At 37.9% G+C, this 114,805-nt stretch overlaps 6 protein-coding genes across 10 annotated transcripts; 3 read left to right on the top strand and 3 right to left on the bottom strand.

Annotated features, from left to right (window-relative positions):
• Nucleotides 1–1,536: 1,536 nt before the first annotated feature.
• LOC133838996 (J domain-containing protein DDB_G0295729) lies at nt 1,537–18,997 on the bottom strand. 4 transcript variants are annotated; one of them, XM_062270298.1, is made up of 10 exons: nt 18,187–18,997; nt 6,886–6,948; nt 6,690–6,828; nt 6,496–6,610; nt 4,821–5,228; nt 4,239–4,445; nt 2,813–2,932; nt 2,223–2,749; nt 2,051–2,162; nt 1,538–1,986 (listed from the first exon to the last, which is right to left on the bottom strand). In XM_062270298.1, the coding sequence occupies exons 1-10, from the start codon at nt 18,260–18,262 to the stop codon at nt 1,819–1,821; spliced, it is 1,935 nt and encodes a 644-aa protein (XP_062126282.1). In that variant the 5' UTR covers nt 18,263–18,997; the 3' UTR covers nt 1,538–1,818. The 4 variants fall into 4 exon arrangements, with proteins under 4 accessions (XP_062126267.1, XP_062126282.1, XP_062126292.1 ...); XM_062270308.1 differs by having other exon boundaries at nt 1,539–1,986; nt 4,965–5,228; nt 18,187–18,996; XM_062270283.1 differs by having other exon boundaries at nt 1,537–1,986; nt 4,239–5,228.
• Nucleotides 18,998–20,334: 1,337 nt separating this feature from the next.
• Nucleotides 20,335–22,671, top strand: LOC133850925 (protein grindelwald). Its single transcript, XM_062287181.1, has 3 exons — nt 20,335–21,122; nt 21,941–22,234; nt 22,309–22,671. Exons 1-3 carry the CDS (start codon nt 20,867–20,869, stop codon nt 22,488–22,490), a joined length of 732 nt encoding a protein of 243 aa, XP_062143165.1. The 5' UTR covers nt 20,335–20,866; the 3' UTR covers nt 22,491–22,671.
• Nucleotides 22,672–23,014: 343 nt separating this feature from the next.
• On the bottom strand, nt 23,015–43,311 carry LOC133850921 (chondroitin sulfate proteoglycan 4). Of its 2 annotated transcripts, XM_062287177.1 has the most exons (12): nt 43,076–43,311; nt 39,698–40,416; nt 33,687–33,883; nt 33,367–33,597; nt 33,085–33,266; nt 31,653–32,241; nt 30,565–31,593; nt 27,997–29,405; nt 27,784–27,937; nt 26,723–27,386; nt 25,758–26,661; nt 23,015–25,108 (listed from the first exon to the last, which is right to left on the bottom strand). In XM_062287177.1, the coding sequence occupies exons 2-12, from the start codon at nt 39,777–39,779 to the stop codon at nt 23,368–23,370; spliced, it is 7,182 nt and encodes a 2,393-aa protein (XP_062143161.1). In that variant the 5' UTR covers nt 39,780–40,416; nt 43,076–43,311; the 3' UTR covers nt 23,015–23,367. The 2 variants fall into 2 exon arrangements, with proteins under 2 accessions (XP_062143161.1, XP_062143162.1); XM_062287178.1 differs by lacking the exon at nt 39,698–40,416 and having other exon boundaries at nt 43,076–43,166.
• A 7,558-nt stretch (nt 43,312–50,869) lies between these two features.
• Nucleotides 50,870–54,575, top strand: LOC133850924 (UDP-glucosyltransferase 2). Its single transcript, XM_062287180.1, has 3 exons — nt 50,870–51,044; nt 52,828–53,080; nt 53,149–54,575. The coding sequence occupies exons 2-3, from the start codon at nt 52,828–52,830 to the stop codon at nt 54,483–54,485; spliced, it is 1,590 nt and encodes a 529-aa protein (XP_062143164.1). The 5' UTR covers nt 50,870–51,044; the 3' UTR covers nt 54,486–54,575.
• Nucleotides 54,576–60,596: 6,021 nt separating this feature from the next.
• Nucleotides 60,597–77,949, top strand: LOC133850922 (peroxidasin homolog pxn-2). The gene is made up of 9 exons (XM_062287179.1): nt 60,597–61,460; nt 72,636–73,207; nt 73,780–74,515; nt 74,576–74,851; nt 74,910–75,127; nt 75,191–76,732; nt 76,795–77,203; nt 77,271–77,424; nt 77,489–77,949. The coding sequence occupies exons 1-9, from the start codon at nt 61,423–61,425 to the stop codon at nt 77,726–77,728; spliced, it is 4,185 nt and encodes a 1,394-aa protein (XP_062143163.1). The 5' UTR covers nt 60,597–61,422; the 3' UTR covers nt 77,729–77,949.
• Nucleotides 77,950–78,483: 534 nt separating this feature from the next.
• Nucleotides 78,484–96,724, bottom strand: LOC133850537 (dual 3',5'-cyclic-AMP and -GMP phosphodiesterase 11). The gene is given in 17 exon segments (XM_062286660.1): nt 78,484–81,360; nt 81,420–81,503; nt 81,565–81,781; nt 81,847–82,035; nt 82,101–82,210; nt 82,276–82,443; nt 82,513–82,599; nt 84,060–84,236; nt 84,944–85,465; nt 85,798–85,953; nt 87,645–87,795; nt 88,779–88,918; nt 89,377–89,800; nt 89,881–90,027; nt 92,188–92,604; nt 92,606–92,735; nt 96,325–96,724. Coding segments are annotated over 17 exon segments (4,386 nt in total). The 5' UTR covers nt 96,488–96,724; the 3' UTR covers nt 78,484–80,256.
• Nucleotides 96,725–114,805: the final 18,081 nt, after the last annotated feature.

Consider the following 114,805-nt stretch of genomic DNA (forward strand, 5'->3'; position numbering starts at 1 on the left):
TATAAATATTGCACAAAAAATGTTAAAAAATAAATCAAATAAATATAAACACAAAATAATATCATCTTCATATCAAATACAAATTAAGTTCCCTGAAATTTGTGTTCTATTTTATTTGATAACCAGACTTGAAATATTTTTTGTTGATAAACAAATAACAGAATAATATATCTATTGAATTTTTGTATCCAATCGAAAAAATTCTTCATAAAAATATAAACGTATTTATTTTTTTGCTGCTTTCATTGTTTTCTCGTCCTTTTAATTGCCCATCCCGAAAATCAAAACCAAAACCCACACAAGCATAAACCAAAACCAAAACAGAAACCAAACGAATGACAACCAGTTAAGCAAAAAGGACTACACCAAGGACCTTTTTCTCTCTGGCAAATTGAGGTAGTAGGTTGTATAGTAGTAACTATAGATCATACTATACAGCATGCTAGCTTTCTTTGCTTGACTATAAGCCACAAAGACAACCAAATTTCCCCCTCCAACAAATTAAAACACACACACATACACACAATAGTTTCCATACAAGTTTCCCAGCCATACAATGTGTGTGTGTGTGTGTGAGAAAGTGCTTAAAACAAAATATATAACTTATGTTTATGAAATATTAGATCTGTCTTTGATCTATGGATATTTGCTCCACATATATTGGTATTAGTGACATGTGCAAATGTTTGTATGGCTGATTCCCTGAGACCCTAACTTGTGACTTTTAATACCAGTTTCACAAGTTTTGATCTCCGGTATTGGACGCAGACTTGCTGATGTTAGCAAAAAAACAAAAAGAAAACAAAATAAAAAAACGAAGAACACGGGATTAAAGACTGGATAAAGAAGAATACCAACAACAACTTGGAAATTGGTAAAGTTTTAATGTTTTTAATTAGTACTTTCCCAGAAAGAAAGAATTGATTCAATTCCTGAGCGAAATTCTGAATAATGTCTGTATTGTAAGTATGTAATTAGTATCGAGAACTTAACAACTTTCTCTAAATATATTTAAAAATGTTTTTTTACTTATTTGCAGAGTGAAATGATGGATGCGTCATTTACTATATTCGGAAATTTCGCATTCTTTTTGAGAGATCCCATTTCTTTTCATGAATAAGCTTCTAAATGCAATACACATTTTCCTTATTAAACGATTATAAATAATATAATCACAAAAATTCACAAATACAAACGGAATTAACAACTTTTTCTGAAGTGTAACAGTTATAAATATAATATAATGAAACATTGTCTTCCGATGCTATAAATATTAAACTTTATTGTAATTTACAAAAAAAGTTGTGAACATTTATTAAAAATATTTCCATTTGCAATTTATGTAATAACTCAAAATAAATGTAATTTAATTATGTAAACAATTTATAAACTGTTTTATTTAATTGATATCTATGTCAAGGAGAAGAAAACTCTATAAATTTCAAATGCTAACATTTTATAGGTCTATCTGATTGTATGTTTATTCAATTGATAGATTTTTCATTGAATTGAATTGAATGTTCCAGTTAATAAATAAAAGCAGGCACATTTGACTTATTGACAAAATATTTATTGTAAACCCAAAGCTGAGCTGTCTGTGGATCCGAGCATACACAACATTAATATTATTACAATACAAATATAGCTAAAAAGTCTAAGCTATCATAACTAAGTACTACAAATTGGAGATGGTAAAGAGATGAGCAACAATTTCATTGTCATTTTGATGCAAGTTTCGATTAAATGTTGAGAGCGCATATCAACAAAACGTATTGTATATAAAATGTGGTTAGTTGAGTAGTTGATATCTAGTATAATCTATGATAGATAATGATGTGCTGCTGCTTCTGTTGCTGCTGCTGATGTTGATGATTCATTGATGCGTGCACTTGTTGTCCTTGGATTTCTTTTTACGATCTTCACTTGAATTCGATCGGCGTGTACCCTGAATTGGCATGTAAGGCGGCGTGGGGCTGGCGCTTTGATCTATAAACACATGATAGAATTAATAACTAGAGTTACACTCTGCAGTTTTGCATCGTTTAAATACATATATACCAAAGTTGCCGCCAGACTTTGAGTACTTCATATGGGGCGAGACATCGTGACCGCTGGACAAAGTGCTGTCATGTGAGCCCGCCTCCGAGCCAAAGTGTTCCGAACTGCAATAGAACAAAAGAGAATTTTAGAAACGAAAATAGATGAGTTAATAATAAATTTACCGCGTCATCGAATTGTGCTGCTGTTGTTGTTGTTGCTGTTGTTGAACTGTTTCCGCAGCCATGTGCAGTGAGATGGGTCGCTGGCCTTGGATGCCTAGACGACAGCTGTCCACAGGCAACGTGTAGATGTCATCATCGCCACGATTGAGACTATGTGCTGCAGCAGCTGCCTGTCGCTGTTGACGCTGCATCGAGCCTTGACTCGAGCTGCTGTCACGTGTCAGACTGCCATTGGTGAGCAGTCCGTTTGGTTGGCGCTGTTGCTCCTGCGCTTGGCGACTGCTGTTGAGCACATCAATGGGATTCGAATAGGCCTCCACATCAATGTCGAGCTGCGCTTGTGACGTCGACGATGACGCCGACATACAGTCCTGGGGCAGCGACAACAGCGGACCACAATGCGAGGCAAGTCCATTGGTGCCACACAGCAAGCTGCTGCTGCTGCTGTTGCCGCCGTTGGCTGCTTCCTTCTGTTGTGATTTGCGCAGACGCGCCTTCTCCTTGGCCCGCTTCACTTTGGCTTTCTCCTAGATAAACAAATTCTCTTTATTAGTATTCGAGTTTTGTATGTTATTTAATTTTGAACCTACGCGCTCTTGCAGCATCTTGGCCAGCTCTTTGTCCTGCGCCTCGATGGCCAGCATTCGATCGCGCTGCTCCTGTCGCATATTGTCCTTGCTCTCTATAGCTTGTAGACGACGAGCCAGTATCTGTGAAGTTAGATAATGAAATTAAAAATGATTATGATAATGGTTAAAGAAATGAGTTTGTCTTAGCTGTATTTTTTAGTATTTAAAGATTAGTTTTTATGCTTGTACTTAAATTTCTATAAATATAATCATTATTGTTATTCTCATTATATTCATTAACTAAAATTGTAAGAAATATTGATAAGAATTAAATAAATTGGCTTACTTTTGCAAATTAATTTAGTATTTAAGTACATAAACCTATCTCAAATCTCATTTTATAGGAGAAGTATACATGAAACTTCTCCCTTATTATTATATTTCTTTAAATGAATTTCTTTGACATAGAATTCGAATATTATTATTTGATATTATTCTTATAAATTCAATTTTTCTATTTAATAAACAGTTTTTAAGTCGGACTTTATGCATATTTTATATAAAGTTGTACAATAATAACAACAGATTTTATGATTCTGGAAAACTTTGAAGCGAACCGATAAAAATTGTATAAGTTATTGTTATGCTTAGCACTCTATGTGTATATTTTGAATGTAGTACTTATCAATATACCAAGTATAGGCATCGGTATATTTTTATATTTTTTACGGTATATAAATTCGGTATATTTCAAGAATAATTCCTCATTGTACTTTCATACGTTTTTTTGTCTTCTCAATATTATGTTAATTTAAATTAGTTTCTTAGCATAAAACTTTAAGATTGTTATTGTTATGTAAATTTGTTTGAATAGATCATTCTTAGTAAATTAATTTAGTATTTAAGAATTGTATAAGATATTGTTAAGTTTAGTACTCTATGGTATATTTTGAATGTAGTTCTTATCAATATACCAAATATTGCCATCGGTATATTTAAGTATTTTACAATATAAAAATTCGGTATATTTTAAGAATAATTCCGCACTGTTCTTTTATACTCTAACCTTTCATAAGTGTCTTTGTCTTCTCAATATTATTTTAATTTAAATTAGTTTCTTATCATAAAAGTTTAATATTGTAATTGTTATGTAAATTTAGTTGTTTCTAAGTAAATTAGTTTAGTATTTAAGAATTAATTTCAATCCCTTCATTTGTTTGTTTTTTTTTTAGGTGTTTTTTCTTTTCAATATTATGATTGTTATTGTTAGAAATAAGTGAGCAATAAGTTTAGTAGAGTTAGTTTTTATATATGTACATTTACATTATAAAAATACATTATCTTACAAATTAACCAGACTTATAAATTATCTTATAATGAAATATAAATTATCTTACATGAATTATACAAAAGTATTATAAATAAATAAGAGACTTTGCAAACCAACCTCATCCTTTTGCTCCTGCTTGAGCTTCTTGCTCATCTCCAGCGCCTCCTCGGCGGGCACTCCGATGTCCCGCAGGCTGCCGTACTCGCAGAGATCCACGTAGAGCTCAATGTCGTCGGCATGTTGTTGCATGTGCCGCTCGACAGCTTTGGCATTTGGGAGGGCAAAGTTGCCCACCATTTGATCGTACTTTTCCGGGGAGAGTTTCTGAAATTTGTGTTCGGTTCGAAGTAAGTTCTCATTGGAAGCGGAACGTTCGATGATTGCTGCATCTGCTGCTGCCGCCGATGTTGCTGACATGTTGCGTATGCTGTCAGCAACATCGGCATAATCCACCAGCTCATCGATGGAGTCGATGTCGGGCGAATGCGAAAGCGAATGCGATTGCGACTGATTGATAGCATTAGGTGTGTTGTTGTTGTGCTGGGATGTAGTTGTGTTGTTATTGCTGCTGTTGCTGTTGATGCGACGTGCGGATTGATGTGACTGTGGTGCATGAGCGTGATGGAAGCGTGACTGTTGTTGTAGCTGTTGTTGTTGCTGCTGCTGATGTGGCGCGTGCTCGACAGCAGCATCACTCACCAACAGCTGATTATTGTGTTGTTGTTGTTGTGTTTGTAACTGTGCGTGTGCTTGTTGTTGTGCTTGTCTACTTGGTGTTGCTGCTGCTGCTGCTGCGGCTGCTGTTGGCATTTCTAGTATATTTGGTATGAGCGATAGTCCTACATAGTTGTCTGTTTGTGAAAAGTGTTGCTGCTGCAGCTGCAATGGTTGCTGCTGCTGCTGTTGTTGCTGACTGAGATATCTAGCCTGCTGTGAGGTGCTGGGCTCAAGGCTGCCATTGGTCAATAGCTGATGTTGTTGTTGCTGCTGCTGCTGCAACTGTTGCTGTTGCTGTTGATGTATACTTGCTTTGGCTGGCCGTGGCGGTGGACGACTTTTATCGCGTGTTGCTGGCGGCGGCACGGGCGGCAGATTCACATAGATCTCCTGCAGATAACAAACAGTTGTTGATTGCAATTAATTGAACGAATGATTACTTTAATGAATACTACACAGCGCAACCAATTAAACTGATTTTGTGCCGCTTTAATTCGCATAGATAATGAGAAGACTTTCAGATCGCATTTGCCATTTGATTTACATATTATTTTTGTTTTTATCATCAATATTCACTTGATTTCTAAATAATTACATGCCTAATAATTTTAAAGTATAGTAAGTAGTTTGAAAATTTAATAGAAATTATTGTATTTAAATAAATTAATCATTAACTTAGGAAAAATGTAAATTACTTCAAAACTTTCTATGCAAACCTTTAAAGTGAAAATCCATCATAATATTTTATTTTTCTAGCTTTACTTAGGCTACGAGATCTCACTATTTTTTGTTAGGCTTCTGTTTTTATTCATAAATAACATTTTTTGGTTGTTTCGTAAAGTTTGAAATATTGTTCTGATAACATAATGTTAAGGGTATGTTCAAATTATGAATTTGTTAAAAAATTTGTTTTAAAAAACAACACAAAAGTTAACACAATGACAACTTATTTTAGGGAATCTGAAAATATTCTGTTAACTGTCATCATGGTAATGTTAGGTTAACTTTTGTTAAGTCAATTTTAAATTTATGTTAACAAAATGTTAGAGTTATAAAAAATAAAACTAAAGTTAATAGAATGGCAACTAATTTTAGGGAAACTGAATATATTTTGTTAACAGCACATTTACATTTGGTTAATGATATGTTAACTTTTATTAAACCAATGTTAAACTTTTGTTACCGAACTTTTTTTTAAAGAATCTGAATATATTCTGTTAATAGTCTGTTTACATTATGATAATGTTATGTTAACTTTTGTACAACTAATGTTAAAATTATGAAAAAAAAAAAATGACACAGTCACAACTTATTTTAAGCAATCTGAATATATTCTGTTAACAGTCAGATTACATTTCGTTAGTGTTAAGTTAAATCTTGTTAAATGAATGTTACATTTATGTGACTGTTAACTTAACAGAATATGAAGTTACTATCATGCTTCAGTTATGTAATTGGTTAGATATTTCCTATAGTCTTGTGATCAGGATCAACTACTAAGGGAATAAGAAAATTAGAGATTAAATTATCTGCCTTTAGTTTCTCATTACTACAAGAATTATTGCCAAATCGTTTTGACTTCTAAGATATGAAAATTTGATTCAAAAGCAATCACATCGATTGCAATCGCAATATGCGATAATAGTTTGTTATTCACCTGCATTTTCTGTGCTATAAGTTCGCTCTGCTGCAGCTCCTTCTGCTGCTGTTCCTGGAGATCACGCTCCAGCTTGTCAGCGATTTCTTTGGCAACGCGTTTATCGTGCTCCTCCCTGATGTGAAGAGATAGAGATATGACAAGAGAGTTATGAGTTGAGCAAATTGAAGTAAAGTCATAAAAGGTAGATTTACTGTTCAGTGAGGCGTCTTCGATAGGCTTCCACCTGGCGCTGGGCCTGCTCCGTTTCCTTAATTTGCTCATGCAGAGCCGTGGGGAAATCTTCGCGGACCACGGCATTCCGATAGCGATTGCCCTTATAAAAGTCGTTAACTGCAATCGAGAGTAATCAGTATAACGAAAAAATGCAATCGCTTGTTGGAAACTTACTCTCCTGGGACTGCAACTTGTAGGCCAGAGCGCCGTCCTCACGCACGAGCCATTCCTTGCAAACTGCAATGAGAAAAGCGTAGAGAAATGAGATGAAGAATTGACTCAGCAAGAGAGAGAGTGAGGGGAGAGATGTGCTTAAGTTATTAAGGTTGCCTCTAATCACCTTTTGATGGGCAATAAACTGTCAGCTCTGGCCGAACTTGATTACATTTCATAAAGATACTTAACAGCCACAACACGCAGCCTATCAAATTACAAGCCGAATCTAATGAAGCCCCACACACACTTATGTTAAGGATTGGAAACTCGATGAGTCACGTTCCAGTCTCCATCTCCATCTCCGTCTCCGTCTCAGTTCCAGTCTCCCTGTTTGCTCTCAAATATTGGGGGCACTTCGAACAAAGAAATTCCACAGAAGATGCACATGTTTCGTTGTGTTTCACGGAAATGCATTTGATGTGGCAATAAAACAAGAGCGAAGAAGTGGAGCAGGGGAAGAGAACTGAGGGCGGACAGCGGATGTCAGCTTTTTGATCGATTTGCCGGGCAGCGAGATCTTTGTTTGTTGATAAGGCGAAAGCGTGGTATAAAAATGTACTTTTAATTGTGTGACCGCAAGTTGTGTCTGTGTAAAGAAGAATTTTCGTTTTGCTGTTGATTGTCAGCTTATAAAGAGGGGCGCAACTTGAAAACTTGGAGCTCTGTTTATGCCTCGCTGTCATTTATCATTAGTCGGAGAGCAGTTGGTAATTGGTTGCCTGCCTTAGGGGGCAGCAACTAAAGACTTGCTCACAAAAATGGAAGGTGCCAGACGAAAGTGGCCGCAAAACATCTCAAGTGCGACTTCCACATCTGTTGGAAGACAATCAAAGTGATTCTCACTTATTGAGCTGTTTATTGAGCCACAAACTTGCCAACCTCTTCTCAAGAAGCCAGCAGCGAAATTTACTTTTCATTCTTTTGTTTGTATTTATTACAATCATTTCCAGTGCTTCCTCTAATTGCTTTTTTACGATTTGATATGCGATATGTGTGCAGAAAAAGTTAAGTGAAGTATTCCCTCTTCTATAATAATATTGAACATTAAGTGTTATCAACTTTCGCATTAAATTACAACTGGAAATATTTGCGAATACGATAAGCAGCAAAATCATTTCCGCATTTCTCTTTTTCAATAGTTTTTATATTTTTATTTATTTGAGAAAGTGCTGAAGTTTTTTCTTCTATAGTAATTCAATATTATTTTTGCTGCAAAATATGGTATATAGCACATATTTTCTCTCAAGCAAAACCTGTTAAGTTAATCTTAAATCTTTTTAAGTTTCAGGTTTGTCCAAGCATTCTTAGTCATCAGGTAGACATTGGCTCTTTCAACTTTTCCAATTATCACATTTGTTCTCATTTCATTTCTTTATTTTATCTTATCGTACTTTTCCAACAATTTCTTCATTTAACTGACCGTACATGTATCTCTAAGATAGCGAATTTCTACTTAAAAACGAATTCATAAAACACATAAAGTTTTCATCAATAAAAAGATTTTAAACGCAAACTGATTTTTATAGATCTTTCTTGTCGTTTATGGCGCAATCAACTATTTTCTTTATTTCTACACTTAACTTTGAGTTCACTTTAAATAAACATTTCTAAGATCGAAATCATTGACCTTTATTTCTTTCATATTGTCGTTAAAAAGCATTCAATGCTTTCCCACTTAAGAATCGCCTTCGATTTTACAGTTTTTGTGGTGATCAATTTTTTTAAGACAATTGAAGTGAATAAAGTCTAAGATTATTATTATGACAAGTCACTTTTTCTATATTTAATAGTTATTTTTGTAACTAATAATAACCTTAATTTAATGTTGATCTATAAATCATTTTGCTACTTTAAAAGTAATTTTTATACTTTTAAAGTTATTCATTTGAGAATTTTTTTCATTATAAAACCACACATCCTTTGTTAGTTCATAATATAATTTCTTTTTAACATAAATGATGAATTTTAAGAACCTTAATTTACTTACTTTAAAAGTAATATTCTTTCTTTAAAGGTTCTCCATTTGAGGATATTTTTTATTACTAAACCACACGTCCCTCGTAAGTCGATAATATAATTGAGTGTTAGAGTATTCATTGAGTGTATTCACACTCGTAAGTTACTGCACTCATTAGTTGAACAGTTTTCAAAGAGAGGGAGAAAGAGGGAGTCGTAGTCAATCATAAGTGCGTTATCTATGCGACACTTGAAGACAATCGCTTTAATTTAAAGGTTCTTTGACTTGGCAGCAATTAGCTGAACTCTGACCGTAGATGTGGGAAAACTGGTTTCCCTATTTGCTGCATGTTGCAATTAGAGCAACTTTTGCCTCTAGTTGAATTATGTGGCATGAACTCTCTTGCTCTTCTCTTCCCCGTTCTAATCTTCGACTGTTGCTTAATTAACTGCAATTTGCGGAACTGAAAGTGCAACTCGTTGTTTGCTGCTCGAGGGGGACACGAGTGAGAGAGCGAGGAAAGAAAGCAAGACTTGCAAACATAATCAATTTAGCTGTTTGCTTTTCCATTTGATTTCTGACTGACCAAAGCAACAACCTAAGTAGATTAAGTACACAAAGTATCTGAATGTCTGTCTCTCTGTCTCTCTGTCCGTCTGTGTGTATTTTGTGCCCCTGCATATGATTCCAACCAATTTTGTAGCTGCTGCTCTGCATAAACAACAGCCAATGTATCGTTTTTTTATTCTCTCGTTTCTGTTTTTTTTTTCGTGCTTTATTTGTGCCCGTTCGACGTGATTGCTCCGGTTGAACCTCTCGTCTTACACATCACTGCATTTTTTTTGCGCTGACTTCGACAACTCGTATGTACTCTTCGTATGTACATATTCCCAGCTATATATGCTGCCTTCCCCCCACCCTCCGATCACGCTTCTACCGTTGTGGCATATGTTTATTGTGCTTTCAGCATACATATTACTTACTAAGTCTCTTCTGTCTTCTCTGTTGTTCTTTCGTCTGCGCGCTTGGCTTTTGCTTTTTTGCTTAATAGTGCTACGCATACCCTGTAAGCCGTTGATTACAAAGGGTATGCTCATTTCGAGGGGCGGAAATCCGCTGAGCTTAAGCGCAACAAAAGGCAACATTTATTTTGATAATGTGATTGATTCTAAAGGCAGTGTTCATGGATAACGATAATAGCAAATCTAAAGGAAGTATGTGTGTTTATTGATGCTAGATTTTTGATTTAATAAACAGGGTAAGTTAAGCAAAAAATCTCCAGTATCAAATTTTAAGGTTATTCTAATAAAAATATTTAATGGTAATGCAACAGACAATGATAATAATAATATATCGAGCATAATAATAGTATTTTATTGAATTCCATTTGCTCCAGCTTTTTTTTTAATAATGTTATACACATTCTAATAATAATGCTAATGTATATTTTAGGTGTAAACCTAATGACAACAATAAGGATAATTATACGCAGAATGACATTCTTTTTTATTGGCTTTAAAGAGAAGTTTCTGAGTTCAGGTGAGTAAAAGGATCCCTATTATTAATCTAAAATGTAGAACTTAAGCTAATAACAATTTTAATAATAATGAAAATGGTAATGCGTAGCCTAACGGTAAGCCTTTTATTGAAATGATTGATAATGAAGAATGATAATAATACTACTCATGATTATAATTAGCAAATTTTGTTTATTTCTTTTCCTATTTTATTATATTAAATTCAGTTAAATCTTGTATTAAATACTAAATCTAATAAATAATAGTAAAATTAGTAAAATTGAACAAAAAAATTGTATTAAAAATTCTTTAGTTCTAATGATAAATAAACAGAGAATTATTATTAAATGGCACAAATAAGTCTAGAGCATTTTTCTAGTCTATCACACCCAAGAGAAACCCTTCGAACTCGTTATTATGCACAACGTATGGCGAATAAAAATGGTAAAAATGAGTTAAACTTTGTCTCGCGAGCGGTCAGCAAATGTTGACGTTAACTTACTGTACATTTTACACCCAGCCGTTAAATAATTTCTCATTATTTATTGTTACTTTATTTGCTTTTCGTTATATGCATTACTATCATATTGTATTTAAGAGTCGCAGGAAATGGGCAAGGCCGTAAAAGTGTTGCAAATAAGTCGATGCAGCTGCAAAATGACGAAAATAACGAAAATGCACTTGTCACACACGAAATTTGAAATTCTTTTGATTTCCTGTTGAACACACATACTTTGAGATACTAAGATACGCGAACTCATTGATAAGCCAAGCGAGTAGCTCACGTAAAACGAATGACAGCTGATTTATGAGTCGAAGTCGCAGTGGAGTTCTGTTTTTTATTTCAGGGAAATTGTTTTTTGTTGCTTTTTTTGTTAAATATGCGTATTTATCTTGCCCTGAAACGGGTTTCTTTTTGCGCCAAATAACAGTTGACCTCCTCTCTTTGGAAAGACAACAAAACAATTGACACACACACACTGTGTGTGGTGCAATGTGGGTCGCCAGCAGTTTATTGACTTGACCAAAAAGAGAACCTCAAGCCCAACGGGTTGGGTTAGTAAGTCAGCAACGCAATGGAGTCCGAATGCGTCATGCAGCGAGTTCAAAGGAATTCCAAAAGCTCGCTCAGCTGATCGCCAAAAAGTTGTTGGTTTACATTTTGATGGTGTTAATTGTTCGAATTCCGCAGCACAAACGAAGATTTTTGTACTTTTCAAACGGGTTTTGAATTTACTAGATTCTTTATGATATGTAATTATTATGGATTACATATTATGAACGTGTTTTGGATTTATGAATTTAATTATTTCTAATTATTTTAGTATAAATGTGACGTTTCATTCAACAAAAAAAAGTGCTGATGAAATGCATTGAACTGATTACTAACCGGTTCAAAAGCCAATTCATTGTTTGCATAATGATATAACTAAGACTGTGGCCAACAGGTTTAGCTCTTGTTCTGTTCTTTATTAAACCAGTTTATTGAAAAGAACAATGTTAATTTCATTCAGTAGCTTGTGGGAAGTGTGAGAAACATTTTAGATACGTTTCGAAATGTTGCTAAATTAATTTTAAGGCACATTTTAAATAATTTCTTATTTAACACACAGCAATTTAATAAAGATGCTTTTATAAAATATGAAAAATCATTTATTTTTAATATTTACTATAATTAATTCTTATTTCATTAAAGAGAATGAAGATGCTTACGATAGATGTGAAAGATCATTAAATTATTATAAAATAAATATTCTTTGAATATACAATTTTGTATTTAATCTGAATTTCTTTTACAATTTACAGAAATTTTTCATTCTCTTCATTATTTATTTGAGGCTGTTTAAAACATATTCTTTGAATATAAAGTTTTGAATTGAATTTCTTTGCAAATTACAGAAATTTCTCTCTCTTTATTGAATTATAAATTATTTGAAGTTTCTTACGAGAAATGTGAAAGATCATTTAATTGTTATATAAAATATATTCTTTGAATATAAATTTTTGAATTTCCAGAAGTTCCTACTCATTTGACAAAAATTTTTCTTAAACATTTTACCCTTTAATCCAAATAACATTACTTTTTAAAATCCGTTTTTTCAGTGCAAATTTATCTGAAATTCTTTAAATGCAACTCAGCGTGGAAAACGCTTTTATTTAACCCACATACAAGAGCTGTCTTTTCTCCTGCTGTGTGTAAATTGAAGGCCACTAACTGAAGTGATTTTCCACAGCAATTTTCTCCCTTTTGTTGGTCACATTCGAGAGAGAGAGAGAGAGAGCTGTGAGCAGAGACCTCAATTAACCTTCAGAGTGCATTCAATTTCAATTACAGTTCACAGCATTTTGCAACCGCCAACACTTTGGTGGCACTTGCAAAACCTTTCTAGGGCTTCCATCAATGATTTTTCCTTCCTCCTCCGGTTTTCCCACCTGTGCTTTTTTTCCATCTCTTCCATTCTCTCGACACCCACAACAAGTTCAAATTGTGGTTTAAGCATGAATGGTTCGAAGGGGAAGTTGAAGAAGACAAAAAAACAAAAAAGGCGATCGCGTGAAGAGTTACACAAGCCGCAAAAGAAATTGGAATATGTAAAAAAAAAAGCATTTGATGCATATGATAAAGAGGAAAAGCAAAGCAATTATAAAGCAGAGCGGAAAACCAAATTGGAAAGTCGTTTTTGTTGACGACTGCTCAACGTGAAAATTTATGAGAGCCTACCAAAAAAAAAAACCGAAGGGAAAAAAATAAAACAACACAAGCAGGAAAAATGGTTGTCGACTGCATTTCATTGCGATGCATTGCAATGCATTGATTAGCTGGCTGAAAGTGGAAAAACCTGACTCAAGGTTGTTGAACATGCCACCAAAGAGAGCCAAGAGACGACGACGATGAGGAGACCCAAACAAATATGTGGCTGCAACAGCGACGCCGACGCGACGGCGACGGCAACGGCGACTGCTGCAACGTGTGGCAGGCAAGGCGAGAGTTGACTATTTGAATGTGGCAGCTGATGGATACACACACAACACAACACAACACAACAAATGCAGCCCTCGCAACACACACACACACAGAAGCAAGCATTGACCTTAGCCATGGCCATGATGATAATATAAATAATCATGTTGAAGAAGCTGCTGGGAAAATATCCAAGTTTTATGGGTTTCAAATGCTGATTAGCCAACTGATCGATCGATCGATTGACTGACTGACTAACTGATTGATTTGTTGTGTATGTGTGTGTGTTATGGCCCAGAGCAATAAGAGAATGGGCCATAATTATGCATTCGGCAGTTTTCAGTTTTCAATGCTTGACTTTTGCCCATTTCAAATTAGCGTAATTTCAGTTTTGTTCAGCTCCGAAGCGTTTACAAAACTCATTACGCGCCAGCTTTCTCCCTCTCAACTATGAATATGAATATGAATATGAGTGTGAGTGTGAGTATCAGTATGAGTACTTGGTGTACTCTTTTGCAAAACAGCAATTGTGTGTTGCAGGTTAATCAACGCTACTAACAACTGCAGCCAACTAGTTTAATTTCGAGAAAATATCTCGAAAAACACATTTTTCGTTCTCATTTGTTGTGCAAGGCAGCTTGACAAAGACCTGCTTTATTTATTTTCCCATCATTTCTCATAAAAATCTAGTTTAAGTAGTTCATAAAACTTGAAAAGAAATTGCACATATCAAAGTGATTCTTAAACCGTTTTACAATCTTGCCAACCAGTTTGTTAATTTCTAACGTTAACTACAGTTTAGTCAGCAATATTTTTGAGCTATAATTACTGCAATAATTTGAAGGCTAAAGATGCAAATCATACTCTAATTAAGCAAACAGGTTGCAAAGAGTACAGTAAGATCGAGTTTAGTTGATAAAACATAGTGCGTCTTTTTGCAGTAAGTCAATCAATTGAATGTCATTCAGATAGAGTAGAAGGACACAAATTTAGTTGAATACAATTGGGAAAACTAGTTCGGAAACACTATTATTCTATAAATATACCAGATTAATATACAGAAAAATACTAAAATGTACGAAATGCTTTTTTGGGTAGATCGATATACTATAGTATATACTACTGTATGTAGTATATCGATATACCATAAATAGCATTTAGTAATAATAGAAAGTAACACTCCAAATATACTATAAAGCACAAAATATACCAGATTGTAGGCATATTTTGTCATATAAAATGATCCCTTATACAGTTTTGATCATCTCGCAACCAAATTTTCAGATCAAGATCAAAAATTTATAAACTTCACAGAGTTATAAGTTCTAATTTATGGATAACGGCTATAAAAATAGTTTCAAAAGTATGTGAAATCATTTGGCATTAAATATTTTCATTATCATTAAATAAAATGCATTTTATCTTGCATTAAGTCATGGTCATTCTTAAATCAAGCTGTCTTCTTATCCTTGCTGGAACCTGTTTAAAATGTACTATATAATCAGCTTAGTTAAACTGCGTATTGTATTGTGAATATTCACTGAATTAAATAGATTGCAGTTCCGCCATCTTACTATCACAGCTAAACTGCTCTATAATAAATTTAAAATAAAATATACTATTTAGTTAATTTAACAAATTTAAAACATTTGAATAAAGTTTGAAATTCATTGAAAAAATCTTAAAATTTTATTTTTATTTTCTTGAATAGGTTTAAATTTAAAAAATTTAAACGTAAACGTTAGCTTTGTGAAATATTAAGATTTTATCAATTTAATTCAAACTTTATTGAAATAATTCAAAAATTAATAAAATAACATTCAATAGATATTTAATGATTAATGTGAAATTATTCATTTATTATTCAATTATTTTTGGAATTAGTTGTGAGAAGTGCTTAATATATATTTAAAAAATAACGTTCAATAGGAATTTAATAATATTTCGTTGTTTAGTTTGTTGGAAATTCCATTAAAAATGAAATTGTTTATTCATTTTTATGTTAACGAAAACTAGGCTCAAATATCTAAGGAATTCATTTACAAGTTTATGAAAGTACCTAATATATATTAAAAAATAATAATATTCTATAGACATTTAATACTTATTGCACATCGGTTTTAGTCTGCTTAAAATGTGAAATTGATAATAAAACATACATTAAGATTTATGCTAAACCTAAGCTAACATTTTTTTCCATTTACTCATAAAAGAATTTTTATATGTTGTTTATAATTTTGCCCAACTTCAAACAGTTTTGCAGACGGCATTTTTCATAACTAGTGCGCTAAATTCAAGACAATTGCGACTTTAAGTTCATTTTTGAAAAGAAACTTTTAAAATCTTTTGTATGCGAAAACAATTATGTAGGTAGTTGGTTTGCTGGCTTGGCTTTTAGGTGGCATCTCTAAGCTGCAACCAAGTGGAGACCTCTTTGTGGCACTTGCACATCCTGTCGCCGACAAGTGAATCATGCGAGGCATGCAACGAGGCAGGCAAAGGGACGGAGGAGAATGGAGGATGGAGGGCAGAGGAATGCCACAGAAACTGCATTCAGAGTGAGGCAGTTCAGTTGAGGCATCTCGTCATGCAACTGTCGACTGTTTCATTCCATTTCCTTGGCCTGGCTCCTCTCTGGCAACATTCCCCCCCACTCTCTCACTCACTCAGTCAGTCAGTCAGGCAGTTTGTCAGTCACCAGCAAGCAAGCCAGAAAAAAAAAGAGGCCAGCGGTTGAGTGCCGCAGCCTGGATGGATAGCTTCGACTGGGGACTATGTGGAGAAGTCTTTTGTCTTTAGTTCTGCGTGCTTGGGCGCAAATGAAGCGGCTGCCCGAAGGAGTCAGCTGTTGGCTATGCACGCGCATGTGTGTATCTTTAAGATACAAGATACTCGCACAATGAGTGGCAAGCTCTTTGCGCTTCTTACTTGATTTTTTCTGTTTTTTTTTTTGTTGCTTTTTCTTTTGCATGTCTACTCACATCAAATGGAAAGTGCTCGCAGCACATTTTTGCACCTCATTTTCCCTTTCAAAAGGCAACAACAACAACTCTCGAACTAAAAACTGTTTGCATTTAGTTTTTGTTTATTATATTTTTTGGTTTTTGATGTTGTGTGTTTAATTTTGTCCGTCACTGACCCGCTGCTGACTGGCAGGTCATTGTTTTTGTTTATCGTTTCATGAAAAAAACTTTCAAAAAAATAAAGTCCCAACTACAAATTGCCAGCAACCCTTTTTGCGACAGGTCGAGAAAGTTTCTCTCCGCATCTTTCGTTTGATTAGCATAACAAATATGATGACTAAAATTTGTTTTTATTTTTTTTTCGCTTTGGTCTCTCGAAAAAACAGTTTTTTGTTTGTCTTGTCGCAGACTCTCGTAACGTGAACTTTTTTAATTGATCCCCAAGACTTGAGCTTCGATGCAGTCACAGTTTCAATTTCCCCCACGGCCACATTTCATTATTGAGCTTCCCCCTCTTAATTATACTATAAATATGCTTGTGTGAAATGAAGTAACAAATTTCATGCCATTGTTTGTTGTTATGACTTCTATGGCTTGCCTAATCAAATATTTATGTAAATATTTATTATTTGTTATATAAGTTTTTCGTATGCGGCGTCTAATCAACGAGAAACGTGTCGAAGTCTAAGACCTCCAAAATGATTCATTTCTAGATATTTTTCGCTACAATTGGTAGCTTTTATATTTTATATATACGATATTCTAGATATATTTTTTATTTTATTATAGATATATTTTATTATTAAGGGATTTGTTTATGGGAATTCAGCAATAACTCAAGTGGTAATAAAATTATTAGAGATGTTTATTTATTTGAACTGATTTAAGAGTGCTTTAACTATTTCATTAATTACAATAAATATGTTTTGAACAGTTGGCAGCATAGAAAACTAAAGTTTAGTGAACAATGAACGTTCTTTCACAAAGTTATTGCGCTATGAAAATAATCTCCAGGGGTAATTTCATTATCACATTTTTTTTTTATATTTATAAGAATCAAATAAGCGACAAAATACTGTTTTTATGATCTTCAATTGTTTTGAACTGAGCGCTCTTTAAATTGTTGTTAATTATATTAAAGTATTTCTTTTCAGAATAATATATATTTTTATTAAATCAATTTTTATATTAAATTTAGCTTTGTTAACTGCATTCCAATAAATACTGTATTTCGTATAACATCAAAACAAATACCATACACAAAAATCACAAAATATTTGGTACTTTTCAAAAATTTCTCAAACATTCTGAAATATTTTAAGTTTTTTTTTTTTGAATTCTGATAAACAGAAAAGTCATCAGGGAAGAATGCGAAAGGTATTCAGACCTATAAAAGTATTGAAAATTGCTGCTGAAATATTTTATTACAATCAATGACTAAATTTGATTTATCTTCAGGTTTAACAGTGTTTAATTAAAATTCTAATAATTTACTTAAAATTCTATTTCTTTATTTATCCACTTAATAAGCTCTCTTCTAACTTCAACACATAAATTCTATCTACTAAGAAGTGGCAGCAATTAGAGCTCGAATGTGCCACTTCCTGCACACTGTAATTAATGATTCTACTAAAAAAACAAAATTTGAAACAAAAACAACTACAAAGAGCGTAACATTTTGAAATTCACCCCAACAACTATTGACAAGTCTCTTCCCCTCTCCACTCTCCCATTCTTCCATCACTTTCCATGCTCATCATACGCAACCAATTTGAAGTGATACGAAAATAATTTGTTCGCTGAGGCAAAAGAATCCAACGAGTCTTTGTTGCTGTTATTGTTGTTGTTGTTGTTGCTTACCCTCATTAACATGTCCTGATCGTGGCAGTGATTCCTTTTTGGGCACAGCGGCCGTTGTTGTTGTGAAATTATTCATTATGGTGCGAGTGAGATGGACAGATGTACGAAATGCTCTCTTCTGTCTCTTCTCTTTCTCCTGTCGTTGTTGTTTCGCTTGAACAGGTGTTTAAATTACGAGCTCAAGGACGCTATATTGTTGTTGTTGTTGTGCTTGCTGTTTTATGCTAAGCAGCGTTTCAGTTTCAGTTTTGAGTTTGATGCTGCCGCGCCTTTCTTCCAGTTGAACGAATCGCGGCTGTCCAACTTGTTGTTGTTGTTGCTGCTGCTGTTGAATGAGCGACACGGCGTCGCTTTCAATAGATAAACAATAGCAGAACTCGTAGCGAGAGTGTGAGAGAGAGAGATAGGTAGATAAAGCAAAAACCTGACTTGATTTTTTAGAAATTTTTTCACTTAATTGCGTCGCTTTAGTTGCGCTGCTCTTGAGACTGCTGCTGCTATGCAATGCGGCATCCACACGCACTTAGTTATGTTGCTTGCAACGCATTTCACTTTCACGCCACGCGATTTATTTATAAATATTCACACCAACAACACGAACTCAAAAACATAACACAAGCACAAACACAAACAACGCGCGCGTCGATGGCAGCTGCAATTTTGTATCTGCCCCAAAGCCCAAGCAAAAGTCAGAACTCGCTTCGTCCGTAACTAGCAATTGCTGCTTCTCAATTCGCAGTACCGTTGCCGTCGATGTTGCGTTGACGCGCTCGCAGCCCTGCAACAAGCGAAAGCCGCTCAAACGAATGCGGGCAAGAGGTTGCTTGGCTTGCAAAGTGACCGCAAGTAGTATTTTAAAATGCCCCAAACCAGAGCACAAAATATACCAAATATACCGATATCAATTGCAGCTAGCGATACATCGCAAGATTTCAAATGCAAAGATATTGGTTAATTCAAAACAATTAAATTATATAAATAGTTTCATATTATCATTGTTTTAACAACTTAAATTAAAATATAAATCAAATTACTTGTATTATAAATTGTTTAGATGGTATTTAGTTATGCGCGGTGAGAGATTTGAATTAACAAGTGCTGCCAATTTCATTCACAAAACGGTCACTTTGTTTCGTCCGTAGCAGTTTTGTAGATCAATATCAATGAATTAAAAAAATTTATAATTTAAAAAGCTTTGTCTTGAATAAATTGTTGCACATTCTAGTTTTGTTTTTCTACTCTTTATATGAAATGCAATGCAACTTCTTTGCAATTTGTTTTGGTTTGTTTTTCAATAAATCCAGTCAGACCTTAGCCGGGTTTCCCACCATGCTTCAAACTGTGCACAGTTGTCATCAAACAGTTTTAGCTGCACTTAACAACAAGATACAAATAGCAAATAAAACGCGTTATGATAGATAGTCTATAAGGTTATTGTTTTTATTGTTGACACATAATAACAAGTGTTTACACTTTTTAAGTATATAACTAGGAATAACAAATGCGGAACATGAAGCCAGAAATAAGCTAACAAACAGATTGATAATTTTACACTAATTAAAAGAAATGGCAAATAATAAAATTCAGATTTATATAATTTCGAATAAATTGACAGCTAGGTGACGTCAAAATCGCATATTGTTTATAATTAAATCTACGCCAGCCGCAGTTTCATTCATAAAAATGAGTCTGCGTGAGTCAACCAACATTTCAAGTGCCTCTTGGCTTTATCAGGTGCTTTTTTTAGCAAAGTAAAAAAAGTTGTAATCTTTTTGGTTTTATCACTTGATGTTGAATTCGACGAATTTGAATTAAAATACCGGGTACAAAGTCAGCACTCAAAATATCGAAACAAAATAGAAATGAAATCTCAGTTACGAACACACACACACACATGCAGAGAGACAGCATTGCCTGACTACCTGTCTCATCTATAGCTGCAGATACACGTACTCACAGATACCAGATACTTTCGAGTAAACAAAAATAAACAAAAGTCAAGTCAACTCGTTGAGCACATTTTGCTAATGTTTCTCTCTGTATTGGTGAGTAACTTCGCTAGTGTAAGTGTGTGTGTGAGTGTATCTATGTGTGTGTGTGAGTATCTGTGTGTGTGTGTATCGAGCTGTTGTTGGTAACACTTCGATGCGAGATCGTTGCTGTTGCCAGTTGTGACTTGAGTGTGGCTCAAAGCGAGTCGCCAGCGGCTGGCGTAGAAAATAAATTGCGTGTAAATTTCTAAAACAAATATAAGCAATAAAAAAAAAGTGCACAAATTATTGCCAAGCATTAATAAAATAATAGAAAGCAAAGTGCAGTTGCTGAATAAACAAACAAACGATCGCCAAAAGCGTTCGAAAGTGCACGGAATTTGGCCAAGTTAAAAACAAGTTTTAAAGGCGGCACACACACTCACACACACACACGCAGAGAGAAGAAGCGAAGCCGAAGCGAAGCCAGCAATTAAAGAAAGAAGTTCGTCGAGGGGCACAAAGTGAGGGGCGGGGCTGAGTTATGAATCATAGCCAAGTGGCTACAAAGAAACAACAAAAAGTGCCAAAGAGCCACAAAAATATTTTGTTGGGGCTTGTTAACTGTGTGTAAACAAGCGACATAAACAACGCTTTAATCTACACCAGCTTATAAATCGTGGCAACTTCTTCTTCGTCTTCATCGCCTGATGCCTGCCAGGGAAATGCGTCCACTCAATCTCTCCATTGGAGCCTCGCTCCTGCCCAGCTTCTCGCTGGTCACTGCGGCAGCGGGCCAAGGAAACATTCGAGCCGCCGAAGCTAGCCGAGATTGCTTTGGCAAAGTCTGTCATGTGGTGGACGAATATTGCTCGCATTTTGCGGAGAGCTGCATGCCGTGTGCTGGGATTTGCAATGTGACTTCACACAATTATCAAGCGGATATGTGTGTCCAGGAATGCTCAGGTGAGTGCTGTAATTACATTGCATTCCCCATCGATTACATCACAATTGGTTTTCCAAGCAATTAATTGTGCTGTATTTAAACAATCGATTAGCTCATTGTTTGGGCTGAGTATGCAAATATCGCAAAGTCTGCTGAGGGAGTCGAGAGGTTCTTAACTAGTTATTTTTGCGGTTTATAAGATTCCATTGAAAAATAAATACAAGCGCTAAGTTTGTAGATTTTGTTGTTTATTTTAATAAAAAGCTGCCGAGTCAAAGATAAGTCGTGCAAGCACTTGCCGATAACACTGCAATTTCAGAGGTGCTGCATCATAGAGTAATAATTGCATTTATAATTAGTCTATTAGGCATCAGCGAACAGCTAATATTACAAACTGCTTTAAAGTATGAATTTCAAAAGTGCAGTTGATTGGCAGCACTGCAGCTTAGTCAGGCTAGTTACAAGTTATAGGCAGCACTTAATACGCAAGATTATTCAGATAGACTCCTTATGCGCTATCTCGCTCTCACATTCGTCGGACGCCATCTACTAATTATGGGCTACACTTAATATGCAAGCTAGCTTCTAGCTATGCATTCCTTCCGATAGACTCCTTAATTATGGGCAGCACTTAATACGCAAGCTTGATCTTTGCTATGCTTTCTTTTAGCTAGACTCCTCAAGTTCAATCTTGCTCTGACTGCCGTTAAATTCAAAATTCACTTATTATTAAACGACACCACTTTAAAAATGTTTAAAGTTAAATAAATATTATAATTGTATGAAATATGAACCAACAACTTAATATTAATCGACTGCTCTTTGCAATCATTCACAGCCTTTAACAAGTATGAGCTGCTCAATTCCGAGTTACACAGCATCAAGAGCACACAGAATTTGATTTTGCTGCTGCTGAGCATACTCCTCATAATGATTGCCATACGCTATCTCCTTAAGTGCCTGAGCTGGCTGCGCCACAAGCGTTGCATTCAAAAGTTGCTCTCCCGTCTGCTCTCGAAGCCATATCAGAGCAATGCCAATGGCAAGGATCTCAATGCCACAACCATACAGAATTTCAATGCCATAAACCGTGACATTGAACGGGCGCCGTCTCAGATCTACAGTGTGGCAGGTAAGTGGCTAATTTATGACCATCTTCTACCTGAACATTCATTCTAATACAATTTCCCATTTTACAATCGACAGACGCTGAAGGATCTGTGGTGACCATGGCGACGCCTGTGAGCACTCGCTATCCGGCCGAGAATAGCACAACACCAACAACGGTAGTCACTGAAGTCGGCTATAACTATGGGTACGACAATCAGGCAATGGTTGTAACGCCAGTCGCTGAGAAACCTGGCACAAATGCACCACCAGCTTTCTAAATTTACTTGTATCATCATCATTTCACAGCAGCTGCTAAAGCAAATGAAACAGTGTGCATCACATTGAAACTAGTGATATTTTATATTTGTATGACCATAAGCAATTGAAATCAGTTTGTAAAAATACACAATCTAAGTTACTTTAAGATTACCAGCGAAATAAACTTTTGAATTCAACGTTTCCGATAAGTTGTTTCGATAATCCATGACGATCGAGGCGCAGTTTCGATAAATGGTGGCGGCAAGTCGATGCTTATTCTATCATAGTGAGACCGTAGCGTGGCTTGGTATATTTCTGGCAGTCAAAATATATCATTGGAAATGTTGTTTGTGGTCACACCAGTACAACAAAAAAGCTTAACGAAAAAAATGGCGCGCGCGTTAACGTTTACAAAAATATTGTTATTTAAATAATTTAAATGGTGTTACATTTAAATCATTGCATCGCCACCTATAAGCAGTGCCTATCTGCTCAGCTTACTGCTATAGGCAGTTGCATCAAATAACACAAACGGCATCCTGGGTATGCTTAAAAAATATTGTCATTTATTTAAATATTTCGCAATCGTTGACTTAACTTGGCTAATATTGAAAGTTGGCAAATGTTATGGGCTAAAACGAGTGAAACTCCTACATATAAATATGTTTATAAAGATATGGCTGCTGAATTAAATGGCGCAATTATTTTTTTACGAAAATGCTCAATAAAAACTAACAAAGTCCATTTTGCTTACTAACTAAAGTGTGCGTGTGTATGTTTGTGTGTGTGCGAATCTCATAAATCAGCCTTAAATGTAAAAATACAACTAAGCCTAAATAAATATGTATTTGTATGTAAGCTAAAGACTAAAAACTGCCGTAATCTCGAATTTCTCCTTCAGACCCAATACTGATTTCGACGCAACAACGGATTCGTGGGCGGCGCCGAAGGCGGCGAACTCACGGAACCGGAAATGGAGATGCTCTGGGGCACCGAAGCATAGCCAGCAAAGTCGTTGGCCATGTCACAGGATGAGCTCCAGGCATCGTGATCCACGTGATAGGGATTATAGCGTTGCGGCAACATCATTTGCTGCGGATCACACTGATCGTCCGTCTCATCCTCATCAGGATCGTAGTCGGGATATTCGTGTTTATATGATTCCACGGGGATAATCTTGCAGTGCGGTATATTACTGAAACCCGGCAGCGGTGTCGAGTTGCCCGTCGCAGGCACTGAATCCGCCTCGGAGCTGGCATAGTTATGGTGATGATGATGATGCATATGCTGTGGACTGACCGACGTCAAGTCGGGCGGACAGGGCAAGGCAGGTGGCTGATCCTTGGAGATGTCTGCTTTGCGCTTGCGTAGGCCTCGCATTTTGAGCAGCAGCAGCACAATCAGCAGACAAATAAGCAGAATGAAGAGTGCACAACCAACGGCCAGATAATTGATGGATATCTGAGCATTGCCCAGATGCACCGTCTCCGTTTCCTGCACCTGCGAACGATACTCAATGTGCACAGTGCCCTGTGCTGGCTGCACCGTCTTGATGATGAGTTGATAATCAAAACTGTCGCTTTCCGCTGGCGTCTCATCCACGGACTCATGCGGCACAAAGTAGACGACGCCACTGCGCAGCTCCTTGTACGAGAAGATGTTGGTGGAGCGGTCATTCTGAGCATCACCGCCAGCAGCACCTGCCAATGTGTTGCTGCTGCTGCGTATTATCTTGCGCAGCTGTCCCGTCGCTGGCATGCGAGTGATAACAAATTTAGGATTGAATTTGTTCAGCTTCAGCGAGAGCGGATTGTCATTGACCAGCGAGCTGCTTAGCTTCATCTTGCTACCCGCTGCAGTCGAAGTGGACTCCACCTCACGCATGGCAATGTCATTGATCTTTATCACCGGCTCCACCACAACAAGCACATCCACTTGGGCCACATAATTGGTGCCTGGCACATAGGCGCTAATCTGAAACGTATCATTGGATCGTAGCGGTTCCGTCAACATATACGTAATCTGTGCGGTCTCCAACATCTGTTGATTGAATCGCAATGTGGGCTGATTCTTGTACAAGAGTATGCCATAAAGAGGTGAATTGGAAATATTGTAAGCCAATCGATCCAGCTTCACGTTTGTGTCGACTCCAATGTGCTCCAACCTCATAGCAGATCTGTCTGTGCCCTGTTGCAGCATCACTGGCGTCTGTGTGCTGGCTGGTAGCAGACTGATGGGCGCCACTTTGATGGTGAAGATCTCATAGGCCGGATTGAATTGTCCATCGGTTACGGTGAAACAAAACGTTGTCGATTGTGGCTGGCCAAAGTGGACATAAATTATGCGATCATTGTTAATGTCCGCTTGCGTAAATTGATTGGAGAAGACCAACAAATCCTCCGGCTGGCCATTGCTGTTGAGTTTCTTGAGCACACCGAGTGTGGGACCACTCATCACATCGTAGATGATCTCCTCGGGCGGCGTGTCCTTGTCCTCTGTGAGCAGTGCGTCCCGAGTGATGGTGCGATTCTCGCCTTCAACGACAGTCATTTGGGGTAAGTGCGTTTTCAATTGAAAGGGTTGATCATTGATGGGATTTATAGAGACGGGGATTGTCAGGTTGCAGAGGAATATGTTGCTGCAAGTGCGAAGAAAAAGCAAGATTAATGTATGACTAAAATTGGCTCAAAATAATGATGCTAATTTAGTAATTTTCATGTTAAATTTATGGCTCAACATTCGACTATACATTTTTATAGGCTTTATGAACTTTACTTGATAAACAATGGAATTTTCAGGGTATCTTGGTACAAATCTGTAAACTTTATCTTACATATTATGTATGTTGCAACTTTGATAAATTTTCTGTTATGATTTTAGAATATATTCCAGCTTATTCTGTCCGTTAAAAAATTGAAAAATATTTTAAATATTTTTCTTCTTTTGCTAAATTTTCTTTTATGTGTTTACAAGCTTTTTAAGTTCTCTCGCCCTTAAAAATTTCGCAGACTTTAAAAATTTTTCATTGTAAAAAATGTATAGCATTATATGTTCCCTTCTTTTGTGTATATTTTTAGATTTTTCTTCCTTAGAAAATATTTTGACATTCTTAAGAAGAAATCGTAAAAAAGTATATTCTTTCTTTTCTGTATTTTCTATCTTTTGAATTTTTTTACTATTTTTTTATTGGTTGTACAATATATTTGGCTATTTTTTCCATCACTTCTCACTAAATGCAGCTATATCCTATTGCTTAAGTATGTCATTTAAATTTTAAATTAACTCACCCCTGTGTTAGATAGACGCCCATGAGAATGGTGTCCTCTAGTGTGTCCGTGTGATCGTGAATGTAGTAAACTTTCTTAGTAAAGAAATCGCTAGGATGATATCGCTGCATTGTCTTGAACTCGTGTCCCAATCCAATGCTTCCATGCGTGGGCTTCTGCACCGCCTCAATGAACAGCTCGGGGTTGTTGATGCCCGCTCGGGTTTTCAAGTACTCCAAGATCTTGGAAAAGTCTAGCTTAATTGGCACTGAGCCGCCCTCATCCACATTTAATTTAGAAACTGGCAAAAATCGCAGTAATCCTCCCGATGATACAGAGATTTCAATATTGAACTTTTGATCCAACAAGCGATCGCTGCGCTCAGCGACCACATCGAAGAAAAAGGAATCGTTAATACGAAATTCCATGATGACAGCGGTGTGCTCATAGAAGATGTGTCCATTGTCCACATCGTTCTGCGTGAATTCGCTGATCTCTTTGGCATAACCATTGCCCAGATACTCGTTGACAATGCGTCCCAAGTTCGGTGGAACTGTGATGTTGTAGCGTATCTCACGCTCCTCATCCGAGCACTTGAAGTGCAGATGATCGCGGAGTATCTGTTTTTTGGTCAATGGGAAGACGTGTAAGTTCTCATTGTGCTCAGCTAGAATCTCGATGGGTTTAATCTCGATGTTAAGCAGCTGACTGCTGGTATTGAAGAGTCCATCAGTGACCAAAAAAGAAAGTTCGTTTCTTTTCGAATTCGCATTGTGTATGAAGAGTATTTTCTCCGTGTTGATCTCGGCTTGAGTGAAGTGATCGATTTTGTGCAGAACCGAGGACTTTTCAGCCAAGTATCCGCCATAGATATAGTGCACAATGTAGGTGAGATTTTCCGGTGGCGTATCGTAATCTTGGGCGACTAAAGAGGGAGAAAATTGTCAGTGATTTAATAGAAAACATAGTGAGTGAATTAATCTTACGTAGATCTGTGTTCTTGATGATATAACGACCGCCGTTCCACACTTGCAGACCCGTGTTGGTCACCATCATGGGCTCCTCATCGTTGACCGGCACAACGGCAATCTCCAGCTCAAAGGGCACACTCTCCTTGTTCCTGGCCATGGCCACCATGGTTAGAGTATCTGTTGAATTCTCGCTGTCATTGTGCACATATTGAATGCTGCCTTGCTCGAGTTGTTTTTGTGTAAATCGCTTGACCTTCGAACTGCCGGCGAGTATGTGACCCGAACTGGGTGTGACGGTTACAATGTACTCCAAGATCTTGCCACGATAGTACTCCGAATAGGGTTGTATATCGCTGGCAGTTAGTTGCACCATCTTGCCCTCCACCACCGAAATGGTGTTTGTGTGCATGTAAAGCTTCTCGGGAATTATGACGATCTTGAGCATCAGTTGTCGCAGCCATGTGATGCCATTGGTCACATCGAAGACAAAGTAGTCAGAGGATTGATTAACACCCGCTTGTATGTAGAACATCTTCTCGGTGTTGACGGAAGACTGATCGAAGACCTTGCAGTTATACTCGTCGTCAAACGACATGGACTGCATCTCCAGATAGCCGTGCATGGGCGAGGAGGTGACCAAGAAGGTGATGTCGCCCGGCGAGATGTTGGGGTGCACAACCTGAGGCAGAATTAAAATCGAATTAGGACAACAATGCAAAAAGTTACAATTGTTATGTCTTAGGAATAATTATCCAATCGTAATGAAATTTGTAGGAATCATTCAAAATATGTTTATTAGCCAAGTTTTAGATTAAAATTATATTACAGTTTTTGATCGTAACAAAATTATGAATTAGATGTGAAGTGTATTGAAAGAATATGTAGTATAAGTTTGGTAGTTCTATCACCCATCGCTTTGGTGATATAGCGATTAATGTGTGCGGACAGACAGACAGATGGATAAAGTGAAACAAGGAAAGCCCAATTATGTTTTGGTCTCTGTTCAGCTTCAACTATTTTCTTTTTTGTCCATATTTCTGACGCATTTTGAGAAGTTAATAAAACCTTTGGCTTACCTCTAATATGTCCCTGGCGATGAGCACACTCGTGGACTCCTCCACGTATAGTGTGTGATTCTGCTTGACCTGCAAGGGTTCCCAATAAGCTGAGGGATAAATGCGAAAGATTACCTCGCCCTCAGCTGTAATGTTCTTGATGTGCACGCGATATCTGCGGGAGAAAAATTACTATTAGTATCTGCAATGAGAAGTATTTCGTTGCACACTTACCTCACTTTATCCATCGAGGCAATCTCCGTGTTCCAATAGACCAAACGTTCGCGCTCAATGTCCAAGTGCGTAAAGTTGCCCAACGACGTAAAATTGGTGGCCTTGTGCATGATGCTGTTGTTATCCCGCTCCTGAGCTCCTGGTTGTCCGCTGAGATACATGAGAATGCCATACGAAGGCGGTTTAATGACCTCGTAGTAGATCTCATCGAGCTTCATGTCCAAATTGGTTTCCAGCACAAAATCCTTGTTCTTGAGTATGACAAACTTGCCCTCCTGAACAATCGAGGCATTCGCGGGTAGCATGGAAACAAACGGATCCGACGCACGAATCTCAAGCTGACCATTCACCTCGTGCTCGCGATCCGTAACAATGAAGGAAGCGGTGCCCACATCGGGTCCACTGTGCTGGAACAGAATGCGACGATTGGCAATGTCATCCTGACTGAAGGTGTCGATAAAGTGACCCGACTTGTAGAAGGCGCCAATGGTGCTCGAGACATGGGTATAATGGATATCCGTGTGATTGGTGTTCACATCCGCATCCAGATACTGCAACACGGTGGGATTAAGTGTGCGTATGCCATTGCGCACCACATGGAAGACACGCTCTACCGCACTGCGATAAGGTTCATTGTCGTTGACCAGCTTGATGTGCACTTCGATGTTCGACACAAACTGCAGATTAGTCTCATCGCCCGAGAGTATCAGCAGCTCGAAGCCATCGAGAGTGGACTCCGTATCATCGTGACAGTAATAGATGTCATTGCGAAACAGTTGCTCTAGCGTAAACAGCTCCACTGGCGTGGTCAGACCCGTTTGTTCATCGTATTTGCAGACCAGACCATGAGCTGGCGGCACTGCAACATGGAACTGCAGACTCTCGTAGATGTTGAAGCGTATCTCAAAGTGATTCTTGGTAATCAAAGCGCGTTCTCCTTCTTGCACTTTGAGCACTTCGTACTTCTGAAAGTGCAGCTTGTGGATGAGCTCTTCTTGTGGATTGAAAATGATCTGCAGCTTGCCCTGCACATCATCACATTCGGCCACCGAGACCACAAACTCCAGATGATCCGTGAAACTCGAGTAACAGTTGTGATGTGTCTTGTAGTAAATGCGTCGCTTATCGATGTCCTGTTGGGTAAAGGAATCCATTTGTTTGGCCGCCTTGCGTGATCCCTCCACATAGATGCCGCCATATTTGGTTGGCTTCGTGATCTTGTAGATCACATTGCGTGGAAAGCTGCCAATGGGCACCGTCTCGTAGTTGAGGAGTTTGTTGGTCAGCAGAAATTCACGAGTTCCATTGATGGCTATCACACTGGGTGAAGTGCTCGCAATGCGCAGCCGGGTGAATGTGATGCGAAAATCAAATGTTTGGGTCGTCACAAAGCCAAAAGAGGCAATAAACTGCGAGAGATGTGAGCGAAATGCCATTAGTCTAATGTTGGATGTGAGGAGGGAATATTCAAAGTGTCTGAAGTACGAGTATGACTGAAGGAAAAGCTGTCTAATAAATTATTTGGAATTACCTTTAATGTTCTATTTACTTTACGATTTCACTAGATATTTACGTAGCTTTTTATCGGGGTAATATTTTTATACTTTTCTGACAAGTTACTCTTTTTATTTAAAGCTGCATTTTCAAGTGTCAAATATTTTCAATACTATGCACATTGTTGTTGCCTAGTTATTGTAATTCTCAATTATCTGCAACCTATTTAAACTGTTGTAATCATCGGAAAACACAGAACTATTTCAGTAATTCATGGCAATTTCGTAAAGATATTGCTGAGAGATATTTGGTCCAATAATTATTATTAATTAAGTCATTAAGACTATTTCCATTTTAATTATCTCTTTATATGGGAAGCACAATTTGTAGTTTGTGATTAACTGTTATGGTGCCTTTAGGCGGTATAAAGCTCATTGTTTAATAAGTTAAATATTTGCATTTTCCTGGGATTTTTTTTGACTAATTTTCACTATTTAATAAAAACAAACAAGTTGCTTCCGCTTTATGAGAATTTTGTAAAATCTTACATATTTCCATATTTGCTGAGTAATTACTTTCTTTTGTTTGATCTTATCGAAATTATATTGTATATTGGTCGCTTCTGCTTAGTTTATCACTACATTGTAAATATTTACATATTTTCTCCATTTGATGCATAATTTTTTTTGATAAAGGAACTAATGATTAATCATAGGGAAATTTATTTTATAGAATGATTGCCTGTTGTTAAACCCTGAAAATATTATAAGTCACAAAGTTGCTTCTGCTTAGGCTTTGTAAATATTTACATATTTTCCGCATTTGATGAATAATTTTCTTTGGATTTGTTTAAGCAACTTTAGCTTAAGCTCAATGAAGTGTTGCTAATTCTTGACTATGTTAGAATATGTGATTTCCGTCGTTCAGCTTTTTTACGGAATTGTTTTGCCCAATAATATAAACCATTATTCAGTGTCACTTTTGTGGACCTAAGGAGAGTGTTACACATGCTTAGGTAATTCCCAAGTGTTTTGGCTGCATGCCCGAATGTATTTAGTCATTGGAAATACGCACCTTGAATTCGTCTTGCCAAGGGAAATCGCTGTTGTGCAGATACCGAATGTGGCCCAGCAGCAGTTGGCTATCGGTGAACCATTCCACGTTCACCCAGGTGCCATCGATTTGTCGCAGACGCTGCACAATGCCGTGTTGCGGTGGCTTCACAATGTCGTAGCGTATGTCGATGTGCTCGTCCACAGCATTTGTGCCAATGGAGAGATTGGCAGGCGTCAAGAGCAGCGAATTCTTGTGGATCATGATGAGACCCGTGTTGTTCACCACTCGCAGCTCTAGCGGATGCACCGATACAGGCAAGTAGACGGTGTCGCTGGTCTCAATGCCATCGGAGACGTGTAGCAGCAGCTGATAGCTAAAGGATTCGGTTGTCGTTGAGTTATACAAATACGAGACTTTGCCATCATTGACATCGCCCTGCGAGAAGGTTTGCGTATGAATACCGCCCACTAGAAAGCGACCAAAGGCCTCTTGGGACACCGTTGATGGCATTATGGTGTAGATCAAGTCACTGGGATCGCTGTCGGGATCCGCAATGTTAAACAGATCCACATCAAGTATACGCTCGATGCCCTCAATGACACGTAGTATCTTGTGGGAATGCAGCTGCAGTTGCGGCGGATCGTTAACAGCTGTGATATTCGCATGGAGCAGGAAACGATGCTTGCCGAGAATGTTTTCGGGTATCTTGTGGGCATCGCCAAAGATCTGTAGGTCCAGCGTGGCATGATCATTAAAGTTCTCCTGCCCATTGTGCACATACTTTAACTTATCTGTGGCCAGATCAATCAGGTTGAAGGAGCGACAGGGCACAAAGTTGGACTTCTCAGCGGAGTACTGCAGCAGCTGTCCATATTTGGGCTGTTGCACCACATTAAACGCTATGGAGTGCTCATTGAGACTGGGATAGCGACGCGAGTCGAGGAGCACGTCAATGATGTGCGGCGAGAGAAAAGCGGTGCCGCCTTCTAGCAGCTGCAGAGGCGAAACATAGAGCAGCTCCAGCTCGGGACTCGTTTCCGTAAAGATCTGTAAAGTAAGAGATTTATGGAGAACACTTTCTCTTCGAGATTTCGTTAGCTATTTACCTTGAAAGGCCCCTGAAAGTCAGCTTTGATGCAGTAGCTCTGATCGCAGTAGCAAATGAACTCATCCACGCCATGTTGACTGCATATTCCGCTCTTCAAGCACGGACTATACTCCACACACGGATACTTCCACACACAGCCCAGCGCCAAGTGGCGCGAGATGGTCATCTCACCAAAGCCCAGCGGCAGATTATTTACCAGAATGTTGCGAATGCAGCCTTTGAAGCTGAGCTCATTGATGCGCAGTCCCTTGTTGATGAGACGGCGACGCATTTCCTCCTGCACGCCACCAAAGAAGACGCTCTTCTCCAAACTGATGCTCGTCTTGGTGTCATTGGCATGCTGACCATGATATGGCAAGTGAACATCGTCCAGTAACAGTTGAGCCATCAGCGCATTGTAACGCAACTGCACACGATGCCATTTGCCATCGGAGATGGACTCGTTTGTCCAGAACTGCACCAGGCTGCCCTCCTTGTTGAAGGTCAGCTTTAGCTTCTGATCCTCAATTTCCAGCAGCATAAAATCGTAGCCACCATTGAAGAAGAGCGTACCCGTCTCAGTCATGGTGCGAAATTGAAACGAGAGGCTGCAAGGGCAAAGAGTTTATTTTAAATGTGTTGAAGCATAATTAATCTTTAAGATTGTATAGCTCAAAACATCGAAAATATAGTAAGCAAAGGTGAATTAAGGTGGCACCATATCTTCTTATAATATCAGAGATTCTATTAGTATTCGACTCCTTTATTTAATACTAAAAGATTCTTAGACATTTCTACATTTTTATTGGACAGATCGTATTCTACTCATTGGCACATTTATAAGTATAAGAATAGTGATACTATACTTCTTACTATAAAGTATAAATAGTATAATTCATCTATTTAGATGTAGAGTTTCTATAAAATAAATAAGTTTAAATCAATTTTAATACTGAAACTATTTTACTTTTCGTCTATTTAGATTCAACATAATTATACACTTTTCAGTATTAAAATTTATTTATTTTTATTTTTAAATTCTAAACCATAGCTAACTGTAATCCGATAGTATTCTTTTCTTTTCAATGTTGCTCAAATATTCTTATATTTTTCTTATTCTTATAGGCCAGATAGTTTTCTACTCTTTAGTACATACTTTTATAATATTTAGATGTGGAGCATAGATTCGTATCCTTCTATTTTCTACAACATAATCTTATATAATGTAAATTCAATAAATGATAAATAATAAACGCTTTTGTATTCCTTCAGTTTTATTTATTTTAAAATTAATGCTATTACTAAATGTCACTCCACATTTCGATTTATTTTGGCTAAGTATTCAAAAGGGTCATTTCTCATTTTGAAGCATCAAAAGTGATGTTGAAATGATTTAAACCATAAGCGATAAAACTTAACTAAGGAACTTTCACTTTCCGATTTAAACTTACATTTCGCCCTCGGCGTGCGACTCCTTGAGCATGAGAGCAAAGGAATCGTTGCTCAGGAAACTGATGCTGTCCTGAGCTCCGCCATCGAACTCATTGCTGCAAGTCCAGGTGACGCCAGTGCTGATCGTGTGCCCTGTGCGATCTTTGGCACGCTTAATGATGTTGATGTTGTTGTAAAAGACCTGCGAAATGGTAAATTACAATAAATTACTTTACGCTCATCAATTTGCGGGCTTGTTAAGCCTTCAGCTGCCGCTGCTGATGATGATGATGGCGACTCACATCGGAGATGCAGCCTCGAAAGCCAATGACATCGTCAAGGAATGCGGCCGTAAAATCACCAACGCCGCCAAGGAAGGTGCCGAAATGTACATTGAGGGCGGCCAGATCGTCGGGCAGCTGTTTGCGCATTATGTGACCATCCACCTGCAGGGTAACATTATTCTCGAAACGTTGCACGGCCACATCGTGCCACTCCAAGTCGTTAAGCTTTTGCTTCTTGGGCGAACGCAGCTGCAACAACAACCGGAATGGTTGGAATGGTTCAAGTTGAAAAATATGCAACAGGTTGAATGGAAATGGGAATGGGAATGAATGCTCACCTGGACCACATCCCGTTCAATTTTATAGCTGAAACTGATGAGGCCATTCTCGAGACGCAGCAGGCAGTAATCGGTGCGACCGGCGGCCAGAAAGAGGAATGCATCCTCCTGCTTTGTGCGAAACTTGACGCGTATGTTCGTTGACATTTTGGCCTCCTGCAGCGGCATCGACACGTAGCCATCGCCAAACAGCGAAACTGTAACAATGTAACATACGATATGATATTGAAATTGAAATGGACATCGCATCAGATAGACAGAATAACATATGAACAAGTATATTTTGAGTAATCGCACTACACCCATCTGGCATGTGGCATGGGGCATGCGGCATACGGCATGTTGCAACCGAGTTGATTGTTGATTGGCAATCGAGCTGCCCATTAGACGCACTCCGCACTACATACGTGAGCAACTCAGACACACACACAAAATTTGTCCAGCTCTTTTGGCCAGCTGCCTGTCAGCTTGTCAGTCAATGTCTGTGCACTCTGTCAGTCAGTTTGTCTGTCTGTCTGTCTGTCCGACAGTCAATCTACGCGTATCTCTTATTTATCTATCTGCAGATCCATCTTGTACTTGATTTGCTTAATTACGAGTTTGCTGGGCGTCTTGTTTGCTTTGCTCTGCGCTGTTTTGCTCTGAAATATTTCATCTTGCCCTCATTCTGTGTGTGATCTACGCTTGTTAGAGTGTTCTCTTTGGAGTATAGCTATTTTATTGAGTGGTTTGTCAATAAGACAATGCAAAGCCATGCAGAGCGTGAATTTCAGTTTTTAAATTATACATTTCATTATTTATTCATTATACCCGCTACCCATAGGGCAGAAAGATATTGTATTGTATATTCTTGAAGTATATATATGTATTTCTTGTTGAAAATTTTTAAGAAAAACTTTTATATGACAAATTATGCATACTGCAATTGGGTCCTAACTGCTTTGACCGATAATCTGGTATATTTTGATCTCTATGGTATATTTCTTATGGTATACCTTCGGTATATTTTATGTATCCGGTATATTATTTGGTATATTTTAAGAATAATCGGCACTGTGTTGTATTTATTCAAAATGTGTATCGGGTATTTCACTGTCGAGCACACTCGACTATAGCTTTCTTATTTGTTTTTCTTTATTCTTGGGTTAAACACCTTTGCTAAAGAGCCTTTCTTTCTCAGTTGTATATATTTTGCCATATGGAATAATATCTTTGTATATATATTTGTTAACATTCATTCTTAATTTTGCGAATTATCCATTCTTTATGTTTCGTTGAACTTTCTTATAAAGCAAAGTGTATAAACTCTTCGTCTAATTTTTTGATTGCATTTACTTGGCTAATGATACTCTCGTTTCACGTCTGTTTTTCAAGGCAACGATATGATTTATGTGCTGTATTGTCTATAATATGCGACGCTTGTGCAATAAATTATATAGAAAATAAATTTGTCACATTTTGGGAGGGCTGCATTGAAAATCTGAGCTATTTTTGTAATTTGTTTTGAACAACAGATTTCATATATGAATGGCAGTTCATGAGCTGCCGTCTGGTCTCAACTTTGACAGCAATTTGTTGGACAAACATTGGATGGCCAATCTCTTTTGCTTGTAGTACTATTATTGACCTAACCCACATAAAAGTATTTTAGTTGTATTTTCGTGTGCCTGCTTAAACAAACAGAAGAAGAAGAAACAGTTGCACACAAATGTTGCAGCTAGCCAACAACTTGCAGACTGACAACCGTCAACAAGATAAACAAAGCAAAATGAGAAACAAATAATTTCTTTTATTGTTGTTGTTGTCTTTGTTGTTGCTGCTGTGATCGGCGTCATCGAAGGCGTCGGCGTTGTCTGCGTTGGCAGAGTCATTTTGACGCCAATTAGCAGCAATCAGGCGTCAACCAAACAAAAAAATAACAAAAAAAAGGAATGAATGAAAGAAGAGACTGGCGCAAAACCTAAAAAACACTTTCCCAAACGCATTGTGTTGACCCAGATTAGGCTATCGTTACGGTTTGTTATTGAATCAAAAATCAAATTGAATAAAAAAAAAAAGATGCGCAGGCGTTGAATAAACAAAACTGCAACAAAGGCAATTTGCATTCAACAGTCAGCAATCAGCAGTCAACGGTCGAGAGTCGAGAGTCGACAGTCGGCGGCAGCAACAAATGAGACATCATCAGGCAACACCAACGCACTGCCAGCTCATAACTTGTGTGTTGCAAAGAATTATGGCAACAGATGCGCTGCAGCTTGACATGGACCACACTCTCCACACTCGTTTGCTCCCTCGGTATCTACCTAATGTCAAATTTATGTTCTTGCAACGTGCAACATGCAGCCGCATGCAACTTGGCTGCATGGATAAGGTAGCCACAGCAGCAGCAGCAGCAGCAAGCGCATATTTATGTTATGGCCAATGTTTATTTTATTTGAGTTATATGTCGCGTTTAGTGTTTCCAGTTTTTGAGTTTTAGGTTCGCCTTTGATGGCCACACAGCAGCATTTCCACTTCCACCTCCATTTCCACATTTCCCATTTTTCTTTATTTTCGGGGAGCTTTTAATTAATGTTTCTTTTGGTGGCCTGCTTGCAGGTATTCGTATTTCGCTTGTATTTCATGTTTCATGGCATTCACTACACCATTTCTGCTGGCATTGACAATTTATAATTTGCCTCGCATTTCCCTTTAGCTAATTTCCCTAATAATGTCGCTGTTTATGTGATTTGTGAGCCAACTTCGTGCTTTTCAGCGAATGGCACAACAAATTTATGAAGTTTCCTTCCACTTTTATGAACTCGAATTAATTGATAGTTTAGTTTCGACTAAAATGCATTTTTGAAAACATTTTATGAGCAGTTTGAGTAGAAATATTTCTTAAAATAAAAGTTTGTTCCAATTTAGCATATTTTTATATCCAAGATTATTCTTTATCTTCTGGATTATTTTCCAGTTTCAACTTGGAATGCGGCTGTTGCCAAAGTCAGCTTAATAACTTGGTTAATTATCATAGTTAGCACATGTTATTGCCACTATAAATTTTATTGCTCACTCTTACTTTCAATCATCCAACTTGATCTTTACGGCAAGAGAGTTAAAGCACTTTCTCAGACAATATCGTTGCTTTCCCCCCGGGGGAGAGCATTATGCCATAGATTTTATGGCTTCATTGTACGGCTTTAGAGATCAATTTAAATCAAATAAAACCGCCATGACCATACAGCAAGCACATTTGAGAACCCATTTGTGCCTTAGCATTGCATTTTATGAGCATACCAAGGCGCAGCAGATAAACATGTTGCATGTGTGGAATGCTGTGCTGCATGGAGAGTCGCATCGCACCCTAATTAGACCCCGGGGCCATATAAAATTCAATTATAAGTATGCCTTTGACTTTTCTTTGCTCATCTCCCTCCCCCATTTGCTATATTAGTTTGCCTATATCAATGACAATCGACAACTCATAAAGACACAATTCTCACATGACTCAATTCCGGTTGGCGTTGACAGTGCATGCAATGAGGTTGACAATGGACAACGGATGTCGCCAAAATAAATTTTGAGTGCTGTCAATGTAAAGTCTGCATGAGTTTTGCGACCAGTTAGCTGACATGTGGTGTTATTTATTATCGGATGCAAATGAAAGTGAAAGCTGAAAGTGACAAATACCCTTTAATCTTTAAGAGGAAATTTTCTTCTAATTATTATAGAAACACTCATCATTCTTGGTTATTGTCTTCGTAAATAAAGAAGATATATCTTCGTGTTTTGAATACTAATACAATGTATATCTTTTTTCTAATCGAAATTAAATGTAAACTACGCCAACGATTTTAGAAGATTTATTTAGAAATGCATACAATTATTTCCTTTAATCTTGCAAAATACTTTTTATGTGTTTTCGATCATCATAAAGATAAAGCAAAGTTACTTCGTTACTTATATCTGAATACCCTGTACATATATAGATAAAAAGGACAAGAATTAAATTCTATAGAGAAAAGCTGTTTTATCTCTAAATTTATTCATTTAAATACAACAAGTTATTAAAAATAGATGATATTTTCATATTTAACATATTTGGATTGAGTTGTTCACAATACAAAGAAAAATGACAAGCAGATTAGCAAACAAGTAAGAAAACTGCCTAAAAAAAACTAAAGAAAACCAAAGGTAACATCTACATATATATTATTAAGTTGAAAATATACCATAGAACACAAAAATTACTATCAAGCACAATTTGTCAATAAGTCATCAACGTTTTTATATTTAAATTAACTTTGAATCAGTGTGAAAGTAAATACTCCTTACTTGGGATTTTCCACCCAAAGGGTATTAAAATAATGAATAATCAAGAGAACAGCAGCATATGGCGCACCAGATACTCACACTCGATCAGCTACAGATACAGATACATTTGCATCTGCGCTTGTGTGTGTGTTTTAACAGTGTTAAAATTGGCACAATGCGTTGCGCGTGTAAATGATTTACATTTTATGCTGTATAAATAAAAGTTCTGTGAAAATTCAAATGAACCACAAAAAGCAAATAAAAAAACAACAAAAACGAGGAGAACGTGAAAATTCGCAGCGAATGCGGCGAGAATTGGGATCGCGAATGAATCATGCGACGTTGTGTGTCTTCCAAAGTGACGTCACGTGCCAACTAAAAATATCATTAAAAATACATTTGCGCCCCAAGACCAAACAACCAAAAATACTCTTCATATATACTACAATTTGAATATATATAACATGTAGATATATAGTGTTGAGAATTAAGAGCATGGCAGGCAGCTTTCTTGGTGTGCGTTTGTGTATTTGTGGCTTGCAACGTTTTTGTGGTGTGCCACAGCGGCGGCAAGATGGCAACAAAGTGGAGACATCGACAACAACAACAATAACAACAACAAAAGTGCGCCTCAAGTCAAATGTCAAGCGTGAAAAATGCGTTAAGTGCAGTGCGACGCCGCATTGTAGTTAAGTAGTTGGATTTTATGGCCAGACTATGGATGCGACTGTGGTTACACTATGGATTTGGATTGCTTGTGTTTGAGCTTGAGAAAGTTGCGCCCTAACTAACAAAATGCTACAAACTGGCACAAGACCAACCACAGCTGCAACAGTTGCACAATTTGGACACGGGCTTGGCCAGGAATTTGCCTAAAACTGAGCGGAAAATTGACCGAAAAATCCGCTCTATAACGAATTTTCAAATTGTATTTTGAGGCAAGCAAATGATGAATAATATTAGCTATTATTTAAAAACAGCAAACAATTTTAATTGAGTAGATAACCAGAGAGCTTATATAGGGAAATTAATCATTTCCATTGGCAAAATGTTTGTATTTAAATTTTGCCCAAAAATTAATTGAGAGTGCTGAAAGATTTGTTTTAATAACATTTGTTTAGTTTACTTAATTCCTCACATAAATTTATATATTAAAACTGTCGAATTGGTAAACTTTTCTAGTAAAAGTTAATACAAGTCGATTCTAAATATTCCTAGTTGTTTTAGTATTAGAGAGCTTTCAAAAGCTGTCCATTGAAAGGTTCATTCAGCGCTACGACTTCTCAACTGTGCATCGTGCCCGTGTGAAAGCTCTACTGATAATTTTCTTTTGCTACACTTGTTGCACACTGTTCCAAGTATTTGGCATATTGCTACCCACTGTGACTACACCATTTGCAACTCTTTATTTTGACTTTTATTTATTTGTTGGCAGCTAAGTAAATGCGATTTGGACATTGCCCACGTTGCTGGCAAACTCAAACTCGGCAGCTTCTGCAGCTTCTGCTCGATTTGCTTTTGGGGGATATTGTGGCCAATTCGTGGCTGGCCATATTTGTAATGAGCATAAATCGTGCGTTGATCGTTTGCCATGATAAATCGCATGTTATATGCTGGGGCACTCTCAGGTACTCGTATTAAGTTCTGTGTGTGTTGCACAGCTACTGTGACTGTGATTTCAAGAGCGTAACATTTAATTAACTGTCGCGACTTACCTTTCATAGACGTTGCCGTTTGGAGCAACTGCAGCATGGCCAGCAGCAGAAATCCATATCCAAATCCGCAGAGGCGCGACATTGCGCTGCAGCTGCTTTGAAGTTTTTGTTTTTTTTTTTTGTTGTTTCTAGCGAAGATCACTGGCTACCCCAAAGGAAAGAGTTGCACTAGCAGTCGATTCGTTTTTCGTCGTTGTTTCTTTTTTGGTTTTCGTCGTTTTTAATAATTCTGCGTGTTAATTGATTTTTCATGGGGCCACGCATCCGTCGTCGTCGTATACACAGTGTGTGTGTCTTTAAGTGTGCGTGAGTGTGTGTGTGTGCTCATAAAAATAGCAACAACTGAGACGCAGCAGCACGTCCTGGTCTACGGCAACATAGACAGATGCTGCATGTCATTTCGTTGACAGAACTCATGCGTTTGCACTAGGGGGCCACAGTAGCCATAGACAGAGCGAAAGACAAGACAGACAGACCGAAAGACATCCAGACGGACAGACATCCAGTCAGTCGCACTTATTGAGGGACTCTACTCTGCCTTTGAAGCTCCTGGTGTCTATTGAGGCACTGCTTTCAATATCGCAATTTTTTGCTTGATTACGTTTCAATTTGCCTTTGCCGCATCTTTCACACTTTGAACACTTTATTTTTCTTTTCTGTATTTTTCGTAGTTTTCGTTTTCGTTTTCCAATTTTGTGTTGTTTATCTTTCTCTGCGCACTGTTGAAGAAAATCAACATATTTCTTTATTATTTAAAATGTTTATTTTATTTTGATTTATTCGGAATTTTATGACACTCGTGAGGCTCATTTAGTTTTCTTTTGGAAGCCACTTAATTCGTTTTTTATTATCATTTTTAAATGCACAATTAAATTATTTAATAACCACAACATTTAGCTCAGCTCAATTGTATGTTGTTTTATTGGTTTTTAGATTTTATAAACTTTAAAATGTTTAAAGTATTTTAGAAGATTCCAATTGAGCTGCGCTTGAATTTTTGTTGATTTATTATGCATTTTATGTTATATTTCTGACTGCAATCTGATTTATATTTTATGCCAAAGCATTTTGCTTGGCACATCCCAAAGCACAAACATTTTGTTAAAAGACATACTCGAAGAGACACATACAATATATATCATTGATTAGCGTATCTGGATATTTTATGGACACTTAATTGAGTTGCTGCCACCGCCTGCCGCCTGCCGCTTGCCTCTTCTCCCTCATTTCTTTGCCGAACTGAGCTGCAACCACTTCAGTTGAAACTGCGCAGCGGCAGCGACGATGGCGCTGAGTAAAATTTATTATATTTTGGGCCAAGTGAGAGAGACGCCCATAAAAAGTGGCCGCTTAAGTGGCATGCCACGCAGCTTAGCATTGTACAAAGTGTGGTAGATACATTTTTGATCAGCCAAATTGCCAGAGTGGAATTTCTAGTTCATGATTTATTTTTCGCAATGCAGTCAAAGTTCAATGCAACCGCTGCCAGGCAATTTATAAATAAAAATACAGAGAGACTGCAAAACAAAACATGATGAAAATATCAAAAGGCCAAATAGGGCGCAAAAACACTTTCAAGTTTAGATGCAAATCAACAGCAGCAGCCGAAGCGAACGCGCAAATCCCTTGGGTGAATATCCGAAAAGAAATCCCCTTGGGAATGGAGATGGGATCCACGAAACGAAGAGGAAACATTTCCCCATTTCCCTATTGCTGCGACTTGGCGTCATTTTGCTGCCTCTTTCGGCGATGGCGATGGCGACGGCGACGAACTTCAACAACTGTGACTGGAAAATGAATTATTTACGCTCTCGGGCAGCTAAAAATACAAACGGGACGACGGCATTATTATGAGTACTATTCCCTATATGGCGGAGACGCGATAGGGCGATAAAATGAAAGAGAGAGAGAGAGAGAGAATGCGAATGCAACGCCAGGTTCGACATCCTGATGAGGGGGGGTCAATTGCAGTCTAGGTTTTCCATTTCCATTTTTATTTCGAGTCTTGGGCTTGTTAATTTTTACATGTGCCGCACACGGCACAAGTTGTTTGTCATTAGTTTTATAGTCCCGTTTGGGGGCAGTCAAAATACAATTTGAAAGATGCTTGGCCAACGAAATGTGACAATCGCTGGCGGAATTTTATGACGGGCGCGTGTTCTCAACATGCTGCGAGCATTTCCATAAAAATTCATAAACATAAATGTATCTGTCAGATGCAGCGCCGCCGTTGCCAGAGATCACCTAAGCTAAAACATGTGCAGCTGCATTTTTGAGAAAGTTCTACAAATTCTCAGATATTTTAGCCAGATACGCATACAATATTTTATGGTAATTAAAATTAGTGGCAGGCCAGACAAAACGCCATCTCATTTGGTAGTCCAATATCTCCATATTCCAATTTGATAAGTCAAAACTGTTTTAAACCTTTTTGTTTGGTAGGCGTTAGATAGTCCCCTGCCCACAACGATTTTCGACACTTTCCTAAATGCTTCTCTTTTCAATTCAATTCGAGAGCTTTGTGCTGTATCGTTTTTTGATTTATGATTGAAAAATGCACGATGAATATATTTTGATTTTATGAGTGTTGCTCATTTATGTGGGGGATGTATATCCGGAAATTGAAACTTTGTTGAAAATGAAGACGCTTTACAATGTTTATATTGAAAATGTAGATCATTTATTTAGCATAATATGCTTAATTTGATCATAATACTGCGGAAAGCTTGGAGATTTCAAATATTTGATATAATTGTATTATATTCATTATTTTTTCACTTTTCTCATTCATAATTTCTTGACATTTTAAATTTTACTTAATATTTTCCATTTTTTTAAACACATTATAAATACATTTTCTTTGTTTATTTTTATTTCACATTTCCACACAATTTTCTTTAGTCGCTTTATACTGAAACACTTTCTTCACAATTTATTTCCGTTCTCTGGCGTTTTACAAAATATTTTGTTTCGCATCTCACATGTGGGGCCGACAGCTAGATCTATATCTAACATATATCTACCACAAGCCCCCTTAGAACAACAAACAGCATCAAAATTCATGGTCAATTTGCACTGAGCAGAGGGACTTTGTGTGTGTGTTGAGTATCTTATGCACATTGTTACACATACACATGCATGTGTATATCTCTTGAGACAACAACAAACGCTGTCATTCAGCATTTCCTTTATATCCAGAATTCCCGATAAAAAAAGAGGCTAAAAAAAGGCCGCCACACTGAAGCAAAATAAATAACTTAAAAATAAATTAAATTTTTTAACTGTGCGGTGGATGGCTCAGCGCGCTTTTCCACTTACTGCACACACACACACTTCACATAAACTCTCGTAAATATGTATTTTTGTGGATACACTCACATTGAGGGTGCGCAGAGTTTTCCGCGACGGTCGCCGCCACCCGCACCCGCAATAAACCGAATGTGTTCGATAAGCCAAAAGGCCGCAAAGGCACAACTCTCTAGCTAAGTGAAGTGAACAACCAACCGAACCGAAGAACCGCAGCAAACTGAACGCGGAACGCCGAAAAAATACAAAATGAAGACAACCAAACAGCCCGACGTTTTCTCACAGACTGACGGCACCGAAAAACCGAAACGAACTCGAAAAAGAAAATTCCGCACGCAGTGCTCCGCGCAATGCGCAGTGAGACTGAGACTGTGACTGAGACTGAGACACACAGAGGCAGGCAGAGACCCCGGCTGGTCGGATGGTTGGTTGCTTGCTTGCCTCTATGGATGGATGGATGGTTGGTTGGTTGGTTGGTCGGTCGCCGGGCCAAAGGCGCACCCGCGAGTCACTTTTACGCGGTTCACTCCGCTCCACTCGCACTCGCAAGTCGCACACTCGGTGCGCTCAATCCAATAAGTATGAATGTATCTAGATAGATGCTTGCGCACTGCCAGTGATGAGCTCTGTTCCCTTAGCTGGCATTTCCTTGAACTATATTATGTTTTTGCAATTGCAATTATCGATGATTCACGATGCATATACTTTTTGCTTAATATTGAGCTGAGTGGTATGTCATTAGTATGGCATGTTTAACTTCTTCTATATATTTTAATAAACCCTTAAAATCTACAATTTGTGCCGATGAAAAGATGCAATGAACTCAAGGTTGTACATAAATATCTTTTGGAGAAACTCGGAAATTATACGAATAATAAATATTCTACAGGATAACCTCTAAAATTGTATAAAGTTTCTAAAAAGTAAGCACTTATTGGGAAAATTATCAGCAAATCCTTCGAATTTTGTGAACAAACATTAATCTCTTAATTTACTACTGTGCTGATTAACTAAGATATTTTATGTATTAAAATGCTTTTTAGACTTTCTGTAAATTTACAAAATTTCCCGTAATATAAAAGTGCAATGCCTTTCAGGTTGTGAACAAATTTTTTTTGTAGAAAAATCTCAAATTGTTTCCTATTCAAAAACGAAATATTGTCCAGGATAAACTTTCAGATTTTATACTCTTACAGTTCATATGATCATTTGTATAATGTTCTTAATAATGCTTTAAACACTTATTGGAAAGATCAATATTAGCTTATTGATATTTTCAGAACTACAAGATTAAGATTCTGTTTCCCTTTATACGATTTATTAATTATGATCTTTTATATACGAGTATACAAATTCCTTTTAGACTTTTTTTCAATTTACACAATGTTCTATAACATTCTATCCTATTAAACGAACACTACAAAATCATTCTCTAATTATTTCAATTCCTACAGAATGATTAATATTTCTAATTAAACAAACGAGTATCTATTGGAATATTCACCCCGTTCTATTGAGCTTCTTGCGCATCTCTAGCAGCAATGAGAGCTGATTTTCGTTGAGCCTCTGTACTTTAGCTGTGTGTGCAACATTGTCGTCATCGGCAACTTCATTATGATCGTCAACTCTTGTTGTTGTTGTTTTCGTTACTGTTGCTGTTGGTGCCCATCCCTTCCTTCCTTCCCTTTAAAGCGAGAGCGCACGCGAAAATGCGGCGATTGAGCAATTGCGAGCGCCAAGCGGTGCCTGCCTCAGTTGTTGCCCCTGCTGCTGACACCGCCGACGGTCGACTGTCGTCGTTGTAGTCATTGCTGTTGTTGTTGCTGCCCCGTTTGCTGCATCTGTTGATGATAATGATGATGCTCAGCATTGTGGGGCGAGTGCGACGCGTCGCACACACATGTGGATACAATTTGGCTGGGCCATTGCCACATGTTGTTTGCCTTTGCAACGTCGCAGTCGTCAACTCCTTTGCCAGAGAGAGATGCGATATGTGTGTGTGTGTGTTTTGGTGGTGTGGGCATGTTTAGTGATAAAAATCTAGTGGCTATTTCTTTTTTTTTTTCTGCTGTTGTGGCAGCCTATTAAGTTACATAAGTCACACGGAGACGCGCATCGTGTGAATATCCTTTTGGCGTGCTAATGAACCCTTTGACACTAAGAAAGACAGCCTTACCCACTGCTGTCTGTCGCTGTCTCTGCCTCTGCCGCTGCTCACGACATGCATCACAGACACAAATGCCACTGACAGCACATGCCCCATAAATCAGTGGCCAAAAAGGCATTCGCGCTCAGCTCATTAATAAATTAAATGCAGCAAAATCTGAAATACACCTAGAAAGGGCAGTCGAAGAAGCTTCAACTCTCTCCCCTTAACTGTTTGTCTGTTTGTTGTCATTGGTGTCGGTTACACGCCCCCACACACTCATTTCGAAGGCTCAGCTGTGCAACCCTTAGAGGTTACGGGTGTGATAACGTGGCAGCAACGACTTTCCGACACGCACAATTTGAGCTGCAGTTCGTCACAAGGAGAGGCCCGAGCTGCCCCCAGAGGGCGACCACTTGAATAATATGCATATAGCATATCCAAATACCATATTCATATGTATATAGGTTAGGCCACACAGCTGTGTGCCTCTTGCCTCTTGCCGTTTGCCTGTGGCACACATAACATACTCAAACTCAAATTCAAAACTCGTATGCAGCATATAAAATAAACACATAAAACTGCACTTTTCCTAATTGCTTGCTCGAGGGAGACAACGTTGCCTCCTTTTACTTCGCCTGCTGCTGCTGCTGCTGTTGCTGCATGCAACACGCAGTATTCGATAACAAATCGGCGATAAAGCCACAAACATACCATATAGTATAATTTAAAGTCAGGGGAAAACTAAACAAGCGAATGCACACGTGCGATACGAATTGAAGTTGCCTGCAGAGTTGTCGAGCTCTGCCTAGCCGTGTGCTGTTATCTATGCCATGACATTGAAATATGTCCATAAATTTGTCTGTTTATAATGCAACAAATGCATATTCGATGAGAGCTGACAACCCTAGCAAGACTCTCTCATATCTCGAAAGGAAATGATAAGTACTTGCACTTACCTTCAAACTATTCCATTCGATATTGGGGTGCATCCTTTTACGCATCAACAGTTTTCCGTTGTTGTCTTGGGATGGGGGCGTTTTCTCCTGCGTGTTCGACAAGAATCACAATTTTAGGGCGTGTATTGCGTGTAATTTACGAGGAATTCGAATTAGAAATTTATGCGCAAATACCATGTAATTTGCTCATTAACAAATTGTTATAGGCTCAAGCAACTGCATAGAAGTCGAGGTCATTGTCATGCTTAATATGTAGCTTAATGTGTAGCAGCAGTATCTTATCTGCCACAATTTGTGGCAATCTATTCACATCCTTGCAGCACCACTTGAGTTTTTTTTTCTCATCCTGTTTTACAACTTTATTTGTGCGGTACGCGTCTCATGTGCCCCATTAGTACTCGTATTTTAAATTGCCTGCCGAGCATCATTTTATTTTTGACATATTAAATTAATATTGACACATTGACAGCCTGCCTGGCTGCTCGTCATATTTGCTGACACGGCTGCCAAAACAAACCCCCCGCTTCCCGCCCCGTTTGCAACTCTAATAACCCATTACAGAACTATCAACAGTCATGTTGCAAGTCTCGTTCAGCCTCTCTCTCTTATTCTGTCTAGCAGCGTCGACCACCCGCTGACTCAATGCTCAGTGCTCCGATCCGCCAATGCGGGCGTCGATCGACATTCCTGCTGCAGTAGTTAATGTTGGTCGACGACCAAATACCCTCTGATATAGGAATAGGAATACTGAAATTTTATGATTCCATTTTATTAGATGAATATAATAAATACAATAGCATAGCTAAATTTTTTCTATCTGTCATATTCACTCTTATTATATTACAAAGACATTGGCTTCTCTCGATCTGCAAACAAGAGTATTTTAATAGAGTACTGAAGATTTATTAAGTGTTCATATAAATTTATGCATTAAGTATATAATGTATTTAACTATAGATTATCCTAGAACTTTTTAATAGAGCTTTTATTTTATTTCTTTTTGTCTACTTTTACTATTAAATTCTTACGAATACGAATTACAAAGACATTGGCGTTTGTTAATCTGCAATAAAACAAGAGTATTTGAATAGATTACTGAAAATTTATTAAGTTTTCGTATACTGAACTTATCTATTAAGTTAAACACATTACTAGAGATTATCCTAGAACTTTTTGATAGAGATCTTATTTTTTCTTCTTTTTTCTGCTTTTACTATTAACTTCTTAGGAATACGAATTACAAAGACAATTTATTTTTCTTTTTTTCTGCGTTTACTAGTATATTCCTACGAATACCCTAAACTACATTTAGCGTACAAGACCTTTGTCAATTTCTACAGGGTATTTTTTGAAAAAATTCGCTTCTCAAATTCGTGCACTAATCATGCGCAACCGTTCGATTTTGGTGAAATTTTTAATTGCCGCTTGAAACGCCATGGAACAAATAGATTCCGTTGAATTCAGCAGTGTCATCATTTGGACTTGGGCTTGTGTTCTCTTAGGGTGGGTGCATGTGTGTGTATGCTTCTACGTGTATGTGTGTGTGTGTGTGTGCTAGTGCGTGGTGTTCTCCCCGCTTTATCTAAAACGCGTCTGGGAAAACGCGAGCTGCTTTAATTGATAGATAGAAGCGAACAAATACATATGTGTGGCTATACAAATGGCATACGGTTGACACACAGTATCTGAGACAAAGGTTTTCCCAGTTCTAATAGATCGCCCAACGCACAAACGTTTCGTTTTAGGTATCTGTATTTGATTTGCCCAAATTGGTCGATGGGCTTGAAGTGCAAAGTAAACATTAAATTGGCGCAAACTAACAAATTGTTTGCTTTTGTTTGGGTGGCCATCATTTGGCCATTAGATTTGGGTTGGGCTCAACGGGATGTCAAGCCAAATGATGATCACAGTGCGTGGGCACAAATCGAGCATCAATTGATGTCATCTGCATTTGGGCAATTTATAGTTTGCACCTCGTAAAAGATTGAACATTCTGTTCATGGATTGCTTTAAAATGTTTTCAATGATATTATTAATATTTGATGAGTGTGTCGACAATTTTGAGAGGAAGTTATTGACAAATTTACTGCGTAAAAATTGAACTAAATAGATGACATTAGAGTTATTGCATTGAATTTTATAATACTTCTTTGTAATTCACACAGCTAATTTGTTCTTAAAAGGAAGAAATTGTTAAAGGAAATTACTGACAATTTCAACTCTGAGACGATTGAAATTATGGTTTCGAAATGTTGCCAATAAATTTGTGACTTTTTTGAGCTTTGAAACGGAACTAAGTTTTGAAAAACAAGTGAAAAAGATTGAAATGTGGGTCAATAAAAGCATTGAAATTTCTTTTTAATCTAAACTAACTTGTGTTTTTCAAAGGAATAAATGGTCCAAGGAAGTTACTGACAAATTCCTTGAGCTGATAATAATTTGAAACACGAAATGGCATCACATTTCTCGAAGAGATTTTCTCAATCCAGTTTCACTTACTGATCAACTGCTGGCATAGATAACGTCTCCTTTTTTTCTTTGGAAACTTAATTTATTTGCTGATTAAATCTTTTAGAATTTGTTGCGAGCTGGACTTGATGCTCGCTCGCATCTGTAGGCTAATTTATCTTGGCTACAAAGTATCTTTATGCCACCGTTTGACGCGCTGCCTCTGCGTGCGGCAGTCATACTCGAACTCTCTTTCCCTCTCTGTCTTTGCGACTCGTTCGACACATTTCGCTACACGCAATTCAATTTCATTGCACCGTAGCCACATTTTGTGCCTTTGCTGCTTGTGAATGAACTCGCCGCATGCATCAAAAGTGCCGTTTCTTGGCCAGCCAAAGACGGAGCAACTCCGGTCGGGAGTGAGTGACTGACTTGCTTGGGCTGGGTTGGGCAGTTCATCATCGCCCACGCCCTGCCGCCACTCCGACTTCCCCCTGAGTTGCTGCTGATGTTTCCTTGTGGCTCGCTTCAGTGAAGCGTGCCAATTGTCATTGAAATGTTTCGGTTTCTTCAGTTTTGTGCTTTTTTCGGGTTTTGTCTGACATTTCCTTTACATTTTTATTAATTTGTGGCACATTTAATCATATTTTTCGGGCAGTCGTCGTCTGTGTTTGCTCGCAATTAAATTCACAAAATTTTGATTATGTCTAAGTCTTTTGTCTTGGTGTCATTAGCCTTATTTGATAAGCTCATAAGCTTTGAAGACTTTCTTTCTTATCAGCAAACTGCAGACGTAGTTAAAATTGCGCATTAAAACTGATAAAAAAAAGTATATGAAATTATTCGGATTCTATTAAAAGAATATATATATATATATAATTTAATTGACGTTCATTGCTAGCTCACGATTTTCTCAACGAACGTTAGATTTATTCAATTGTTTGAATCAAACGGATTTATTATCGATTTCTCGTGAAAAGGAAATGCTTGAGGGTTTTCTATTAGGAAATCCCAAGTTCGATAAATTTAAATGCGTCTCTATTATTCGGAGACTTTGACACTAATTGCCGTCTTACATAAAAGTATTGTTTTTAAATTTATTTATACACAAAGCCTTATTTGTTATTGATTTAATCCCTATTTCGTCATTTTGGTTACTTTTTTTTTAAATTTAGATTTGATTTATATACAGACCGGTTTTCTTATTTTAAATTCACAAAGATTTGGTAACTATAGAACATTTTATAAATGCTTAGCAAAATATAATATATAATAATGAATTTGGGCTATTTATTTCTTTAATATTATGTTGACAAAATTACAAATATAAACTAATATTATATTGAACAAAGAGTATATTCTAAGCCGATGCACGCGACTTAAACAAAGTATTCCAGAAATTCGCCAATTTGGCAAATAAATTGAGGAGCGGATCAAGTTGATTCGGGTTTGTTGATAGGTTCAATGACACGAGAACGACAACAAACTGGTTGGCAAAACAAAATGTTATTAATTATTTATGCATTTTTGTCAAAATGTTTGCTTTTACTTTTTAATGCAATTAACGGAACTGTGAATTGGTTGTTGAACTTGTTTATCGACAATAGAATCTAGATCTAATTGCCATCTATCACGTGCATCAGTCACATGTGAGACACGTATGAATCGAATCGAATTAATTCAAATCGTATTGATCAATTGAGATTTGTTCTACTGCAATTATTTTGGCAACATCTCTCCAATGATTTCTCGAGTGTGTGGCAATCAAGTGAACACACAAAACAAAAACACACACTTCTGAATCGCACATATAATTACGAATCCGACGAGCAGTCGATAGCCACAGCAATAATACAAAAAGATTGAAAGTGCTGAACTGCAAGATACCCTACAATAAAGATTAAAAGAAATTTAGACTACATATACAAAGGATATTATTAGAAGTGATGCAATAGCTGACCTTTTTTAAATGGTTGAGCTTATCTGGTTTTATAGGGTATCTTGGATAACAATCTATTATATTCGCGACAATTTTGCATTGTTTTTGCACGTCTCAATGCCAGGGCTGAATTGAAATTCTTGCCGGTTGACGAAAACACAAACAAAAGCAAATATATATGCTCACGTCTGTATGTAGTTAATCATTCTATTTGTATTTGCTTTTGACTTTGCGCCTAAATTGTCTTTGATTGCAGCTCGCTCAAATCGTTGCAGTCGCCGTCGCAGTCGCTGTTGACTTCGTTGCCGATGCAGCTGCCGGCGTCTCAGTCTCAATCTCAGTCGGTCTGTGATTAAGCAAGAAAGTTAAGGTGCTCGCGTTGTGTTTGGATCAGTCAGTGATAACTGAAACTCGTTGCACAGCGGACGTGTTTCGCAAAGTGAATAACTTGTGCATTTGTGCACAAAAGAAAAAAAATAACTCAATTAAATCTACATAATCAACACGCAACACAGTTCAAATCACCCGCAAAATCTGAAAGGAAGCAAAGTAAATACAACAAAATAAGGAAGTGTTGAAAATGGAATATTAATCGTGGCTGCAAATATATAGAAAATATATTGGATCAAATAAGTCAAGCAGACGTTAATAGAATTTTAAATCAACCAAGTAGAAGTACTCTTAAAACCCAATTTAATTGTTGAGAAACTTTAACCAAAATTGAATAGATTCTTAAAAATAATTGCTACAATAAATATAAAAAAAAATATAAATATAAAATGAACTGCACTTTACAATATATCAAAACTTATATTTATGTACTTGGCAAGAATAAATTCGCACATAAAAGTAAACAAATTCCCATAAATTTAAATGTGCCTTTGTTCACCTCAACCACTAAACATTTGTTAAAGTCCATCCACAAACAAATCATCACTAATTTGCCAATTAGACACAAAAATATTATATTACAGACAATTATGTTTATAGTTGCAGTCTGGTTAGAATCGTTAGACGAGAACCTTGGCACTTAGAACTCACTTTAGAGCAGGTGCATTGAAGCAACTCCATAAACAACTCAAACTAAAATGCAGCTATTTAATATAACAGTAAAACGAGAACACGAAATTTAATAGGAAAAGTGTACTGCAATCGAAATAAATATATATAATCGCACACATTTTACTTATGTACTATATGTGACATTCAATGCCGAAAAGCGTTCATTTAATTTGCACTTTTTTTTGTTAAATAGAACGACAGCTAAGTAAACAGTGAATTGTAAATTAAATAATTATACGTGTGTGACAATACGATGAAAAAAGTCAAAGTTGCAGCTTTAAAGAATTTGAAAATCGTGTAGACGACCCAAATGACATATATTACTTGCTGCGAGTTGTTGCAGAATCAAATTAGTTAAACAATTCTCCATATGTATTAATTAGGTGAAACACACGCCCAATTAAAGGCAAACCATATAAGTGGTTAAAAGAATGCAGTCCAATCTACTTTTTATGCGCAATTCATAAATGAAGTGAATAATTTATTAATTTATTAATGATGAAATTTTATTTACCTGTTGCATTTCAATCAAACATTCAGATCAAGAAATGCAGATCAAAGTATTAAAATCTATAATTTGTATGTTAGTCTTTAAATACCCTTTCAATTGTTATTTTCATCGATTGTTTATTATCAAATATTTATTAGCTATTTATTGTTGACATTCAATCGATTATTTCGGTGACAGATTAATGATATTTACATGCGAATTTATGTTGAGTGTGACCCAGACTGATTGATAACACATTTATAATATAAATATCGTCTTTGTTGGCAAAATAAATAATTGTGCTGATAACAATTGTAGAAACGAGACCAACGAATCTGCTTTTGTCACCTTGTTTGCATTGAGTTTTCTATAGACTCATCAATCGACTTGACTATAGACAACCTGACCTTTAAATGCTAGACAGATAAACAGATAACTATTTAACTAGTCGTCCTCATCGAGATCTATCCATCAATGCGTTAAGTGCTTCCTGATATTGTTTTACTGCCCACTGCAAAGCTGTAAACAAAATCAGTGTAACTCGTAAAGTTAATCCCAAGACATGCAATCCGTAAAAAGACGACGAATAATAAGGAAGTATATTCTATCGTGTTGATAATTCTACGTCTGCTTAAAGATCAAACAGCTTTAATTCCATTTGGCAATTTAACTCGTTTATGCAAATAAAGATAACGATATTAAAGCTATTGCGAATCTGACTAAACTGTATGATAATCTGACAAAGTAATGTTGACTGACATATTAAAATGCTAATTGTAGATGCAGCTGCAGTTAAGATCTTTAATAGGGATCAGTTTGCTGGCGATGTGTGGACTCAGCTGCAATGCGGCTCGCATACTGTTTATGGGTCCATTTCCAGCTCCAAGTCACTGGATGTGGCTGGAGCACTTTCAGCGCGATCTGCTGAAGCGTGGACATCATGTGACCAGTGTCAACAATCATCCTACTAAAACGCCACACGAGAATCTAACTGAAATCATAATTAGTCCGTCATTTGATATTCCCAAGCACTGTGAGTAAATGCTTTAAACGAAATCATTTTCGTTCTTTAAACTAATCTATCGCTGGGTGCTCCTTTAGTTCCCAAGAAGAACATCTTCAACATGCAGTTTGCCAGTGACTTTCAGAATTTGCAAATGTGGTGGCAAATTGGGCTGATGACGACAGAACATGCGCTGCAGGATGCGCAGCTGAAACATCTCATCGACAGCAAGGACGAGCACTTTGATCTGGTTATTTTGGAGCAGTTCTTCCATGAAGCGTTCCTCATGTTTGGCAAGAAATTTGCGTGTCCTGTGGCGACCATTGGCACCATGGGCTATGCGGATAACATGGATCATGCCATGGGCTTGGTGACACCTTGGTCATTCATACCCCACTTGTTGCTGTCACACACGGATCAGATGACCTTCTCGCAGCGTGTTTACAACACATATCTATCGCTATATGATGCCATCATGAGGCGTTGGTATTATCTGCCCAAAATGCAGCAGCTGGCCGAGAAATATTTTGGAAAAGTCATCAACGGAGCTTTGCCCCATGTGCATGACTTGGAGCGCAACATTTCGCTGATGCTGATCAACAGCCATCGCAGCGTGGACTTGCCGCGTCCCAGCATGCCAGGTCTTATCAATGTGGGCGGAGCGCATATTCAGCCAGCGAAAAAGTTGCCAACGGATATGCAAAACTTTCTGGATAATGCCACACATGGTGTGGTTTACTTCAGCTTGGGTTCGTACATGAAAAGCACGGATATGCCGCCCGAGAAGACGGCCCAGATACTGCAGGCTTTTGCCAAGCTTAAGCAGAAGGTGTTGTGGAAATATGAAAATGCTTCGATTGGTCAATTGCCTTCGAATGTAATGATAAGCAAGTGGATGCCACAGAATGACATCCTGGCACATCCGAATGTAAAACTCTTCATTACGCACGGCGGCATCTTTGGCACGCAGGAAGGCATCTACTGGGGTGTGCCAATGTTGTGCATTCCGCTGTATGGCGATCAGCATAGGAATACCATTAAGTCAGTGCGTGAGGGTTACGCTCGTTCCTTGGTCTTCTCTAAGTTTACAGTGGACGAAATGGTGGAGAACATCGAGACTCTCATTTATGAGCCGCAATACAAACGCAGCGCGCTGGAGGTTTCTCAGCGTTTCCGTGACAATGCGATACATCCGTTGGATGAGGCCAGTTTCTGGATCGAATATATCATCAGACATCGCGGAGCGAGACACCTGAAATCACAGGGAGCCTTTATGCCACTTTATCAGTATTTGCTACTCGACGTCTTGGGCTGCGCATTGTTGGCTCTGCTTTTGACGGTTTATCTGCCCTGGCGCATGTTGCGGAGGGTTCATAAAATGTGGACATCAAATGCTGCCACTGCCCAGGCCCAAAGAGCCAAGAAGCAATTGTAAATAGTCTTCCAAATTATAATGTTGACTTAGTTATTAGTTTGTTGTATTTGCAACAAATATAAGGTGATATAATTTTAGAAAAGCAAGAAATGCGTTTTTATGTGGGATGGTAATATTTGTAAGATGTTGTTCTAAATTTAAATCTAGTAAATTTTACATTTAAAATGTTATTTTAAGGTTCAAGGTGCTTCTATATGCATATTTTTATCTCCATGCTTTATTTTATAACTTACATTCTTAGACAATTTAGATCAAATTTAGCACAGCTGCCGTCTAACACAATATTCATTGCCTACTTTTGGGCTGCATCAAAAACTGTTTGATAATGCAATGGAAAATAAATAAGAATGTGTTGCATATTTTCGGGTGACTTAATTTAATACATTTATGCCTTAGCCCATCAATGAAATTTCACTTAACGAACACGTTATATAGAATTTTAGAGTTCACATAAGTATTAAATAATGTTTTAATTCACATTCACTGCATTTCTTTTTATTCCTAGTTATAAACTAAAAAACTTGCTTGCCAATAACGATGAACTTATAACATTAGAATTGTAGAATAGTTCCTCTGTCGATAGAGTGTCTTCTCTATTTTAAAGCATTTGTAGGTACCTCAACACGTGAAGGCGGCTGCCATTTGGCTGTTGTTGCCCAGTTTTATCTAGTATATATTTATTTTCCATGAATAATTTATGTCCCAATTAATTAAATCGAAATAGGCAAATAGAAAATCTTGAAAAGTGAAAAAATACAAATAAATATTAAAATCACATGGCATATTTTGTGCTGAGTGTTTTGCCTGTTGGCTGTTGGCTGGCAACAATCACGAACTGGCAGACACAATTCAAAGATCATAAAACGCCCACACAATGCACGTTCTTTTGTTGGCCAAAGTCTGTGTAGCGAATTGTCGCTTAGCATATTGAAAATCTATAGACACTACGTATGCTGTCTATCAATGGCAGAACAAAAGTGGCCGACAATCGAGAGGCGTGTTAGCCAACTGGCTAAAGGGCTGATTGTCGAGGCAGATATTTTAAAACTACTGTTGAAAATTGGGAATAGAAAGTCACGGTGAGCCTAATATTATTGAAGTTGTCCTCAATACCGCATCAAATTTGGTTTGGTTTTCACTTGAAGTTACTTCAAAATTTGCTCTGAATTGTGTCCTTGAAAGTGCATGAAGTGGAAAGTTGTTTTGGGGTTAATTGTCATATTGTCTTTAAAGATCTTGCAAGCTCACTCTCTGACCGTTGTGTATCAGTCTTTTGGTTGGTACGAGACTTTCTCTGCTTCATCCGATCTCCGTTCGACAATCTATCAATCATTTCAATAGCTATTTGTATTCAGATTATTCGCCATGCTCTCAGACATATTATAATTTATTGTTTAGACATAGTACTGATCTGGTCATGTGATATAACTGATTCTACAAGTTTCGCTTCCGTCTGCCAACATCATCTCTTCTTTTTCTCTAGATGTCTTGAGCTGCTGCTCTTCCATTTATTCCTCATTTGGACCATTCACAAAATTCGCATTGTCGCCTGGTTTATGTCACATGCATCGCATACTTTCACTGTGCGGTCACCTTGTGAAGGTTCAAGTGCGTCTCCATTGTTAATAACCAACGCTGTTGCTGCTGCTGCTGCTGCTGCGGTGGCTGTGGTTGCTGTTGTTGTTGTTGCTGTTGGCTGCTGTTACGATCAGTCAGTCAGTCATATGTCTGATGCCCTGTACCCGTCCGTACCGGTTGAGCCAAGTGGTGAAGAAAAAAAAAAGAGACTGTACGCATATTTGGCGCATCTTTTGTTATTGTTATTGTTTTAATTTGATGCCTCTTATGTTGTTCGATAATAAATTGAAATTTTAATGATACATATATTAATTGACCTCTATGATGTCTCTTGGCTGCCGCCGCCAATGCAAATAGATGTAAAGTGGGGGCCCTACATACAACAAAACGAACAACACTTGACTGACTTTTCGGAGGCAACTTTGTATGTGTTTTTTTTTTTGTCTTCTTCTTTTTGTTATTTGCATTTTTTTGAATTTTTGTATTAGGGTAACGGTACTTAATCACCTGTTATTTTATAAGGTAAATGTCGTGCATTTTTGCGTTAAATATCATTAAAATAAGATTTGAATTTCTTTACGTAATTAAGAAACCGAAACCGGACCTATACCTAAGCACACGTATCAGTGCGATCGAGTACTACGAACTTGGGGCCCCCTTTAGAGAAGACAGACACCACTCATCGAGAGTTCCGAGTGTGAGATGAGTGATGGAATTAGTGCCTGGCACGCGAAATCGAAATAGAATACTTTATGGGCCACTTCACAGTTACGAAGAATTGGACACAAAATCAAAAATCCAAAAAAAAAAACATATCAAATAAACGAAAAATAAAAAAGAACCGCCATCAAGTTCAAATTATATAATCAGAGGCGCCATGCCAACTATAAGTGGAAACCGGCTTTATGATTCTAGCCAAAAATTTACATAAAACTATGACGAAGCTGTTGTTAGCCGCGGCTGATGCCAATGTGGATATGACAAACTATTTAAGCACTCACCGTAAAAGCGAATGCAATAAAAGATGTTTGAAGGATTTTTTGGAGTGCGAAAGATCAGACAAATTGACATCTGTAAAAGCTGACGCGACGTTGCTGCTACTGACCGAGAGGTGAGAGACGCCTTCACACATCCGTATTGAAAATTAGCAAGTACGCCAAAAATATTAATTTATGGCATTTCGTATTGCAGTCGAATTATTTGCGTCGATGAATTTGAAATTAAAACAAGTCACATGAGTCCAATAAAATCGAAAATCGAAAAGACTACAACAAGAAACAACAAAATACCGCAAAGCCAATAACAAAAAACAAATGACAAACCAAACCAACAACTTTTGTGTATTTCTTCTTAAGACTGTCGCTTTTTTTCTACTACCAAATCTGTGCTTGGGTTCCTGCTGCCGCTAATGTCGCGAGTTTGGCAGTTGCGGCTTCATGCCAAAAACAGAGAAAAAAGACCGTCAAAAGTCAAATGAAGACGCGATGAGCGTCGAGAGCACGTGATGCGATGCCACAGCTCATGGTTGATATTTATTTCAGTCTTTTTTTTCCTACTCATTTTGTTAAATATTTCGTGTTTTTTTTTTTAATATTTTAATAAATGTTTATGCATTTTGTTGTTGGTACGTGGTTGTAACTATGTACGTCTTTGTAATTAAGCGAGTGGCAGAAATGCTCATTTAAATGTAATTTGAAATCTTTTTTTTTCCTCGCTATTTTTTTTTTTTTTGTAGTTTGTTTTGTTTTTGGTCAGCTGAGGTGACAAATTAAAGCCCCGGCAAGGTCATGTGAGGGGCGTCCATTAGCCATGAAGCTAAAGCCAAGCCGAGTCGAGCCGAGCCAAGTCAAGAGGCAGGCGCCTGACTCTTCGACTCTTCATTGTACAACTTGTGGCATTTTGTGTGTCGTTTTAAACAGTTTGTTTATTTGCCTGCGCTTCGATTGGAAAGTTAAGGCTTTTGTGTTGTGCATTTGTTGTTGCAGATTTCTGATTTCGACTGCGGTTGTGTGTTTGCGTTTGTGTGTGGATTGTGGACTACCGATTTCCACTATTGCAAATGATGCAAAACATAATGTGAACATAATGCGTTGCCATTATGCAAATCAAACAACGCATCGTAAATACGTTGACCTGCATTAACACAAAATACTTAATTTTTGTTATCAAAATCTATGCGATTGTATATCAATAATAACTTTATTGGGCTTGCAGAAATATGACCAAAATAGCATTCAGTTCATATTAGGCTATATATGAAATGTAATAACACATATATATTCGTGATTATTATATATATACGATTATTACTATCAATAGAGGTGACCTCAATCCGAGTTTTGACATATATTTATCCTGACGATAAAATTATTATTATTATTACTTTGTTGAAATAACGAATACATCATTCAGATGAGCCAGAGCCATTAATGTCTTCAGATTTAAAGCCAAAACACTTTTGAATACTCTACTGTATTAAAATCAATTTTATGGAGAACTGATAAATGATCTATTTTATCTCTAATACAATACAATAATTGGTTGGTTGCTTTCATAGAGCTGAAATAATATGTTTCTAAATTGCTCTGTCAATTTAAGTAATTTTCATCATACTAAGCAGATTCACACCCTCGCATTTAAAGATATTAATGAAATAATAATTGACTTGAAAGGTGTGCAATGTTGCACCTCTTTTCGTTGAAGAAACATTTTAATGAGATTTCAACAGCGCACATAAAATTCTTTTATTTAATCAACGTTTTAAATGGTACTTTTCGTCGGTTAAACAATTATTCATTTTCTGCTTAAATTTCCTTATTTAAAATCAAACTATGTCAATGCTATTTTTGCAACTTTTTTATTATGCATAACATTTATTTTGTTTTCTATATTTATAAGACATTCTCTGTGCTTATCTTAGCTTATTTAAATATGCAATTTGAATTAATTGAGTAGCTTCCAACTTGATTTCTAAGTGCGAATACAGACTTGTTTGTTGATTCAATTAGATGAGCTGATTCTTTATGATAATTTTGATGGCAAAAGTAAACGCAGCAGGTGTGAAGGGCTTCCAGATTTGATGCTGTAATCGATGAGGTGAAGTCCGGTGTCTGTAACGCACATTTTGTAAACCACAAAAACACGTCAACACAACTCTAAATGATTTTGGCTGATTTTAATTAGCAGCAACATAAGCAACCACATCATTTTGGGGTTTTATGGCGTTTCTAAGTTGACAATTGCGATGGCATCTCTGCAATTGATGAGACACCTGCCGCCCCTTATTGGACCAACGAATTAGCGTTCGCATACTAAGCGAAATGTTTGAGATGCATATTAACAATGACTATGGGCGTACTTTCAACAACTCTTCACTTTACCACACATCACACAAGCTCAGCTCTCTAGCTTTCCCATTGTCCCCACTGTCGGTCCGGCTTGTCTGCACCTTGGGGATGCCCATCAAAAAGATTTAGATGTTATTCACAATCTGAATTCAAATTCATGCAACGCCCACCAGCAAGCCCCGCAGACGCTATTAACTGAACCGAACCGAAAAAAAGTAGGAAAAAAAAATAACGAAGCATAGTAGATTGAAGTATGCATTGCCCAACAGCGGCGAGACCTTTGCTAGAGCTTACATCACACAGCAGGAGTCGTTGGCAGACCCAAGACCCAGTCCAATTCAGTTGTTGTTGTTGCTTTTTTTTATGTTTTGGAGAGGAGAGACTTCAGCTCCCAGCTTCAGTCGAATAACTTGTTTGCAGCGATGCCTCGCGTCGCGTCTCGACGATGCTTCGACAGCAATAAATATTTGCCTCTTCACTCAGGTTTTTTTTTTCTTCAGCTTTTCGGCGTTGTGTTGTTTTTTTTTCTTGTGCAAATTACAAAAATAATAATAAGCGACACAAAGCGCGTGACTCCTTTCACAAGGCACAAAAGCCGAGCTGCACACAAAAGGTGTTAAAAATATATATTGTAGAGACATGTATCAGATTATATGCAATATATACGCATATGGTAGATATCGGATGGAAAATGTGCCAACAATGCGGCTTAAATGACTTCAAATTGGCCGAAATTGTCTGACCGCAAAAGTGAGTCTGCTGCCATGTGAATATCTGTGAATTGGCCTGATTTTGCTTTCGTTTGGCCCGCATGCTGTGTTGTCGAGTGTACGGCAACGGCAGCTCAGCTCATCATTTTTACTTTCTCCCACAGCGCGCACACACACACACACATACAAGTGTTGGGTGCACTTTTGAGTGTATGCGTGAGAGTTGGCGCTGAGCCGGCAAAAAGCTTTTTTGTTGTTGTTGTTTTTCTTGTGGTTTTTGGTTTTGTTGCTCGCTCAATCGTCGTCGATCGTCGTCGTCATAGCGTCGTCGATCGTCATAGCCATCGTCGTCGTCGTTGACGCCGTCGTCTACCGGTTTATGTGTTTTGTGTGTTTGAAGCTTACAGCGGATCCGTTTTGGTGCTGTGCTTTGCCTTTTAAGCCCGACCACCAGCGCTCCCAGCTTTCAGATACGTTTTTGCTGCGCCAGCGTGCAATTGTTCGCTCGTCGTTGGCTCCGTTGTTGGCTCCCGGCTCTGACAACGTTTCTTTGTGTGGTATATAAACACCAAACAACCAGCTCTGACTTCAATCGACTTTAAAGAAAATAAAAGTTGTGCATACGGTAAACGGTTTTTTCTGCGGTATCGGTTAACAGTTCACTCGGCGCGTTCGCAAAGAGCTTAACGAGTGCTGAAGGAGATTGCCAACTGTTCAACTAAACTCAACTCAACTTAACTCAGTCGATTCGTTTGTGGCCAAAATAGGCTCGTTATCGTCTTGGTTCTCAATTCAATGTTGTGCTTTTTATCGCCTGCGTTATGCTAATTACCGAAAGGATTCAAATCGTTGCGTACATTATCGGTTACAATCTCTTTGGCAAGACGACATCTAACGTTCTTTGATTTCCAATCCAATCAAATCAAATCGTAATACAAAATCCAAATTATCCTCAGCGCAAAAAGTGTTATAATCAACAACAACAACAACAACAAATAATAAAAAAGAATACAAAAAATCATTCACACGATACGCACACAACAAAAAATAGAAATATTTATTTTATCAATTTGTAAACGTGCCAAATATAATTTAATAACCCTAATCTATTTATTCTGATTAACAACGAGCTAATAAGTTTTAACTATAAATTATTAAGTCGTAATTTTAAATACAAACAACACACTCAAAAGCCAACGCGTCGTCGCGTATATATCTTACTAGAAATAATAATCAACACACACAACAAAGAGAGATAGAGAGAGAGACACACAAGGAGAGACGCCTAGAGTTTGCTTCAAAATGAACAAGCAACGACTTCTACTTAGTTTAATATTATGGTGAGTCTAAATTGAATATTTTATTTGTGTGCAGAGTGCAAGTGATACAACCTTTGATCCGAAGTCAACAACATAACAACTTCCTCAGCAAGTTCTGACTTCAACCAAGTTATTTCCTAATCTCGTTTATCATAGTAATTGAATACTTTGTGACTGCAGCTCAACACCAATTTATTTCTGCTTGTTATGTTGAATTCATTGTTTGCTATAATCGCATACTGCGAGTGAAGATCAAGTGGAACATTTGTAAAGACAAATGTTGCAAAAGTGCAATCGCTGTTTGAAATTCGAGCCCAACATTGGCATTCCTTTTGGCAGCAGCTTCAGTTATCTTCAATGGAAACTGCACTGTGGACTGATTTACCTTGTGTGGCATTCCATGGCTTTAACAATTCAGTGAGCAGTGAGCGAGTGCGAGTGCAAGCACACAAAATGCTAAACACTGGCGCAAATCTTGTTCTGGCCTTGTTTTCAGTTGCGTCGTCAAGTTCGTTGCCTAAGTCTTTCGTTTTGCTCCTACGCAAATGCTCCAATTATGCTAGCCAGACGATTTTGCGTATAATTTCGCATGCCAAACTATTTAACGCACATCTGTGCACCGGCTGAGCCTTGACAAAGTCAATAAACAAATGTCAAACGTTTGGTGTTGTTGCTTTTTCGGCTGTAAAAAACACTCGACGAAACTTTTAGCAAGAATTCTACGGCATCACGCCGAAGTAAGTGACTTAAGTGTGTCAACTAGACAATGTCAGTGGCGTCGCAGTCGCAGTCGTCGTCGCTGTCGACGTCGCAGTTGGCAGCACTACTTGTGCTTAATTTGCCAGCGCATTAAAGTTGCTTGGCTGCATTCTGAGAGCGATTGGATGACTAAGCCAAAGAAGTTACAGCCACAAAACTACAGCTGGCCTGGCCTGGCCTGGCTTGGCACGGTCGGCCAAGGCTGCCAACCCCTCCCCTCTCCCCTCTTGGCAGCAGTGTTGCCTATTTATTTACCCACTTGGTGGATATCTATTTATCAGTGAGGTGTATCGCTTGCATAATAACCATAAGCATGCAAATTGATCATCGATTTGCATAGATATAACTCTGATTAACGGCCAGTTGCGAAAAAGAAAACTTTCCAAAACTCTGACATCTGACTGTAAATTGGAGTTCACATCCTCAACTGTATATGGGGATCGATATAAAAACGGGGGGAGCTGTTAATTAAATGTAGGCCGAAGATCTATAAATTAGCTGTAATCTGTGCGCGAAATTATGTAAAGCAAGGCAGCGAAATTATGTCAATGTGGTTTTATGTCCGTTAACATTAACACAAAAAAAAAATGAGGAGAAAAAGGCACCAACAACAACAACAGCAACCACAACAAAAACAGAAAGAAAACAAAAGTGAAATAAAAAATCAAGTCATGATTAGGTAATCGTTCCAAAAACCACCTGGCACGACACACAAACATCAATAAGCTCAAGCACAAGTACAACAACTACAACTACAACAATATCCACATCAACATAAACCTCAAAAACTAAAAGAAAAAAAGGTCTTTCGTTGTTAACCACTCTCTCGATACTCGCGACTCGCCACGCGATTCGAGGGCCATCTTCATGTGAATGCGTGAAGCGAGAAACGAAACGAAAGTGAAACTTTTTTCTGTCTTTCTTCGCATTTTGAAGATGCTCGAAATTGATTTTAGAGCTGCAAACAAATTTGATAGCTGCAAAATTAACATAGCCATTAACACTCGCTTGCAGCACAGAAGCCAAGCGCATTAATATGAATACATTTTGAGATTGGCTTTGTCATAATGCAAATTCTAATGCTTAGCATAATTATGCAGTCTGTCAAGGACCATGCCGCAAAGGGGAAGTTGCTGAGTTTGAGTCTGATAAGCGTTTGATCTGATGTTAAGTCTACGGAACTACGCTTCCGTAGGCACGTCTACAACATCAGCGAGAAATGTGGAAAAAAAATATGATTAATGATGATCTTTCAAATTCCATATGAAAATGTCGAGACATCAGCAGCAGCAGCAGCAGATAAAACGCACTTGAAACTGAGACTGAGATTGAGATTGAGCCTGACAAATGTGCGTGTAAGGTCAATTATAAATGCGATGAGGAATTCAAGCTATAAAAACCAATTATATCACAATGATATTTTAATTTGTACACACACAGCCGAAAGAAGGCCTAAATTAAATGAGCAGCATGAACAATTTTTAATTAGTTTCTCAAATGACACAGATCTGATGATGAAATGTTCGTATGAAATATGTTTATGAATCCAGTTTAAGTATTTTCGTATGCAAGCACACACAACAGAACTGCATAACAAATAAACAAACAAAATAAAAAAGCCTGTCAGATTAATCGTGGCGAGTAGTAGAAGAATTCCATTGGATTTATGTTGAGATTATATCATTTGCTTGTCGACAGCATTAAGCAGCGCTTGTTGCAATTTATAATCTATCTTTGGCATGTCTTCCTGAGTCTTCAGCTGTCATTTCGCTATATCTTAGATAATACTGAATTGAATTCCAAATGTATTCATTCATTAGCAAAAACCAAAACAATCGTCGAATGCCAATGGACGATAGGCATGCGCCTCTATAACAAATAAAACCCGAAATAACCGATTAAATTAAAGCAAGAACTGCTTAAAAATCAATTTGCCATACGAATAAATAAGTAATTAACCGAATGAAGCGGGCGAGTTCAAGGTTAAATACCTAAACCTTATTTCTAGAAAAGAAGTTGCGGGGTTTGCGTTATCTTTTGAAAGTGACTCGAAAAAGATATAAAACTGGAGGAGCAGGGCAGCTTTGTAGCTCAGTCTTTATTTATGTTGTTGTTTCTTTTGTTGTTGTTGTTTGATAATTATACTTGGTAATTTAATTTGCAGCTTTGCTCGTTTTTCGATCGTCATCCATTTATCATTTTTGTGACTCGTTTTTGTTATGTGCTTTCTGATAGATGCGGTTTGTATTTCTACTCTAATGTCTGTGGTAATTAATCTTCGTTTCGTTTCGTTTTCTTGTTGCCATTTGAGAATTTGCGAGCCTTTTGTTTGACTGCTTTGTTGAAAGGTTGAATGCACTTTGCATAGGCGATCAGAGTGAAATAAAAAAAACTGGAAAACTTGCAAGTAAATGGGAAAACTTTTTGGCATCCCGAATGCGTTTCCTGGTGCAAAGTGAAAGGCGCGGCACATATGTTGATGTGTACATAAATACATACACACACATATGTGCAGTAGGTGACCCTGAGCAGAGATCTTTAGAGTAGCATATATGGGTAAATAAATCAAGAAGCAAACGCGTTCGTTGCCTAAGTCTTTCGATTGAAAAGTTTGCAACCAGTTTGCCAAGTCAATCGTACGCAGAATATATGTTATTATCGTTCGATTCAATGCAAAAAAAAAAAAAAACAGAAATAAATAAAAACAAACACATTGATAAATGTGCATATAGATCTACCTCTTGTCTGACCAGTATTCAGTCAACGAGTTAACCCAAATAGCACAATATATGCAGCCCAACAACAACAGCAACAACAAGAGTAACAGTAACTGTAACTGAAACAGGCCGCAGTGTGTTGACGCCCCAAAACATTGTCTTGCACCGTGTTGTGTTGCGCTGTGTTGAGCCGTGTTCGATGCTGATCTCTCGCTACATGCAGTTTAGAGTGTTTGCATGGCACTTGGACTGGGTCTCTGACACAATCAGCCACCCGACAAAATACTACGAACAACACGAAAAAAAAAACAGAAATAAACCACCGAAATTTTATCGAGATACAAAAATCTTGTTTCGCCCAACTGGTAACTGGTTTATTTGGGTTAAAAAGAAATTTAACAGCCAGCCGCGAAACAACTGATGCGACTTTGCCGCGAGAGGGAAACAGCGAACGCTGCGAGCGAGTGAGATGGGAGTAAAGATAACGGTACCAGGCATCTGTAAAGACGAAAGTGAAATTTTTTCGCTGTTTAGTAAAACAAAACAGAAACAACAAACGAAATAAACACAAAATATGGCAGCAACAGCATCGGCTTCGGCATCGACATCGACATCGGCAGCAACAGCAGCGACAAAGACGTAATCAACTTCAGGATGAAGTGGCCCCCCCAACAGGCTTGACTGGGCATTTTTTTTTTTGGTTATTTTTTCCCTCTTCTGGTGTGCGGTTATTAAACAACAGGCAACGGCAAATGGTGGCAAAGGTTTGCCTAGCTCTTCATGCGGCGAGTTGATTTTTTTTCTGCGCCTCATTTTTTTATTTCTATTTTTATTAATTTCTGTATTTCTTTGCGTCGATTTTGTAGTGGTGCTTTGTGGGTTTTGGCAGCCGATGCAGAGAGGCTTCCGTCATTTCCACGCCAAGCAAAGCAAAGCCAACCAACCACCTTGGACTGTCGTTTATTTTTCATTTTACAAAACTGTCGACTGAAGATGCCAGGCAGCGGGAAGTGCAATCGCTTTGACTTGCGGTCTTAAGTGGAATTTTGTCATATTTACTTAGCTTTTTTTTTGCTTTTTGCGCGTAAATTAAGAGCTTTCAAATGGTTGATCAAAGGTGACAAAATATAATAAGAAATTGAGCAGAGTGCAACAAACAACAAAAAAAGCAGCTAATGAAGCTCGGCTTAATTCTTTATTTAATCTTGTTGTTCACCGAGTTCATAGAACTTTATGCTGTTTATTGTTTTTAAATGAGATTCTCAAGGCAGACAAGCCGATAGCTAAATTTCTTTAAAATTAATTATTGATTTCTACTTAAAAATACAATTGCGAACATCGCAATTCCTTTCTTTAGAATTGTTGAATATTTTTTGTGCGTCTGTCTACAAAACAAGTATTCAAATTCTTCTAATTGTTGATTATTTAATTAACAGCAATATTAATAGCTGGATTAGTCTGCACACAAAAAATTTATTTATGACCGCAATTAATAATAAAAGTGTCAAAGTGATTATAATTTATATATAGCATATATGTTTCTTTGTAGAAAGCTGAAGTTAATTATTATAATCTAGCATCAGTCGATTTGTTGTTAGCAGCTCTCTTTTCACTTTTTTGCGCTGAAATTTACTTAAATTGCTGCCGGCTGAGGCTTAAGTTTTCACAAAAGGTGCGTCGACAATTTTTTAGAGACCATTTATCTGTTCGCTGTTGAGCGATTATTAAGTATTTAACGTTGTCACTTGAAATATGCCAAACTTTTTTTTTGGGGCAGCATTTTGAATGGTGCTGCTGCTGCGCCTGCCACTCGAGTGGTGCCAAAGATGGAGCCCAAACGGCAATTGCACAATCAAATTGCTGAAGAGGCACACAACGACACGACAACGACCTTGATGCCACAAATAATATTCAACATCCATGTTAAATGAGAAACGAACGAAACGTTTGGCATATTAAGCATACTCATATCTATCGAATCATATAAGAAATATGCGTGGCATTAGCATGCAGCTGAGTGCTCGCTTGGGCCAGAAAAATAACAGAAACAGGCCAACAAAGTGGACGGACCAAGTTGAGAAGAGCGAACAACCAAGCGAGCGATCGTTGCCTACCAATATCAAGTTGTATGCACTTTCGCAATGAAAACGAAAGTTACGCCCCGCATACGAGTTTCATACATACGAGTTTCTTGTCGATATAGCATTGCGCGTGACTCTGCCAACATTTACACTTTCTGGCCATATATTACGAGTATATACAAACATATATCGCACAGAGAATTATGATCTTCACGCCTGTTTGGTTTGCTTTGCATACGTTCACCATTAACAACTGGCAAACTGGCAACTGGCAACATTGCAATGTCTTGGCAATGTAACAAATATTTTGAAGCCACTCAAATTGCATCATTTGCTTTCGATAATAATAATGATGTTAACCCGCATGCAGGCCACTGTCATCGCAACTGCACTTGAAACTCTGCTTTAATTGTGGCTGTTTTGGCCAAGTTGCTGCGTTTCCTTAGAAGCCAAGTCACAAGACCATAAACAGTGTCAGTTGCATCTGCACCCATTGTTGTTGTTGTTGTTGCGTAAGAAACTCACTTGTAACACAAAACAATAAAGTAATAACAGCAACAGTCATGAAAAGAGTCTTGTGACTCGCTTTAACTGTTTCTCTGTTTCTTTTATGCTTTTGAAGAAAACATGTTTGTCATGTGGTTGTTGTTTGTTGGCCGCAATGTGCATCTGTATGTGTGTGTGAGTGTATGTGAGAGTGTGTTGGTGGTAGGAAATCATGTGCAAAGTCATATGACGTTGAGGCTACGTGCTTTTGAGTAATTGCAGCGAGTCAACGATGCCAATGAGAGAGTGTATGCCATGGGTGTGCACAACAAGTTGCTGTTGCTGTGGCTGTGGCTGATGCAAGCGCATGCCTGCATATTTGGCCAGACAGCATTTGTTGTTGATAATGAAAAAAAGCAAAAAAAACACAAAGCAACTAAATGACGAGTTAGTTAGCTATATAGTTTGTTAGCCTGGCTGCATGCTATGCATGCTCCTCCATCATCAACAACTGCAACTGCTGCAACTGCGACTCGCAAACAATTCGCATGACTAATGCACATACCAAGCAAACACACAACTCACTCACAGACCCAGACAGTCAGAGTGGGTGCTGCTTCCGCCAACACCAAATTGCCGCATATTTTACGAATTTCCCCTAAATACCAAAAGGGTTTCCCCATAGACGGAAGTAAAGCTGCAGAGATGAGTCATTATCAGGATGATTTGCTTCTGAATTGTTTGTTTGTCAACGTAAATATATTATATGTATTGTTGATAAATAAAGTATCAATTTCTGATAACGTCCTTATGAGTATGAGTGAATGAATGAGTTTTCCCTAAAATCTTTTCTTATAGTACTTTCTACGACTTAATAAATTTAAATCTTAAAACAAATTTTTAATTAAACTTGTGTGTCAAAATTCTGCAATGAATATCTTTAATGCTTCCTCATGGAGAAATTCCTCTCGTGTCCACAAAAACTATTTGCACACTTAACTTACAATCTCAACACTTCACTTGTTTATGTTTTTTTTTACTGCAATTATGACTGTTTCTGGTGTTGCCACTGTAACCCATTTTTACGCATATGAAAAAGTTCAAGGCACGCCCCTAAAATGGTTTGTAAGGGTTTTTTGTGTGTGTGGAATTTTTGCGTAGTTTTACGCCTAGTTGATTGTTGTTAAAAAGTATCGTTGCCATTTGTTATTTGTTATTGTTATTTGTTATTGTTGCTCTGTTGCTGTTGCATGATTTGCCAAATGGCGCCAAGTTTGTTGCCTAAGTCTTTTGTGTATGTATGGATGGGAATTGCGCAAAAGGTTCGGCAAGCATGCGCTTAACCGTGCAGGGGAAACGAATGGAGAACTGTTAGCTGTTGAATGGGCTTGCAGACAGCGGCGACGATATGGAAGTTCCGTTGTTCCTTATGCAATTGCTCATAAATTGTAGTCAGTCGACAATTGGCAACAAAATCGTGAGTGCTTCGTTGTGGATGGAAGTGGATGGAAATGATTGAAGTGGCAGCAGCAGCAGCTACTGAACTATCAACACTTGCAAATGAAGCATAAAAATAAGCATGTGATGTGCTTGTTTTTATTATTATCATTTAATTAATGATTTATGCAAATTGCTAACATAATTGGCCACACAATCGCGAGATTGCACAACATTTTTATTAATAATGCAATTAGTCGTGCTATATTATTAACTCAATCTAAACAAATGATGATGCTACTAACTCTCCATCTCTATTTGTCTTTGTTTATGTAATTGACTCGCATTGTTCAGGTAGCCGAGTGCAATTAATATCACTTTAGTTTGTGCACTCACAAAGAGTGAGCTGCTCATAGCAGCCCGGCACGCGTTCAATCTGAACAAACTATTATATATATACTATGTATATAGTGAATTTACACAAATATGAGCTCAAGTATTTGGCGGTGTAATCTTCTCTGAAGGTGGCAGAAGCTGTATCAGTTGACTTGTTTAACTCGTTACATGTGCCATTTGGTATTTAAGACTCTCTCACGTGTTTTATAATTGCCAACTGAGCGACTGACTGACTGACTAACTGAGCCAATGAGAGGCTGAACTTTGCAAAATGCAAAAAATAAATAAAAAACAAAATATGCAAATGCCGACTGACTGGAATTGAAATATAAATATTATTGCAAGATAAAACCCATTATACATACATGCTTATTATCTATATTAATTTAAGAACTGTGCAATAAGTCAGTGTTTTTATAACATTTGTCACATCATTAAATCCACCCGAAAAAAAAAACATTGAACTGAGTTCACTTGTCTCCACCACGTGATGCCACCCATCACTTATCTGAAGTCGCATCACATTTCTCTGCAAAAACACATTTCAATTAAAATGTTTAAATATATACACATGAATCCGGTTACATGATTTAGCGATCAATTCGAATATTTTAAATTTTTATGGTGCATAAAAAGTGAATATATAATGCACATTAAGAGTCGATTGTAGTTCAAAATAAGTTCAGCCGCTTGCTCCGGCTACGCGTGTCGGCGATGTTGAAATTCTAATCCGCTCCCCATAAAACTTAATTATTGCTCGGCCACTTATTACTAATATTGATAACTTTGCTGTTGATTGCAAAACGAAATGAATACAACAAATCAAAAATGAAAAAATAAAAACTTTCGTTTTCTGTTAGCATTTATTTTATGGCTGGCGCTTGATTTATTTAATTATCAAACAAATTGTGCTCACAATTTATACAACAAGTCGATCGATGTCATAAGCTCTCTCGATCAGGCGAATTGTGTTAAATAACGCATACGCCGCGTGTGATGCGCATTTCTATTTGTGGCATTAACTCAGCTGTTTTTGCTGTTTTTCTTTTTATTTGTTGTTCGTTGTTTTTGCCGTCGTTATCGTCGTAGTTGTCGTTGTCGTTGCTGCAGTTGATTGGTGCCATCAAAGTCAGGTGTGACACAGTTTTTGGCATTCGCCTTACAATGAATGCCGCGTGCGACACACTTTAATTCCCGATTCCCCCTCATGCTCTTAAGAAAAACAAAAAAAAAACTATAAACAAACAAATGTAAATTGGCCAACTGCTGCTCACTCACATGACTCTCTGTCTGTTTGATTGTCTCTCTGGGTAGCTTTCGCTTTCAGGTAAATGCGACGTGACTGCCGCAACGTTGTTATCCATTTTGCCTGTTCATGTTCTGCGCGAATGCGGCAAGAAAACATATATGAATACATATGTACATATGTTAAAAAAGTAAATAAAGCAATAAATAAATAAAATGTATTTCGTGCGCGCCGCAACATTTTGTGGCATTTGCCGACTGGCCAATTGCATGGTTGTGGAATTGCCTCAACCTGACGTACAAATTGCCCCAAAGCAAAATACGAGTATATACGTAGCAAATTGTTCAATACTCACATTTCTTTCGGCAAGAATTGTTTAGTGCCTGCAACACAAGCAACAACAACATCAACAGCAACAAAACCTGTTGAAATGCCAATTGCAATTAGCGATAGTTACGCGAGCGAGCGAGGAGGCGCATCAATAATCTTAGAAATGCTAGTTGATTCATACTGAACGATAACAAGCACAACCAGTTCATCACGAAAATTCCCAGAAATATTCAAATTTCTGAAATGTTTAGAACGTAGATAAACCGTATATTATTTAAATAATCAAGTGTTATTGTTTTTAGCAATTTAAGCATTTAAAAAAATGAAATACGATTATTTGGCGTAATTATTTCGAGTGCTGCAAAACAAAAGACTTAGGAAACAAACTGGCTCGACTGTATAAACACTTCATAATCAACAAGGCGCTTAACTCAAAGAAACCAACCTTGAATAAATACCACAAAAAAAAACAAATAAAATATACAGAAGACGAAAAAAAAGCAGAAATATAAATCTAATTAAAGTGCACGAAATTGTTTTGTGAGGAAAAACCAGAAAAGCAAGCACAAATCGCATACAATAATTATAACAAAAAGACTACTAATTATATAGAGGCGCGTATTGAAGTGGTAAACGTCATAATCCATGCGCTCTCATGATCCACTCATGACTACAATTCGCTTTATTCAAATTCGATTGCGAGTCGAGGAAGTGCGTCATTTAACCATAGCTAAGCATATTAATGGGTCTCATTAGGCGTATCGATTGACAGCTATCTCTATCTCTGTAGATCTCTCTCTCTCTCTCTCTCTCTGTCGGCTTGTTGTACACCCACAATAAGCTGCAATTGTTGCACAATTTAACGCATAAATGCTTGCTCAAGCGTGTCAAATGGCCAAATTGAAGTTTGTCATAACAAAAGATACCACACGAAAAAAAAAGAAGAAATAACAACAAGAGCTTTAAGACTTATTAATGTCAAAGACAACAAAAGAAACCTCATCACGTGAGCTAGCCAAGCTCCATTCAGAAGAACATAATGATACAGACGACAACAACAATAACAATAACAACAACCGCAATAACAACAACAACAGCCGTAATAATAAGCCACTCTGTCAGGCAGTCAATCGACAAGCCTTTTGGGGGCAGTCGAACACTCGAGTACAGTCTGAAATTGAACCTCGTCATTGTTCATAATTTGAAATTGATTAGTTTGGAGACGCCAGTTTCATATCCGGTTGGTTTAAGATACTTAAAGCTCAACTTATTCACTTCATGCATGCTGCGCGCCTCTAATTAGCTATGTGAAAATCGCAGCACAATTAAAAGCTTGAAAATGCCCGCCTAGCGACATGAATGCATCACAAAATGAAAGTAGGCGGAAATTATAAGAACGTGTGCTGAGATTGGGGAAAATCTTTTGAACAAAAACAAGGTGGATGGACATTTAGATAAAAGTGGGGAAAATACCAAAAATATAATTCATACTGAAAATTTTGTAAAAACGTTGGTTCTAATCACAAATCACAATGAATGCTCTAACTTCGGAGCACCTAAAATTAAAATGCTGATAAAAAAAATCTATATAAGATTGGATACTTTATTAATTAGTTTAAATTTTTAATGGACGTCGGAATCTATTTCATATTAATCAATAAAGGATTTCTTTATAAATTTATAAACTACTCTACAACTATTCCGAACTTTAACTAATTTTTATACTTTTCTTTGTCTCTTCCAGGTGCCTTTGCGCTCCCAACTTCTCGCTACGCATACCTGAGGACCTCGAGAACAGCGCCATCAATGCGCTGCGCTCGGAACGCGCTCGCTCTGTGACGCCCTGCGGCCAGGGTGAGGCCAGCGCTGTGGATGACTACGATGTGTGCCCGCCGAGCAAATACCGTCAGCCGACAGCCGAGTGCAACAATGTGTCGCATCGCAAGTGGGGTGCCCGCGGTGATGTCTTCCAGCGTCTACTGCAGGCCGACTATGCCGATGGCGTTAGTCAGCCACGCACCTCGAGCGGCACCCACGCTCTGCCCGATGCGGAGCTGGTGATTGAGCAGCTGCAGCGCCATCTGGAGAGCGAATTGCGTCACGATCACATCACTGCCATGTTGCCCGCCTGGGGACAATTGTTGGCCAACGATCTGTACGAGGTTGGACAGCTGCCCATCAGCGGCAAGTGCTGCCAGCGTGAGGCGAATGTCAAGGATCCCAGTGAGTTGCAGCAATGCTTTGTGCGTGCTGGCCCCGATTGCAAGGAGTACAAGCGCTCCGCTCCAGGCTACGACAACGAAGTTTGCCAGAAACGTAAGTGGGGTTTTTTTGAGTATTAAATAGTAATTTTGTATCGGCAATTTACTATTATGGTTAGTAAGTAGAACTTAAAGCTCAATAAGATTTGCCATAAGGGAATTAAAAAGCAAAAAAATTCAATTTTATTCATTTGCGGCACATACATTAAATATGAGTTACTTATTTGAATGGTGCTTTCAGCTTATCTAATTAGCATTAAATGGAATCCATTCATTTGTTTGATGGCTGCGTTACAGCTTTTGAATATCGCTGAGCAACGAAATAAAACAGCTGCTCTCTTATCGAATAATTTATCGATATGCAGTAGAGCTGCGCTTTGTATCGATATCTTAAGCAATTTGCATGCGATGAAATTAGTGTTGATCAACGATCAATTGCAATTTTCCTATTGAGCATATTTGCATATCGCATTAGTTGAAATTTTTGCAATGAACATAGAACATAGTCATTTCAAGCTTAATATCGAGACAAGCCTTAAAATGTAATAATAGTGCAATTTGTTAATATAATTTATGTGTTAGTGTGCTATATATTCCTTGTGCTAATCCACTCCATATTTTTTACAGATGTGCGCGAACAGATGAACGTGGGCTCCGCCTACATTGATGGCTCCGGTTTGTATGGCGGCACACGCCATGAGTTCGATCAGCTTCGTACATATTTGAGTGGCGGTGTGAAGGTTGAGTCCTGCCGTTATTGTCAGGTGGCTGGTGCCACGGGTGCACTGCATCGTGCCCTGTTGCAGCAGCACAATAACATTGGTGAGCAGTTGGCACACATTAATCCCGAGTGGTCCGAGGAGGATGTCTTTTTGGAGGCTAGACGCATCATTACTGCCACTATTCAGCACATCACCTACAACGAATTCTTGCCATTGGTGCTGGGTCAGGAGACGACAGCCAAGGAGGGCCTAAGACTAACCGCCGAGAAGCATTCGACCAACTATTCCAGCTCCATTCGCGCTGGCATCTACAACGAGTTCGCTACCAGCGCCATGCCCGCCTTCTGGACAATGTATCCACCAGAGATGCTCGCCCAAAAGAGCTCTGCTCACGAACTGCTCTCAATTGCCGCACTCCAGAAGTCTCTGGTGCCTAGCCAGAAGAATGCCGAGGGCTGGTCCGAGCTGGCGTTGGCTGTTCATCGAGGCCGTGATCATGGTATTGCCTCCTATGTGCATGCCTTGGACATTTGCGAGCGGCGGTTTGGACAAAGTGGCGCTACTAATGTGACCTTTGATAATCTCGCCCAACTGACCAAAATTCCCGAAGAGCATGTGACCAATTTGCGTGACATCTACCAGTAAGTTAGCCACTGAATTGCCAAGTAGAATTTTTAAGCTAATCTTTCATTATCTTCTAGGAACGCTGAGGACATTGATTTGCTGGTCGGCGCTTTAATGGAGGATCCTGTTGTGGGTGCTGTGTTTGGACCCACCATCAGCTGCCTGTTGACCCAGCAGTTTGAGCTGCTCAAGCAAACTGACCGCTTCTGGTATGAGAACGAGATTCCACCCTCCTCCTTCAGTCTCGACCAACTGAAGAGCATTCGCCAGACGACGCTTTCCGGACTGCTCTGCGGCTCCAACCAAGTGGAGACTGCTCAGTCCAAGGCCTTTATACGCGAGGACAACTATCTGTAAGTCGTCTATAGTAATCATTTCCCTGTCATTTTACTAATTGCTTGCCTCATTTAGCAACTCCGTTTTGGACTGCGCCCAGCTGCCTAAGTTTGATCTGCGCCCCTGGCAAATCAATAGCGAGGAGGAGATTCACTTGGAACACGTCGAAGTCGAGCCCGATACCAAGGAAGCTATCAAGGAACTGAGCCCCGAACTGATTGAAGCTGCCGTTGAGCGTGCAAAGCAGGAACTCGAGGAGCGCAAACGTTTTGAATACGAGGTGTGGCGTGCACGTAAGTAGAAATTCCCCAATTCTCTCTATCATTCCCTCTAAATCCCTTTATATTCTTGTGCAGAGGGTGGTATTAGCGCACGCTCTCCTGATGGCACCGCCGCCTCCTTCAGCAAGGCCAATGTTGCCGCCTTGAGTCTGGCTAATTCCTCGTTGATCTTCGAGCTGGCTTCCAATGAGATTGTCAAGTCTCTGAACAGCATAACGCGTCGCAAGCGTCAGATCTTTAATCCCAATCAGAACGCCTTTAATCGCAACGAATTGACAGATACGCTGCAAACCGTGGACATTAGCTCTTTGATTGGTGGCACTCAGCAACCATTGGAAACATGCCCAGAACCCTCTCAGCAGTGTGATACCAACACGCCTTTCCGCACACTTTCCGGCCGTTGCAACAATCTGCGCAATCCCAACTGGGGTAAATCGCTGACCACTTTCTCTCGTCTGCTGCCAGCACAGTACGAAGATGGCATTTCTGCTCCTCGTGTGACTGGTGTCACTGGAACTCCACTGCCAAATCCACGTACCATCTCTACAACCATTCATCCGGATATTTCCAATTTGCACACACGCTACTCTCTCATGGTCATGCAGTTCGCCCAGTTTGTGGATCACGATTTGACACTGACGCCCATTCACAAAGGTTTCCACGAGTCCATCCCCAGCTGTCGTCGTTGCAACTCTCGCCAGACTGTGCATCCTGAATGCAATCCCTTCCCCGTGCCCACAGGCGATTTCTTCTACCCCGAAGTGAATGTTACCAGTGGTGAACGTTTGTGCTTCCCATCGATGAGATCGCTGCCTGGCCAACAGACATTGGGTCCCCGTGATCAGGTAAATCAGAACACTCATTTCCTGGATGCCTCTATGATCTACGGTGAGGACGTTTGCCTGGGTAATAAGCTGCGTGGTTTCTCTGGCCGCTTGAACAGCACTGTGCATCCCATTCGCGGCAAGGAACTTCTGCCTCAGACTGCCACACATCCCGAGTGCAAATCCCGCAACGGACTCTGCTTCTATGCTGGCGATGATCGTGCTTCCGAGCAGCCAGGTCTTACTGCCATCCACACCAACTTCTTGCGTGAACACAATCGTCTGGTCGAGGGTCTGCGTGGCGTTAATCCCCACTGGAATGGCGAGCAATTGTATCATCATGCACGTCGTATTGTCAGCGCCCAGGTGCAACACACTGTCTTCAATGAGTTCCTGCCCCGTATTCTCAGCTGGAATGCCGTCAATCTGTATGGCTTGAAGCTGTTGCCTCAGGGCTACTACAAGGACTACAATCCATCCTGCAGTCCCATTGTGTTCAATGAGTTTGCTGCTGCCGCTTTCCGTATTGGTCACTCGCTTCTCCGTCCACACATTCCTCGCCTCAGCGTACAACATCAGCCTGTGGATCCTCCACTGCTGCTCCGTGATGGCTTCTTCCGCATGGATGCTCTGTTGCAGCCCGGCATTGTCGATGAAATTCTGCGTGGTCTCGTTGCCACTCCCATGGAGACTTTGGATCAGTTCATTACTGGAGAAGTGACAAACCATTTGTTTGAGGATCGCAAGATTCCCTTCTCTGGCATCGATTTGATTGCTCTCAACATTCAGCGTGGTAAGTTGTCTAAAATTAGTTTCATCTAGAATACCTTTTTAATCGAACTCTTTTGTTTTCAGCTCGTGATCATGGCATTCCTTCGTACAACAACTATCGTGCTCTCTGCAACCTGAAGCGTGCAACCACCTGGAGCGATCTGAGCCGCGAAATTCCCACCGAAGTCATCAACCGTTTCCAGAAGGTGTACGCTAGCGTGGATGACATTGATCTATTCCCAGGTGCCATGACAGAGCGTCCACTGCAAGGTGGTCTTGTTGGTCCCACTCTGGCCTGCATCATTGGAATTCAGTTCCGTCAGCTGCGTAAGTGCGATCGCTTCTGGTATGAGAACCAGAATCCCGAAGTCAAGTTTACCGAGGCTCAGCTGGCTGAGATTCGCAAGGTCACACTGGCGAAGATTGTGTGCGAGAATCTAGAACAACCCGGCGACATGCAGCGTGCCGCCTTCGACTTGCCCAGCAACTTCTTGTAAGTCTAAGATGATAGTTTTAAATCTCTTCTGATTTAACTAATCGCATTTTTATTTGCTTGATAGGAATCCACGTGTGCCCTGTCAGTCCATGCCTCAGATCGACTTGAATGCTTGGCGCGAGAATGTTCAGGGATGCCAGATCGGTAGCCGCAATGTGCGCGTTGGCGAATCTGCTTTCCCCTCACCATGCACCAGCTGTGTCTGCTCCGCCGAAGGCGTAAGTACTCCGAAGATTATATGTCAGCTTATATCAACTAATTCGATTCCTTCAATCTTAACAGGCCCAATGTGCTTCGCTGCGTATCACCGACTGCGGTCAACTGATCCGCCAGTGGCCCAAGGAGGCTATTCTCCGTGATGAGGTTTGCAACTCGCAGTGCGGCATCTATTTGACTGGCCAGCAGGCTACAGGATTCAGTCCCCAGCAACGACAGGGTCATGCCCAGTCACGTGTCACCCGGTCCCGCAATCAGAATCTGTTCAAGTTCCCCGACTTGACACCGTTCATTGCATCCTTGTAAACCGCAAAAGAGATGAAAGAGAAAGCAGGCTTTCGTATCGTAAACACAATGTTGTAAATAACTTGTACGTTCTTTACATTAGTTTTCTACTTATTTTGTTCGCTTACCTGAAGACTAATTCAATGCATCTAAAACTGTTCCAAACAAACACAGGATACACAATATGATCCCCTCCCCGAATCAAATAGTCCTCGTTCTTGTTTGGACTTTACTCAAAATTATGATGTAATGCGATCGTTAGTTAAGCGACAACTTATTACTTAATTAGCATTTTTATCGATATTTGTATTGTATGTAATGTATTTTTTTACTTAAACCATATAAATGTACAATAAATACATGTCAATTATATGTACCTAATAAATAAATAAATATACTGAAAATCAAAATGCAATTTTTTTAACAAGTACATTTGGTTTTTAGCCATTGCTCTTCCAAATCTTAAAGGATTTGGCTAGAACGCACTTTTTTACAATCAAGTAAACTAGTACTACCGTTTGACATTCAAAAATTTTAAGAATTTTCACAAAAATATTTCCTCGAAATTTTGTAAGGGGGAGGCATGGAAAATTTGTGAAAAATCAAAAAATCCGCCTTATCTCGGCCATTTGCAGGATGATTGGGATGTCCTTTGGCACATAGATAGCGCTTATAAAATGAAACAGATTGATGCGACAAAAAGGACGAATATCCTTCAGATAGCCAAGTTACAAGGACTTTTTTGTAAACAGAAAATAGCGAATATCTCAGGCGTATCCTGTCTGATCCTTGCGATCCTTATGTTAATCGAAAGATATTGATAAGACCTATCATCCTAGCAAAAATCATTCAAATCGTCCTTGCGGTTCTCGAGTTATCCTGGAATTTGTGATTTTGGTCTGTTTTTCTTGGCCCTCAGACTGAAAATTTACAAGTGTTGGATTCTTAGATGACCCCATATTTTTTTGATGCCGACCGATAAAATTAGAATATAGGATTCGATTACATATAGTCCCGATGAAATCCGCCAGGATTTACGGAAGATATATCCTTTTTTCAATTCAAATATGTTGATTTATTGCAACTTGTTAAAATTTTCAGTGCATACTTTTAGGCGCAAGTATTAAAGTGTAGCTGGGCCAAATGTATTTATGAATTCCTGAACTTTTAAGATAATTTTAGAAAAAAATAAACAGTTTAAAGTTTAAATATCTGTTTGCTTTATTTAGTTTTGCTCTTTGAACGTTGTTCCATTACAGCAAATAATTTGTGTGATTTAGATAAGATCTCTATAATGCTGACAATAAATAACAAAACTCACAAAGTATGATTAGATCTAAAGGTTTGCTTTACTGTCCATACACACATATTAATATATATATATATATATTTGATATATGTATGTACATATGTGTGTAGATTGAATAAATACACGGGCATTAAATACAGACCGTTAGACGTGCTTGTCGTTTAACGCAAGTGCTTTAATGTGATATTAACAAAAACTTGAAGATATTACAATTAAACTTTTGAATTTACTTTGTTGTCTTCAACATGTATTTTTCGTTTCTTTGTTTTTTTTTTTTTTTTTTTAATCTCTCAACTGAGCTGGGCATTTGCATAGGGCCAAGCCCAACGACAGAGCAGACGAGAGATTGAATAGATACATATGTTACATACATATATTTTTGTGGTATATATTGTATATATAGTTATTATCGCATATGTTTTATAATAGTTTATAATAATTATAATTATTTAAATTCGAATAGAGCGCAGCAGACAAAAATACATACAAAGCGCTTAGTATAGTGTATTTTATATAGTATGCATAGAGTTAATTGTTATTTAAGCTGTTGTGCTACCCACAGATAATTCAACTAAACTGCCGCAGTGCGTATTACAAATACTACTCGTACTACTATCGTATTGTACACTATATGTTCGAGTAGTATCATCAAGTGTAGCAGGAATACAATACTTTTTATGTGTTCTTCTTGTTTTGTTTTTTGTTGTATCTCAATTTTGGTACATTTGTGCTTAATTTGCTAAAGAATTTGACTTTGCTTTCGTTTGTTTTGTAATTTTGGGTTTGGGGTTTGCAATCAATTTATATATACTCGTATAGATTATCATTATATAGCGTAGAAGATATTTGGAACTAAACTAAAATTGAAGTTACACACACAGCATATTGTGTCATTATATAATTACAAATAGGTTTGCACACTGATAAATATACACGTGTGTGATATATATACTATATAGGAATCTTTCTATTTAGTTTGTAATCAAATTGCAGTGTCACAATTTGTTTATGGTATGTTTTATATGCGATTATTAAATTTATGATTTAATTATTTAGTTTTACTGCACTGCGCGATACGGCGACCTCTCGATACTGATACAAAATTATATACAAAATGTGTGCGTGAGAAATATATGTACAATAATATCTACTATACTATATTATATATATATATATATAGTATTTCTTGAATGACAGTCCAAGGGAGGTTGACTTAAGCTATCAACTGGTTGCCGTCGCCTCACTTATCAGCCGCCAATCCATTGCTGTTGTTCGTCTCCGAGTGACGACGTGTCAGCAAATGATGATGATGTTGCTGCAGTTGCTGCTGTGGATAGTTGAATGGCAGACCGTGGCCATTGGTAAAGGTCAGACCATCGAGGTTTCCCAGTTTACCCACAATTTTTGGTATTTTATCACTTTCCGCGCCGAGGCCAATGAGGCCGCTGCCGCCAATGCTGGCGCTGCCAATGCCGCCACCAATGATGTGGTTCTGATTGTGTTGCGAATGCGTATGCGAGTGGTGATGATGATGATGATTATTGTGATGATTATGATGGTTGTGGTTGTGGTTGTGATTATGCTGATGGTTTATGGCTGGAGTGCTTTTGCAGAGCGCAACATCTTTTTTATGATTGCCAGCACAGCCATTTAACTCTTGGGTCCCCTTTAAGGAACTCGTCTTGCGCACCTGCATGCGTGTCTGATCGCAGTTCTTGCAACGTGGCTTTGCCACAACTGTCGCTTTGCCCTGCGACAATGCATTGAGATTAGCGGCTACCAATTTGGCCTGCAGAGTCTTTGAGGGAGAAACGGGTGTGCTGTCGTCTTCGCCAGTTGGCGGCGGCGTTGAGAGGCGACTGGAAACGGTGGACGAACTGCTTGAGGACATGCAGCTGCTATTGCTGCTGTTGCTGGCATGTCCATTCTCCAGCTGGGCCACCACATTAGTGTCGACATCGACAACTTCACCATCATCATCATCTACATCATTAACATTATCATCATCATCACTGGTTGGCTGGTTGCTGCTGGGACGAAAAGCGATGGCAATGTTGTTAGTAGTTGCGTTGCTTTTGTCAACACTCAAGCCATTTACGCATGCATCAGCTTCTGCTGCAGCCTCGGACTCAGCTCCATCAGCCGCATCAACCACATTGTCCATACTATCATCACTTGTCGCCTGTTTGCTGTCACCATTCGCTATCACAATTTGCTGCGCCTTGGGCTGCTGATCCTGACTAGTTTTGGTTTTTACATCGTCGGCCATATCAATCCAATGACCACGATTATCCCGCACACCATCCACGAGCGGTTCCAGTTTATCCGAGAGCACGGCAAATGCCTAGAAAGAGAAAAAGGTATTAATAACACTTCCACTTAAGAGTAGACAATCGGACGCACCTCATAGATGGGCAGGCAAATGGAATCTATGAAATTGACCTGCATCATGGGCAGTTCATCCTCCTTCTCACGATTCATTATATCCTGTAGAGAAAAAAAGATTTTCTTTAAAATAAATTCTTCGTATTTCATTTACTATACTTACAATTGGGGTTATGTTTAGCTCCTGCTTCTCCATGTCGCCCTGCTCAAAGAACTCGGAGCTAACCAAATCGGCCACGCGCTTCTCAATCTCCCACGGCTTTGTTATGGCCGACAAATCACAGACAGTCATGCTCATCGCACGCAACAAGGCGCGCGGCTCCTCGGTCGCCCAATAGTTCAGCGGCTCCTGCACGCTCTCCAAGAACGGACCACGTTTTCTAGTAGTTGTAAATAATAGACTTAGTTAGGTATAACAGATAAATGAAGTACAAGCGGTACTCACTTAAAGTAAACAGCGAGATCCGTGGATAGTATGGCATCCTCAAGCACGCGTATGACGCGACAATAGTCATCTGAGGACAGATTGGCCAATATTTGATTGCCGGGACTATTGAGGATCATCAAACACTGATCAAAGTGATGATGCTCCATGGTGGATGTGGAATACAGTTGTGCCAACGGCGAGGATGCTCTAAATAACAAAAACAATTAAATTAGCAAATGATTTCAACAAAAATCCCTTTTAATGCTACTCACTTAATCTGGAAGGAGTTGTTGGTCCCCCGATGATCGAGATCGTGGCACAAGCAGCCAATGATGAGAGCCAAGCATTCAATTTCACCAAAGATCTTCCACCACTGTGTGGTCTAAAAAAATCAAGAAATAAAGGAGTATTAACAGCTGCTTTATAATAATTTCAAATCGCACTTACAGTTAGTATGGCGAACATCATTTGGGCCACATTGAAGGCATGACGCCAGTTGTGATAGGTAACATTGCGATAGTTCTTCTTGACGCTCAGCAGCCAACGGCAAAGCACCTCGTAATCAATATGAAAACGTTCCACGAAATCGAGATCCAAAAACATGCGCAAACAGGCCTGCAAAGGTAAAGAGGAAGCACTTAGCATATTGTTTGAGAAGTATATATTACCAGCTGGCGAACTTACTTTCAGCGTATCATCATCTTCAAAGAGGATGTCATCGAACTTAAAGTCGTGCAGTCGAAAATGTACAGCTGAGGGAACTCGTAAACGCTGTAAAGTAAACAAATTAAATACAATTAATAAACAAAAATTTTTTTTTTCATTATTCGAAGATGCTCCAAAAGATGAGTTTTGATTTTCTAAAATAATAAAATTTTTAATTGCGTTACAAACTTTTAGTACATGGCAACTAACTTTGTTTTTATCTAATAAATTTCACTCCAAGAAGTGCATTTATGTGCAAACACTATAAAAATGTGTTAGACCCTATACTAAGTGATGTCAGTAGGCAGTTAGTGCTCCAGTTGATCATTTTTTATGGCTACTCCTTTGGATGCTATCAATCGCTTTATTTCTCTATTATTTATTAGCTGCGTTTGCTCAACTTTATTATGCTGACTTTCATTAAGAGAGCGCGCGCACGAGCCGCACATCCCAGTGGATGCCCAAATGGATATAAATAACGTAGAGCATCATCCTGACTACAGCATCATCCTGAGAGCAGCACCAAACAGCAGCTGTCAGGGAATGCAAATTGATGCCCATGAGCCGCAGAGCGAACAGCTCATCAGCATGATGTACTCTCTACTCTCTACTATCCCCCTTTTCCCCACTTCTCTCGCTACTCCCATGGCTACTACTAGAATTTCTACTCCGGCTCTAGTCTCCCTTAGTCAAATAGCCTGACAGTTCAGTTTACTGTTGCACAGTGAGAACTTGCGAGCAGTTTGCAAAAAGGGTTTTATATTCTTTGCGTGTTTGTTTTTATATCTTCTTGTTTTTTTATTTTGTTGTGCCTCGCTTGATGGCATAATCGCAGTGGCTCTAGTAAGAGAAAGGCAGAAAGACGGGTGAGCATAGAATGGCATAATTTTAATTAAAATTAATAACCCAGTAACGTGGACAACTGACAGGGGACAAGAGGCGGTCGGTCATAATTTTAGCCAGCATAATTACGAAAAGTGTCGGACGCCAGGAGCCAAGAGAACCAAACAGACAGCGCACAAAAGACAAACAGAGAGACAGATGTGAAAAACTTGAAGCAGACTAGGGCCAAAGGCAGGCAGGCAGGCAGAGGAGGGCGAGTGAGTAGCCCCAACAACACTTCTTAACCAGTGTGCGAAAGTTTCTTTTTGTCATACTTGTGCGAACAAACTAATTACAACTGTCAACACGTTGGGCCCGGCCCGAGACGAGGATTGAGAGCTGTGGAAGGCATTGCTACTGTCACGCAAAAATAATAAAAACATGCTAGCTAAAACAGAGCACTTTATGGAGTGGCATCAACACAAATGAGACACGAGTCCAAGTCCAAGTCCAAGTACGAGTCCGAGTCCGTGTTGAAGTCCAGTCTGTCATGTGGCGACCTTTTCACATACAAATTAAGCATTTAAATGCAGTACACTTGCTGCTCTCTCTCTCTTTCGATATTCTCTGTCATTTGTATTATAAGCTACGACACCCATGGGTGCCATTTGGCATTTAGCATTTGGCATTTAGCAGAAACTTACGCGCAACCGATGAGCCTCATCCATGGTGGCGGATGCATGATAGCTGAGCACCTCCAGGGTGACGCTCTGCTTGGCCATCGCCACAATTGCCTTCTCGTACATGTGCGTGTTGTGGATTCCCATGCCGCAAAAGATGGCGAATGCCTCCACAAAGTTCTCATCGTTTTTGGTAAAGTCCTGCAAAAGAAATTGCACATCAAATTGATTTAGAAAATAAGCTTAATATGGAATATAGAGTGGAAGTATTATACAATTTATGAGTAAAAGAGGTAGCCAAAATATAATAAGAGATTGCATAATTTCAAACAAATTAAATTTGATTACTCTTTGTAAGAAAAATAATAATCTTTGTAGTGTTTCAAATAAACAAAAATGTATTGGAATATAGCCCAAAAGTTAGTGCTATAGACTTATCAACTTATTGTTAGCAATAGTTGAGAGGCTTGGCCTTATATGCGATTCTTTAGACAACTGAGAAGTGAAATGATTACTTCCAAATGTTAAGAATTTAGTTGGCACTATAATACATATTCGCTAAATGTAATAAATGTTAATTCAATTTAAATTCTGGCATAATTGAAAGGCGACTTTCAAACAAATTTTTTTTAAATAAGATTCTAATTCTAATGACGTGACAAAATTTGATAGAAAATTTTGAAGTTTTCTATCACAAATATATCTTAGATAGTAAATAATAAAAATGTGCTCCAATAATAATAAAATTAAAACAAATAATTGGCATTTATAGTAAATAGCCTTGTATTTAAAGATATCTTTTCTTGAATGTTGGTTTCTCTTACTCAATCTCAAAGTCTGAATACTTGCTAAATCTCTTATCTAGTCTCCATTCTTCTCACTTAATCATAAAATCTAAACACACTTACCAGTTCGTTGAACTTGTTAATCAGCTGTATAACACCAATGATCTGACCCAGCGAATTCTTGATGGCCATGCAGAGAATGGAGCGATGCTTGAAGCTGGAGTTCTCATCGACACTGGCATCGAAGCGATCGTCTTCGTAGGCATTGGGCACATTCACCGTCTCCCCGGTGGTGGCCACATGTCCGGTGATGCCAATGTTGATGGGGAAACGCGACTCATAGGGGCTGGTGCGGGAATTGGCCTCATCCTCGCTGAGATCGTTGGCCTCGAAGTCAAAGACACGCGAAAAGCTGCCCTTGTCCGCCTCGTGGACGAGCAGGATCTGGACACGCTGACACTGGATGAGGCTCTGCATGTGGGTGAGAATGCGGAAGACCATGTGCTCGATGGTGCTCTGCTCCTCGAATATCATGCGGGCCAGGTCGAGCAGCACCTGATTGCGTTTAATCTCCAGCTGGGATTTCTCAAACAGCTGTGCGTTGCGTAATCCGATGCCGCAGAACTGCAGATACGAGGCAAATACCTAAGAAAGAAAGAAGCGGCGGCAACGGATTATTATTATGGCAGTTGTCAAGCGGATTATGCGGAAATGCATAAAGAAAAAGCATTTCCATTTGCTGCATCCACGATGGTGTAATCCCCAATGTTCTGCCGACGACGATGACGATGACGACAACACGAGTCTGTTAAGCTTTTTCCCTTTGTTAAATAATGAATGCAATTTGCATGTGTGTGTGTGAGGCACTTAACTCTTGGCTGTGGCAAACAAAGGATGCTGCTGCAACTGGCAACTGCCAATTGGCACATGCCACACAGACAGAGATGCGAGATTAAGATCGAGAGCAGAGCACTCACCTTCTCATCGATTTCCGAGAAGCATTCGCCATTCATTTTATTGATGACCTGCGCCACGCCAATCACATCCCCGCCCGAGTCCTTGATGGGCATGCAGAGCAGCGCTTTGGTTCGATATCCGGTCAACGAATCAATTTCACAATTGAACCGCTCATCCTGCAAGACATAGAATGAAAAACAAAAGAACTCTTTGTTATTTATCGACACTAAAGAAAGCAAATTTGTTAGGCAGACTTAGCTAGCTCGCAATTTTATTTATTATGGCATTAAATTATTGATTATTACAGTACTCTTTTTATGTTTAAGGAAATTATCTTATTGACTTGAATTTCTCCAAGAAAATGTCATTTAAATGTTACAGATCAGAGTGCTACTCAAACTATGATTTTTTCATTGATCAGTCGACATTTAAATCTTAAGTAAACTCCATATTTTTTTCTCAGTTTACAAGTCGAAAACGTAAATTGCGTTTTCACTTCTCAAATATTTGAAAAATGATTCAAATATGAGTGTATATTGATTTTTGATTCCTTGTTAATATGCCACATGGTTAATACTCAGCAGCTAATATATTATTGCAATCTATCAAGCAGCAAATCAATTTAATTCTATGTTACTCTATATGTACTTCACACCTAAAGAGTTACGAGTTTTCACACCCTTCGATTGTTCCGCATATCGATGCTAGTTATATGTCGAGCAATATGTAGAGAAAACATGTCGCAGTTTTTATAGACATATCGTAGGCTAAATATAGTTTTTGTTTTTTTTTGTGGTTTTAAGCTCAAAGAGTCTAGACAGTTGGTCTATTGTCTAGCTGAAGCCAAATACTTGTATTCATGCTTGTAGACACACTTATGCCTTTTCTTCTTCTTCTTCTTCCACTTCGTCTCATGGTTTCTTTTTACACCAATTTGGAGCTGTTAATTCCGCTATTTGTGTAGGTCATCATGTTTTGGCCATGTTGGCTCTACGAAGTTGCCTGACTTGCAATAATTCTTATTTTTTTCCTCTCTTGGCTGTTGGACAGGCGCGTTGTTTTTTTTTGTGTCTTGCGTCGTACAATTTGTGTCAGCCAAAGTCCAAATAAATAAATAACTCGTGCTAACCGTTTCTTAAGTCAGTTACCAAGAGTAGAAGCGAGATGGAGATAGAAGACTCGCACCTCATCACAATCACATTCACAGCCAAAAATTGTTTAGAGTTATCTGTCTGGGCTTCAGTTAATTGTGCTAAAATGTTGTGATAAAAGAGCCAACACCCAGTTGGCCAAACGCAAAAAAAAAGGGAAGCAAAATGCGTCACATTTGCTGCATTTGTATGTGTAAACAACAATTGTTGGCCATGTCTTAAGTTGGCTTAGACAACAAGATAAAAGACACGCGCCAAATGGCCCATAGACTTTAAGACCTTTAAGAGGCGCTCAGTTGAGCAAAAAGAGGCTAACATAACATGGCCTAAACACATAACTGGCGTAACTTTTTTTCTTTCTTCGTTCTTGTTGTCTTTCTTTTTGGCCACAAGATTAATTACGGCCCAATTGGCTGGCTGAGCAAGCTTTGAATTCACTGAGCAATATTTGAAACTTGAAAAGCAATTTCGAGCATTTTCCAGCTTCCACTTTAGACTGCTGAGTGTGTGTCAATGTGAATGTGAATGTGAGTATCAAAGTGAATAGCAATACTATCTGTCTGTCTGCTTGCATCATAAATCTTAGCGCGTCTCGAATTTGCCACTGTCGAAAGTTTGCCCCGTTTTAGGGTCATTTGATTTATGGTCATCCATAGGAAATCGCATTCAAATTTGTCAATTGATTTGCTACAGCTGCTGTAAAACTTTCCACTGACCTGGTAAGCGTCCGGTATGTTGACGGGCTCGCCGCTCTCTGCCACATGTCCGGCAATCCCGGTGCCCCATGCAACGCGCACTTCCTCCTGCTGTTCCATTTCCTCGACGGTGCTGCGTGGGCAAACATCGAACAGCTTCGACACGAGGCATCTGCAAAATGTTCAAGTTGAAGCAACTGTTTAAGAATTATCTTCAATGGATTTATACACTAAATATATTCATGCATATTTTTCCCGCATTCCACAATTAGTTTTGCCCCGCTTTCGCCCTGAGGGCACACATTCTTACTCTCTCTCTCGCTCGACTCGCTGCCAAAAAAGTGCATTTGAGAAATCATAAAATGCCAAAAATAAATGCCATCAAAAAAAATGTTGCACGGACAAAGTTGAAGCCACTGTGTTACAACTGTGCTGCGCAAAAAAGTTTGGCAACCAAATGGCTTTGAGCCAATGAAGTCATCGCCGCTTTGGCAACATACTCTCTCCGACTACGAAAGCACTTGCCTGATTACAAAATTCAATTTTGCACAGTTATTAGTGTTAAATTCTGGTTGCCTCCTCTTCTATGGAATGCAATAAGCAAGAGATTGCCTCAAGCCCCCAAGAAGAAGGTAGCACAAAACTTTTTATAGCTTCGTCTTTTGAAAGTGCTTCAGTTTTCTTATGCATATTTGCAAATGCTTAAGATAGCAAATTGGCTGGCTAAAGGTAGCAAAAAAAGTGCCACAAAACTGACAATCTGACAATAACACTTCAAAGATATTTTCGGCAAGCAGCAAAGTGCTTTTAATTATTGTGATAAGCTACCAAAATGTCGAGTTATTTTTGTCCTATCTATTTATTTATAAACAAGCTGCGAGTTGATGAAAGGAATGTATTGAAGAGCATCGCATTTGAGTTGAAAGCAAGTGTTTGGCTGTGCACGACAACTCGACAATCTCTAAACAGTCGTTATGCAAATTGACTCTATCAATTGATTCCAAGAAGCGACAAAGCAAATAGACATTCGCATTCTTAAGCTAATCAGCGAGAGATATCGCAGCAAGAATCTGTCAAATGTGATAAAAATTGATTTACTATAATTCTGCAGTTTACAATCTACTTATCAATAAATCCCCTTTCATTCGTACTTACTTTTTAAGTCCATCGGCGCCATTGCAGCGTCCTTGCACCAAAAACAATGATCCGCGATCCGCATTCAACAGTATCGAGACATTCTGCAAAATCTTGTGACACAATGTGCGTACTTCCAGCTCATTACAAATATCCTTTACCTGGAAAAAGAGAAGAAAAGCCCCAAATGATAAGAGTGTGTCGTAAAAAAAGTCACAGTTACAGTTCGGAAAATAAATAGAGCAATTCGACATGCACTTAGTTACTAATGTGGGCTGAATTTCTAGTTAAGCAAACAAGGCAATCAGCTAAAAATAATAGTGACAAACAAACGAAACGTCTGAGTGACGTCTGTGACAAAGTTGTTTGCAGTTCGCTATGCTGGCCAGGCCTCTTAGCTGTTTGCTGATAACAACGTCAGCAGGCCAAAGTGGGCAAATATGCCGTCGTTGTTATTGAATGTGTGTGTCAAATCAATTTAGAAATCAAATGGACAAGCGTTAAGAATTCTGTGGAAAATGCAAGCCATAAAGCAAATTTCCAGCAAAATGTAACTGAAGAATTCAAAGCGGAAATGTGAATCAGAATGAATGAAATATGTATAACATATAATATTTACCAGCTCAAAGATCAGCTCCTTTTCGTCGAGTTGCTTCAGCTCGTTGCGGGACAAACGCTGTGGCCGCTGATGATAGTGATAGGGATACGTATACGACATGTGTGCCGCATTGTTGTGCGTTGCACTGTGTGCGTTGTTCGCATTGCTGCTGTTCGAGCCACTCGCAGTGCTGCTGCCAACAGCGCCGCCAGCCTGATAGTGACTGTGCTGATAATGCGGATGATTGTGATGATAGTGATGATGATGCTGCGGCTGATACTGATATTGGCCAGCAACGACGCCGCCAACATTCTGCAGATTGCTGCAACTGCCACTCGAATTGTCCAGCTGCGGACCAATACTCAAGAATGTTGGTGTGCCATCGATCGTGTTCACAATGGGCTTCAAGAGGCCGCCACGCTCGAATTCGTGTGCTGAGATTTTGCTGTTTGAAGAGAGAGAGAGTGAAACTCATTAAGTTGTCAATTGATTAAAGAAGCAATCACAATCACAATTACAACTTACCGCACTGGAGTTGTGGCACCGGAGCCGCCGCGTGAGCTGCATGTCTGGCCATTGGGATGTGTGGGCGAATTGCTGCTGATGACATCGTTGCCAGCGGTTGTGGCATGCGACACCAGCCAAGCATCCACAGTTTGACGCGTTGCCTTCCTACAAAAAAACAAGAAAAAACACATGAGATTGAGTTTCAGTTCAAACACATATTAAAATACTATTAAAAATTAAGCGTGTTTGGACAGAGGACGCGACTTTTACTTTTGCATGCATGCGCCAGCGCCACCAAATGAAATTGTCTAATAAAATGTCAGCTCATAAATATTCAGCATGCGAATAATTTTGCGTCATGCTGCATGCCACACCAGCCACCAGCCATTTGGCCTGTCTGCCCCACATGTGTCCTTATGGCCACACGCGCGCGAGGCATAAAAATTCAGCAATCACAGCGAGCAACTCTTTTGAAGAGACTCAAAGAGAGAGAGAGGCGCAACGAAGAGGAAAAGGGCGAGCCGACTGTCAGCTAGTCACAGAATCCGGGGCGACCCAATGTCCAACAGAGTGCGAGACTCAGCCTCAGCCTCAGTCTGATGCTGATGGTGCTGTGGCCATGCGCCTGACATATTCTTATGCAAAGTACACAAAATGAAGCCTTTTTTCTGGCTCGTTTAATGTGCCCAACACGCCCGGCGGCAAACCGAAACAGAGCAGCAACAAACAACCACTAGAACAACTACAACTACAACAACAACAAAAAAAAGGGGAAAAGAGCAACAACAAACTATTTGAGCCAAAGGGCCGACATCGTCTGTTGGCCATGAAAATAAAGCCCAATTTATGTTTTTAGTTGTTAGTGATTTTTATTATGTGTCATAGCCAAAGGCCAACGCAAAGCGAATGTCCCAAGCAGACACACGCACACACACACTATATACATATACATACATAACTATCCCTATCCCTGTCTGTATCCGTGTGCTGGGAAGCCAATTTCCGGCTTACGGCGGAAACGGGCAAGCAGCCACATGGCTGCCCATAAATATGCTAGAAACTATGGCGAATGGCATCAAAAGCCTTTGGCGCATGCCATTGCAATTTAAACAGGCTTCATAACTTCACATATTCCATTACTTGGCCACCAGCTTTATAATTTATCGATTAAAATGGCACATTAACTACTAAATATTACGCTACAATAAACGGCAGCTTAGCACTTGGCTTTTAAGTATTCAATTTCCTTTAATTGTTAGCAACTTCTGTATATGATTTACAATTATTAAATGCCAGTTATGTCACTATGTTATCCATGAAAAGCTTTACATTAACAACTTTATAGACACTTTACGTTAATTATTAACAACTTGTACTTAAATTGAGAGTAGTAAAAAACCTTTATAGCTATGTTTCAGGTATCTTTTCGTAAATCATTCGCATTAACAAGTTTTATTCAAATTGCAAACTTTTAAGACACAGTTGGAGTATGTTTTCTTGCAAATTTTAAACAACTTCAAATTAAATTGATGATCATAAACAACTTTACTTTTTGTAAATTGCAAATATGTTTAAAATTGGCAATAAAAATCAAAGTCAATAATTGTAATCAAAATGCAGATAAAATGAAAAATTATTAAAAAATTTTTCAAGAGATCTCTCTAAAATACACGATAATCACAAATCATCATCGATCAAAATAAATCCTAGTAAATTGCATAAAATTCTATATAAAAACATTATAAATATATGTTTTTATTGCTAACAAGTTTTGAATGGATAACAATCGAAGACATAATCAATATGATTTTAATCAAATTGTAGATACAACTGACAACTATAAAAACTTTTTGGACCAAGTATTGATCATTAACTCTAATTGGAAACTTGAAAACACTTCCAAGTGAATTGTTAAAAAATTCTGTATCAAAGTTGACAATTCTCAAAAAATCTCTATAGTTATGTTTCTTAGGAATTTGTTTAAACACTCGATTGCTGTGTTTCAGAGTGATAACAACCTCTATCTAAATGGCAATTTGGTTAAAACTCGATCGATATCTTTCTCTATAAATCGATCAAAACTTGTATTCAGATTGATAACTATTAGAAACTCTATTGATATGTTTCTTGGTTGGTGACAACTTCTATGTAAAATGGCATTCCACAAAAATTCAATTGATATCTTTCTATGTAAATCGATATCAACTTGTATTTAAATGAGTAATTATTAAAATATCTTCAATGCTATTTTTATTTATGAATTGCTAGCAACTTATGAGCAACATTTACGAATTTTTAAATGAATTTCCAGCACTGTTAACTTACCTTATGAAATAGTCCTGTACAAACTCCTGATTCTCATCCATCCACGCTTCCATGCGCGCATGCTCTGGATCATAGGGTCGACTGTGTTGCGGCGATGCTGCCTGATGATATTGATGGGAATAACCCTGATATTGATGTTGCAGATGCTGCTGCTGTTGCTGCTGCAACTGATGGTGGTACAACAAATGCGGCGACTGTTGCTGCTGCTGCTGCTGTTGTTGTTGCTGTGAATGTTGCTGATAGGCAGCAGCTGTGGTGGCAACATATCCACCTCCAGTTGTTGCTGTGTGATTGCTGCCACCGTTAATGTTGTTGCTGCTGTTGCCATTGATGTTGCTGCTGCTACTGTTGCTGTTGCTGTTGTTGTACTGATAGTGGGCGGGTGATTGCTGTTGCTGGGATAGCGGCAGGGGGGACACTGGTGCGTGTGGCAATCAGCAAGCTATGCTCGCTCATACCGTACCCTGTGCCCCCCTGCTCCGCAGGCATTCTAGCCGCTAGCTGCAGCGGCGTTGACGCTGGCTCCTCGATACTACGCAAATGCAGGCCTGCAATAAAATAGGAGAGAGAGTGGAAAATCAAGCATAAATATTTGGTGTTCAAATTGAAATCATTTCGATGCTTGGTTTTTTCGCACTTCAACAACGCGACAGCTGCTGACAGCAGTTTTTACTTTTTATGTTATGTTGTGTGTGCTCCCAATTCGATTGCACGACTCAAAGCGACGCGACGCGAACAACATTTGCATTGCAAATGGCCAACATATCCTTTAAGCGTGCTGCAAAGTCACGCGCCACCTCTTATCCCTCCCCCCTCTTATGGTCATATGCAAATTGCTGTATAATCATAAAATAAATAAGGAGAAATAAATGACACACTCTCTTTAAATTTTTAATTTTAGCACATTGCAAGCGCAAAGAAAAGAAAAACAATTTCATATACTTATACATATCTATATATTTATTTATTTGCAACTGTGTCGCACAATAAATTCAACTAAATTGCTTTTCCAGCTCATCAATTTGGGGAGCCACACACAACCACACACACAAACACATCTGTGCGACAATTAAGACCATTTAAAGCGCGTTGAGCATTGTCTCGCCTCACACGCTGACACATACGCTGCGTATACGTAATGTCATAAATAAGTTGCCACCTCTCTTTGCAAACTCTTGAGACGCTGTGTTGTGCCAGCGTCAACATAACATTAACCGGAAATATTGGCAATTTCCGTGAAATATTGAAACGCCAAACCTCCTTCAATTCCTCCCCCTTCGACCATCTCCCCCTTTTTGGCTTGTCTGGCTTCTCTAATGGCGCCCATTGAGCAACTGATTAAGTGCTAAAAATAGAACGAAATACTCGTGTATCCCGGGCAATGGTGATGGTGATGGATATCTAAGGATATCAGCGCAGGAGTTTGTCATTCAACTCTAAATCACCAGTCTGTGTGTACGTGTATAAATTTGATTTATGATCAACTTTTTGATGTACAAAATAATCCAAAGAACTCGCAAATTCAACCCAAACACACCCACAACACACAGAACTTGCTGTGCTCCTGTCAACTGACAATTTGACTTTCCTGGGATAAGCTGAAGCATTCACAAATTGATGGCGCCTGTTGTGTAAACTTGACAAAATTTATGAGCTTGGTTCGTACAACTTTGGTAAGCAAATGAATGCAACAAAATGTTTATTCGCCAAAATATGCATTGCAAGTTAGTTATTTCAGTAGATAAAATAGTCTAATTCAATCAAAGGAAATAAATGCAAATATTTGAAAAATGTATTCAATGTTGTTCAAGTTAATAAATTGCTCCAAAGGAATCATAAATCATAAATCACAAACGCATTTTAGATTGCAATTAACACAACAATTTTGCAACTCTCAAAATTCAACTGAATCACATTTTCAATCAAAATATTTTGTTACTTATTATTGTTTTGTTTTCCCCTCAATAACAAAGCCGAATGCTGTTGACTTTTAGCTAGACAACAAAACAATGTTATGCCAAATATTTTCTCTGGTGAAATAAATTATTTGTCAATTGCCTCTTTGTATATGAAATTTGCTGCAATTTATGATTTTCGTATTTGTATTTTTCTCGCTCTCTGTGTGCAGTGTCAACAAATCGAAATGTGGAATGCGAAACATAAATTTTGAGTTGATTACAGAGACTTGAATTTTTGGTTTGACATTTCGCAAGAGGATTTTGCACTGCATTTTATATACTACCATATTTATAAATACGCATATGTATTGCGATCATTTGTTGGCATTATATTTTTGCTGGGCATGTGGACATTTTGGTTTGGGTTTTGCTTTCTTTTTGGCTTTTGGTCGTCTTAGCGCTTAAGCTACCAATAGCAGCTTAAAGTCGGCTACTTAATGTTGAGAAATTTATGAGCAAACTCGAGGGAGGCGGCAGCGAGAGGAAGGAAATTGACTGGAAGAGTGACACGAGCTGCACTTACATGCCTTTCTCCCACTCTCTCTCTCTTTCTCTCTCTCGTGTGGCACACTTAATCTTTTAAGCTGCATTTGCCTTGCACGGGCAACATGCAACATGCTTAAGCTGCTGCAACACATTCGGCAGCACTTTCCTCCATTCCCCTTGTGGCACATATATATATTCTACATCCCCTCCCCTTCACACACCTCTTGCGCTCTCTACACGTACGACGTTGTACCTCTTTTTGCCCACTCGAAAGTCAAATGACAGAGCGTCATGGCTGAGTGGGCGCAACCACGCCCCCTTTCCACCAATGGCATTGGCACTCGGCTGCTGCCTCTCGCTGCTGCCTTCGCTGCTGCTGCTGTGTGGTTTGATGATGCGTCAGCTTTATATAAGACATCCAGCCCCCAGGCCGACAGCCTTACACACAGCATTGCAATGGAATTTTACTTTTAGTAACAGCAGAAAAGATAAGAAAAAAAAAAAATAAATAAATAAACTGTGAGACAGGCGATTCATACTTTATGAAGAAGTTCAACGACTAGCAGATATGCTAGGAAGCTGAGAAAGTGCATTAATTAGTCCATCAATCAATCATTGCCCCAATAACTTGGGCTCATTAATTAAATTAAGCCAATTGAATGACATTGATGGGCTATTTGTGTCCTTATTTTTATCAGCGTATAAAAATGTTGCAGCCACATATGTATTTAATACATTCAACTTATATTGCAACTTTAAGCATAATATATAATAATATAAATACATATACCATATAATATTAAATATGCATTTTTTTATAGATTTGAATTTATATTTTTTAGATGGACATATTTAATATAGTTTGAACAATACTCAAAAATATTGTTAGTACAATATTTCGTATTTTATTATTATTTTCATTACTTTTGTTATAATTTCACAAGCAATATTTTTAATATAGATTGAACTACAACTTTTAGGATATTTTATTTTTTATTGTGATGTCTTCAGGACACTCTAAGCATCTCAAATATTGTTATATTTTATTTATATGTCACAAGCTTGAGCGTTTTACTGTTTGATTTCCATACTAAACTATTTTAGTTAAATGTGGTTAAAGTTGTGTGCTTATTTTAATTGAAATTCATGCATTTCAAATATTGTTGCAAGGCATTGAATTTGATGAAATTTGCTTAGTTAAATGTTATTTGAATTATAGCTGTAATTTTAAGAAGGTAGCTTTTTAATGCATGCTTCTCAAAAACTATTTTATATAAGAGTTTTAATTTATTCAACAATTTGAATTTAATATTAAATGTATCTGCAAGCTACAAGACTGCTTTGATACCCTAAGTATATTTTTTATTTTGAATAGTTGTGGCTTTAGGGTATGTAAAATGCACACATGCAAATATGCACATAATGTTTTATGTTGTTTGTTGGTTTTGTTGTGGATGCCAAATGCAAATTGAATGTTGGCAAATGTGCAAAAGGAGAGAACAATGTTTTACTATTAGTTCTCGTTGCAGACTCTCTTGATATTGGATCGATGTGAAAGTGTTTACACATATTTATATATATATGTATATAGTTTAGTTGCTGTTGTTGTTGCACGTGTGACAAAATATTTGTGCAATTTACTGAACTTGCAACTTGCTTCCAATTCTCTGGCATCTTTCGTGTGTTTTCTCACCTGTTGTTGCCGTTGTCTCCGTTGCCTGCAAACTATGCGTTGGTGTTTGTTGCTGCTGTTGTTGTTGCTGTTGTTGTTGTTGCTGCTGCTGCTGTTTGCTGTTCTTGTTCTTGTTTTTGTAGCGACAACCACGAAATCGACACATACTTGCCGCTTGGCCCATGGGGCCCGCCAGCAATGCGAATGTTAAACCCTCCGTTTTAATGAATTTAATTTTGTCAACTTTAAGCAGCGCTGCCGCGTAACGAATACTATATTTATTGCTGTTATTATTTGTTGCTGTTGCTGTTGCGGCAATCGTTGTTCTAGTTGAGGACGCAATTTTGTTGACTTTGCCGCCGCCAAATGGCCGCAAATGTTCGCAAACTTTTTATTACTATTTTGTTGACTTTGGTTGAGTTTTTGTTGTTGTTGTTTTGTATGTTGCTTTGGCCTTGCAACACTTTGTTGCAGTTGCATAATCGCAATTTATTATTTGTTGTTTGTTTATATAACTTTGTATGCTTTGTTATTTCAATTATGTTTACTGAGTTTTTCTTTTTTTTCTTGAGCTACTCACGTGGCACTCTCACTTCACCATCGAAAACCTGTTGAGATTATTTTGATTGTTTTGTTTTATGAGCATCACTTTTGTCGACAGGTACAACAACATCAACAACAAGAAAAATAAAAACTCTTTTGGCATATCCATTTTTATCATCGTTTGTTTATTTGGTGTAGTAACTTTAAGCTCGGCGGCTTTGACGTTGGTAATTCAATTAACACTTAAGCCGCAGCCCAAATGCAATTGCAGACAGACGCCAATTGATGTGCAAACAAAACCCGAAAAGGTCCTTTACACAGAGGAGGAGGCAAGGGGGGTGCAAGGCAGCCGAGGGGAGCTTGTGGCAAGTGTGGTGTGGGCGTAGCACACGACGACAAGCAAAGCAGAGCAGAGCAGAGCAGACAATGCAGCACACGTAGGCAGCGGCCACTGAAATGTCAGTTAAATTAAATCAACATGGCCAACAAGCTGCTCCAGACCATTGGGCCAACCAAACACAGCTTGAAAGCTAAAAGCAAACACTGCACGGCAACGGGACTAAAAGCAAGAATACCCTTTAATGTGTCGAGTGTAGAAAGGGAATGCGGAAATGAGATTGTCAAGTCATTAAAGAATTCAATTTAAGAGAAGAGCTGGCTAACAATTTGAGGTATTATTAATATATCAATCAAAAGTAAATTTGATGCAAGTAAAAAGTAACTTTAAAATAGAAAATATTTCTTGTGAAGAAGCAATTGAAAAGTCAGCTCAAAAGCTTAATTCCTTTTATTCCATAAATAAGTTTTAAACATAAATACATTCTTATAATGAAGTGATTGAAATACTTTTTCAAAAGCTTAAGAATTTATTTCTCAGAAATAAGTTTTGGAAGCATATAATTTCTTCCAATGAAATTATTCAATTACTGCTTCAAAAGCTTAAGAATTTATATCCCATTAAAAGTGACAGAAATGAATTGTAAAAGAGATAGAACTTCCTTTGAATAAAGGATGGAAATCTGGCTCAGAAGCCAGATTAGTATGTTTACAAGTAACAGAATGCTTTATGAAAAAGTGATTGAAAAACGTATTCAAAGACCGATTAATTTATTTCCTAGAAATGTGCTTTAAAGCCAAAGAATTTCGTATAAAGAAATGATTGAAAACGTTGTTCAAAAAGATTTGAAACTTAATTTGTAGTATTTACATTTAGATTTCAATCACTTTTTCATTAGAAATTCTTTTGGCTTTAAATATTTAAATATTAAAATATTTTTAACAAAAAAAATAATTTTAAAGCCAAATGAATTTCTAATGAAAACGTGATTGAAATCTAAATGTAAATACTACAAAATAAGTTTAAAATCTTAATATTTCGTATGAAGAAACTTTCGATAAATTAAGCAGAATTATTCTCTGAATTATCTCTCAGAAATATTTCAAAATGAAAATAAAATTCTTTGAGATTTGTCATTTTACAGCCACTTGAAATGTATGTCGAAAGCGGAAATGTTTTTCTGTTATGAATTATTTAAATATTTGTACTCGTTACCATTTGTTATTTGGAAAACAAATTAACTCTTTAGGCAAGCAAAAGTATCCATAAGATATATTTAAGTGCAATGCGGTTTGGTTGGGTTTGCATTGGATTGGTTTGGTTTGGTTTGTCAACGCTTCAACTCAGTTTTGTTTGCAGTTGACATGCAAAAAAACAAAAAAAAATGAAAAACAGATAAATGGAAAACAGACAGACGGAAACCACAGCAGCTACTCTTGGCCTGAGTGTGCAGTGAGTTTTGTGAGTCAATACTCGTGGTCATATTGACAATTGGGTATTGAATTAACGTCGTCCATTGGCTGGCACTTGAGAGGAGACGAGAAGAAGAGCAGAGAAGCATAAGAGAGAAAGATCTTCAGTGATTTAATTTGAGTTTGCCAGCTGTTGCATCACTTCTTGGCAGCGACTCTTGACAGCGGAAATGATTTAATTTCCGTTCTGCAACAGTCGTGAGTCGAACAATAGAAATCATCATCATCATCGTGAGCGTGGCAAGTGGCGTGTGGCAAGTAGCATGCGACGGCATGTGGCAGTCAACAGGATTTGCAACTGCAGTTTCGCCTATGGTTAAAGCCCAAATGTGTTGATGCGTTTGCCTGTTGACTGCTGACTGCTGTTGTCATTTGTAATCGAGTTGATTGCCAAAGCGTTTTGTGAATCCGTGAATTGGAAATGCTTGCGCAAATTTGCTGACAGCAGCAGGAGGAGGACGAAGCTTCGAGTGCGAAATGCACTTAATGAAACTTGGCTTAAATGAACAGCTGTTTGGCATTTGCCTAACAGCTAAAAGCAATCAATGAACAAGATATAAAAACAACATAACGAGTAGTCAAATAGTGGAAACGAATTCAACAAGAGAGAGAGAGATCAAATTTGAATGGGAATAGTAAAGTGACCTTATATAAAATGAAATAAATATTTAATTTCATTTTGAAAACAAGCTCGTTAAAGTAACGAGTGTTCAACGAGTGAGACAATAAAAATTTTAAACTTAAATCCAACATTACGAATTCAGCCATTAAAGGACTTTCGTTGCGCAGCTAAAGTCATAACACTTTGGAAAATTTGCAAAATTGATTATATACACGCTGTTAAACAGACTGAAAACACGCTTCGAAAGTCAAGAAACTTTTGCAAATAACTTTTCATGTCTCAATAACTATAAAAAAAAGAAAACTCTTTTTTGCGTCGTCTCTGGTCAAAAGGGGTGCGAATGTGTTCAAAATGGGGAAGTTTTAGTTTGCTGCTTCAGTTTCAATTAGTGAATTCCCGCATCGCTCGAGAATGTTGCCAGTTAAATGTGCACTGCATAGCTCATACGCACCGTTGCCGCAACTATTGAATTTTTGTTGTGCATGAAAAACGAAACGAAACGAAACGATTTGCAAGCTATTTTTGCTATCTGTTCTTGGTACTCGCATTCACATTCACACTCGTTTCTACCCCTAGCAACCGGTGGCTAACCACAGCACCACCAACAACAAAGCCAACAAAAACGATCAAAATAAAAAGAAAGAAAAAATATTGTACAAAAAGAAACACAGCCACAAAAACTATTTTTATGCCAATGGCGACAACCGCAAACACCGCACAGACATAGAAATACATAAAGTTACTCACACACACACACACACGCACACACACACTTGGAAATACTTAGACTGTGGCAGTTGATGGTTAGCGGTCGCTTACATTATGTCAATAGCATAGGTAAAAGTAATAGAACGGTTTAAGGTTTGAGGGGGAAGCGAAGAGAGAGATAGAGAGAGAGAGAGAGTATATTGTTCGCTCGGCCATGTCTGGCTAAGCAAACGATGTTCATTAATGGCGCACGCCAGAGTTTTGCGAGCGGCAAGTTAAGATAACAGATAACAAATGCTGCACTGCGAGAAATCTTCATGGAAATTGAATTGAACTTCCAAATAAGGGGAAATTTAAAGGGCACTTTTGTAAGGTAACCATAAATTAAGAATAAGAGTTCATTTTAAATGTATAAAAGCCCTTTAAATTATTAATTGAATACTATTGAGGAAATTAACAACTGTTGTCATAACATAGCATAGGCAACAATTAATGTAAGCTATAATATTTTCAATGATTGAAATATCACAAGAAATAATAGAGTTTAATTAAAAGGTATAAATATATTCCTTTGGTTATAGTCATAGAGTAGCATACAAATTTCAAATATATTTTATATTTTCAATGAAATTCTCATTAAGTGAGAAGGACAATAAAATGTGCTCTGTAGGAAATACAAATGACAACAAGTATGTTAAGAAGAAAGATATGCGCTGGCCATTTGAATAAAAGCAAAACAATGCGGCATTATTCTTAAAGTATACGAAATAATATACCACATACATATTAAAATATACCAAGATATTTGGTATATCGATATAGTAATACATTCGATAGGTCAAAATTCACCAGATTGTCAGCCAAAGCAGTTAAGACCCGATTGAAGTAAACGTGTTTTGCCATATCAAAGTATTTCACAATCACAATCAAATTAATTTTAATGCAAATGAAGATTAATTGAGTTAAGCTTGTTATTATAAGTTTGGTTAAATATAGTTGGTAGTTCTTCAACTATCTTCTCATAAGGAAGAACATTTCTTCCACCTTTAGTAGAATTCTTAGTTTATGGAATAGTTCTTTAATTAAGTAGTAATATGATCGTTTATTAAGAAAATCAACCATTCAATTTCTCTCAGTGGATTATAGTAACTAGAATTTGTGCATGCTATTCAATGGGTCGACCTTTTCATTTTCTTTATTCATTCTATCGTGTATTTTTTTTTTCTTCTTTTCGTGGCAATGCAAACAGACAACAATGTCTACACACACACACACACAAAGTGAGAGGAGCGAGACAGGAGGGAAATAAAAATTGGTGTGAGTGGGCGTAACTGTCATTAGGCGGCGGCGACGGCGGCAAACGCGTCACGAACTTGAGCATCGATTAGTGAAGGACGACGGACAGCAAGCAGCAGGCGGCAAGCAAATGGGGAATATGGCAACTAGAAATTAGAAATTAGGAGCGGGCAACGAAGAAGACATCAAAGCAGCAGCAGCAAAAGCATTTCCATTCAAATGTTTCAAGTACTTTTCTTTTTTTGTGGATCAATAACCTGTTGCTGCGACTTTGTACAGTTTTATTTGTGGCAAAAACTACGCGAACAAGTTTTCGTTTTTCGTTGTTACTGCCTGTGCGGGCAGGCAACGCGGCGTATGCGTGATATGGAACGCATTCAATTCGTTGATTTTAGCGCCAACTTGTGAATTATCATTATGAACAGACAATAAAATGAAAAGGGTTGCCAATCGAAAAAGAAGAAAAGAAAAGACGATGGCGAATTGGTAAAACGACGAACGAATCCGACGATGCACGCGTGGCCGGCGCTTTGTGCTCATGTAACACATTCCAGATTCCACATTCGAAATGAAATGAAATCAAATGTCGAAAGCGACAGACAGCGAGGCATGCTTAAGCTAAGAAGCCAGCCAGCCAGCCAGGCGAACAGATTTGAGCCGAATTGAGCTGGCTTTAATAATTGAGTAAATAAACAATAAATCTCATTATCACATGCCAGCTCGTGCATTCAATTATTATCACAAACAAGACGCGAGCGAACGCGTCGCAAAACAGATTCACAATCATGCACAAAAAAGCTGTCTGCCTGCCTGTGACGAAGTATTGATATTAATATAAATATACATTAATAAAATACTATTACTAAGCGGCTCCATAAAATTGCGGCTCTTATCAAAGTTACTGGGTTTTTTCATTTTTTTTTTTGCTCTGTTTCGATTGCAACTTTTATTATTACGACTAGACTGTAGGTGTAATTTTTTGCACTTCCATAACGCGCCTTAAGCGTATTCGTATTCGTATTCGAATTCAGTTAACAGCAGCATTTGGTTTGGCTTTAAATGTGCAATTTAATGAGCTGCACACACTTCAAATGGCGCTCGGGAAATGGAAGTGGGCAACTACAGCTTTATGGTAGCCATAAAACGCGATACCGACGGACCTACTACAGATAGACAGAGCGAGCGAGAGAGAGAGAGAGAGAGAGAGGGAAGAGTGCGCGTGTCTGACGTCGTTGACTGTAAATGGAGCTAATGCCGGCAGCTTTGACATTTAACTATCAAAACTTAAATAAGTTTATACACACACACAACTACACACATATTTATATACTACAAGTATTTAAGTAGTTTCTATTTCTTTTTTTTATTGTTATGCCCGTTGGCAATTCAAATATATTTTATATGCAAACAAGTGAAGGTCACCAAAAAATTGTTAAAGCCAAATGGCAACTCATAAACGTTTTGTAATTTGCCTGGCCATAAAGAAACGTGCAAAAGAATTCAACATATGATGTGAACAATAAACAAGGAAAAACTGACACTTAATTATTTAAATGAATATGCATTAAGTCATTAGAAACTAAATGAATTTTCATCAACTACCAGGAATAATAAAATAAAATAAAAGCCCAAAGCAATTAGCAGCCAATTCTAGAAAATTGTTTGGCTCTTAAAATTTTCAAAATGTATTCGCACAGCTTTTAACAGGCTGACATCTTTAAAAAGAAAAATTACCAAGAAAATGTCAAGAAAAGAGATTTCGCATTAAGTTGAGCTTAGCATAAAATAAAATAATATTTCATATAGCTTCCCGCATTGCTCATTTCACGTCAGCAGACACACACACACACATACTCGACTGCCTTTTCAGTGCCCGCATGTGCCGCATAAACACACGCTGCGTATGAGTAATTTCGCATACGGCAAAGACGAACACAAAAAACAGCAAAACACATAAAAAAAAAAGCAAAATCTAATTGCTGTTTTCATGTGAACGACTTTAATTATAGCTAATTTTAATGACTTGTATGGCAAATGTTTATGGGAGACCCCCACGACGGGGCGTTAAATTCGTGCGGACCACGCGCCGTATGTGCAATATTTCTTTATATTTCATTTAACGCGAAAAATTGTTCGATTGAACAAACAAAACAACTTTCTTTCAGCCGCACACAACGCTGTTAAAGTTTCCCGTTCGCTTCTAGTTCGCATTTCCAATTTAATCTTGTCGCGCTGTCAGGCTACTCGACTAAGATTTTCAATTTATACGCGCGTTGCTGTTGTTGTTGCTTCATCTTCAGCTTCAGCTTCTTACCAGATGAAGAAATATTGAAATTGTATGCCAAGCGTCGCCAGCTAGTAGTTTCTTATCATAAATCTTATTGTCGCAAACTTATTTCCCGCCTCAGCTACAGTTACTCTCAGTTCTCTCTCTCCTAGCTGCCTCGCTTCGTTGCGCAAAACAAAAGAATAAAGCAGCAAACAGAAGAGAAAAAAGGTAAAGTATGAGAATATTTTTAATAAATAAGCATCTTGTACTTCAAAAGATTCTTTTTCCAGAGAACTTTCCACTCGGTTCTCTTTAAAGCCGCAAAGTACATGCAAATGTTTGGTTGCCTCCAGATTTAATAACTGCAGCACATTTATCATTGCGTAGATTCTCTTGCCTGGTACAACATCATTTTGCTTGGCTAAGCCAAAAAGCTGAGACCTCCAGTAACAGACTGCTTTGGCTGCTTCTACTTTGGCTGCTGATGTTGCTGTTGCTGCTGTGTTTGAGTTATCATTATGACATGCTCAAAATTACCAATGACAGACGTGCTTTGACTTTCAAACACACACACAACTTGGTATATTCAGCGAGTTGAGGTCAACATTCAAGTGTGGGCGTGGCATGCCGCACTGATTGCGCCCTCAACAACTCGACGTTTTGGCCAAGTTTGTTGGCCAACAACGCTTCATTTTGCCTCTGTCCGACTCCCCGCGTAGCTAAACATGTCTGCCAGCTAGCAAAATTAGTTTGTTTGTCTAACGCTGCTCTCCTCTCTCCCTTTCTCTCTTGCTCTTTGTGTTGCTCTCTATTGAACTCGAGTCCATGGGCGTGGCACAGGAAGCTTTCCGGCTCTTGCTAAGAATTTAAATGGCACATTTAAGATTTTGATTAAATAATTTTATGTGGCAACACCACAGGCCACAACAGCTTGTGGAAATGCATGGAAACCACTCTCGCATTAAGTATACGCCATGTGGACAGCAGACATCAGACAGCGCACATTAGCCAAACGAACTCGCATTCAATACCTTGCCAATATATGACAATTATTACCATCTGCTAGCAACTTTAGCATGCTTATTATTAAATCCCTTTCGGAGTAGGTCAAGTTGCGTTGTGTGCTTTAAGAACGATTCAAGCAGAAGCGTAGAAGGATCTTTTGTTGTACTAAGGATAAAGCAAACACCATTGAATATTTTAAAGTTGATATTAACATGAAAGAAAACTTCAATCGAGTGTGCTCGACAGTGAGATATCCCAGCAAAGTAGCGCGGTATTATTATTACTAAAATATACCGAATTAAAATACCGCAAAAATACTAAAATGTACTGAAGATCATATTTGGTATATTGATATAAATGCAAAATAGTACGGTATTATTACTCCTGAAATATACCAAATTAAAATACCGCAAAAATACTAAAATGCACTGAAGACCATATTTAGTAAATTGATATAAAAGCAAAATAGCACGGTATTATTATTACTAAAATATACCGAATTAATATACCGCAAAAATATTAAAATGTACTGAATACTATATTTGGTATATTAATATAAAGGGAAGTATTATTCAAAAAATATTCTTAAATAATTTACCGCAAAATACTAAAAAAACATACCTATATTTGGTATATTGATATAAGAGCAGTATGTTATTATTCTTAAAATATACAAAAGTAATATACCACAAAAATACTAAAATATATTCATTCAATACAATATATACTAGGCAAAAACATCTAAGATAAGCTATTCTCAAGAATACAACATAATTTTCAGGGTCAGAGGTGACTCCTTCTGAACACACACAAAGTTTTAATACCCTAATATCGTATGTCAATGGATGATAAAAACAAGTAATAAATCCAATTAAATGCTGTTAATGCTTCAACAGTTTTAAACATTAGTTTTATTGTCTAAAAGTAGTCTTCACTTCATTTTAATTATGTTAAGCATATTGTTCTTATCTACTACATTCAACTTTAACGCTCATGAAAAGCCTTAAAGCCAATAAAATATGGAAATCAATTCAGTTACAATCTGTTGCGCACTAAAAGCACATTTTAGCTACAGTTTGACAATGTTTTATTGCTGTTGCTGGGCCATAAAAAGTGTTTATGATTTGCCCACTGTAAAGTTCAATACACAAATCATTAATTAAATTATGTGACAATAAAAAATTGAGTGCGCGAAACGTGCGCCGCCGGCCGTCGTAACATTTGATAAATCAGCCCACGCACCTTGCGAAATATATATAATAACAATCATAATAATTATTATTAATTAATTAGCGCCGTGGCGTTTAATGATTGCCAAAGGAAACCCCTTGAAAGAGGCTCAAGTCGCGGCAGTATTTTTAAGCCACCTTAATGGAGCTGCACAACGTGGAGATTATATAAAGACGTATATATATTTGTCCGAGGATTATATGCCATTTAAATGGAAAGGTTTTATTTTTAGTGCGTGGCATTCTAAGAAGTCGCAAGCGGTCTGCAATTATTTGACAAAGGAAGAATTATTTTTGTCTTGTTTCTGTGCGCTCTTTTTATGAACACTTTTTGTATGCGAATGTTTTGTATTTTTATGTTCTTTTTTTTTATTTGTTGCGTGCTAAAATTAGCAAGGAAGAAGGAAAAAGCCAAGTGACCGCAAGTGACTTGCACTTGGCCGTGACGTCAAAGCGCCAGCTCCGCAAAACTAATGAAGACAAAGTACTTATTTATTTAACGGCAAAACTAACCCCGAACCCAAAAGGGATAAACAGCATGTGTGTGTGTGTGTGTGTTGTCGGTGGCATTCAAGGTTGCTGTTGCAAGCACTTGTAGCTGGGCTTTTAGCCATTGCCAAGCCATAGCACACACAAGTGGCAGGCACTTTGGTGCAGGCTCAAATATGTTGCATACTTTGTGGCACACAGAGCAGAGCAATAGCAATAGCAAGAAGAGCCACTTGCACCTGCCTCCAGGTGGCTGCTGCCACTTGAGAGCTGCAGCTTAAAGCCGACAGCATAGTTGAGCAATTAAAAGCGAGAAATGTTTCACAGTATTCACACTGGCCACACTCGCACTCACATTCACATTCACATTCAGTCAGACATAAAAATCAACAACAGTCAATGAACCCTCGATCAACAACAAAACAGAAAAATGAAATGAAATGAAACTAAACGTAGCAATGAAAAAAAAGAAAAGACAAGACAAGTAAAAGAGTCCACAACTCGTTGTTGTTGTTGTTTGATTATCGTGCCATTGCTTTTACGTATTCATTCATTCATTTGTTCATTCATTCAGTTGATAAGTCAGTCAGCCAGTCAGTCATCCAATCATTCAGTCAGTCTAAGACCAAGACAATAACAAGAAAATGATACGAGTTTCAGCTGGTGTCGTTGTGGCACTTGCAACGTCGTCTCCAACATATAATTGTCCAGCTAAGTACAACAACAACAACAACAACTTAAAGAGAAGTGACGCCGCTTTGCTGGCGTCGAGTGCAGCAATTTCTGTGAATGGCTCGACTGCCCCGTCAGCTTGCTTTTCCCCTTCTACTTCACCTCCACTTCCACCTCCTTGTCTTCCGTCTCAGCGCAATGACGCCCACCCGAGTCCGACATCAAGGAGCCATCGAGGCAACTTCGAAATACCCTGGCATAAACTTGGCACAATCAAAAGAGTTTGCAGCGAGTAGAAGGAGAACATATTTGAGACAATTATTTGAAATATTTGGATTTGTATAAAACATTGAATAATCAAATAAAGAATATATCAGAGAGAGAAAGACAGACAATTGTTAGAGCCATGTTTCAAATATTGTATTTTAAATATGATTTTATTTTTATGAACATTTAATTATTCAAAATATATAATAGAAATAATATATAATACAAAAACGATGCTTTTATTTTCAGATTGCAGAATAAATTATTAGATTTAGCCTCGCAAAGTATATCTTTAATTTTAATGACGTCTATTCAAGAACATAAAAAGAACAAATTATTATATTTCCTCACAATTTCATAAAGACAAGCCCACACATTTTTGCTACTCATAAATATATTATATTTCCATTTTAGTAAAAAGTTGTATATTCAAAATGAAAACTGTATATTTATGCAGCAATTTACTTTAACCACGTTAACAACACTTAAATGTCAAATAAATATTATGAACATACTTTAAATCAAATACACAAACAAATATAAATAAATAAAATATAAAATGCGAACTCTAAAATATATTTTAAATATAATTTAAAATCTACAATTCCTTAATTACTGAACCGACTTTTATTATATGACAAATCATTGTCTTATATGACAAATCATTTTCGATTTTCTACAGCATATCTTTGTGGTTGTCACTTATCATCTTCGCAGCTGGTGAGTGGCCAGCAAATGAATGAGTAGCGACTAGTGAGTAGCAACTAGTGAGTAGTGAGTAGAGTGAATAGTGAGTGCAAGGCTGAGCAAAATCGCTTGCGAGAGCGTTCGCTGGGTGCAGTTCAATTAACCGGCTGATTGCGCACACACTCCCTGACCAATCTGCTTGGGGACATCTTCCCACACCCACAATGACAACAACAACAACAACAACAACAACTGCCATCTCTTGCCATATTGAAGCGAATGTCTGACTCACTGACGGTTTAAGATTTTAATTAATATGTCATGTTAACTGCGAACGTTTGCAATATGAATGCGAACACACGCAATTTTAATCCGAATAAACCAATTAACAAACAAATGCCATAAATAATAAGGTGACGTTTAATGAAATATGCAAAAAATGCATTTCAAATGATGCGCCAATTAAATGGCATTAACATACAATAAAAAAGTGCAATACGTGGCGTATGCGCAATATGCTAATTGCTGTAAAATGGAGGATTTAAATATGAATATGAAAGGGAGAGAGCTTGCAACATCGAAAGGATTACTTTCACTGTGTGTGTGCGACCTTTTTCAATGTGAATTCGTTTTTAGAAAATGTTTCCTTGAAATGTTGAACCGTGACCAACAACTTCATGACATTTCCCAATGTCCTTTTTCGTCTTTAAAGCGTGCAATCAACTCAAGCATAGCCAAATCGAAGCAAAAAAAAAACAACAAAAAGAAAAAACTGTCAATAAAAATCTGTCACACATTGGTCAGTTCAAAGGAAACTGAAACTGTTTGCAACATATGCGAAAATTGCGAAAACACACAAAAAAGAAAAATCCCATTCCACTAGCATATTACTCATACGACACCGAGACCGACAGCGAACGAAGTGTGGAAATTTCTGCCACTTGACAAATGAGAAATTCAAATTGTGAACGAGAATTTCTATTACACTTTTTTGTTTTTTGGTTTTGAAATTCCACAGCAATGAATGAATGAAACGAAATGAACTTAGCGGGTGGGGAAATTCCATCGGTGATTAGTTCAAGGCAACACTTTTGCATACTGTGTATGTTTTATCATCAATAAGAATTTCCGCCCTGAGCAATTCGAACCTAAGCCAACATTTTGCCATTTTTCTCAGCTCACTTGGAAGTGACGTCAAGTTCAGAGAGAGAGAGAGAGAACTTGAACAAATTTAATAACTAGCGCTACGTAAAAATGCTCGCAACACTTTTTTGCGATGTGTGAAAATCTAATCAACAATCTCACACACACATCAACAACAACAACAACAAGAAACATTTATCATGCCAAAAAATAAAGAAGAGAAGAGAAGAGAAGAGAAACAACAATAATAAAGTCGCAATAAATGCAGCAAATCTAAATTGAAAAACTTTGCTGCAAAAATGTTTTTGCTCGATGCTTTTTATCTGCAAAGTAATTAAAAATTTGTTGAAATGAAAATGTTTGGCATTTATTTATTTAGGCGCATTTAGGAAAACATTTGAACACTTGCCAAGATTATCGCGTGGGTAAGGTAAGTGCTATGGACTTTGCCATCAATTATAATCAATAAAAGAAAAAAAGGAAAGATTACAAAACAGCTGACAGATTGCCTTCAAAAAAATGTTCATTACAATCTAAAGTTAAGCAGCCAACTCTCGCTTCAAGAATTCTTCAAGTTTTATCGAGAATAAAATTGAATCACTTCGCTTATTTGCTGAGATGGTCACGTCTCGGTTTATGCGAATTTTTCCATTGTGATTAAATGGCAAATTGTTGTTTGCTTCACACTCATGATAAAAGTAAACCACTTGAATGAGATATGTTATGTGTGTGTGGAATTGAGGGGCGATAAAGATGAAATAGTTTTGTTTGCGGCATGTGATGTCCTTTTGATTGCCCATCAAAGATACATTTTGTATCTATTCAAGTGTGGAAATACGAAATAGTTTTCGTTAAGGATACTTTTGCAGATAAGTTGCTCCACTTTATAATCGATTTAATCAGTACTATCGCTCTCCCTATCTCTATCATAACGTGATTAATCATTGTCTTGTTTGCCCAGTTATCGCTAGAAGCATATTTATCACATCATAACTTATCAGTTCTTGGAAAAATGTAAGTTAGTTTTTATCATCACCGTATCATCATATCTATTTGTCGAACCCTTACCTATCCCTCTGAGCAACTCAATTAGCCGACTTAAAAGCCGCTAACAAGTCGAATGCGTGGCCAACTGATCGACTGATTCAATCGATCAACAACTGCTTACCACGAGCTGCTTTTTTCGCTTTGTTTCCAACTTGGAAGGCAACAAAAAAAAAAAAAACCCGGCTATTCTCAGCGAAATTTGTATTTTGTACTTCATTAGTTAATCTCACGAGTCTCGTGTTAATCAAGTGTTAATTAGCTGTTGATGAGTTGAACTCACGGAGACGTTACGTAGCGTCTACGACAATATTATTTGTTTTGTTTACGTCGTCTCGGCCTCGACGTATTTGACAAAAAATGATCTCAAATTTCCATGTGAAGTGTCTAAGATGCGACAGACTTACGTGATATATATATAAGCATATATAAATACAATAAATAAATATCAACAAAATATAAATATAAACATAAACAAGAATAAATATCAATCCAAAAAGTGCCGCACGGAAACTTTTTTACATGGGAATTTCGTTTTGCGAATCGCAAATGTCATTGAAGATAATCAAGAGAATTATCTATATAAATAAATAACAAGAAATTCGAATTTGAATTTGAAATCATCCATTATATGAGCGCATTACCATGGCAAAATGAAAGAAAACAAAATCAAGTGCGCAAATAACACCGCAAATACACCTCCAGCAATAATAATCATAATAATATTGTATATATCTTAGCGTATTATTTTTTGTTTACTTATGCATACACTTATAGTATTTGGATATGTTGACTATGCAAACCCCCTTCAGTGTGTGTGTTTATGGAGAATTTTGAGATTGGAAAAATTTGTACTTTTCACTTGGCACTTGTAATTGCTTTGTTTGTTTATTCGTTGGCAGTGCTGTGAACTCATAAGCCAAAAAAACTCGGGGAGGCCATAAGGAAATGGGTCAGCTAACTTTAACGAATGCGGGTTCTTGAACTGTGGTCATCTATAGTGGAAAAGTGGCACGTGAGAATAGAGGAAAATTTAGAGATCATAAAATAAATGGAAACAAGAAGTAGGGAGGGTTCGACTACGAGATATACGCTACTAATTTTTAACGAAATCAAAAAAGTGCGACATTAATTTTTGAATATACCAAAAATACTAAAAATATACTAAATATTATATATGGTATCATTTTTAATGAAATCTAAAGAGTGTGCCATCATTTTTAAATATACCAAAAATACTAAAAATATACTAAATATTATATTTAGTATAATTTTTAATGAAACACAAAAAGTGCGACACTCATTTTTAAATATACCAACAAAATACTAAAAATATATTAAATATTATATTCGGTATAATTTTTAATGAAATCCAAAAGGATTCATTTTTAAATATACCGAAAAATACCAAAAATAAACCAATTATAATATATGCGGTATATTTATGTATTCCTTCATTAAAAATATACCGTAGAGTGCAAAATATACCAGATTGTCATAAAGATACCAACTTCCGCCTGTTAAGTTATAATATCGAATATCGAATTTTTCATTCAATAGTAAAAAATTGTCTATTGCCAAGCACCATAATAAAATTTATTGAATTAATGCGTCTGTATATTTATTTTATATGCATAATGCATAATCAAATTAAACATTAAACATTTGTACAGAAACAAAGTATAATTATTCATTTAAAGGCCAAATAAAATAAAACTTGTTTATATTGTTCAACATCTCAATGAAATTTTGCAGAATTAATGCAGATATTTACTTGTATCGCTATGAATAATAATCTACTTAAACATTTAACACTTCTATAGGAAAACAAATGTATGGTATAATAAAGCATTATGAAGCGAAATAAATTCCCCCAACAAATTTCCACTTCACAGCCAAGTTCAATCTGCATATGTTCAATGTAAAAAGGTTCCAGCGAAATGTATATTTAATTTAATTTCACAGAACAAAAAAAAAAAAGATGTTTCCCTTTCTTTTGTTCGGCTTATGGCTTATGGCATGCGTCGTCTTTTTCGACTGAATAAACATGAGGACCAAATGTTTATTTTGTATATTAATTCCATTTTTTTTTTTCATTCCAAAGGCAAAACAGAACCGAACACACACACATATCTGGCTCTGAGTCTGGTTCTGGGTTTGGTATTTGGTGTCGAGCCCAGCATAAATTGTAAGACGATGCCTCGAGGGCGGTCTCCAGAATGTTTACAATAATCAAAATATTGCACAACGTTGCACATTAATAAGCACAAATTAAAAAAAGGCTTCGAGCAACGTTGAAATGAACGTTGCGTTTTCTGCGAAATTGAAATTTGAAACGCGTTTTCGGGTTCACAGCAACTGCAAAAAAAGAACACAATGTAAACAAGGCCAAGAGCCCAAGTTTACATTGGCATCGACTCTTTTTTTGACGAAATGTAAGTAAAGAGAATTTTGTATATTTTTAAACAACTTTTTTTACAGCACAAATATTAATTTCAAATGAAAAAAGATAAAGAGAAAACCACACGACTTTATCGGCACATTTTTTTACTAATATGGAGAAAACATATAACAAGCTGTGGGTATTAGCGATAAAGTATATTTCACTTAAATAAAGGGATATTCCCTAGATTTGCATATGAAGTAAGTTTAAATCCAATTAACTAATTAAAAAATAGACAAGTTTCCGCATTATTAAGAATTTGTTATTATTTTATAACTTTCAACTTGTTGCATTTTGAAATTTAAGGGTCACTGTAATTGTGAACAGCATTTCCCAGTATTTCCCCCTATTCTCGGGCTCACGTTTTAAGCATGGGGCCACAGGGCAATTAGCTAATACAATAAAAAATGCACTTTGTCTAGAACAAACTGAATACAAAAACAACAACAACAACAACAATGCAGGCGCCACAGCGCAGCTTAGTGGGTGAGAGGGGGAAGGAGGGAGGGAGCCAAGTCGTTGGGATTTAAGCATCAATTTTAATTCTATATTCTTTTGTATTAAGCACTGGAAAATTTTCCACCAGCTGTGCACGCAAGCGAGAACGAAATCGAAACAGCAACAGCAGCAACAGAATCCGAGAGCAAAGCAGAAAGAGAAACAGAACCGGAGACGCAGTGTAATAGGAATAGAGGGAATAGAGGGCAAGGCGCAATGGCACAGCCTCAAAGAAAGTGCATAACAAAAGGCAAAGGGAAAAACATAAATAAACAGAGGCTACTCAAATAAACGAGTAAGAGTGAGAGAGAGAGAGCGAGGGAGCAAGAGCACATTGTCACATTGCTGATAATGAATGTGTGGGGGCTTTACCTATGTATGTGTGTATGTGTGTATGTTTATACCAACACATCCATCACTCGCAGTCTATAGCAAAATAAGTGTAGCGTGTTGTAATTAATGAAATTTGTTTGCATGGCTGCCAAAAAAATGTTTAGATATATTGCAACAAGTATGTTTCATTAATGCAGATTTATTAATGTGAACTTTGCTTTTGGCACAGTGCGAGCAGTGCAGCATGCGACCATATGTGTGTGCGTGTGTGTGTGTGAGTGAGCGCGCGACTGCCGAGGGCAACCCACGCTGCCTGATAAGCAGCAACAGCAACAACTAACTGCGCGCGTCACTTGCGGCGAATTCAACGTTACGGCGAGAGAGCCGAGCACAATTGAGCGAACGCAGCTATGACGACAGCAGCAGCAGCAGCAGCGACTGAGGCAGAGCGACTGCGACAGCGGCCCCAAAAATAAAGCAGCGTGCGGGCGTCAGCGTCAACTTCAGCGTCGCGTTGCTTACCGTCGCTTTGGTTTGTCGCGTGGGCAGCGACATTTCCTTCATTCATTGCATGCACAGAGGCACAGAGGCGATCCGCTCTGTTTAATACCCTGTAACCAATTAACACAGAGTTGTTGTGCGGCAAGGCAGTTCAATTTTATACAACCTGCGTAGGCATTTATAATTTGAATTTTTTTTTTTTGAACAAGAATATTATACAAATAAAAAAAAAATAAAAATGATTAAGATTTATAGATTATTAGTGGAAGAATATTATACAAATGAAAAAATAAAAATTATTAAGATAAATATTAATAATTTGTAGAAGACAAATCAAATAAAAACAAATTATTTAGAGAATTTTTCAGAATATCCGCAAAAGAATACAAAAATAGACAATATAAACGAACACATAATTTTATTCTAATAAATGAACAGAATTAATTTTAAATATTCGACTTTACAGGGCATGTCACTATTGAGCTTTTGTGAGCACACAAAAATTATACTGATTACTCTTGTTGTTGTATTTTATATTTCATTTGGCACACATTTTGTTGTTGTAGTTCGATTTATGACGCAAGTTTCACTCTGCCTCCAACAAGAAATGCCTTTCAACTGATTCACATTCGGAGCACCCCGCACAGGCGTTCTACAATTTAAAATTAACAATAAATTGCAACGAAAAATAATAGATTGGTTGGTAGGGGTCAAAAATATAGAGACAAATGGCAGAGGTAAAGAAATAAATACAAAAATAAATATATATTTAAATTCTACATATGTTTACATATGTTTTTATGGTAGTTGTTTATTTTACTGGGCAACCTTGGGCCATCGAACTGTCTATCTACATGCATATTCATATTGTATGTATGTATTGTATGTGAATACATTCCGATTATAGTATATTTGTGTATATATGCTGGTAAGACGAAAAGTCG

This window comes from Drosophila sulfurigaster, chromosome 2L, assembly GCF_023558435.1.
Source record: "Drosophila sulfurigaster albostrigata strain 15112-1811.04 chromosome 2L, ASM2355843v2, whole genome shotgun sequence".
Lineage (NCBI taxonomy): Eukaryota > Metazoa > Arthropoda > Insecta > Diptera > Drosophilidae > Drosophila > Drosophila sulfurigaster.

What these genes read in the sequence shown, in the direction of transcription:
- LOC133850921 (XM_062287177.1), bottom strand. Translation starts at nt 39,779, where the DNA reads ATGTCGCGCCTCTGCGGATTTGGATATGGATTTCTGCTGCTGGCCATG. An exon ending in TCGCACGCCGAGGGCGAAAT is followed by an intron (nt 32,242 to 33,084) that starts GTAAGTTTAAAT and finishes TTGCCCTTGCAG; the next exon opens with CCTCTCGTTTCAATTTCGCA. An exon ending in ACTTTCAGGGGCCTTTCAAG is followed by an intron (nt 31,594 to 31,652) that starts GTAAATAGCTAA and finishes CTTACTTTACAG; the next exon opens with ATCTTTACGGAAACGAGTCC.
- LOC133850924 (XM_062287180.1), top strand. Translation starts at nt 52,828, where the DNA reads ATGCAGCTGCAGTTAAGATCTTTAATAGGGATCAGTTTGCTGGCGATG. An exon ending in ATTTGATATTCCCAAGCACT is followed by an intron (nt 53,081 to 53,148) that starts GTGAGTAAATGC and finishes GTGCTCCTTTAG; the next exon opens with TTCCCAAGAAGAACATCTTC.
- LOC133850922 (XM_062287179.1), top strand. Translation starts at nt 61,423, where the DNA reads ATGAACAAGCAACGACTTCTACTTAGTTTAATATTATG. An exon ending in AATTTGCGTGACATCTACCA is followed by an intron (nt 74,516 to 74,575) that starts GTAAGTTAGCCA and finishes ATTATCTTCTAG; the next exon opens with GAACGCTGAGGACATTGATT. An exon ending in ATACGCGAGGACAACTATCT is followed by an intron (nt 74,852 to 74,909) that starts GTAAGTCGTCTA and finishes TGCCTCATTTAG; the next exon opens with CAACTCCGTTTTGGACTGCG.
- LOC133850925 (XM_062287181.1), top strand. Translation starts at nt 20,867, where the DNA reads ATGCCTGCCAGGGAAATGCGTCCACTCAATCTCTCCATTGGAGCCTCG. An exon ending in GTGTGTCCAGGAATGCTCAG is followed by an intron (nt 21,123 to 21,940) that starts GTGAGTGCTGTA and finishes AATCATTCACAG; the next exon opens with CCTTTAACAAGTATGAGCTG. An exon ending in TCAGATCTACAGTGTGGCAG is followed by an intron (nt 22,235 to 22,308) that starts GTAAGTGGCTAA and finishes TACAATCGACAG; the next exon opens with ACGCTGAAGGATCTGTGGTG.
- LOC133838996 (XM_062270283.1), bottom strand. Translation starts at nt 18,262, where the DNA reads ATGAATAATTTCACAACAACAACGGCCGCTGTGCCCAAAAAGGAATCA. An exon ending in AGCAGGAGCAAAAGGATGAG is followed by an intron (nt 2,933 to 4,238) that starts GTTGGTTTGCAA and finishes CTAACTTCACAG; the next exon opens with ATACTGGCTCGTCGTCTACA. An exon ending in CCAAGATGCTGCAAGAGCGC is followed by an intron (nt 2,750 to 2,812) that starts GTAGGTTCAAAA and finishes TTGTTTATCTAG; the next exon opens with GAGAAAGCCAAAGTGAAGCG.